This window comes from Oncorhynchus clarkii, chromosome 12 (assembly GCF_045791955.1).
Source record: "Oncorhynchus clarkii lewisi isolate Uvic-CL-2024 chromosome 12, UVic_Ocla_1.0, whole genome shotgun sequence".
Classification (NCBI taxonomy): Eukaryota; Metazoa; Chordata; class Actinopteri; order Salmoniformes; family Salmonidae; genus Oncorhynchus; species Oncorhynchus clarkii.
This window is the reverse complement of record NC_092158.1, coordinates 27,599,790-27,702,823: the sequence shown is the minus strand read 5'-3', so window position 1 is coordinate 27,702,823 and position 103,034 is coordinate 27,599,790. Positions and strand designations below refer to the sequence as shown.

Genomic DNA, 103,034 nt, shown 5'->3' with positions numbered 1-103,034 from the left:
TATTGGGCAGATTCGATTATGCTGAGCCGCTAGACACCGGTCTATGGCCCGGGATTTAAACAGGCAAAGGCGTTGAGGTAGGAGTACCCTTCTCAAATCGAACTGTAATCTGCGCTGCTTGGTCATGTTGTCAACAAGGCAGCATAGCATCATCCAGAAACATACAACATATCTTTCCATCAAATATATGTTTGAATTTTCGAAATAAACTGAACAAATATATAAATGCAACATGCAACAATTTGTAAGATTTTAAAATTGTATTTGTTTATTTAACTTTAATTTAGCTAGGCAAGTCAGTTATGAACAAATTATTATTTACAATGACGGCCAAATCCGGATGACACAGGGCCAATTGTTCGCCGCCCTATTGGCCAACCAGATGTGATACAGCCTGGAATCAAACCAGGGACTGTAGTGACGCCTCTTGCACTGAGATGCAGTGCGGGGTGATAGCGGGGTGAACAGGCAGTGGCTCGGGTGGTTGTTGTCCTTGATGATCTTTATGGCCTTCCTGTGACATCGGGTGGTGTAGGTGTCCTGGAGGGCAGGTAGTTTGTCCTCGGTGATGCGTTGTGCAGACCTCACTACCCTCTGGAGAGCCTTACGGTTGTGGGCGGAGCAGTTGCCGCACCAGGCGGTGATACAGCCCGACAGGATGCTCTCGATTGTGCATCTGTAGAAGTTTGTGAGTGCTTTTGGTGACAAGCCGAATTTCTTCAGCTTCCTGAGGTTGAAGAGGCGCTGCTGCGCCTTCTTCGCGACGCTGTCTGTGTGGGTGGACCAATTCAGTTTGTCCGTGATGTGTACGCCAAGGAACTTAAAACTTACTACCCTCTCCACTACTGTCCCATCGATGTGGATAGGGGGTGCTCCCTCTGCTGTTTCCTGAAGTCAACAATCATCTCCTTTGTTTTGTTGACGTTGAGTGTGAGGTTATTTTCCTGACACCACACTCGGAGGGCCCTCACCTCCTCCGTGTAGGCCGTCTCGTCGTTGTTGGTAATCAAGCCTACCATTGTAGTGTCGTCCGCAAACTTGATGATTGAGTTGTAGGCGTGCATGGCCACGCAGTCGTGGGTGAACAGGGAGTACAGGAGAGGGCTCAGAACGCACCCTTGTGTGGCCCCAGTGTTGAGGATCAGCGGGGTGGAGATGTTGTTATCTACCCTCACCACCTGGGGGGCGGCCCGTCAGGAAGTCCAGTACCCAGTTGCACAGGGCGGGGTCGAGACCCAGGGTCTCGAGCTTGATGACGAGTTTGGAGGGCACTATGGTGTTAAATGCTGAGCTGTCAATCAATCTGAGATACTTTCGGATGATTTGGACATGATATGCGAAAAATGCTAATATCGGTCCCATGATTTGAATGGGATTTGTGCCACAAATGCTAAAAAGTTAGCATGTGGAAACTTTCCAACTGATATTTACGATTTCACAACTGGTAAATACCACCTTCCCACCTGGTTAGAACGCAGCATTAGGCACTTGACATCCTGGTCAAAACATTTGGATGACGTTTCATATCCGTGTGGACAGAGAAAATGGCGGAAGTGGAGGAGACAAGTAAACTTATGGTAAGATGAAAGCACATAACGTAACTATTCGTGTTCATATATACCACATTTACATAGTATACATTAATGTTTTTGTAGGCGTGGTGTTAATATTAAATACAGATGAGGGAATGTCAACATTGGTGTTGAAGTTGGTTAGCACTACACAACCAACACTCCATGGAAAGGAAAACGCTTACAGTAACATTGTTGTATGTTCAGTAAAGTCACCGTCCATGCAAAAGTTCTCAATGGCTTCCAAAACCTGGAGAGAGAATCGATTAGTTCTTTAACTAGCCATGTAAACAATGACTCGTTGCGGAACGAAGCAAGAGGGAGAACAGTAGCTATCTAACGTTACTGTATTATGTCTGTTTAGCCAAGCTAGCTCTCCACCATGCATGTGCCAACAGCAGCACCCAAACCAAATATTGCAATAAGACCGCATTGAATTATCATATAGAAACTAACTTTATAGCTAAGCTGAAATAGAATAATCGGTTGTCATTATTGAGAGCCAAATGTCTAATTTATTTGTACCTGTGTTTCTTATTTCCAGTTTGCAGGTCTGTCAGATGTGTCCATTTCAGGGGACATTCCTGTTGAGGGGGAGATCAATGTTCCTGTTGGAACACCGAGTCAGGACAAAGAATACTCCACACTGGATGAACCTGTTAAAGATACCATAGTAAGATTTCCCTCTTTGTACATACTTGAATCTTTAAAGGCCTAGTGCAGTCAAAAATGTGTCCCCCCCCTGTTTTTTATATCAAATTGTACAACAGCTGATGAAGCGAACACTGTAAAAGTGTGACACTGTAAAAGTGTGAAAGATTTATATCAGTTTTATTGCCTGATAGTTGCTAGTTGAAAATACAATCTACACAGGATATTCTAATCAGCAGGTTTGCATGGATGGGAGTTTCGGCTTTCTATGGTGACATCACCATGCGAAAAATTGGTTAATTAAGTAATAAAACATGAGAACCAGAGGATTATCGTGTAATAAATCCCTGTTAGGGCCTTATTGCTTTTATAAAACGGTTGCCAACATTTAAAAAGATTAACGTCATGTTTTCATTAAAAAAAGGTTATGTAAATAACCTTTTCGGCCGCAGTTCCTTCCAGTTCTCGGCTGCCAATGACATAGCTCATCTGTAAATAGCCCATCCAACTACCACATCCCCATACTGTTATTATTATTAATTTTTTTGCTCCTTTGCACCCCAGTATCTCTACATGCACACATCTTCTGCACATCTATCACTCCAGTGTTTAATTGCTATATTGTAATTATTTCGCCACTATGGCCTATTTATTGCCTTACCTTCCTTATCCTACCTCATTTGCACACATTGTATATAGACTTTTTCTATTGTATTATTGACTTTTGTTTATTCCGTGTGTAACTCTGTGTTGTTATTTGTGTCGCACTGTTATGCTTTATCTTGGCCAGGTCGCAGTTGTACATGAGAACTTGTTCTCAACTAGCCTACGTGGTTAAATAAAGGTGAAATAAAATAAATGAGTAAATTTGATTAGTTTGATTTTATCCTTCCACCAGACGATATAGTCGGGGGCAAAGGCCAGTTGTTAGTTGTGAAGTTGCTAACCAAACAGGCTGATCATGAATTATTTTGGGATGTTTTGACGCAGTCGTTCATTCTATTCATTCCATGCTGCTATGCTAAACAAATCATTGGCATGTAGCTAGCTAGCATAGGTTCAATGATGATGAGAGACAAGAACTTCAATAAATAATGTTTTCATAAATATTGTATAAATGGGTAACAAGAACTTCATCAAATAATGATTTGTTAAATAATGTATAAATAAGCAAAAATCAGCAGATTGTCAAGTCAATAATATAACATTAAAGTTAATTATGAAGGCTAGCTAGGAAAATTCTGTTACTCCTCCTTTGCTTAGCAGCAAACTACACACGATCGCATCAAGCAACTGAAATAACAGCAAGCTATGTGCATTTTCTTTGGAAAAATCCATTATAATGATCCAGATAAATTAATTATCTTGTCTCAGAGAAGCTGCCAGTCTTGTCACAGTCATGCATGGCATGGTGGAGACGGCAAAAATAAACTGCAACATGTTGCATAGGTCAGATGGGCACACAGCGAGGCTTACATTAACCTCCGCTGTACCAAACCAAATGCTAGGCAAGAAGCATGCGGAAATAATGTCTTGACTCTTTTTTTTTTTCCAGGGGAGATTAAGTTTACGAATGCTTGGTTGGTCTGCGGGACAGTGGATGCCCATTGTTACTTCAATTTGAATTAAGGCATCTTGCGGGAATTATCGTGAATAACTGCCTGCTATCAACCAATCAGCATCCAGGATTTGAACAACCTGTTTTATAATTAAGTGATAATGCCTGACAAGCTGGTGTTTGGCAAACCGTGATAATATATCTGCGGGACAGTGGATGCCCATTGTTACTTCAATTTGAATTAAGGCATCTTGCGGGAATTATCGTGAATAACTGCCTGCTATCAACCAATCAGCATCCAGGATTTGAACAACCTGTTTTATAATTAAGTGATAATGCCTGACAAGCTGGTGTTTGGCAAACCGTGATAATATATCCTCCAAACACCAGCTAAAAGGGCATTATCACTTATAATTACGTTGGGTTACCAACGTATTCAAATAATGATTGACATATTTTCTTTTCAAAACTATTCATACTATTTCATCCTTCCACCAGATATTGTCCCGACACAAATCTAGGGTTGCTACCCAAGCAGGCTGGTCATTCGTTCTATCAATTCTGTTGCCAGAGACGCGACCCAGTTGTTCATTGTTTTTGTTCTGTATCTATGGACGTGACCCAGTAATTCTTTCTAAATGTTCCATTGTCATACTGGCTGGCAACATTCTTATCCCATGCTTACTAGCTAGCCAACTCCAGCTAGCAAACAGTCACTTCAAAAAGTACATCAAGCATAACAGAAAAATAGCTGCATTTGCATATGTTTAAGGTGTTTTCTAGTAACATTTATTTGGATACATCCATAACAATGAGCTAATGAGGTGTGATTTCGCCTGACATAGACATTGTGCTCTCTCATCAGGACACTGTTGTTTAAAGGAGCTAGCCAACAACACAGCTAACACAATCACTTCAAACTGAAGCTGGGAAGACTGCAAACTAGCTGCACTTCGTTTCTTTTTACCTTTTTTTACATTTCTTTGTATATATCCATAAAATTATGCCAGCTGATTCATGATTTCTACTCCTGACACGTTCATTACTATGGGACAGCAGGAGATGGAATTTGAATATTGAAACAATGTTGAAATGTCAGAGAGACAGACTGCAAGGTTTATACAAATCTCCGCTGTTGAAAACAAGATGTTAGTCTACAAGACATGAAATAATGTCTAGATGTTTTTTATAGTGGAGCTCAAGTTTATTAAGTGCCTGGCTGGGCTGATGAGACAGTGGATTGTGCTGTCAGATGAAACAGAGTAAATCAGCATTTTAACATCAGATTTAGCTGGTGGTAACTTGTGGAATAGACACCAGCTGGTATGCACTTTTAACCAATCAGCATTCAGGATTAGACCGATCTGGTGGAAAATAGACCAATAACAAAGAGAGTTCCAAACCTCTCTGCCAATAACGGCTAGTTTTCAGTTTTCCCCTCCCACTCAGACCACTCTTATTCTTGCTTGAGAAATATTTTTTTTGTTAAAAAGCTATGTTTCCCTATTTGAAATCTATTACAGTAAAGGTACCTTTTACCCTGAAATTATTTGATAGTGATATAAAAATGTATGCATTTAATGACACCTTTAATTTGTCCCTTCCCTGATACATGGCACTTCTAAAATCTCCCTCATGTCTCATTTACAGTTGCGAGATCTGAAAGCAGTGGGGAAAAAGTTTGTTCATGTGATGTATCCCAAGAAGAGTTCAGCGCTACTGAGAGACTGTGAGTACTGTGTACTTTGAAAGATTAATTCATCTTTTAAACTATTCCAACACAATGAACAAGTGGTGTTATATGATATGACAAAGCTGTATCTAACTTGGTAATATATTTAACCAATGTGTTCAAGGATAACAGTATAATGATATGAAAAACATTATATTCAATTACATTTGTAGTAGTACCTAGGAAAATGTGGCAAACAAAATGTGCCAGGTGTTTTAATATTATTTTAGCTCTCTCCAATACTACCTAGGAAAATGTGACAATGCTAAATGTGTTTGATGTTTTAGTAGGAATATTGTGTTTACTTCGTCTTCTTTTCCAGGGGACTTGTGGGGACCATTATTGCTCTGCGTGACACTGGCTCTGTGAGTATTAACGTTTCAATGTAGTAGCAGAATATAACTGCTAACACTCTTTGAGAATGAAGGATGACTAGAGAAGGATGAGCTATGGATTGATAATCTTTCCTTCCTGCTTTTTTAGGATGCTGCAGGTGGGTTCAGTTGACAGTAAGGAGGACGGAGGGCCCCAGTTTGCAGAGGTGTTTGTGATCATCTGGTTTGGATCTGTCATCATCACACTGAACTCGAAGCTGTTGGGAGGCACCATGTACGTGTCTGTCATTTCCAACTGCCCAACTTTATAGCTGGCTTCCAATCATTATAGTGAAATTATTCCAGTATTAAAAATATTGACATGAGAGCATTTAAACATGCATACAGTGGGGCAAAAAAAGTATTTAGTCAGCCACCAATTGTGCAAGTTCTCCCACTTAAAAAGATGAGAGAGGCCTGTATTTTCATCATAGGTACACTTCAACTATGACAGACAAAATGAGAAAAAACATCCAGAAAATCACATTGTAGGATTTTTAATGAATTTATTTGCAAATTATGGTGGAAAATAAGTATTTGGTCACCTACAAACAAGCAATATTTCTGGCTCTCACAGACCTGTAACTTCTTCTTTAAGAGGCTCCTCTGTCCTCCACTCGTTACCTGTATTAATGGCACCTGTTTGAACTTGTTATCAGTACAAAAGACACCTGTCTACAACCTCAAACAGTCACACTCCAAACTCCACTATGGCCAAGACCAAAGAGCTGTCAAAGGACACCAGAAACAAAATTGTAGACCTGCACCAGGCTGGGAAGGCTAAATCTGCAATAGGTAAGCAGCTTGGTTTGAAGAAATCAACTGTGGGAGCAATTATTAGCAAATGGAAGACATACAAGACCACTGATAATCTCCCTCGATCTGGGGCTCCACGCAAGATCTCACCCCATGGGGTCAAAATGATCACAAGAAGGGTGAGCAAAAATCCCAGAACCACACGGAGGGACCTAGTGAATGACCTGCAGAGAGCTGGGACCAAAGTAACAAAGCCTACCATCAGTAACACACTACGCCGCCAGGGACTCAAATCCTGCAGTGCCAGACGTGTCCCCCTGCTAAAGCCAGTACATGTCCAGGCCCGACTGAAGTTTGCTAGAGAGCATTTGGATGATCCAGAAGAAGATTGGGAGAATGTCATATGGTCAGATGAAACCAAAATATAACTTTTTGGTAAAAACTCAACTCGTCGTGTTTGGAGGACAAAGAATGCTGAGTTGCATCCAAAGAACACCATACCTACTGTGAAGCATGGGGGTGGAAACATGCTTTGGGGCTGTTTTTCTGCAAAGGGACCAGGACGACTGATCCGTGTAAAGGAAAGAATGAATGGGGCCATGTATCGTGAGATTTTGAGTGAAAACCTCCTTCCATCAGCAAGGGCATTGAAGATGAAATGTGGCTGGGTCTTTCAGCATGACAATGATCCCAAACACACCGCCCGGGCAACGAAGGAGTTGCTTCGTAAGAAGCATTTCAAGGTCCTGGAGTGGCCTAGCCAGTCTCCAGATCTCAACCCCATATAAAATCTTTGGAGGGAGTTTAAAGTCCGTGTTGCCCAGCAACAGCCCCAAAACATCACTGCTCTAGAGGAGATCTGCATGGAGGAATGGGCCAAAATACCAGAAACCGTGTGTGAAAACCTTGTGAAGACTTACAGAAAGCGTTTGACCTCTGTCATTGCCAACAAAGGGTATATAACAAAGTATTGAGATAAACGTGTTATTGACCAAATACTTGTTTTCCACCATAATTTGCAAATAAATTCATTAAAAATCCTACAATGTTATTATCTGGATTTTTTTTCTCATTTTGTCTGTCATAGTTGAAGTGTGTACCTATGATGAAAATTACAGGCCTTTCATCTTTTTAAGTGGGAGAACTTGCACAATTGGTGGCTGACTAAATACTTTTTTGCCCCACTGTATACTGTAATATGATTAGTTCCTTAATTTAATTTATTAATTTAAACCTTGTTTATAAATGCCTGTTTTCCCTCCCTCTCTAGATCTTTTTTCCAGAGCCTGTGTGTGCTAGGCTACTGCATCATGCCTCTGACCGTGGCAATGGTCGTCTGTAGGCTAGTGCTGCTGGGTGGGTCTTGGGGGTTCAGCTTTATCGTCCGACTAATTGTGGTCACAGCATCATTCAGTTGGTCCACGTTTGGTAAGGAAGGTCCTTTTCATAAGGAGACAATTATATTTGTTTAAATTTAGTTGGCTATATTTATTGGTGCAAACACACCTCTACAAACACATTGACTGTTTGCAGTCATACTGACTTCCAGTAGGTGGAGCTGTTGCATAAAGATTCACCTTCTAATGTTCCTCATAACATTAGTACTACATTTGAATATATTATTACTGTCTAATCTTATCACAAAACAAGTCACTGATAACTCATGAGTGTATGTATATGATTTCCCCCCAGCCTCTACAGCTTTCTTAGCAGATTGCCAGCCTCCCAATCGCAAAGCTTTGGTGGTGTATCCTGTCTTCCTTTTTTACTTCGTCATTGGATGGATGATTCTCACATTCTCACCGTCTGCGTAACAGTGGACTTATCTCTAAACTGAACTTATCCCAATCCTTTTGGAATAGAAGGATACAAATCAACACCTTGCCATTTGTGAAAGTTGAGTGGAGTGTTGGGAGTACTTTTGATGGAAAACATAGTATGTTTCTTTGGAGCAACAAGGAAAATGGTGAGATATTAACCATAGTGCACAATGCTTTGCCTCTTTCTCTAAGCATAGCTAAGAAATACAGTGGAGTACAATGGACAAAAGTGTCAGTGAGTCCCTATAAGGATGTCAGAAAAGCCTATCTGCTTGATTTAACAAGCTCTCTGTGTCTCACATGAAGAGATTACTTATCTCAATTGTTTCCTGCCTTGTAAATTATCTTACAATACCAACTAAGGTTCCTACACTAAGCACATTCCCCACTGTAATGTTAATAATTCATCATAACATGTAGACTAGCAGGAATAAAGGGGACCATGTGATCTATATTGTATGTGTCATGGTCTATTGCCATTTACTTATGAATATGTGATGCAAGTATGTATACAGTACACTGCCTCACTACATCCTACGCCCTATCACTCAAACATTGCTTGGAAACAGGTTTCTGTTTTATTTAGGAATAAGTAAAACATCTTCAAGTAGTATTATCTTATTCAGAAGGTAGGATTTGATTATCCACGGATAGTGGCAGTGTTGCTCGATTTTGATATGAGCAACCTAAAAAGTATGTAGGTGGCTGTAGTTTACATTTTCACATTTTTACTTTCACAAGGTTATGTGAAAATATATACATTTCCAGTTCTCTCAATATTTGAATGTCATTCTATTAAAACGGAAATGCTGTGAAAAACAATGGCAGCCTCCAAAACCTGACTCATTTCTATAATTGTGTTTATTTCAATTTTGTAATACGGTACAAAAATCAGGGATTCCTGTCTTAAAGACATTGATGGAATCAGAAGCTAAATGGGGAATAAGAGTCCTTGATATACAAATTTCTTCTGTCACTAGCGATATAGCTCCAATATTATGCGAGAACTCTGGACTACACCAGCAGCATTTAAACTGAAAAGTATATTTTGATAGCCTGTCACAAGCCTCTGTTTGTTATGGGTTAGTTTGCCAGCATATGTGTAGCTCCTGACTGTTGACTCAAGGCATGTGTGTGAAGAGAAATCATTTATTGGGAGTATAACCTCCCCAAATACCTGCCTTGAAACCTCTTAAGTGTGCATTCTGTTTAAATAAATCCCCTCTGGAGATTTTTTTCTTCTGAAAATCATAGCACTTTCAAAACTCCAAGCAACGCAAATGTGTCTGTTTCCATGATGTTTGTACTTTTATATAACACTGTAAACCTATAATAACTAACGGGAAGTAAATGCATCCATTTCCTTTCAAATGAATAGTTTTTGTATCAAGTGTCTGTTGTGCAGAGGTGAGGACTGAGTCAGGCGCAGAACACAGAACTGAGTAAAATAACGTACTTTACTCAGAAAAATATTCTGCCAATAAATCCACGCAGGGATAACAAACCCTAACACAAAAGACTAAAATAAAACCAGGAACAATCACGCACAAAACATAATGAGAACCAGGGGGTTAAATAGGGAAATAATAATAACGTAATGGGAACCAGGTGTGTACAATCAAGACATGACAAATGGAAAAAGAAACGTGGATCGGTGGCAGCTAGAAAGCCGGTGACGCCGAACGCCGCCCGAACAAGGAGAAGCACCAACTTCGGTGGAAGTCTTGACAGTACCTCCCCCCCCCCCCCACTGACGCGCGGCTCCAGCAGCGTGCCGACACCGGCCTCGGGGACGAGGCGCAAGGCAATCTGGGTGGAGACGGTGAAATTCCTGCAGTAAAGAAGGGACCAGGATGTCCTCCACCGGCACCCAGCATCTCCGGACCGTACCCCTCCCACTCCACGAGGTACAGAAGGCCTTGACGCCTTGAGTCCATGATGGCTCGCACATTATACGCCGGGGCCCCCTCGATGTCCAGAGGGGGCGGAGGAACCTCCCGCACCTCAGACTGCTGGAGTGGACCAGCCACCACCGGCCTGAGGAGACACACATAGAATGAGGGGTTAATACGATAATCGGGGGGTAGCTGCAACCTATAACATATCTCGTTCAGTCTCCTCAGGACTTTAAATGGCCCCACAAACCGCGGACCCAGCTTCTGGCAGGGCAGGTTTTGTGTCGAGAGCCTGGGCCTCGCGGTCGGCGCTCGCCTTCTGTCGCCCGTTGCAGGCGTACATGGGCAGCGCCACAAGTTTCCTCCGTGCGCCGAAACCGTTCATCCACCGCAGGTGCCTCGATCTGGCTCTGATGCCACGGTGCCAGAACCAGCTGATAACCTAGTACACACTGATACGCAGACAGGTTACTGGAGGAGTGGCGGAGGGACTTTTGGGCCATCTCTGCCCAGGGGATGAAAGCCGACCACTCCCCCGGCCGGTCCTGGCAATAAGACCACAGAAACCTACCCACATCCTGGTTAACTCTCTCCACCTGCCCATTACTTTCGGGGTGAAACCCTGAGGTCAGGCTGACCGAGACCCCAGACTTTCCATGAACGCCCTCCAGACCCTTGATGTGAACTGGGGACCCCGATCAGACACTATATCCTCAGGCACCCCGTAGTGCCAGAAGACGTGTGTAAACCGGGCCTCCGCAGTCTGTATGGCCGTAGGGAGACCGGGCAAAGGAATGAGATGGCAGGACTTAGAAAACCGAACCACAACAGGTGGCGGTGGGAGATCCGTCATGAAATCCACCGATAGGTGTGACCACGGCTGTTGTGGAACGGGTAGGGGTTGTAATTTCCCTCTGGGCAGGTGTCTTGGCGCCTTGCACTGGGCTCACACCGAGCAGGAGGAAAAATACACCCTCACGTCCTTAGCTAAAGTGGGCCACCAGTACTTCCCACTAAGACAGCGCACTGTCCGACCGATGACAGGATGACCAGAGTAGGGTGACGTATGAGCCCAACAGATCAATCGATCACGAACATCAGACGGAACGTATTTGCGTTCAACTGGACCCTGGGTGGGAGTGGGCTCCGCACGTGACGCCCGCTCGATTTTCTGCGTCAACCTCCCATACCACCGGTGCCTGGCGGATGTATGGGAGTGGGATCCGTGGACCGCTCCTTTGCGTCATAGATCCGAGACAGTGCGTCTGCCTTAGCGTTCTGGGAACCTGGTCTGTAGGATAGAGTGAACACAAAACGGGTGAAAAACATGGCCCACCTTGCCTGGTGAGGATTCATTCTCCTCCCCGCCCGCATGTACTCCAGATTGCGGTGGTCAGTCTAAATAAGAAAAGAGTGTTTAGGCCCCTCAAGCCAATGCCTCCACGCTTTCAGAGCCCCTACAACAGCCAACAGCTCCCGGTCCCCCACATCATACTTTCGCTCCACCGGGCTGAGCTTCTTCGAAAAGAACACACAGGGGCAAAGTTTTGGTGGCGTACACGAGTGCTGAGACAGCACAGCTCCTATCCCAGCCTCGGATGCGTCCACCTCTACTAGGAACGCTAAGGAGGGATCAGGATGAGCCAACACAGGAGCCAACACAGGAGCCGAGGTAAACAGAGCCTTCAGGTGACCAAAAGCCCTGTCCGCCCCAGCTGACCATTGCAGTCGCACTGGTCCCCCTTCAGCAAAGAGGTAATGGGAGTCGCTACCTGACCAAAGCCCAAGATAAACCTCCGGTAGTAGTTGGCAAACCCTAAGAACCGCTGCACCTCCTTTACCATGGTTGGAGTTGGTCAATTACGCAAGGCTGAAATGCGATCATTCTCCATCTCCACCCCTGACTCGGACAGGTGGTACTCTAGGAAGAAGATGAACTGTTGGAAGAACAGACATTTCTCAGCCTTAACTTACAGGTCATGCTCCAACAGTCGACAAAGCACCTTGTGCACCAGAGACACATGCTCGGCGCGTGTAGCGGAGTATATTACAATGTCTTCTATATACACCACTACACCCTGCCCGTGCAGGTCCCTGAAAATCTCGTCTACAAAGGATTGGAAGACGGATGGAGCATTCATCAACCCGACGGCATGACGAGGTACTCATAGTGCCCAGAGGAGGACCTAAATGCCGTCTTCCACTCATCCCCCTCCCGGATACGCGCAAGGTTGTAAGCACTCCTGATATCCAATTTGGTGAAGAAGCTAGCCCTATGCAGTGACTCTGTCATACTGGCTATGAGAGGCAGTGGGTAACTATACTTCACCGTGATCTGATTTAAATCTCTATAAGGGCGTAAACCTCCATCCTTCTTCACAAAAAATAAACTCGAGGAGGCAGGTGAAGTGGAAGGCCGAATGTATCCCTGTCCCAGAGATTTGGTGACATATGTTTCCATAGACGCCGTCTCCTGGGAAGTGCTGTGTCTACCAGGAGATTTATCGCACAATCCCCCTGTCGATGGGGTGTTAGTTGAGTCACCTTCTTGCATGGTGGAGACTTAGTTTGGACTCTCCACCGTAGTTTCACCTATGGAAACACCTATACACCTCTCTGAACACTGACGTGACCATCCCTTGAGAGCCCTCTGTTGCCACGAAATACTGGGGTCATGATGGGCCAACCAGGGAAACCCCAACACCACAGGAAACGCAGGAGAATCGATTAGGAAGAGACTAAATCTCTCCTCATGACCCTCCTGCGTTATCATACATAGTGGAGCTGTGACCTCCCTAATCAGACCCGACCCTAAAGGACGATTATCTAAGGAATGTACAGGGAAGGGCACATCAACAGGAACAATAGGGATCCCTAATCTACAAGCAAAAGAACGGTCAATAAAGTTCCCAGCTGCGCCTGAATCTACTAGCGCCTTATGCTGGGAAAGCGGGGAAAACTCAGGAAATTCTATAGATACTGTATATACATGTGCGCAACAGTAAGTTCTGGGTGAGTTGGGTGCATACTCACCTGGGATGATCCACCAGTGCCCTGCCTGCTGCCTCGACTTCCTGGGGAACCTCTCCAGCGCCGACCAGCAGTGTGTCCTCTGCGGCCACAGGTAGTGCAGGAAACAACCCTCCCTCCAGTCACCCTTAGAGCAGCACCTCCGAGCTCCATAGGTGTAGGATCGGAGGTGCTGGGGGATGGAATGGACGGACCCCGATCCGGACGTACGCGGGTGGCCAACAGGTTATCCAGCCGGGTGGATAAATCCACCAGCTGGTCGAGGGTGGTGTCCCTGCAGGCCAGCTCCCGACGAACGTCCTCACGTCGACTACATTGGTAAAAGTCGATCAGGGCCCTCTCATTCCATCCTGCGCTGGCAGCCAGGGTCCTGAAGTCCAGTGCAAATTCCTGTGCGCTCCTCATCCCCTGTCTGTGATGGAACAAGCATTCCCCCGCCACTCTCCCCTCAGGTAGATGATCAAAGACCTCCCAGAAGCGGCGGGTGAAATCCTCATAGCGGACCAATGCTGCGTCTATACTTCCCCATTCAGCATTGGCCCACTCAAGCGCCTTCCCCGGCAGACAGGAGATGAGGGCGGACACGCTCTAGTATCCCGAGCAAGCCGGGTGGACGGTCGCCAGGTAGAGCTCCAACTGGAGCAGGAACCCCTGGCACCCGGCAGCCGTCCCATCATATGCGCTCGGGAGTGAGCCGAATCCCACTGGGTCCAGGTGACGGAGGGGTGGATAGCAGTGTGGGTTGTGGTGTTGGTTGGAGTGAAGTTGATGGGGTTGTGGGAAAGCCCCTTCTTTCCCATCGCTCCATGGTGAGCAGCACGCGATCCATGGCTGTGCCAAGATGTTGGAGCATCTTCGAGTGCTGGACGTGTTCCTCCACTGGTACCGGAGGACTGGGTGCACCTGCTGACTCCATTAAAAAGGTGCGTGATTCTGTCAAGTGTCAGTTGTGCAGAGGTGAGGACGGAGTTAGGCGCAGGACACAGAACTGAGTAAAATAACGTACTTTACTCTGAAAAATAATCAGCCAATAAAACCATGCAGGGATAACAAACCCTAACACAAAACCAGGAACAATCACGCACAAAACATAGTGAGAACCAGAGGGTTAAATAGGGAAATAATAATAATGTAATGGGAACCAGGTGTGTACAATCAAGACATAACAAATGGAAAAAGAAACGTGGATCGGTGGCAGCTAGAACATCACCGAACATCCGAACGGAAGTCCCTCCTAGCAGCTGCCCATGTCCTTTAATGTTGATGATATGGTTGTTACTGATTGAAGCACATGGCTGATCTCTAATCACTTCATTAAGTCAGGATTCCTAATTGACTCAGCCGTGCCTCCTTGCCTATCTAACATTTCCTCATCACACACCCCTTCTAATGTGACTAGCCCCGATGCTCCTCCCTCTTTTTCCACTGCCCCGCTACAGAGTTTCTCCCTGCAGGCAGTCACTGAGTCCGAGGTGCTAAAGGAGCTCCTTAAACTAGACCCCCAAAAAACATCTGGATCAGATAGTTTAGACCAGGCCTAGGCAACTATTTTTCATGGAGGGCCATATTAGAATATATTTTTGCCATCGCGAGCCAGAATTATATTACAGGATAATACATCATGTGTGTGACTGTGTTGACAGATCTATCTACTGTAAATCATATCCAGATATGCTACTTATTTAACTTTTTTAACATGAACAGAAATGAACCACATCCATGTTCCCCTTTTGGTAGGTATTTTCATTATTAAACATGCAATGAACTACACGGAGGCAAAAGTACACTGTGCATTCCTCACCAGGGACAGAACTCTTGTTAATGTATGCACAAAAACACAAGAAAACGAGAGAGCTCAACATTACTTTTAAACTACTCAATCAGTGTGAGGAGTGAAGTCTCTGATGGGTATTGACTAGAGCAGTGAAGTCAGTTTCTAACGTCGCTACGCGCAGGATTGCTGAGAGGTGAGAATCAGTAAGATATGATCTGTGCCTTGAGCTGTTGTATTTCATCACTGAAAATGTCTGTTCACATACATAGGTTGACCCAAACAGTACAAACATCTTCTGAGCATGACTCCTAATCTTTGGAAAGTTTTGTTCATGCTGAGATGCATAGAACCTCGTCAGTGACATTGTTTTGAATAGTTCTCCAATCACTTCATCAGACTGAAGATCGCTAAGCTCAAGTTGCAGGTCAGTGGTAGCGTTATCCACATTGAAGGTGAAAGGAGAGGAAACCAACACCATGCCATTTACCAACACTTTGAAATCCTCAAAACGATGAGAACTCACTGTTCAATGCTCACAGCAGTGGTGTATACTTCTCTCGTTGGTCATCTGATAGGGAACATACTAGTAGTGTCGGAAGGTGGGTGAGATTGTTGGCTTCTACAGGAGTAGTACATTTCCCTTGAAGGCTTTGACAAGGCTGTATATCTGATGTGCAAAAAGTCCCTTCCCTTGTAGTTCGGAATTCAGTTCATTCATGAGGGCCAGGATGCCCACGGTGAAGGCAAAATCAGACAACCATTTATCTTCCAGTTGAGGAAAATCCACATATTTTCTTTTCATTAGCAAAAACTCAGCAATCTCCAACTTCAGGTCACACACCCTTTTAAGCACCTCCCCCAAACTCAGCCATCTCATGTTTGTGTGGTAGGGGAGATCTGCATGACCCGATTGTCTCTTCCCGGCAGTGAGACAAACTGCCTGTGGTTTAAAGATTTTGCTCTTATGAAGTTTACAACTTTAGTGACTGTCCACAACATGGCTCATTTTCAGAACACATTTACCGAACACCTGATGAATAATGCGTTTGAAGGTAGGCCTTGAAATACATCCATAGGTACAATTGACTCAAATGATGTCAATTAGCCTATCAGAAGCTTCTAACGCCTTGACATAATTTTCTGGAGATTTCCAAGCGGTTTAAAGGCACAGACAACTTAGTGTATGTAAACTTCTGGCCCACTGGAATTGTGATACAGTGAGTTGTTATAAGTGGAATAATCTGTCTGTAAACAATTGTTGGAAAAATGACTTGTGTCATGCAGAAAGTAGATGTCCTTATCGACTTGCCAAAACTATAGTTTGTTAACAAGAAATTTGTGGAGTGGTTGAAAAACGAGTTTAATGACTCCTACGTAAGTGTATGTAAACTTCCGACTTCAACTGTATGTATATTAAATTAGATATACTTTTTACATTTTTTTACACATTTTGAATTCAGACTGGAACACAACAAAATGTGGAATAAATCAAGTGCCTACTTTCTGAAGGCACTGTAGACCACACCAGGTCAATTGTTTTCCTGTGGATGACCATTCATATATTCTTGCCATCCCCACAATATATAAATAATACATTATTTTTCATCCCCAAAAATAACATACAATTGGTTACAATTTAATAGAGACCACATGGAACCCTCACATAAAAATTACACTCAGTGTAGTCTAGAGCTCAGAACATGCTTCAGTTGGATGGGTTTTTCTCTCTAAAATTATTGAAGTTCCCACAAATACCAGAGCCAACCTCTATTAGGCCTATCTGAAACTCCTCTAAGTCCTTGATGGGACTGAAGACCATTACCAACAGAACAGAGACGATATAGCAACTTAATGTATTTTCTATTACCATCTCACCTCCATTATTTAAGTCCACCAAAGCTTTAGAGGCATCTTTGGAAAAAATAACTATCTTGGCCCAGGAGGCAACAGTTTGATGTTCTTGTAGAGGAGAAAAAGCCGGTAACATTGCCACTTCCCCTGAGTTGAGAGGTCAGGCTTAACTGCCAGCCTAGCAGACACTTTTTATATGGTATCTGTCTATCACATCACCCTTTATGAATCTGTTATAACATCTTCAACAAACAGTGTTCTAGAAATGTCCCTCAAGCAACACTGTTCTTTTTCTGAGTGTGCATTTACTGGTACAGGTCTGTTCAATTACCAATGAGCTTTTGTATTAGGCCTGTCTCTTATAGCAAGCAACACACATACACATTGTTTGTGTAATGAAAACAAAGACATGTAATGAATGCATGTAGTGTAGAAAAATGCATTGCCAAAAGGCACTGTGATGAATTCCAAGAGGACCTGAAAAATTCTAAGTATGACTGGCATGCAATCCCCACCAGGTCAAGTGTTTTCGCATAGATGACAATGATTATATTGTTGCCATCCCCACAATATAGAAAAAATCCATTATTGTCATTGTTGACAGCTCGCCATTTATTCTGCATTATGTTTGTCATTCTGCCAGGTGCTTGCTTCTCTATGCATTTACGATAGTGCCACAAACAATACATGTGTGTTCTATATTCTGCATCTAGTCAAGAGTGAAAGACATCTGATTGAATGCCATAAATCACCAGTCGTTTCAAATTCAATCCAATTTATTTTATAAAGCACTTACTTCAGCAGTTGTCACATAGTGCTATACAATTCAAGGGTTCTATGAGGACTCTATGACATTGTAACCACATTTATGTTATTGTTGGGGATAAAAACACCAGATTATGCAGTCTTTGAGTTTTGTTGACTTAATATATTGGAAATCCATAAAAATACAAAATATTCAGATACTTGGAAGCCAAAGACACAATGTTGATCGGCATGCTTGCTCTCATCATGACAGGCCTGAATGACAATATTAATCAAGATATGTGTGCTATCCTGGTTAGTTGAACACACCGTATTGTATGTGAGATGGGGCATAGAAATATAACAATATTGGCCATTGTTCTGTTGTAATGCATCACACGGTGCGTGGGTATAGCATGGTTCCAGAGGACATTCTGTGGCCTTTGCACATTGGGACTTCAGTGCATTCTATATCAGTCAACAGTTGTTTATGTGTTCACTCGTCATTGAGATTCGTAAATGTATTTATTTTCCATTACTGGGGGCTGGGAGGATTATGGTCTTAAATTGCTTAGAACTGTCATGAAATCTCTTCAGTAGGTCTGATACACTATGCTTCCGCTTCTGAACAACAGAGAGAGAGAGACAGATACTGCATGCCGAGCCCCGCCTAAGCTGCAGTGAATCCAGCCATCTATTGGTTTCAGAGCTACATTATACTGTATGCTGTTTTTTGAGGGGCCTTTTTTTTTCCAGTTCCATAGTCCAGTGCTTCAGCCATTGGTATGCATAAAGCATCCTTTGGATCAGGCTTGCGCTACTGCTGTGATTTACTGTCCCAAGCCCTGCCCACTTCCCTCAGCCTGCTTCTCAACATCCTGCCTCCCAGCTCCAGCTCCAACTACAGCGCTGGGCTGTGGTGGATACTGAACAGCCATGCAGGACCCAGCACCTTTGGCCGCCCTGTGACCTCGGATACAGGACCTGGGACCTTTCATAGGACACCTGAACATGGCCTTTTTCAGCTGTTTGTACTCATTGTTTGGAAGAGCAAAAGTAAGAACAATTTTTTTAACGTAAACAAACTTTTAAAAACTTTTAAATATTTTGGTATATTGTTTGAAATGTGTACCGGTAAAGATAAGAATGAATGTGATAAAGATAATCCTTTTTTAAATGTAGATTTAAGTATTTATCATACTCCAACTGTGTTTTGGTCATGTATGGCTCAGTTGGTAGCTTGCAACGCCAAGATTGTGGGTTCGATTCCTAGGACCATCCATACGTAGAAATTCATGCCCGCAAGCCTGTAAGTTCCTTTGGATAAAAGCGTCTGTTAAATGACACATATTAATACTATATATTTTGTATTTAATGGCTTCCTCTGATTTTTAAGAAGTCATTCTAACTCCTTGTAATAAGAAACACCTCACTTATTTTTTTTATAAACTACATATGTATATAGTTGCAGTTGTATACTATTGTTCGGAAAGAAACATTAAAATAGGAGAGTTCTCATAACTTGCTACAGTTTCATAGTAGTGGTCTGTTCAGCATGTGACTCCCAAAGTAACGGACATTCCAGGCAGTTGGGAGTGGGTGTAGGAATGGAGTGAAGGCTGGCTTGTTTTCAGTGAGCATGCTCTCAAGGAGGTGTTATCCCAGAGTTACCGCAGCAACGGGATTCAAATGTAGCCTTTCTCAAGCGTCCACTTGGAGCCAATAGTGCTCCTTTTAGAAAGTTCTGACATCATTGAAAATGTAAGATCATAATATACGGCTGGAACTACACAGAATAGTTGATTCTTTGTTGAATAAATGTCACAGTCTACTACATTTCTCAAGTCTTACTTAATTTATCTAATTTTACTTCAAGAATGTTGTGCCTATGATCCATACATAACAAAGTTGTAACTTAAATAATGTTTTCTAACACTGTATTGACAACACATTTCAAATACATATCATATGTTAGAAAATAAATAAAGAGTTAGTGCACTTGATGCTGCAAAACATTCCATCTGAAACATTCCAAGTATGGACATGACATGCTCTATTTTCCTTATTTCAGGTGATGTCCTCATCATGGGGCTACAAGAGAGCAGGTAAGGATAAGAGACTGACTATCATTCAGAGAAAATTGATTTAAGAGCAAAGCGTTGAGAGCAAAATATGTGCATCTCTTTTGTTATTGTTGGTTAATCAAATTGTCTACTCTATCTAGAAGTGTATAACCATCAGCTGGTCTTCTCAAAGAAAAACATAGCCTGGTATTAAGTAAATTGCAAGTAGTAGCCAATGATTTATATATAAACTACTTGACTGACAGAGAACGCTGTTTTGAAGTCACCGCACCTCCATCTTGGCACTCCTCCCACTATTGTAAAAAATAGTTTGGATGCTATAGAAATGCATTTACAATTGTCTACATTTGTTTTTGCCATAAGTATTATATTACAGACAGCTTAATGCATACATTTAAATTATATTTGTAAGCTAAACAAAAAAACAAAAATAGTATGTACAGTACTAGTCAAAAGTTTGGACACACCTACTCATTCAAGGGTTTTTCTTTATTTGTACTATTTTAAACACTGTAGAATAATAGTGAAGACATCAAAACTATCAAAACAAATATTATATATTTGAGATTCTTCAAAGTAGCCACCGTTTGCCTTGATGACAGCTTTGCTAACTCTTGGCATTCTCTCAACCAGCTTCACCTGGAATGCTTTTATACGTTTCCACATATGCTGAGCACTTGTTGGCTGCTTTTCCTTCACTCTGCAGTCCAACTCATCCCAAACCATCTCAATTGGGTTGAGGTTGGGTGATTGTGGAGGCCAGGTCATCTGAGGCAGCACTCAATCACTCTCCTTCTTGGTCAAATAGTCCTTACACAGCCTGGAGGTGTGTTGAGTTATTGTCCAGTTTAAAAACAAATGATAGTCCCACTAAGCACAAACTAGATGGGATGGCGTATCGCTCCAGAATGCTGTGGTAGCCATGCTGGTCAAGTGTGCATTGAATTCTAAATAAATCACTGACAGTATCACCAGCAAAGCAACATCAAACCTCCACTTCCATGCTTCACGTTGGGAACCACACATGTGGAGATCATCCGTTCACCTACTCTGCATCTCACAAAGACAGGGTAGTTGGAACCCAAAATCTCAAGTTTGGACTCATCAGACCAAAGGACAGATTTCAACCCGGTCTAATGTCTCTTCTTATTATTGGTGTCCTTTAGTAGTGGTTTCTTCGCAGCAATTCGACCATGAAGACCTGATTCACGCAGTCTTCTCTGAACAGTTGATGTTGAGATGTGTCTGTTACTTGTGAAGCATTTATTTGGGCTGCAATCTGAGGTGCAGTTAACTCTAATGAACTTATCCTCTGCAGCAGAGGTAACTCTGGGTCTTCCGTTACTGTGGTGGTGTAACGGCTTTCTTCCTGGGAAGGAGAGGAGGACCAAAATGCAGCGTGGTTATTTATAAACATCTTTAACGAAAGATGAAAACGTGAACACTATACAAAATAAGAAAACGTGGAAAAACCGAAACAGTCCTAACTGGTGCAAAACACAAAGACAGGAACAACCACCCACAAAATACCCAAAGAATATGGCTGCCTAAATATGGTTCCCAATCAGAGACAACGATAAACACCTGCCTCTGATTGAGAACCACTCTAGGCAACCATAAACTTACCTAGACCAGCTACACTGAACACAACCCCATAAATCTAATAAACCCCTAGACAAGTTGAGACACATAAATCCCTCATGTCACACCCTGGCCTAACCAACATAATAAAGAAAACACAGAATACTAAGACCAGGGCGTGACAGGTGGTCCTCATGAGAGCCAGTTTCATCATAGCGTTAATGGTTTTTGCGACTGCACTTGAAAAACGTTCAAGTTCTTGAAATGTTCCGTATTGACTGACCTTCATGTCTTAAAGTAATGATGGACTGTCATTTCTCTTTGCTTATTTGAGCTGTTCTTGCTACAATATGGATTTGATCTTTAACCAAATCTTTTGTATACCCCCCCCCTACCTTGTCACAACACAACTGGTTGGCTCAAACGCATTAAAAAGGAAAGAAATTCCACAATTTAACAAGGCACACCTGTTAATTGAAATGCATTCCAGGTGACTACCTCATGAAGCAGGTTGATACCAAGAGTGTGCAAAGCTGTCATCAAGACTTTGAAGCATCTAAAATATTACATACATTTTTATTTATTTTATTTTTTTGAATTTTACCCCTTTTTCTCCCCAATTTCATAGTATCCAATTGCGACTTTGAAGCATCTAAAATATTACATACATTTTTATTTTTTATTTTTATTTTTTATATTTTAAATTTTACCCCTTTTTCTCCCCAATTTCGTAGTATCCAATTGTTGTAGTAGCTACTATCTTGTCTCATCGCTACAACTCCCGTACGGGCTCGGGAGAGACGAAGGTTGAAAGTCATGCGTCCTCCGATACACAACCAACCAAGCCGCACTGCTTCTTAACACAGCGCCCTCCAACCCGGAAGCCAGTCGCACCAATGTGTCAGAGGAAACACCGTGCATCTGGCAACCTTGGTTAGCGCGCACTGCGCCCGGCCCGCCACAGGAGTCGCTGGTGCGTGATGAGACAAGGATTTCCCTACCGGCCAAACCCTACCTAACCCGGACAATGCTAGGCCAATTGTGGGTCGCCCCACGCACCTCCCGGTCGCGAACCCAGAGTCTCTGGTGGCGCAGCTGGCGCTGCAGTACATTTGACCGGAAAGTATTCAGACCCCTTGACTTTTTCCACATTTTGTTACATTACAGCTTTATTCTAAAACGGATTAAATAAATAAAAATCCTCAGAAATCTACACACAGTACACCATAATGACAAAGTGAAAACAGGTTTTTAGAAATGTTTTAAAAATAAAAACAGAAATACCTTATTTACATACGTTTTCAGACCCTTTGCTATGAGATTCGAAATTGATCTCAGGTGCATCCTGTTTCCATTAATCATCCTTGAGATGTTTCAACAACTTGATTGGAGTCCACCTGTGGTAAATTCCTCATATTCTAAAATTGATTAAAAATTTACCTCATCAATCCACACACAATACCATATAATGACAAAGCAAAAACAGGTTTTTAGAAATATTTGGAAATGTATAAAAAATGTAAAACTGAAATATCACATTTACATAGGTATTCAGACTCAGTACTTTGTTGAAGCACCGTTGGCAGCGATTACAGCCTTGAGTCTTGTTGGTTATGATGCTCCAAGCTTGGCACACCTGTATTTGCGGAGTTTCTCCCAGTCCTCTCTGTAGAGCCTCTCAAGCTATGTCAGTTTGGATGGGGAGCATCAATTCACAGCTATTTTCAGGTCCGATTAGGTTCAAGTCCGGGCTCTGGCTCGGCCACTCAAGGACATTCAGAGACTTGTCCCGAAGCCACTCCTGCGTTGCCTTGGCTGTGTGCTTAGGGTCGTAGTCCTGTTGGAAGGTGAACCTTCACCCCAGTCTGAGGTCCTGAGTGCTCTGGAGCAGGTTTTCATCAATTATCTCTCTGTTCTTTGCTCCATTCATCTTTGTTTCCATCCTGACTAGTCTCCCCATCCCTGCCACTGAAAATCATCCCCACAGCATGATGCTGCCTCCACCGTAAGAATGGTGCCAGGTTTCCACCAGACGTGACAGTTGGTATTCAGGCCAAAGAGTTCAATCTTGGTTTCATCAGACTAGGAATCTTGTTTCTCATGGCCTGAGAGTCCTTTAGGTGCCTTTTGGCAAACTCCAAGCGGCCTGTCATGTGCCTTTTACTGAGGAGTGGCTTCCGTCTGGCCACTCTACCATAAAGGCTTGATTGATGTAGTGCTGCAGAGATGGTTGTCCTTCTGGAATGTTCTCCCATCTCCTCAGATGAACTCTGGTGCTCTGTCAGAGTGACCATTGTGTTCTTGTTCACCTCCCTGACCAAGGCCTTTCTCCCCCGATTGCTCTTTTTGAGTTTGTACGATTTAGGTGGTTCCAAACTTCTTCCATGTAAGAATGATGGAGGCCACTATGTTCTTGGGGACCTTCAATGCTGCACATATTTTTGTTGTACCCTACCCCAGATCTGTGCCTCGACACAATCATGTCTCGGAGCTCTATGGACAATTCCTTCAATCTCATGGCTTGGTTTTCACTCTGACATGCACTGTCAAATGTGGGACCTTATATAGACAGGTGTGTGCTTTTCCAAATCATGTCCAATCAATTGAATTTACCACAGGTGGACTCCAATCAAGTTGTAGAAACATCTCAAGGATGATTAATGGAAACAGCATGCACTAGAGTTCAATTTCGAGTCTCATAACAAAGGGTCTGAATACTTATGTAAACAAGGTATTTCTGTTTTTCATTTTTAATGAAAATTCATTTTTAATCTGCAAAAAGAGAATTCTCTTCGATTATAATCACAGCCGTATATATCCCCCCCCAAGCAGACACATCGATGGCTCTGAACGAACTTTATTTAACTCTCTGCAAACTGGAAACGATTTATCCGGAGGCTGCATTCATTGTAGCTGGGGATTTTAACAAGGCTAATCTGAAAACAAGACTCCCTAAATTTTATCAGCATATCGATTGCGCAACCAGGGGTGGAAAGACCTTGGATCATTGTTACTCTAACTTCCGCGACGCATATAAGGCCCTGCCCCGCCCCCCTTTCGGAAAAGCTGACCACGACTCCATTTTGTTGATCCCTGCCTACAGACAGAAACTAAAACAAGAGGCTCCCACGCTGAGGTCTGTCCAACGCTGGTCCGACCAAGCTGACTCCACACTCCAAGACTGCTTCCATCACGTGGACTGGGAGATGTTTCGTATTGCGTCAGACAACAACATTGACAACAACATTCGGTGTGCGAGTTCATTAGAACGTGTGTTGAAGATGTCGTTCCCATAGCAACGATTAAAACATTCCCTAACCAGAAACCGTGGATTGATGGCAGCATTCGTGTGAAACTGAAAGCGCGAACCACTGCTTTTAATCAGGGCAAGGTGTCTGATAACATGACCGAATACAAACAGTGCAGCTATTCCCTCCGCAAGGCTATCAAACAAGCTAAGCGCCAGTACAGAGACAAAGTAGAATCTCAATTCAACGGCTCAGACACAAGAGGCATGTGGCAGGGTCTACAGTCAATCATGGACTACAGGAAGAAATCCATCCCAGTCACGGACCAGGATGTCTTGCTCCCAGGCAGACTAAATAACTTTTTTGCCCGCTTTGAGGACAATACAGTGCCACTGACACGGCCTGCAACGAAAACATGCGGTCTCTCCTTCACTGCAGCCGAGGTGAGTAAGACATTTAAACGTGTTAACCCTCGCAAGGCTGCAGGCCCAGACGGCATCCCCAGCCGCGCCCTCAGAGCATGCGCAGACCAGCTGGCCGGTGTGTTTACAGACATATTCAATCAATCCCTATACCAGTCTGCTGTTCCCACATGCTTCAAGAGGGCCACCATTGTTCCTGTTCCCAAGAAAGCTAAGGTAACTGAGCTAAACGACTACCGCCCCGTAGCACTCACATCCGTCATCATGAAGTGCTTTGAGAGACTAGTCAAGGACCATATCACCTCCACCCTACCTGACACCCTAGACCCACTCCAATTTGCTTACCGCCCAAATAGGTCCACAGACGATGCAATCTCAACCACACTGCACACTGCTCTAACCCATCTGGACAAGAGGAATACCTATGTGAGAATGCTGTTCATCGACTACAGCTCGGCATTCAACACCATAGTACCCTCCAAGCTCGTCATCAAGCTCGAGACCCTGGGTCTCGACCCCGCCCTGTGCAACTGGGTACTGGACTTCCTGACGGGCCGCCCCCAGGTGGTGAGGGTAGGCAACAACATCTCCTCCCCGCTGATCCTCAACACTGGGGCCCCACAAGGGTGCGTTTTGAGCCCTCTCCTGTACTTCCTGTTCACCCACGACTGGGTGGACTCCAACGCCTCCAACTCAATCATCAAGTTTGCGGACGACACAACAGTGGTAGGCTTGATTACCAACAACGACGAGACGGCCTACAGGGAGGAGGTGAGTGCCCTCGGAGTGTGGTGTCAGGAAAATAACCTCACACTCAACGTCAACAAAACTAAGGAGATGATTGTGGACTTCAGGAAACAGCAGAGGGAACACCCCCCTATCCACATCGATGGAACAGTAGTGGAGAGGGTAGCAAGTTTTAAGTTCCTCGGCATACACATCACAGACAAACTGAATTGGTCCACTCACACAGACAGCATCGTGAAGAAGGCACAGCAGCGCCTCTTCAACCTCAGGAGGCTGAAGAAATTCGGCTTGTCACCAAAAGCACTCACAAACTTCTACAGATGCACAATCGAGAGCATCCTGGCGGGCTGTATCACCGCCTGGTATGGCAACTGCACCGCCCTCAACCGTAAGGCTCTCCAGAGGGTAGTGAGGTCTGCACAACGCATCACCGGGGGCAAACTACCTGCCCTCCAGGACACCTACACCACCCGATGTCACAGGAAGGCCATAAAGATCATCAAGGACATCAACCACCCGAGCCACTGCCTGTTCACCCCGCTATCATCCAGAAGGCGAGGTCAGTACAGGTGCATCAAAGCTGGGACCGAGAGACTGAAAAACAGCTTCTATCTCAAGGCCATCAGACTGTTAAACAGCCACCACTAACACTGAGTGGCTGCTGCCAACACACTGACACTGACTCAACTCCAGCCACTTTAATAATGGGAATTGATGGGAAATGATGTAAATATATCACTAGCCACTTTAAACAATGCTACCTTATATAATGTTACTTACCCTACATTATTAATCTCATATGCATACGCATATACTGTACTCTATATCATCGACTGTATCCTTATGTAATACATGTATCACTAGCCACTTTAAACTATGCCACTTTGTTTACATACTCATCTCATTTGTACATACTGTACTCGATACCATCTACTGTATCTGGCCTATGCTGCTCTGTACCATCACTCATTCATATATCCTTATGTACATATTCTTTATCCCCTTACACTGTGTACAAGACAGTAGTTTTGGAATTGTTAGTTAGATTACTTGTTATTACTGCATTGTCGGAACTAGAAGCACAAGCATTTCGCTACACTCGCATTAACATCTGCTAACCATGTGTATGTGACAAATAAAAATTTGATTTGATTTGAAATGTCTAAAACCCTGTTTTTGCTTTGTCATTATGGGTTATTGTGTGTAGATTGATGAGGACATTTTTTTCTTTAATCGATTTTAGAATAAGACTGTAACGTAAGAAAGTGTGGAAAAAGGGAAGGGGTCTGAATACTTTCCGAATGCACTGGACAATTTATTGAATTCCAGACATTGGTTATATTAGCTTCTGACTGAACATCACTTGTTGTTCGTCTTCAAAGTAGAAGTCTACACTGCTATTTTAAATCCGCTATGCATCAGGATTTGAAGGACAATTATAGCCATGAACTTAATATCCCACACCACACCAGAGAGTTCTGTAGTAGTCTATGCATCGTGTGCCATTCCTTTCTTGGAAGGTGCACATTTACATTTTAGAGTGAGCTTTATTGCAGCGGGAAAGTCTGAGAGATGAATTCAGTATATCTTCATTGAATACAGGACATATCTACAAATTACTTCACAGACTACATCTGGAAAAGGCTCTAGGTCATGAAGTTTCAAAAGTCAAAAGAATGTTACAACGGACAAGGGTTGCTGCTGAGAATGGATAGTGAAACTTGTAATGGTTTTAAATCAAAGTCCCCAACTTTTCAAACTCAAGACTGCACACATAAAACGAGCGCTTTATTGCAAAGGAATTTAGACCACCAACATGTTGCAGGTAAATTGTAAAAGTAGGCTATGCCTAAGTCTGTAATTGCTTAATCTATTAAATAGGCAACCACCGCAAAACATCAATTATGACATTTTTTACTGCCAGGCTGTATTCACCGCTACACTTTCCACTCAATTAATGGCAGCAAATCCTGATCAACCTATTCATTTTGGTTTAGTTACTGGGAAAGGATTGCACATCAATTTAAGCTATGGTATTGTCGCCTACAATAGAGTGCTGTTGAAGACAGAGCTAAAGGCTATATTAAAATAAGTTTAGGTAGGCTATGGATGCATCCAGATGATCCTGTAATAGCTTTAGCTCTGTCTAAAGAAGGCTCACCTTTGATCGACAGCCTCCAAATAGGAAGCTACCCAGGGCACCCAGTCATAATGCAGCATTCACAACACAACTGTCTCTCATGAGCCTGCTGTGTTGTCATGTATGTATTTGCTAATAAACAGAAAGGCATGCTTCTCATACTGTGAAATGCAACAAGATGAGCAGGCCCTTTTGTTTCACATTTTTTCATTATATTTGTCATTTCCTCTCATCCTTTTCCTTTGAGCCCATTTGAAATCAGTTCCATAGAAGAGATATGATAGGCTTAATAAAGCAACAGCTGCTCTCCAATCACAGGCTCAGGTTTAAAGGCCATGGTTTCCCTAGAGACAGCCCAGTGCCATTAATAACATGGTGAAGGTCTGAGGGTGGTGCTTTTTCTACTATAAAAGATTTTAGAGATTTAAAAAAAAGCATAGATCTAGATGAGATTAGAATTGTCTCCTTTAAATAATACTTCAATGACCTGAAAGTAGCAATACTACGATCTTCAATGTTTTATGGAAAAAGCTATATGGGTGGATTATGTCCTAGTCTCATGCATAGGACTTGATGTCAGAATGTAAATGTACTGCAAAGCAGGCCTACCTAGCTGTAATTGCAAGGGCTCTGTTCAGTGAACATTATAATTTAAACCTCTTATTTATGGTAATGCTCTTTCTCTGAAAGTTGCACAGGTGATTGCAATCATGTGGACATGTTGTTGATCATTGTCTCTATTCCATATCCCTCTTGTGAAAGTGTTTCTCCTCTATAATATCACAGACAAAGCATGTTCCACCCTACCAGGCATTGCACAAATTGTCCTATACTATAGTAAGAGGTGGCATGATTCAGGAGTTAGGGCAGGTGATACACTCAGTAAAAAGGAAAAATCCTGTTGAGATGAAACAAGAATATCTGACATATTATATATAATTTCTTCAGGTGATGAAAAGTTGTGTGGCATTGAGCGCAGCCATGTGTTGGGCACCAGTGCTTGACTTTGACAGAAATAGGAGACGGAACTTATTTTGGATGCCGGTACTGTTTATTATTTAGGTGCAGGAGTTCCACAATACTTTTGAGCAGATATTCTATAAGAGGTGCAGGAACTCAAGCAGTAGAAGATTTGAGGTGCTGGTACTCAGCTCCGGTGAGCTCTTACCCAAGTTAAGCACTAGGTGGGCACACAGCATCACATGGACTACCCACTCTGAGGAATGACAATGGTGTGAGGTATTGGGCACATGTCATCCTGGTAGAGGAATAGATATAAACAGTGTATGGTCTGTTCTTTTTGATTGATTTATGATTGATTTGTAGTTACTCATTCTATTCCAAAATAGAAATTTGAGGAGCATGTGCAGGTTCATGACCCATGTGAGAAATGTGAGTGTTTGTCCATATTGAATGTTTGTGTGCTGGAATATTACAGCAGGGTATATACCAATTTTTTAGAACAATTTTCTAAAGTAAGGTTTAATTACGCAAAGAAAAAGATTAGAGAAGCAGACCGGTGTTTAGGAAGATTGTGGCATTATGACATGTTCTAGTCTGCCAGCCTCCTCTAACAACTCATTTCCTGAGAGGTCAGCTCTTCTGTACCACACCTTTTCCTTTTGCTGTCTGTGTTACATATTCACTGTAGTTTCCCAGAAGGCCATATCTCCCTCTGAACCCATCTGCCGGTATGCAAGGAAATGTCTGTCATGGATTAGTCATAGAAATGGAAAATGAAAAGAGAGAAAGTTCCAAACTGCTTCTGAACTTTGATCTGATCATGAATATCAGGCCCTAATGGCCTTTCCTCGGGTAGATTTAGCTTATCTGGAAACTGTTATGAAGAGTATGCCATCATATAGTGTGCTATTGCAAAGTTTTATGTGGAAGGTTGAAGGTTAAACTGGTGTTGCTCTACAATACGATAACAGCTAGGTCCGCTGGCCTTGAGCTTGACCTCTCAAATGGCAAAGATACTGTACAGACAGGGACAAATCAAGTAGAAGGAAAAATATGTGAAGAAGACTACATATAGTATTTCAGTATGTCATTTAACCACACAAACACCACACAAACACCCCCAAGAGTGATGTCAAGTATTTGTATTTGTATTTGCATTTATTATGGATCCCCATTAGCTGCTGCCAAAGCAGCAGATACTCTTTCTGGGGTCCAGCTAAATTAAGGCAGTTTATACAATTGTAAAACATTACAATACATTCACAGATTTCACAACACACTGTGTGCCCTCAGGCCCCTACTCCACCACTACCACATATCTACAGTACTAAATCCATGTGTATGTATAGTGTGTGTGTGTGTGTGTGTGTGTGTGTGTGTGTGTGTGTGTGTGTGTGTGTGTGTGTGTGTGTGTGTGTGTGTGTGTGTGTGTGTGTGTGTGTGTGTGTGTGTGTGTGTGTGTGTGTGTGTGTGTGTGTGTGTGTGTGTGTGCCGATATTTGTGTTGCTTCACAGTCCCCGCTGTTCCATAAGGTGTTTTTTATTCTGTTTTTTCAATCAAATTTTACTGCTTGCGTCAGTTACTTGATGTGTAATTGAGTTCCCTGTAGTCATGGCTCTGTGTAGTACTGTGTGTCTCCCATAGTCTGTTCTGGACTCTGGACTGTGAAGAGACCTCTTGTGGCATGTCTTGTGGGGTATGCATGGGTGTCCGAGCTGTGTGCCAGTAGTTTAGACAGACAGCTTGGTGCATTCAACATGTCAACCTCTCATAAATAAAAGTAGTGATGAAGTCAATCTCTCCTCCACTTTCAGCCAGGAGTGATTGACATATTAATATTAGCTCTCTGTGTACACTACCGTTCAAAAGTTTGCGGTCACTTAGAAATGTCCTTGTTTTTCAAAGAAAAGCACATTTTTGTCCATTAAAATAACATCAACTTGATTAGAAATACAGTGCAGACAATGTTAATGTTGTAAATGACTATTGTAGCTGGAAACGACAGATTTTTTATGGAATATCTACATAGGCATACAGAGGCCCATTTTCAGCAACCATCACTCCTGTGTTCCAATGGCATGTTGTGTTAGCTAATCCAAGTTCATCACTTTAAAAGGCTAATTCATCAATAGAAAACCCTTTTGCAATTATGTTAACACAGCTGAAAACTGTTGTTCTAATTAAAGAAGCAATAAAACTGGCCTTCTTTAGACTAGTTGAGTATCTGGAGCATCAGCATTTGTGGGTTCGATTACAGGCTCAAAATGGCCAGAAACAAAGCACTTTCTTCTGAAACTCGTCAGTCTATTCTTGTTTTGAGAAATTAAGGTTATTCCATGCGAGGCAGAGTTCCTCTGTCCAGTGTCTGTGTTCTTTTGACCATCTTAATCTTTTATTTTTATTGTTCCAGTCTGATATATGACTTTTTCTTTGGAACTCTTGTAAAATGGTTTCCTAATGATCAATTAGCCTTTTAAAATTATAAACTTGAATTTATTACAAGATTTAATTGAGGTTCAGGGTTTAGTGAGTGTTTTGTTCCAAATACAATGCTTTTAATATTAGAACAATTTAGGGCTAACATTCCTTGTCACCCACTCTAAAACTAATTGCAGCTCTTTGTTGAGTGTTGCAGTCATTTTAGTCGCTGTAGTAGCTGACATGTATAGTGTTGAGTCATCCGCATACATAGACACTCTGGCTTTATTCAAAGTCAGTGGCATGTCGTTAGTAAAAATTGAAAAAAGCAAGGGGCCTAAACAGCTGCCCTGGGGAATTCCTGACTCTAACTGGATTGTATTTGAGAGGCTTCCATTAAAGAACACCCGCTGTAACTCTTTATCCACATAATAGCAAGGGTTGTAAAGCCATAACACATACATTTTTCCAGCAGCAGACTATGATCGATAATGTCAAATGCTGCACTGAAGTCTAACAAGACAGCCCCCACAATAATTGTATCATCATCATTTCTCTCAGCCAATCATCAGTCATTTGTGTAAGTGCTATGCTTGTTGAGTGTCCTTCCCTATAAGCACGCCAAAATTCTGTTGTCAATTTGTTTACTGTGAAATAGCATTGTATCTGGTCAAACACAATTTTTTCCAAAAGTTTACTAAGTGTTGGTAACAGGCTGATTGGTCGGCTATTTGAGCCAGTAACGTGATGATACAAGTGCTGAAAGCACAATTTTGTCTTGAACAATAGCATGTGTATTTGGTCTTGGTTTTTGTGATTTCCAGATGTTTTCCTAGTCATACATGACAGGGATGTACAGTGCCTTCAGAAAGTATCCACACCTCTTGAATTTTTCCACATTTTGTTGTGTTATAGCTTGAATTTAAAATGGATACAATTTAGATTTTTTTGGTCTCTGGCCTACACACAATACCCCATAATGTCAAAGTGGAATTATGTTTTTTGGCATTTTACAAATGAATAAGAAATGAAAAACTTAAATGTCTTGGGTCAACAAGTATTCAACACCATTGTTATCGCAAGCCTAAATATGTTCAGCAGTAAAAATGTACTTAACAGATCACATAGTAAGTTTTATGGACTCTGTGTGCAATAATAGTGTTTAACATGATTTTGAATGACTACCTAATCTCTGTACACCACACATACTAATGGCTGTGATGGGAGAAAACTGAGGATGGATGAACAACATTGAAGTTACTCCACAATACTAACCTAATTGACAGTGTTAAGAAGGAAGCCTGTACAGAATACAAATATTCCAAAACGTACATGCTGTTTGCCACAGGGCACTAAAGTAATACTCCTGAGTGGCTCCCGAGTGGCGCAGCAGTCTAAGGCACTGCATCTCAGTGCTTGAGGCGTCACTACAGACACCCTGGTTTGAATTCAGGCTGTATCACAACCGGCCGTGATTGGGAGTCTCATAGGGCGGTGCACAATTGGCCCAGCGTCGTCTGGGTTTGGCCGGTGTAGGCCGTCATTGTAAATAAGAATTTGTTCTTAACTGACTTGCCTAGTTAAATAAAGGTTACTTTTTTTAAATGCTGCAAAAGAATGTGGGGCAAATCCAATACAACACATTACTGAGTACCACACTCCATATTTTCAAGCATAGTGGTGGCTGCATCATGTTATGGGTATGCTTATAATCGTTGAGGACTGGGGAGTATTTGAGGGAAAAAAAGTACAGAGTGGATCTAAGCACATACTTTCCACCAGACACTGGGAGATAAATTCACCTTTCAGCAAGACAATAACCTAAATCACAAGGCCAAATCTACACTGGAGTTGCTTACCAAGAATACAGTGAATGTTCCTCAGTGTCCGAGTTACAGTTTTGACTTAAATATACTATGGCACACCCTAAAAATGGTTGTCTAGCAATGATCAACAACCAATTTGATAGAGCTTGAAGAATTTTGAAATTAAAAAAATAAAATAATGGGCAAACGTTGCACAATCCAGGTGTAGAAAGTTCTTAGAGACTTACAGCTGTAATCACTGCCAAAGATGCTTCTACAAAGTATTGACTCAGGGGTGTGAATAGTTATGTAAATTAGATATTTCTGTGTTTCATTTTCAATAAATGAGCAAAAATGTCTAAACTTGTTTTCACTTCGTCATTATGGGGTATATTGGTGAGAAAAAAATATTTAATCCATTTTGAATTCAAGCTGTAACACAACAAAATGTAGAATAAATCAAGGGGTAGGAATGTTTTCTGAAGGCACTGTATATTGTTTCCTCTCCTCAGATCTGGCTTGTTGGCTTGTTTCAACAAGTCTGCTGTGTGAACAGAGATAGGCACCGACCGTTCTACCCCTTGGTTTGATAACATTTGTGACAGCTTCAGAGATATGTTTAAATAGTTGAAATAAATAACTATTTCAGAGGTGTCATATTTTTAGAAGTTAAACAAGAAAGTTATTTACTGAAGCTCTGAAAGGACAGACAGGGAAACAGTTGTAGGCCTAAATTTAGGGTAGTTAAGTAAAAGGAATAAAACATATTATAATTGTGCAATCAGTTATAGTTTGAAAGGAAGAAATTTAATCATCTTTCTGTATTAAAGTTGTTGTTTTTAAGGCTGTGTTAGAGTTTGCGACAGCCTGTAATTCACCCCCTCACTAGCTCAAATGGTATGGCCTTCCTGGAGGGGGGTGGGGTGTCTGAGGTGGGACAGTTGTTCAAGAGGAACCAGATGGTTTTCAGCATGAATGGGGTCATGAAGGGCAGGTTCTGTTAGGCTGGTACAGTTGTTCGCAAATAGAAAAGTAGTGATAACTGGAATCCCTGGCTTCAGTTCCCTTGCTTGGTTTCTTTTGCCTGCTTGAAACTGTTCTTCTTGGATTTGTGTAACTAACTCTCAATCATTTATGGAATCTGTAAAGTTTTGACCTCCACCACCAGGCTACTGTTGAGTGTTTTGGGCTTCAATGCCCTTTTTATTTGTTAATGAGTGGTCGGACTAAGTTTCAGCAACTGCTCGGAAAAAATGGTGAGTATGAGACTTATCCTTTCTGAAAATATGATCTTATTTTTAGTTAGTTTATTTACATGTCAGTATATTATGGAGAACCGTGGAAAGAAAAAGAGAGGGACAATTTAGGGCATATGATTGATTTCTTCTTATTAAAAAAAGTTCAGAAAGATCTATTAAGATTTTACTGATTTAAGAATTAAAAACATAGAATGAAAGGTATGATTTAAAAAGCATTTTGATGTGCTTTGAAAAACATCACGTTCTGTCTTCTAAAGAAATTGTCTTTTTAGGGTCATTATACAGCTGTATCTACTTCTAAATACATTCTGATTAATGTTTAAAGCCCATTGTAGTGAACAATTAAGCAGATTTGAACATTATGCTAATTATATATTATAATGTTATATGCCTAACCATAATGTTAAAGCCATCTACTGTGTCGAGAGAATGAGACCTTTGAACTCCTGATGTCACCACACATGCTCAATCCTGCTGGAATTTTAATCAAATGGAAATGTACAGTAAGACTTGTTGATCGTGTGGGCTTTGGACCCTTGGTGATCAATGGCTTGCATTGTGGTAGCTTAGCCGTCCATTGAAAAGTTGGGTATGAAACAATGGCAGCCTTACATCTCCTGCGAACAATACCAATTATTCAGTTTTGAAAGAGAAATGGGAATTCAGGGATTTGTGGTCACTGAGAGAATATCCCCTCTCTATCTTTGGACCACTATGTTTTTCTTGTGTTTATGGTGAAGTACTGACAACAACATTTGCATTAATTCAGTGAATAATAAAAGTTGTTTGAAATCGAAATAAAAAATTTTTAAGGTATAAAATTGTATCAAATATAAATGGTATGAAAAAAGGCACATGCATTTCATTATTCTATTTGTAGATTTTTAGGTAATACATTGAAGAATGTGGACCTCGTACCACAGCAAGGCTTTCTAGGCCAATCACAATGTTGCCTAATTTATTTTCTGGTTTTAATAGTCCTCCGAAATTCCCCTGAAAAGTACAGCAGTCAGAGAAGAACATGATCATTAGATAGCACATAAACAATTGGTTACATAGTAATTGATGCCCTCAGCAGCACAGAGAACACACTATATTATAAAATATGCAGAGCCCCTTAGGACACTGTGGTATAAACGTCTCCCTTTGTGTCAACACTCCCTCCCAGTGCTGGGGATTTCCTGTCGGCCATTAGCCTCCCATCCACCCTAACCCAGTCTGCCCCGCATGGCTCTCTCTCTTCTCCGTGGTGTCAAACCATCTTCTCCTCAGATGAGGAGTTTAAACAGAAGCAACACCTCCACCACCAAAGACAGACACCTCTCCTGATCAGTACTCTCTCCCCCAACCCAACCCAGAGATAGGCACCGACCGTTCTGCCCGTTTGCTCACCTCACACCCAGACAGGGAAACAACAGCTCACTCTGTGGTTAACCTTCACTTCACTCTTGATAAAAAGGCAGCACTCTGCTCCCTCATAGAGAACCAGGTCTTCCCGTCTAACCTTCAAGTCAACTTGACAGGCAGGCAGGAGAAAGATAGGCAGGCAGCCCTCCTGCTCACCTCTCACCCCCGGAATGATAGTCCTCCCTTCTGTTCACCCCCAACCTCTGAAGAGACAGCCACATTTACATTCAGACACAACAGTCATCAAATCTATAGAACGTGACTGGTCAAAACTCACAGTCTAATCAAGCATAGCAACAAGTCTCCTAAAAATGCTTTGCTTCACCTTCTGTACAACTTTCAAAGTGCTGATGAATGAAAAGACTGTTGTTGAAGTGTCTGTAATATGATTTACACGAATGCAGCAAATCCCCTTATTTTTTTGTAAACATCTGCTAGGAATTTAAGGAATTCAATCATCACTTGTAGAAATTCAGTATGGCATCCATATTATATACTTAATTAAGCTTGTTGATGGCGGCAGTGAAGTGCAGAAGTCAGAGGAGATCATGATCAGTGTTCCCTTGTAAGGAGCTCTGAATGACGACTTGTTAATACTCCCCAAGTCTCAGCTGTTCAGGTATCTGATGGTGTCAATGTTCAGTGGGTGGCTTCATGCCTAAGCATGAGGGAAGGGCTAGACTCCAATTGGCAGGCGGCTCAAATGAAAACCGTAGAGAAGGAAAACCAGATGGTAGCGCTGGTCAGGATGCTGCACTTTCCTCAAGGCAAATCTGTTTGAAGTTTCAACAGCTTTCCAGCTGCTTCTCTGACTGATTACAGGGAAGGGACAGTCGATCTTTAGAGATGAGAGGAAGGATATGGAATATTATACTATTTTTGCAGTGAAGGAGCTTTCTGACATACAGTACCAATGGGAGATTCCTCTAAACGTCAGTCACTGTAGTAGTCCCTTTGTTTTTCTTCTTGGGTGTCTTAGGTTTTGACTTTCCTGTTGGAAATGAATCATGTTGCTTACTGACCTCAAAGCAGAGAGGATTCTGCTGGTTTGGCTTAAATACGAAACCCATGAACTAAGAAGGCATGGTAGAAGTGTATGTCATGTAGCTATTTTAGTTTCAGTGGGTGGCTTGTACTGTTTGAGTATGTATTCAATGAGTAATCCCAATGAGTCTGCATATAGGCTACAACTGGCCTTTTCCTGGAGCCAGTTTGCTGTAGGGTAGGGCAGTTAGGGAGGGGATATCTGCAAGGGAAGGAAGCATGGCTTCCCCGGGGACCCGCACAGCTCAGTCTACAGGTCTTTCAGCTTGGAACTCATGAATTAACGAGAGGTTCCTTACAATTATACTCATCATCTCAATAATGATATAGGCCACACAGATTTAGTTCATGTTCCTTTGATATCAATTGGGATGTTCTGAATAACTGAGTTGACTGGTAATTTGGCAATTGTTCAGATACTGCTCTATACCTTCTGAAAATTGGTGTTGCGAAGACCTATTTCACAAATTCTCTTTTACTGCTGGAGTTTCAGGCTTTCCCTGGTGGATAGCACAGTGCTTGAGAACACAGGCCTCAGTTATGATATCCAGTCGGAGCTCTGGGTGTATGGGAGTTAAGGAATGTCATAAGGAGGTGGAGTCTCCCGGAGAGGAAAAGAGAGGGACAATTTAGACGTGAGTCAAACATACAGTAGTCTATAGTACAGTAAACTGATGCAAGAGGTCTTTGTGTGAAAGGCTCACTGGTTATTGTATGTCCATACCTTTTAGATAAACTATCAATTGTCTCTCCATTAAAAATCCAACGTTGTAGGCTATGAGTTAAATATTTACTAAGCAGGATCTTAACCATTTTCAGAATTTTCAAAGCATGGGTTGAATTTCATGATGGGCTTCATTTGTAACCTTCCGAGGATATGTTCTTCACATATTAGAATTTTGTGTTCAGACCTCATAAATATGTTCTATTTACCTCGTATGTTGCCAGGTGGTTACTGAACCAACCATATTGCTAAAAGGCCACATTGACAATCTACCGGAGGCAGTAATGTCAGTGCATCCACATATCCCACCCAGATGAGGTCTTACAGACGTGTTTAGTTTCTATGAATTTTTCCCAGTGTCATGCCAATGTCATGCACCAGTAGTGACAGTATTGTTAAAGTGTGGAAAGTTGTAAAGCCAAATAAAGTGATAAACCAACTTGATAGATAAGCCTCTGCTTTGCCTCTGTGCATTTGGGGTCTTTCATTTGGCCATCATCATTGCCTTCTATCAGGCTCTCCGAATCTGGTTGTAGGAATATGTATAGTGAAACTATTGCGGAACCTTTGGCTTTATGTAACAAGTCAAACCATAGCAACCACCTACATTTTCATTTAGAAGACTTACTTAGGTTGTAACTGTAGTACAATACATGTGTCTGTGTATCTTTATGCGTTTTCCTTTTTTCCTTTTCAGAACTGGAGGCTAAAGAAGCTTGTAATTGGCTGCGGGCTGCTGGATTTCCGCAATATGCCCAGCTCTACGAAGGTAATCAATAGATGTCCCTGTGGTTTATGGACTCTAGACTCTATAATGGTCAACCAAGTTAATATGACTACTATAATCCAGAGAGACTCATTGTGTTTGGTTAGCTCCTACAGTACAGACAGGTTTGCATCCATGAACTTCTAGCTCATCAATGAATGCACAGTCCTATAGTAAAATGAAACAAACTACATTTGCTGCTATATATACAATGTAATCATCTCCCATCACCAATTACTTTACTGCGTTAGAGGATAGAGCCAAATTTGGGCACCAAAATATACCTGATTGTAGGCTACATGTCACTTATGATGTAGAAGATGTCAATGAGCAGTGTTATTTGCCTCCACTCAACAGTCTTCTAATCAAGCTATCCCCATGTCTAGCAAACATGATCATTTAACATGCTGCTTTCATCAGGTTGAAAGCTAATTTACAGTGGGTTGCAAAAGTATTCACCCACCTTGGCATTTTTCCTATTTTGTTGCATTACAACCTGGAATTAAAATTGATTTTATTTGTATAATTTGATTTACACAACATGCCTACCACTTTGAAGATGCTAAATATATTTTCTTGTGAAACAAATAAGACAAAAAAATGAAAACTTAAGCGTGCATAGCTATTCACCCCCCCAAAGTCAATACCTTGTAGAGCCACCTTTTGCAACAATTACAGCTGCAAGTCTCTTGGGGCATGTATCTATACACTTGGCACATTTAGCCACTGGGATTTTTGCCCATTCTTCAAGGCAAAACTGCTCCAGCTCCTTCAAGTTGGATGGGTTCCGCTGGTGTACAGCAATATTTAAGTCATACCACAGATTCTCAATTGGATTGAGGTCTGGGCTTTGACTAGGCCATTCCAAGACATTTAAATGTTTCCCCTTAAACCACTCAAATGTTGCTTTAGCAGTATGCTTAGGGTCATTTTCCTGCTGGAAGGTGAACCTCCGTCCCAGTCTCAAATCTCTGGATGACTGAAACAGGTTTCCCTCAAGAATTTCCCTGTATTTAGCGTCATCTTTCAATTCTGACCAGTTTCCCAGTCCCTGCCGATGAAAAACATCCCCACAGAATGATGCTGCCACCGCCATGCTTCACTGTGGGGATGGTGTTCTCGGGGTGATGAGAGGTATTGGGTTTGCTCCAGACATAGCATTTTTATGGTGCTCTGTGGGATGTTCAAAGTTTCTGATATTTTTTATAACCCAACCCTGATCCGTACTTCTCCACAACTTTGTCCCTGACCTGTTTGGAGAGCTCCTTGGTCTTCATGGTGCCGCTTGCTTGGTGGTGCCCCTTGCTTAGTGGTGTTGCAGACTCTGGGGCCTTTCAGAACGGGTGTATATACTGAGATCACGTGACAGATCATGTGACACTTAGATTGCACACAGGTGGACTTTATTTAACTAATTATATGACTTCTGAAGGTAATTGGTTGCACCAGACCTTATTTAGGGGCTTCATAGTAAAGGGGGTGAATACATATGCACGCACCACTTTTTTGTTTCTATTTTTTTTTAGAATTGTTTTGAAACAAGTTGTTTTTTTCATTTCACTTCACCAATTTGGACTATTTTGTGTATGTCCATTACATGAAATCCAAATAGAAATCTATTTAAATTACCGGTTGTAATGCAAGAAAATAGGAAAAACTCCAAGGCGGATGAATACTTTTGCAAGGCACTGTAATTGCAATACCCAATTATTATTGAACGAATCGCATTCTCTCAATTTGTTGGTTGTGCAATGCATATTCTATGGAGAATGAACTCCACAGGTAAATCATAGATCAAAGTCTGACAAATTTGAATTGCCCAAAGTTCAATGCTGATAATTCACATGAATTAGACATGAAGGAAATGCACCACTGCCAGTCAGAATAAGCTGTAGTGAAAGACAAGAGTGAAAGCATTATGAATAAACTTTGTTTATGCTTGCAGTTGGTTGATGGTACTGTATATGTTAACAAATAATCTCCTTATTCTCAGCCTTAATATAAACAATCTTAATTGTTTATCAACTTTGTTCTAAATGCCAGGAGGTTGTACTCATCAGATGTAAGGAAAGCACCCTCTCCTAACAGTGTAGCCTCTGCAAAAGGGAAGTAGAGAGAAACAAAAGCTGGAAATGAGAAGCCTCTGGAATGTTGTGTGACGAACAGTTTTCTTTCTCTAATATCCCTACGCACACAAAAATAGCCCCTCGTAAAGCCACATAGAATTTTCAACCACTTTTTACAGTTTTAATCAAACTGTTGTAAAAAAATCAGGAGATTTGGAGATTAGTCCATAGCATCCAGTCATTGATCAGTAATGTAAAAGCTTGTCAAACAGTATAATTTTGCTGATTTAATCGCGAATACATAATACTGTATAAAATGCATGCATTGCCAAGGACTGCAGGCAGCATGTCTCAAAATAAATGTCTGCACATGCCCGGTTGGCATGGATTTTATATCATAGACATTTACATTTTAGTCATTTAGCAGACACTCTTATGCAGAGCGACTTACAGTCGTGAGTGCATACATTTTGATACTTTTTTCGTACTGGTCCCCCATGGAAATCGAACCCAGGACCCTGCCGTTGCAAGTGCCATGCTCTACCAACTGAGACACATGGGACCACCTTCAAGAGAGTAATATTTATGATCTCAGAGGTTGGTTGTGTTTTCCTAAAACCTGACCAAATCACCCAACAGTATAACCTACCCGCAAAACATACATTCATACATTTCATGTGGCCATATGCTGTTATTCTGGTGTCTTTGGTGCCGAGAGAGTAAAGTTCCCGTAAATAAAAAGTCTAAACACATCTATTAACATATTCACCTCTCTTGATCTGCAGCGGGACAGTTTCCTTTAGACATCTCCTCTGTGAAAAAAGACCATGGGTTTCTGGACCAGGATTCACTGAAGTCACTATGCAGGTAAGACATTCACATTTCCATTACCTTTCACGTCTGCATCCAAGTCTCATACTATGAGGTATGCTATACATTGTTGGTAATGATTTTGCAAATCTTAAAAATTAAGTTGAATTAAAATGATTTGTATTTGTTTTCTGGGAAGTATAGGAATCCCACTATAATGATGTGGATTGTTATCGTTGCTATTATAAATACAATCATTTATTTAAAACTTTTTGTTAAGAATATTTACAACACATATTCATACTCATATACATATTTTGAGGTGTGATAAAGAGGGTTTTCCCTGCTGGTCATTAACTCAAACATCAGTTGCACAAATCTATAAAAAAAAAAAACTGTTGAACAGCGTTCTGGTTGGTGGCAAACTGTAACTTGAGTTGATAGACTTTGTGTGTGTTTGTGTGTGTGTGTGTGTATGTGTGTGTGTGTGTGTGTGTGTGTGTGTGTGTGTGTGTGTGTGTGTGTGTGTGTGTGTGTGTGTGTGTATGTGTGTGTGTGTGTGTGTGTTTCTGTGTGTGTATTTGTATGTGTAAGAGCTGTAGAGACATGGTGACTGAATTTCGAATCAAATCCCAATAAATCACCTGAGCTCCCAGAGTCCCCATGCTGCCAGGTTGTCCTCAGAGGAGTAGCTATGAATCTATGCTCTCAGAATACAAATATACACTTCTAAAAAATATAAGAAAGCTGGGCATTCCAATAAATATGTAATTGAGAACATGGCACGTATGACTAATCAAATGTTTCTCAAGATAAGCACATTTCTTATGAAAATAAAATGATTGAGTGATATTGTTAAATTGATTAGCATGAATCAGTGATATGTTTAAGATCAGTCTTATATCTCATTAATTATTGGAAAAATATCGTCAATGTCTTAGTTTGTCTTCAACACCAGAATAAATAAGGAAGGCAGAGAGAGAGAGGCCTTTCGATATGATACGATACGATACAATAATGATAAAGACAAACTTTTTTACTGTCTACCAAGTTCCAACTATGGAAACTTTGAGCTGTAAGAGAAAAGTTGAACTGCTGTCTGTCTTCAGAAAAAGGACCTGAATCAAGCATAAAATTAAATGTGTTAAAGTTCACTGTAGACTTTCTGACTCTTGAAATTTATGAAATATAATTTGACACATTTTTCCTAAATAAACCTGTTAGTGAAATGCCTCACATACAGACTCATTTAAATCTGTGGTGCAGCAATTGACATGGTGTGAAATTCAGTCTGGGGTGGCGTGATGTAAAAATAAAACAGCCTGGCTCAAGGCCTGCATATCTGCATACTCTTGCTCTGAAAAAGTAATGCATTTTGAGCTATCAATGATGTGTGAGCCTTCTTGAATTTCTTTTTTTCTGGGGCGGGGGGACGGATGTTGGCATATGTGTTTTCATTCACTATCAAGTCGTGCGGGACCTAAAATAACCCCTTAAAAATATAAACTAATGCATGAGATGCAAACTGATCTGGAACACAATTATTAAGGGGAGCCATGGGAGTAGACCTTGAAAAACATTGAAAATATTACACATTGACGTGAAAAACAGAATGTTTTGTTTTTGTGAATACTGACAATTCTATTTCTTATCAACTAACAAGCTAAGCAACCTATCTAAACAACAACATAACCCTATTTTTTAATTATTGTTAAGAAATTTGAAACAGAGAATACTGCTATTGTCAGATAATTTATAGATAGCTATCTACACTGAACAAAAATATAAATGCAACATGTAAAGTGTTGTAAAGCTTAACATGTAAAGCTTAATTAAAATATCCAAGAAATGTTCCATATGCACAAAAAGCTTATTTCTCAAAAATTGTGTGCACAAATTTGTTTACATCCCTGTTAGTGAGAATTTATCTTTTGCCAAGATAATCCATGCCAGGTGTGGCATATCAAGAAGCTGATTAAACAGCATGATCATTACATAGGTGCACTTTGTGCTGGGGACAATAAAAGGCCACTCTACAATGTGCAGTTTTGTCACACATCACAATGCCACATATGTCTCAAGTTATGAAGGAGAATGCAATTGGCACGCTGACTGCAGGAATATCCACCAAAGCTGTTGCCAGATAATTTAATGTTTATTTCTCTACCATAAACTGCCTGGAACGCCATTTTAGAGAATTTGGCAGAACGTCCATCTGGCCTCACAACCGCAGACCACGTGTGCCCACGTCAGACCAGGACCTCCACATCTAGCTTCTTCACCATCGGGATCGTCTTAGACCAGCCACCCGGACAGCTGATGAAACTGTGGGATTGCGCAACCAAAGGATATCTGCACAAACTGTCAGAAACCATCTCAGGGAAGCTCATCTGCATGATTGTCGTTCTCACCAGGGTCTTGACCTGACTGCAGTTTGGCGTCGTAACTAACTTCAATGGGAAAATGCTCACCTTCGATGGCCAATGGCACGCTGGAGAAGTGTGCTCTTCACAGATTAATCCCGGTTTCAACTGTACCATCCAGATGGCAGACTGTATGTATAGGGTCATGTGGGCAAGCAGTTTGCTGATGTCAACATTGTGAACAGAGAGGTTATGGTATGGGCAGGAATAAGCTATGGACAACAAACACAATTGCATTTTATAGATGACAATTTGAATGCACAGAGATACCGTGCCGAGATCCTGAGGCCAACTATCGTGCCATTAATCCGTGGCCATCATCTCATGTTTCAGAATAATAATGCATTTCGCAAGGATCTATACACAAATCCTGGAAGTGGAAAATGTCCCTATTCTTCCATGGCCTGCATACTCACCAGACATGTCACCCATTGAGCATGTTTGGGATGCTCTGGATTGACGTGTATGGCAGCGCGTCCAGTTCCCCCCAATATCTAGCAACTTCACACAGCCATTGAAGGGGAATGGGACAACATTCCACAGGCCACAATCAACAGCCTGATCAACTCTATGGAAAGGAGATGTCACGCTGCATGAAGAAAACAATGGTCACTGACTGGTTCTCTGATCCACGCCCCTACCTTTTTTTAAGGTATCCGTGGCCAACAGATGCATATCTGTATTCCCAGTCGTGAAATCCATAGATTAGGGCCTAATTTATTTATTTACATTGACTGATTTCCTGATGTGAACTGTAACTCAGTCAAATATTTGAAATTGTTTCACGTTGTGTTCATATTTTTGTTCAGTGTAATTTGAATTGGCACTGCACTTGTAAACAAATCAAATATTTGGATATTTCCTGTGTTCTTTCATTTCATTTCCATGTAGGAGGCTGTCAACCTTGAACAAGTGTGCCTCCATGAGACTGGAGGTCCATTTTCAGTGCAAACAGGTGAGTAGACCTGCACATAAGATCTGTCTGTCTCAAAGTTTGTTGTGTGCAGGCCAGCCACTAGATCCACTGCTATAGCTTGTTACATGTCTCTCTGACTTTCACAGTATATCTGAGTTTGCTTGATGGCCTTGTATATTACAATTGTTTTATTTTCCATTGTACATGCACAAATAAGTATATGTTTGCTTTGCACTTAGACATAGCCCTTGTCAATGCAAATGATCCTTCCCATAACCATGTTATAAAATGGTCTCTAATTTGTCTATCATCTGATGCAGAGTGAAGACTCTGAGGAGGATGACCTGTGTGCCATCAGTGACCGCTGGGCATTCCAGCGAGAGAGTAAGACATGGTCCCGACTGCGTACCCTCTCCCCACACGTCTCCACCACCCTGCACCCTTTGAGGGCCTCTGCCAGTAGTGAGAGCATCCTGAGTGACTTCAGCAACCTGGAGGTCACCTCCACCCACAGCAGTAGCAGCCTGAGTGTGAAGAGTGACAGAGGTACCACTTCCAGCAACCCCTCCAGTCAGGTCACCAGCACGGAAGAGCCCTACACCCTTACCTCCCACCATGACTCCCATGGTTCCCACTCTCCCAATGGATCTGCCTGTGAGGACCAGCCTGTGTCCCCAAAAGATCTGCTTACTGTTCCTGTCAGCAGAGAGAAGATCAAGAGGTGTTCCAATACCTTCCTGAAGAGAATGGAGTCGTTCAAGAGAAAGGATAAAGAGAGGGAAGTGACAGATGGCCAAGTTGTGACCTCTCCACTGCAGTTCCCTCTAACCCCTGGCAGTTTGCATTGCACTTCCAATGAAAGTCTACCTGGTTTAAAAAACAACACTACAGAAAAGAGCAGTGTAAATTACAGCAGAAAAGCTCATACTATCTGTCGTACAGGCCGTAGGTCCCCAGTTGTGGACAGAGCTAATGCGAAGAGCAGTTGGCTCTATCTAGAGGACTATGATATGGCAGGGTGGAAGGGGGCTAAACAGGTTATTCAGAAGAGTGGCTATAAAAATGGACTGGATTGTCTGGTTCATCTGCCAATGGACCACAAGCCAGGCACGTTCCCCAAGTCCCTATCCATCGAGAGCCTGTGCACTACTTCCACCTCTCATGAGCTGCGTGAATGGCAGATGGAGGACGTAAACCTCTCCCTGGGCAGCAGTCACGAGTCCCAGGAATTCAACATGTTTCCTATAAGAAGAAATTCGTGTTCCTCAGTGGGGAGCATCTATGACAATGTAAATGAGGCTAGTGGCAGTTCAGACGAGTTGAGAGAGAAGGTATTTGAGCACCTGGATGATATCCTTCAACATGTCCATGGCCTTCAGCAGAATATAGACCAGTGGTCCAAGAAGGTGTGTCAGGAGCTCAGTGACAAGCATGAGGAAGAGGAGGACACTGACGAGACCAGAGAAACAACATTCTCCTCCAGCCTCCATTTTGAGGAGCAGTCTATGTCAGATGTAGGCACGATGGCCAGTGACTACGACAGCACAGGAAACTCTTTGAATGAGGTGGAGGATGTTGAGACAAGAGAACGAAGGGACTCAGGAGTGGGTGCTTCCTTAACCAGGCCAAGCAGGTAAACATACATTGTTATATATAAAGATGATAACATGTTCAGGTTCATCAATATTTCACCGAATGTCAAATAGCTCTTGACATTTAGACAGTATAATAGTAAAAACACATCAATTAATTGATTTAATCACCTCTAAGATATACCACAAATGGACACTCATAGCATTGCTATAGATCAAAACATTGACCTTTATTCCCAATGCATTTCCCCTCTATCTAGGAAGCTACGGTGGCATAGTTTCCAGAACTCCCACAGGCCGAGCATGACTTCAGCCTCCCAGGAAATTAACCGCCAGTCAGCTGCTCAGCTCAACCTTCTGCAAAAGTTCTCTCTGCTCCGGCTCACTGCTATAATGGAGAAATACTGCGAACCCAACAAACATGGCTGGAGCTGGTGAGTGGAGGGCCCTTGGGTGTGGAGAGTGGAGATTGAAATATAGATAAAAGGCAGAGACGTAGGGAAGTGCACTCTATTATACTGTCCTTTTCATATGCATTTAGTCAGGTCAGTGAGTATTGTATTGTGGTAAGGATATTGCTTTTTAAAATGCATCGTATACATTTTTCCATATGGCAAGGCCTTTGATCTGCATTTATGCAGCTAATGTATAGTAGTATAAAAGAAAAACATGTTTTCCATAAAGAAAGCTGTTCAAAAGTTAGATTTGTAAAATTTCGCAACTGTGTCTCATTCAGCCTCTTATTTCTCATGCGGATGACTCTTGAATCAAGAATCAATCACATCATACACAAAGAAACCATTATCTAGAATTGCAGTGGCCATTTTAGCACACAATCAGTTTGCAGGTTTTATTCTCCATCCTAAAAGGTTCAAACTTTAATTTCTCTTGAATCATCAGCCATGTGCTGTCACCCAATTAGGCTTCATCCCATAGTGTAAAAGCATTATGTGAATATGCATCAGACAAAATTGAAACCGTTTTGTTCCAAAATAGACTGATTAGGATTTGGCAATAGACCAAACAGTTTTCATCCAAAAAAGACATCAGATGTCCAAGGAAAATATATAATGTTACCTGTGCTGCTGTTTGCATGGTTTCTACCCTTTTCCCACTCTGTTTAGACTACCAAATCACCCACAACACACCCACTTTGGCAAGATTACATGTATTTCAGGTAACAAACTTTATGGTGATATCTAAATCAAAAGATTGAATCTAGTCCCCCTTTTCCTCTGTATTGGCAGGTCTATTCCTAAGTTTATGAAGAGGAGTAAGGTCCCTGACTACAGGGACAAACAGGTTTTTGGTGTTCCACCAATCATCAATGTCCAAAGGAGTGGGCAACCCCTACCCCAGAGCATCCAGCAGGCCATGCGCTACCTCCGTAGCCAATGTCTGGAAAAGGTAGTCACTCTCATCCCCTCAACGTGAACGTGTTCCCTCATGCTACAGTGTGTGTATAACCTTATGATTTTAGTATGTGTTCCACTCCAGATATGTTATGTTACTGTATTTCTATTGTAGTGAGATTTCATGTACTTGGTGATACATTATATATGATAATGCATTGAAGTTTATGAATAATGCTAATACACCAATGACAGTATCAACTGTTTTTCACTCCTATTCCTGTCAAGGTTGGCATTTTCCGTAAGTCTGGGGTGAAGTCTCGGATCCAGACTCTGCGGCAGCTGAATGAAAATTCCCCAGACCACGTGAGGTACCAGGGCCAATCAGCCTACGATGTGGCCGACCTGCTGAAACAGTACTTCAGAGACCTGCCTGAGCCTGTCCTCACCACCAAGCTCACTGAAACCTTCCTGCAGATCTACCAATGTGAGTCAGTGGCTCTAAGTGTTCCCCTCTCATCCACTCTGGGAAGCTCTGAACCCCTGTGTCTGGTTTAAATTGCCCTTCAGCATACACTTATCAGATTGAAATCATTGACTAGATAAAGTCTCCTTTGAGAAGTCAATCAACTAATTGATAGGCACAGTAATCATACTGTACTCTATAATGTCCTCCAGCTTGGATTTTACAGCTAGAGTTAGGGTTTATCGAGGTTTTACAAACATGGCATTAAGTTACTGTCTGTATTTGATGTCTGGTTATGATATACATGGAATGTCTATACTGCTATAATTACCAGGTGCATTCAAATGTCATCAGTTTCGTCCTCAGTATCATGCTAAGATCTTAAAACCAACATAGCAATTCACATTCAGATGTATCTGTCATGTGTGTTTCCCAGGTGTCCCGAAGGACATGCGTCTTCAGGCAGCCCAGGCTGCAGTCATCCTGCTGCCTGACGAGAACCGGGAGGTCCTGCAGACCCTGCTCTACTTCCTCAGTGACATCGCCTCTGCCGAGGAGAACCAGATGACAGCTGGGAACCTGGCCGTGTGCCTGGCCCCCTCCATCCTACACCTCAACATCTCCAAGAAAGAGGGCACCTCCCCCAGGTATGTACTGGTATTCGTGTTTCTGTGTATGTTTTCATCATGGCATGTTTTGATTTGTTTTGGCATGTGTTGCCTGGCACTTAGGGGCAGATTCAGACTTAGGACAGTTACACTTTTCCTAGACATGCCTTTCCTATGCACTTCTCAGTAGTTGGTATTCAGACTTACCTATTGCAAGCGCATAATGCGCTCTACGGGTGTGGCTACCTTGCTCACACTAAATAACTGTAAATCAACTCTCTGAAAACCCTCCCACTTGCTGGCCAACAGTTTTTCTCGATCTTAAGCCATCCCTTTAATCGGGTTTTCAGTAAATTGATCTTAAGCCATCCCTTTAAATATGGTGCAGCTTTAATAAGAATTATGTAGACAAACTCACTAGAATACATAGAGAGAACAAATTCTGAACATATGGATCGATGAAAGAAAGTGGTCTAAATACAGTATCAAATCAAATTTCACATCAAATCAAATGTATAGCCCTTCTTAGATCAGCTGATATCTCAAAGTGCTGTACAGAAAGCCAGCCTAAAACCCCAAAAAGCAAATAATGCAGGTGTAGAAGCACAGTGGCTAGGAAAAACTCCCTAGAAAGGCCAAAACCTAGGAAGAAACCTCGAGAGGAACCAGGCTATGAGGGGTGGCCAGTCCTCTTCTGGCTGTGCCGGGTGGAGATTATGACAGAACATGGCCAAGATGTTCAAATGTTCATAAATGACCAGCATGGTCAAATAATAATAATCACAGTAGTTGTCGAGGGTGCACAGGTCAGCACCTCTACCGCTGTCTCTAGAGAGTTGAAAACAGCAGGTTTGGGACAGGTAGCACGTCCGGTGAACAGGTCAGAGTTCCATAGCTGCAAGCAGAACAGTTGAAACGGGAGCAGCAGCACGGCCAGGTGGACTGGGGACAGCAAGGAGTCATCATGCCAGGTAGTACTGAGGCATGGTCCTGGGGCTCAGGTCCTCCGAGAGAGAGAATTAGAGAAAGCATACTTAAATTCACACAGGACATTGGATAAGACAGGAGAAATACTCCAGATATAACAGACTGACCTTAGCCCCCCGACACAAACTACTGCAGCATAAATACTGGGGGCTGAGACAGGAGGGGTCAGGAGACACCGTACCAGTCAAAGGTTTGGACACACCTACTCATTCAAGGGTTTTTCTTTATTTTTACTATTTTCTACATTTTAGAATAATAGTGAAGACATCAAAACTATGAAATAACACATATGGCTACTTTGAAGAATCTCAAATATAAAATATATTTTGATTTGTTTAACACTTTTTGGTTACTATATGATTCCATATGTGTTATTTCATAGTTTTGATGTCATCACTATTATTCTACATTGTAGAAAAATAAAGAAAAACCCTGGAATGAATTGGTGTTTTCCAAACTTTTGACTGATACCATGTATGCATATTCATCCCTGTTTCAGCCCTAACTGGTAGATATAGAAATACACTGATCTTGCAGATTATTTTGACACATTTTTGGGTTAGGAAAGTATTTAAGTATGAATCATAAAAAACAGGTTTGGAGAGCCTTTATGGAAAAAATATATTGAGGAATAACAATAGTGGTTTAATTCATCCTGAAAGTTGCCATATTCAAGTTCAATCCATATAATGTTGGAAGTTGGAAAAAAGTGGACAAGAGGGGTTAAACAATAGTCCTATAAATATACCCTAATCCTCACTAATCATTGAACTGTATGACAACGGTCCAGTCGTCGTGAATCATGCGCCAGGCTCCAGGTTTAAACTGCTACGCGTGGTCTGAGTTCCATAATTATTCAAATGCACTACATGTCCCAAATGATTGCACGTTAGCCTAATATGATCCACTATTGCTAGAGACCATCAGGAACAATCTACACTGATGTGACAGAGGAAAGAAAGGTAAACAGAATGGAATAAATTTATGCAAAATATTGGCTACAAATTGTAGGAAACTAACACTAAAGTGACACTAGACAGTAATTAATGTACACTGAGTATACCAAACATTCCTAATATTGAGTTGCACCTCCCCCCCCCCCCCCCCCATATGCCCTCAGACCAACCTCAATTCGTCAGGGCATGGACTCTACGAGGTGCCGAAAGCATTTCACAGGGATACGGGCCCATGTTGACTCCTTTGCTTCCCACAGTTGTGTCAAGTTGGTTGGATGTCCTTTGGGTGGTGGACCATTCTTGATACACGCGGGAAACTGTTGAGTGTGAAAAACCTAGCAGCAGCGTTGCGGTACACAAACTGGTGCGACAGGCACCTACTACCATACCCTTTTCAAAGGCACTTACATTTTTTGTCTTGCCCATCCATGTCTCAGTTGTCTCAAGGCTTAAACTTTTTTTTTTAACCTGTTTCCTCCCCTTTATCTTCACTGATTGAAGTGGATTTAACAAGTGACATCAATAAAGGATCATATCTTTCCTTACACGTAAAGGTGGTAGAATATTTAGGGAATTAAGTCAAGGTCAGAATATGGTGTATCTGTACCAGTGGCAGTCGGTGCAGTTTAAGATGAAGGAGCGTGCTAAAACAAAATTATGAGCATGGCCTTATTTTTGTTGCAGCATATTGTATGACTGTCATTCATATTCCATTCACCCAGCACAATGTAACATCGATAGGCTTGGGCTACTACATGAAAATGTCCTGTACCCATCATGAGGTTGCTTCAACCTAGCTTGTGAATGAAAGTTTACAATGTATGTGCACAGGTTGAGAGACTTTTGAGTAGTCAAGGTGACAGACAGTGACACATTCAATACCGCCTTGCGCACTCTTGCCTGCATCTACAGTAGCTGATCTAGGGTGTGATCATCAGTCCAACAGTTGTAAATGAGAGCTATTATTGGACAAATTCAGTTATGTTCATTCCCATTTCGTTACGTTGGTTTCCATTTAAGAAGAATTTAACAGAATCTGCAGAATGAATACACCACAATCACATGCGAACAGTTCACTTTCATAGCAGCCACATGAAAACAGCATGAACATTTTGCTCATGTCTATATAATTTCTTCTCGCAACTATCTACACGCTCTCCTCCTCTCACCTCTTCCCTTCGCTTGTAGACTTCAGTGCACAACACATCAGCTGTCTGTGACCAGGCAAATAAAACTTCCCATGACAGCCAAATGCTACACACAGCCTACATCAATGTCAAGTCATAGTCAACTAGAACTGACGTGTTAGTAAACCCACTACAATCATGCAGTACAGTGTAAAGTCAAAAACTGGTTTAGCAGTTACACAGGCAGAACCCGATGGCAAGAAATTAATTAAACCAAAAGCTTCAATTGACTTGGAAAAGTTCCAGTGTTGGATAGCCATAGCCAGCTGGCTAATATAGCATCCCTCTCTGTTTGAGCCTGGTGTACACTAAACTTGCTAGCTGCATTGGCTAGCTAATTGAACGTTTAAAAAAAATACAACCAAATACAGCTAGCTCTCTCTCTCTTGCTTCTCCTAAATTTTGGAAGAAATGAATTTGTACAAAACTGTTCAACTCTTGTCTTTCTCTCTCTTTGACTCAACTACTCACCACATGTCATGCACTGCAGTGCTAGCTAGCTGTAGCTTTCAGTACTAGATTAATTCAGATATTAATTCTCTGATCCTTTGATTGGGTGGACAACATGTCAGTTCATGCTACAAGAGGTCTGATAGGTTGGAGGACATCCTCCGGAAGTTGTCATAATTACTGTGTATATCACGTTTCAGGTAAGACCCAAATGCAGGCTGTGTTGAAGTAACAGTGTTTATTACAGTAACAGGGGCAGGCAAACGACAAGTCAAGGCAGGCAGAGGTCGATAATCCAGAGAATGGGCAAAGGCACAGGATGGCAGGCAGGCTCAGGTTAGGCAGAGGTCGGTAATCCAGAGAATGGGCAAAGGCACAGGACGGCAGGCTCAGGGTCAGGGGCAGGCAGCGTGGTCAGGCAGGCGGGCTCAGAGTCAGGACAGGCAAAGGTCAAAACCAGGAGAGAGAGAGAAAGAGAGACTGGGGAAAAGCATGCAAATACAGTATGTCTTGACAATTAACTTAGTGTAAAGCACCAAGTTCCTGACATCTATCACCACTTTCACTGTAAGTTCAAATCCCTCAGAGAGTGATAATTTTTCCTTCGAAATTTTGATTTTCAATTGCAGTCATCACCTTGAAAATGAAGATTAAGAATGATAATAATCATACAGTATCATAATACATATATTGCATAGAGTGTATTCCTAAATGTAGGCCTATATATTTTTATATGCATTTTTGTAATTATCTACTTTGTTATTTGACTTCAGGACCAACAGTGGAGGGACATTTCCTTAAAAAAATTTACCCTAAATGGGTTTTGAACTCAACAACTGTCTTATGGTAGTTGGGTGAAAAAATGCTAACACTTGACAAGACTACCATCGTCTTTGATTCCGTTTTTACGATGGATGTAGCTACAGTGGGGAGAACAAGTATTTGATACATTTCCGATTTTGCAGGTTTTCCTACTTACAAAGCATGTAGAGGTCTGTAATTTTTTATCATAGGTACACTTCAACTGTGAGAGACAGAATCTAAAACAAAAATCCAGAAAATCACATTGTATGATTTTTAAGTAATTCCTTTGCATTTTATTGCATGACGTAAGTATTTGATCACCTACCAACCAGTAAGAATTCCGGCTCATAAACCTGTTAGTTTTTCTTTAAGAATCCCTCCTGTTCTCCACTCATTACCTGTATTAACTGCACCTGTTTGAACTTGTTACCTGTATAAAAGACACCTGTCCACACACTCAATCAAACAGACTCCAACCTCTCCACAATGGCCAAGACCAGAGAGTTGTGTAAGGACATCAGGGATAAAATTGTAGACCTGCACAAGGCTGGGATGGGCTACAGGACAATAGGCAAGCAGATTGGTGAGAAGACAACAACTGTTGGCGCAATTATTAGAAAATGGAAGAAGTTCAAGATGACGGTCAATAACCCTCGGTCTGGGGCTCCATGTAAGATCTCACCTCGTGGGGCATCAATGATCATGAGGAAGGTGAGGGGTCAGCCCAGAACTACACGGCAGGACCTGGTCAATGACTTGAAGAGAGCTGGGAACACAGTCTCAAAGAAAACCATTAGTAACACACTACACCGTCATGGATTAAAATCCTGCAGCGCACACAAGGTCCCCCTGCTCAAGCCAGCGCGTGTCCAGGCCCGTCTGAAGTTTGCCAATGACCATCTGGATGATCCAGAGGAGGAATAAGAGAAGGTCATGTGGTCTGATGAGACAAAAATAGAGCTTTTTGGTCTAAACTCCACTCGCCGTGTTTGGAGGAAGAAGAAGGACGAGTACAACCCCAAGAACACCATCCCAACCGTGAAGCATGGAGGTGGAAACATCATTCTTTGGGGATGCTTTTCTGCAAAGGGGACAGGACGACTGCACTGTATTGAGGGGAGGATGGATGGGGCCATGTATTGCGAGATCTTGGCCAACAACCTCCTTCCCTCAGTAAGAGCATTGAAGATGGCTGGGTCTTTCAGCATGATAACGACCCGAAACACACAGCCAGGGCAACTAAGGAGTGGCTCCGTAAGAAGCATCTCAAGGTCCTGGAGTGGCCTAGCCAGTCTCCAGACCTGAACCCAATAGGAAATCTTTGGAGGGAACTGAACGTCCGTATTGCCCAGCGACAGCACCGAAACCTGAAGGATCTGGAGAAGGTCTGTATGAAGGAGTGGGCCAAAATCCCTGCTGCAGTGTGTGCAAACCTGGTCAAGAACTACAGGAAACTTATGATCTCTGTAATTGCAAACAAAGGTTTCTGTACCAAATATTAAGTTCTGCTTTTCTGATGTATCAAATACTTATGTAATGCGATAAAATGCAAATGAATTACTTAAAAATCATACAATGTGATTTTCTGAATTTTTGTTTTAGATTCCGTTTCTCGCAGTTGAAGTGTACCTATGATAAAAATGACAGACCTCTACATGCTTTGTAAGTAGGAAATCCTGCAAAATCGGCAGTGTATCAAATACTTGTTCTCCCCACTGTACGTATAATTCTTGTAGATGTTATTTTTTTTGTAAAAGCACATACGAAACGGTAAGCAAAAACATGGAATTCTGTCATATATCCAGAAATGTGTCTTACGGCCTTTTGAATTTTGTGTAACATCAGTAGCATTGTCAAGGAAGCATCATGCAAAATTAGGGCTGCCAAACAGTTAACATAATTAATCGAGTTAATGATGATATGATATTACGGTTTGTTTCCATATGACTGGTTTCACATTAATCTCCGGGGATCATCTAAAACAATTGCTATGTGTATTTAGAATCCCCTTCTCCAAACGGATTACTCATTTACCTAGCTCTTATCAATAGCTCATCAATTTGAACGTTTTTCATGGCATTTTCACCATAAACAACACAAAAGTCACTGTAACATACATCTATTAATGCTCCCAATGTTTAAGTAGGCCTACTTCCTCTGATCAATGTTCTTGAAGTTAAGCACACACACACACAGTACGTCCAACCGGCCTCACAACTGCAGACCACATGTAACCACACCAGCCCAGGACCTCCACATACAGCTTCTTCACCTGCGGGATTGTCTTAGAACAGCCACCTCGAAAACTGAGGAGTATTTCTGCCTGTAATAAAGCCCTTTTGTGGGGAAAAACTCAATCTGATTGGCTGGGCAGGGGTGCAGCAATGCCCAGCCAATCAGATTGAGTTTTTCCCCATTGCTGCGCCCCTGGACAGTCAAGTGAAATCCATAGATTAGGGCCTAATGAATTTATTTGAATTTACTTATTTCCTTATATATACTGTAACTCAGTAAAATTGTTTAAATTGTTGCATGTCGCATTTATATTCTTGTTCAGAATGTTATGAATTCCATAGAAGATATTAACAACAGACCAGCCAGGTCTGAGTTCATGTAAAATATAATAGCTACAGCTTTTAGATCTAGCCTTGGCTACTTATCCATGTTCTTCAACTTGAACTAGTCACAAGCTGCTACTTCTACAATTGGGATAATTTGGTAAATCTTTTGATCTGAGAACAAAAAGTTTTCCTTCAAAATTGTTCTTCAAAATTTGCACGCATCGTGAACCAAAATAGGCTAACAACACTACCTGAAAAGGTATCTGTGCGTTAGAGACCTGCCCAAAGGTTTCCACTAGTCACCTAACGGTTTCCACTAGTTAGTCAAAATTGGCTATATCAAGAGAGAAAAATGGGGGAAAAAAACGTGCTTTTTGGTCTTAATTTAAGGTTAGGCACAAGGTCAACAGTGTGGTTAGGGTTATATGTAAAATCAGATTAGAAGATAAATGGTTTTAAAAATGGGCGGGGCTTCTGACTTTGTGGCTGTGGTAACTAGTGACGACCCCTCTAACGCCGAGGAAGCCCAGATTCAAACTCAACAGCTCTGCAACCGTTATAATGCAAAAATACGTTCTTTGATCACCAAATAAATGTAGTTTCGGTGCGCAACTATCTTAATTTACTCCCATTACGGACGGTATGTACTTCCAAAATACTGTATGTGCTGAATAGTCATTTCTTTCGGTTGCTTGTAAAAATACATGTACACCCTTTTTGTAAGAACATACCGGCCGCCACGGGAGTAAATTAAGATAGTTGCTCACCGAAACTACATATTTGGTGATCAACGAACGTATTTTGACATTATGACGCTTGCAGAGCAGGTGGAGAGGAGTTTGAATCTGAGATTGCGGCGCCTTAGAGAAGGCGTTCTGGGCATTCGAGAAGTCTAGATACGTTTAGCGCTACCGAGCCTGTCATGTGCTGTGTTTAAAAGGGTTCGTGCAGAAACACGTGCGCTTAAAAGGGTCAGTGCAACCCGCAATTCGGGGGGTTCCAGCATTCCTGCATCTACAACTTTGACAGCCCTATTCAAAATATATCGGCACACTCCAGCACATTCCACTTATCAAGACCATTGGTAACAAACTATTCCAAGCAGTTGGATGGTTTAACATTCTCCCTCTGGTGGCCAAATTGACCTTTAACAAATGCAATCGATGATGGCTCTACCGTTTAAAGTATATGATAGGTTAATTCACTATTTAGTTACCAGATTTAATTATCCGCTCAGCATCGTGGCTAATTGTGCCAGGTTTTCCTATGAGAAAAGCTAGCAGCTATCCATTTAAGACCAATGGCTTAAAAAAATGGTTTTAGCAAAAGCATTGACCAGTGGTCTTCCTCTGGGCTAAAGAAATGTACGAACTGCTGCATATTAACATCCTCATGGATGTATCATGTCAAAATAAAGCCCAAACAAAACTACAGAGGACTGACAGTGTTAGACCATTTCATTTCCTCTTGACTATTTCCTCATCGAAATGCTGCATATGAACAACATTGTACTGCTGTTGAACTCAAAGCTGAGAGAACGATTGTGATGTGTGTTGACTATGTTCCATCTTTGTGGAAGATTAATCCACCGAAGGGGGGCAGGGGTAAAACCGGACCACAAGGACCTGAGTGAGAACATGGCTGCCACTCAAGGACTCAGCCACATGATTGTGGAGTGCAAGAAATTATTCCAGGTATTATACAGAATATATGCACAGTCCTTGACGTAAAACAATCTATTTTCTGAATAGGATGATCCCTCAGAACAATCAATCTGTAACGAAACACCACCCACATGCATTGACTATTTATTGTCCAAAAAATGTGAGCCATTTGAAGAGTGGTTTATTTTTTTAGAAAGCATTTATTTAAGAATAAATTAAATAGACATGGTTTCACAGTTTACAGTGTATAGAGTAAATGCCATGTCGGATATGAACTTGATGTACTTTCACAGAGGAATTCAGTAGGCTGCTCTATATGCAGCGTACATGACAACTGCTATGTATGTATTTTTATTAATTAAAAAAAGAACCCAGTTGACCTCTAATTTGGTGCGACAGATCCCTCATGAGATGATGCTGCAGTCGCGGAACTCCTATGTCGCAGCAGATGCCCAGCCACTCCCTCTCCACGGCTTGGGCCTGAACATGAAGGGCGAGCCTGTGGATTACAGAGCCTACCTGGAGGATAATATCCAGGCTCTACTGAGGGAGTCCACAGAGAAGAGCAAAGGATGGCACAGCGCCCTGGGCCCAGAAAACACAGAGCTGACATACAAGAAGGTACTGCTCAGTGACACTGCTGCATACTGATACTATGCTGTCTGTTATCAAACAAAACCAGAATGTACTGCTCAATAACATATTAGTGCAGAGGTCGGCAACAGACAGTAAGCCAAAACCGGCCTGCAAGTAATTTTTTGGGCCTCCAAAATTTGTAGCTATGATTTTAGTTTTTGGTCAACATTTATTTTTCTTTAGGAAGTCTGTTCCCAAATATTCCCAAATAAAAAGAGACATATGTGATCATGTCTCAATGTAATCAAGGTATGTATGAAATTATTGTTATTTTCAAATACAATATCTCTTTGGGCTTAGTTGTGGTCAATTTGCAGTGTACAAATTTTATAATTTACCCCCCAGACCATTCGCTCCGACAACAATCAGTCCGTGGCTGGATCTAGTTGCCTCCCCCTGCACTAGTGCGTACTACTATTAGTGTTGTCTGCAGGTCATTCAATCACAGGTCCATGTTTGTCAATGTTGTCATATTGAAGATACATTTTGCTTTGATTTTGCCCTGCATTGTCACAACAGTATGGCCTTCAATCATTGTATGATTGGAAAAGGTTAAACTCCCTTTTTTACCTTAAGCCTCCATGGATAATTGAATTTACCATTTGGCATAGCTTCTTTGGCTGTTAGAATGAAGTCAATTCTGTCCATTTTGAAAAATGATGGCATGTTAGCTCGCTTGTTAAAGCTACAGTATACTTTTCAGTCCTGAGCCATAATCTCACAATCCATTTGTTCTATTCAGGTAGGGGACGGCCATCCCATCCGTCTTTGGAAAGTGACCACCGAGATCGAGGCCCCGCCCCAGACAGTGTTGCACAGAGTTCTGCGTGAGCGCCACCTGTGGGATGATGACCTGCTCCACAGCCGTGTAATTGAGGCTCTTGAGAACAACACAGAGGTGTATCACTATGTGACAGACAGCATGGCACCTCATCCCCGCAGGGACTTCGTAGTGCTTAGGTACGCATGGAGGATGAGATTAGCTCATCAATGATTGTCTGTCTTGCCTGGGGCTCTATCCAAGGCTTCATTTGGAGACATGGGTGGAAGGGCAGAGTGGCCAGAAGCCGATCATACATATGTCTGCCCTTTTCGCAGGGGTAGTCAAGTTGTCAGTTCAGTAAGGTGCGGTGTTAAAGGCCCAGTGCAGTCAAAAATGGTTGGAATAATACTGTGAAATTGTGAAAATTACTGTAAGATCTGTTGAAAAGACTGCCTGACACTTCTGCCTGTTTTGTTGGGATGGAGTTTTGGCCTTCCATGGGGACATCACTATGTTGTAAATTAGTTAATACACCAAAAGGAAAGAGAGTTCCAAACTTCTCTGCCAATAACAGCAAATGTTTTGTTTTGCCTTTCCCACTCAGACCACTCCTAGAGAGTTCATGGCATTTTCACCATAAACAACACAAAGTCACTGTAACATACAGCTATTAATGCTCCCAATGTTCAAGGAGGCCTACTTCCTCTGATCAATGTTCTTGAAGTTAAAACACTTGTGTGCACACGCGCACACACATTCTCAAGTACTGTTAAAGCTTCAGGCATTCTAAATGAGTGTTCTCCTAATTTCTGATTGGAGGGTTGACTATAAGAAAAAATAACTCTCTTGTTTGAGAAATTGCCCTTTGCTAAGAATCTATTTAGTTTATTTTATTACCATTTTAACTGAAAACAATCACAGTAAGTTACTTAATTGTAACCAAGAAATGATTTCATATTGAGATGAAAACTGCTGCATTGGACCTTTACATCTTGCCTCAGGCTGTTGATTTAAACCAAAGATGACAGTAATGACCCTTGCTGTATTTTTCTCCTGCTTAGGCGGTGGTGTAGTGACCTTCCTCAGGGCCTGTGTCTGCTAGTGTCCTCCTCTGTGGACCATGACAATGTGCACCTGGAGGCAGGGCTACGGGCAGTGCTGCTCACCTCACGGGTCCTGATTGAGCCCTCAGGGATGGGCCGGTCCAGGCTGACGCATTACTGCAGAGCAGACGTCAGGTAGGGATCCAGCTTCTCATCTATGCATTCATTTCCATTGGACTGGACTCATGTATTTCAATGATGATTTAAATGGCTAATTGATTAACTGCCTATGAACATAGTCTGTACATAGTTCATCTGTAAATAGCCCACCCAATCTACCTACCTCATCCTCATATTGTTTTTATTTACTTTTCTGCTCTTTTGCACACCAGTATCTCTACTTGCACATCATCATCTACTCATTTATCACTCCAGTGTTAATCTGCTAAATTGTAATTACTTCGCTACTATGGCCTATTTATTGCCTACCTCACGTCATTTGCACACACTCTATATAGACTTTAGTTTTTGCTATTGTGTTATTGACCGTACGCTTGTTTATTCCATGTGTAACTCTGTGTTGTTGTTTGTGTCGCACTGCTTTGCTTTATCTTGACCAGGTCGCAGTTGTAAATTAGAACTTGTTCTCAACTAGCTTACCTGGTTAAATAAAGGTGAAATAATTTTTTTTATAAAAAACATGTTGACCAAGATCTCATGCAATTAATTTGGAAGTTTCGAACATTGGCATAATTATCATTCAAATAATTATGCAACATAAACATGTTGTGTGAAAGAAACTCTAATTGCATTGAAATATCCTTCTGAGGAGTGGGGGTACCTCCCCTGCTATTGAATTGTGTAACTGGATACGAATTTCTTATTTGACCTTTTGTTGTAATTTTTCAGGGGACGATCACCTGAGTGGTACAACAAAGTGTTTGGCCATCTCTGTGCGGTGGAGGTTGCTAGGATACGGGACTCCTTCCCTGTGCTGACAGTGAAAGGAACCGAGACAAAGCTTTGAACTTTGAGAAGGACCGTCGGCCCACTTGAGACACGTGCTGCCTACAGCACACAATGACTCAAATGAAGGGTGCCTATTCTGTAGCATTATATTACATCTGCCTGATAAACTCTCCAGTGTCATCAACAGGGTACTGTCAGGATGTGGACTCTCACTCAGATTGCACTGATGCCCCATGAGGAGCCACTGAGGGAATGTCAGCAATATTTACAAATCTAAACCAGCCTATGCATTAACTGACCATAAAACATTAAAACGTACCTTGAAAGAAAGAAAATAGACAGTTTCTTTATGCAAAAGCCGTTCTTTTGAAAGCTTTATGAGTCCCGCCGCGACATCCGTGCGATTTGGACTTCTTACCCGTTTAACATCTTGTGTTTGAGCTACAGATTTCTGGGTTGTACTATTTGATTCATCTATTTCTTCTGCATCTGTGTGATTAACGGGGCTGAGCTAGAGCGGAGTCTGTGAGACTGGTGGATCCTGAAAGGGCCCGGGGCCGGATCTTTTCACAAAGTAAGAGAGAGTCCGAATGGTTTGAGCTACACTATTAAAAGCTATCTATGAAAAGCTGGGATTCTCACAAATACACACATGTAACATGTTTTACTTTATGACAGACAAGCTACACAACAGGTGTTAGAAAGTAAGGGGTTCTTCTACATAGAAGATCATAGGAAATCCCAGGACATAGTGTCTATAAAACTGTAAGGGGTTCTTCTACATAGAAGATCATAGGAAATCCCAGAACATAGCGTCTATAATGCTGTAATAAGCACACATAATTGCTGTCACAAAGTCCAAGCTCCACAAAGTTGTCACTGACTAGTTGGATATTAATTTCCCACTGAGCAAATCATTTCTGTGCTTACAGCATTCATATCAATTCATTTTTATCCGGTTTTTGTTTTGGCTTTTATTTTTTTATTGACTTTTGACAATAAAACACATAATTACAACTGTTTATGGCACATTTTTGCCCTGATTGCCCTGAAAATAAAATGGTTAAACATTTATATGTGAAGCTAAATATAAGGGCTGGACATGCAGATAAATGAAAGCAAGATAAATGAAAAGCCGATTTTTGCTTGTGTCTCGGGACTGAAAGGGTTAATGCTGACTTATCAAGACTTATGGAGATGATGCCAAAATGCCATGGAATGTTTTTAGCTGCAACTAGCTTTACACAATAAGCTAGTACACAATCAGGAGAGCTCTATAGAAACCATTCATGCTTGTACTGTATGCTATGCAATTTCTTCATGATAAATTCACAGAGCTAATATATTTTATTATCGTCCTTAGATGTGTCTCAAACTTGAGAATGACACTTTCAATAGCTAGCCTCAGTGTTGATAATGCAAACATACTTAGATGTTAGAGAGAAAAGGTTTTGTTATTGAGGCTCCTTAGTGGGTGGTAGTGTGTCTTAAAACACTGTGCATTTTCAGACCTTGCTTCAGCCCTACATCTTCAGTAACTTTTTATTTTACTCAAGTGTTTATCATAAGAGGGGACTACTCTGGACTTCCTGTTATGTCTCTTATTTTTACTCTTCTCTTTTAAAGACTAACTGGTTAACCTCCTCTCACTCTAATTTAGCTATTGCTTAGCTGCTGAGCTATAGGGATCATTCTTCTTCCTCAGATCTTCAGAAGTTTAGAATTGGGAACCGAGCCATTTGTGAAATAGGCAAATATCTGTCCACCAAGCACCAAACTATAAGATATAAGCATGGAGCGCAAAAATTTGCATAATTCACGCTTTGATGTCAGTTTAAGATTTATTCATGAGTAATTGCTTGTGTCAGGATTTGCGATCACAATGAGAAGGGACAAGGATCATGACACGCTCAAAAGTGGACAGACAACCTGAGCTTTAGACAGCATTTGTGTAGATTGCTTAATTACTGTGTGTGTCTGCAGTATTATTGTATTTTATTGTGTCTCAGTAATCCGTGTTTTATTTATGTCTGTATGAATGAGTCTTCGTATGAGTCACAGGAATGTGACTACCTCTGTCTGTACAGAATCGAACCATTGACGTATTTTTCTGTTGGGCATTATATACAGGAATGATTTTTAATTAGATCTCATTTTAATCTGAGTTATGCAATGGGTGGAAGTGCAATGACTGAATGCACGTAACCTTTTTCAGTGTTTTTTTTAATGCCATATGCTTTACATACATACATTAATAGCCCGTACACCTAAATGGGATTACTCCCACTGAATAACTAATGCAATGAACATAATTTAAACAATTGTGGGGAAGTAATAGCCATAAACACAAGTATTACATATCTGTGAACTACAGGGTAGTTTTGAGTGAATACTTTTTGTAACATAACAGGCCATTGTATTGTACTCAATGAAGCAGTTGTAAATAACTTGCATTTTAGCCCACAACAATGTGTTCATCTTATTTGTCTCATCTATTACTATTTACTCTTCCTTTACTACCTATTTGTATTATACTGCTCTGACTGTAAAATAGAGTAGAAAATCAATAAACAAATATTGAAAAACGAATGAATGTTATTTTGAGTTCTGGCTTTGTGAAATATGTCATTTCTCTCCCAAAATCCCCCTTCTTCACCATCATAATTTGTTTCCAATTGTCACAGTTGAGCTTCAGAGGCAAGTAGTAACATTGCATCTGAATGTCAAATTGATCAAACCTAAGCAAATGTCACACCCTAAAACCCAAAACATCTCACTCATTTACACCTTTTCAATTCCATATATTTTTTCAATATTTTTTTATTATACATTTATGCAATACAATTTGTGTAATATCAATTGGGTATGCAAAATCATTTGTGATTCTGCACATCTGTGTTTACAATAACTGTATTCACACAAAACATTTGTTAATAAATTGGTTCCCAGAAAGCGTGTTCTCTTGCTGGTAAAGAATAATTACAAGAATACATCTCTCCCCCTATAAAATAAGGACATGGGTAGCCAACCCTCCTCCTGGAGAGCCACTCAGTATGCAGGCTTTGCTCAAGCCCTGCTCAAGCACACTGATCCTACTAATCAGAAGCTTAGCCAGATCTTGATGTTTAAATTTAGTGTTTTCCAGAAGAGCTGGAACAAAAGCCTGCATACCCAGGCAGTAGCTCTCCAAGAGGATGGTTGGCAAGCTCCCTGACTGAGAGGGTCCTTTTGTTAAGGGTGAGCGCTGGGGTTCTGGTAGACTTCAGATACTTTTTGGGACGTTTCCCTGAGCCCAGCCTGTTTGCACTTGGCCTTCAAGCAGAGCTTGAGTTTCTCCTGGAAGGAGCTGGCAGTGATGGTGTATAGAATGGGGTTTAGGGCACTATTGATGGGCAGGATGAAGATCACCACCCATAGAATGATCGTTCCTGGAGGACAGGGAGGAAGAGGAGGAGGAGAGGGTGGAGGAGGAACCGGAGGAAGAGGACGAGGAGTTCACAAAGATTAAACATAATGATAGCAATTTAATTGTAGTAATCATGTAACCACGTGTATCTGGTTTACCTGCTATTTCCACTCGTAAAAGGGAGAGAATCTTTAGGATGAATATAGGTGTCCAACACATGGCATCTGTGAAAACGATGAAGAAAAACCTCTTGGCTATAGAGACCTCCTTGTTGTAGACAGACTGTCTTGCTGTCTTGGCTGTTTTCTGTACAGAGTAAAACATGCTGGTGTAGGAGAAGACGATCATGATGAATGCAAAGAGATTCAACCCTGAAAGACAAAATGTGAAAAGCATGCTTTCATTACACTTTACAATATACCTGTCCTAACATGTGTATTGAATAAAACTATATTATGTCAGTAAAACCACAAGTCGCGTAAAGGTATTGCAAAACTTGCTGAAATTTGGTATCTATTGTTTCTCGTGGAGATTTGAACTGATTGGAACTGACTGGAACTAATTGGTATTTAATAAGTCTAGCTGAGATCTAAGATGATGATGATGAGATTATAAACCCTTTTTTTCATGGCAGTTTCATGTCCCCACAGGGAAATACATGGAACACAATCCAAGGCCTGTGCAATTCCAACTTCATCTTATATTATCCCCATTATCTTGTTGATTCACCACCATCAGAGCTGATTCCTATCCCAGTGAGCACAATACATTTTCAAACAAAAGGACACATTTTCAACCCAAAATATGTATTTTCAGCGTTTTTTTTTTATGTGCTCAGACGAATGTTCCTCTTACCCAGGAATATTCCAGTGGAGTAGCATCGGGCCCCTGGTTTCTCCATCTCGTCTGAGTGAAGTGGAAAACACACTCCATTCCTGCCATAGTAATTCCCGAATGTCTGCTTGTCCCATAAGGGAATGACAGCAATAATGAAGCCCAGGACCCAGATGAAGATGAGATAGCAGAGCGTCTGTTTACGTCCGGCTCTGTAGTTGTGGAAGGGGAACACAATGCACAGGTACTTCTCCAGAGTCATGTACGTCAGAAGCATGACTGACACCTCAGTGGACAGCATGGCCAGACAGCCAATCAACTGGCACTGCAGACTCTCCATCCACAGCTGGGCATGTCTGTTGTACTCTCCACAGTACTTGATGTCAAACGCACCGATGAAGAACAGGTAGACTCCCATGAGGCAGTCAGCACCTAACATATAACATGGATTTCAGGGATCTTAGTAAGTATACTTTGTTATGAGAGGAGTTTTATGAATCTCAATAAATAATGAGTTACCTAAGTACAAGGTAATGAGAAGTGATTGCTGCCCTCGTTGTGGTGAGGTATTCTACTCACAGCACAGTGATATGATGGCCATGGTGTGGTGCTGGTTTTCAGATGCAATGCAAGACCTCAGGCAGATCACAAAGATGTTGCCGAAGCAGATGATGAAGGCCACCACCCACACAAAAACACGAAGGATGATGTTCGCAAGAAGATTCTCAAATGTTGAAATTCCGTCAGTGTTTGGCTTGCAACTTCGCACGTTGGGAGAGTAGCCACAGTATTCAAATTTCTTAAAATAACTGGGCCAGGAAAAAGATACAAAAAATATCACAATTAATCACCTTCAAACAAATTTCTGAAGTTTAACATTTATCTTGATATGTTTGACAGTTGTAAGAATAGAGATTATCTAACAAATGGATACAGTTATACAGAGTCCTAAACTGCCCTCTAATTAGGCTTTGGTGCTTTATATGCAGTGTGGACCTGACCTGTGCTGACTAAACATTATTGTTGATTAAACATTATTTGTAGTAACAATACCTCACTGTACACCAAGCAATACAGCTGTTAGGAGTCAATTTACTGTATAATGGCCCAATGAAGCCTGTATAAGCTGCTAACAAGTCGTTGAGCCACTATTTGTAAGTAGCTTATCAAACACTTTTAAAAAGTCTACAGGACTATGCATGCACAAGAAGCCATGAATTCATTACTTGTTGGTAGGTAATTGGCAATGAATGTATAGACATTTACGCATGCTACATTTATTCCGTGTTTTTACCCTTAAAAGTAAGCTTATAACACACTATTAAATGAATTAAATCCCAATTAGAAGCTTCTACAGGCTTAGTGCCTTACTGTTTATACAGTATGAAATTAAATGTTGTTGACATAAGAATAATAAATGAAGACAGAGTATATACTCACATATGGGACAAGTTGCTAAGTGAGCGAAACATCTGAATACTGATGTTTGGTATTTCAACCTCCTCTATACTCCTGAGGGGAGCAAAAACATTACTCTTTCTCCAATTCCCTAAAGATAGTAGACCATGACACATAAGTACTGTATGAAATAAAAACTATTACTTACAGGGATTGCAAATTGACAAACATGTCAAACTGATCCTCATAAATATGAGTTAGAGGGTTATTTGAGATGTTCCTGAGAAAAGAGGGGGGACATCAATACAGGGCAGATAATATCACTTTGATTTATCACCCCTGTCTCTGTGGTCAACATGGCCTCAAGGCCAGGTTGATGGAAGACTCATTGAACAGTGAAGTTAATAAACTGCAACTCAACAATATAAAGTTAGCATTTCTCCTACTAAATCCATTCTAAGTAACAATAACATCTTTCAAAATAGTATATACACTGAGTACACAAAACATTAAGACACCTGCTCTTTCTATGACATAAACTGACCAGGGGAATCCAGGTGAAAGCTATGATCCCTTATTGATGTCACTTGTTAAATCCACTTCAATCAGTTTAGATGAAGGGGAGGAGAAGGATAGAAGAAGGATTTCTAAGCCTTGAGACAATTGAGACATGGATTGTGTGTGTGCCATTCAGAGAGTGAATGGGAAAGACAAAAGATGAAAGTGCCTTTGAAAGGGTTGGCAGGTAGCCTAATGGTTAAGCATGTTGGGCAAGTGACTGAAAGGTTGCTGGTTTGAATCCCTGAGACCTGGTTTGAATCTATGTGCCCTTGAGCAAGGCACTTAACCCTAATTCCCCTGGATAAGAGCATCTGCTGAATGACTAAAATGTAAATGGGTATGGTAGTAGGTGTCAGGCGCACCGGTTTATGTCAAGAACTGCAACGCTGCTGGGTTTTTCATGCTCAATAGTTTCCCGTGTGTATCAAGAATGGTCCACCACCCAAAGGACATTCAGCCAACTTGACACAACTGTGGGAAACATTGGAGTCAACATGGGCCAGCATCCCTTTTGGAATGCTTTCGACACCTTGTAGAGTCCATGCCCGGTGATTTGAGGCTGCTCTGAGGGTAAAAGCGGGGGTGCAACTCAATACTTGGAAGGAGTTTTTAATGTTTGGTATACTTGGTGTATATTAGGGCTAGGATTCAAATAGAAATTGGATATACTCACAACTGTTTTAGGTTTAGAAGATTTCTAAACATAGTTGAGGAGAACTCCTCAAATTTGTTTACAGATATGTCCCTGGAATGATAAAAAAAATATTTTTAACAATGAAATACATTACTGTATTTGGACATTTTACAACATTATTTGACCCATATAATGTTGTGTTAAGTACAGTTAACTCACAGGTCTATCAGATTTGGCATTCCAAAAAATATTCCCTCCTCAATGGTTTGTACTCTGTTTTTTCGAAGAGCCCTGCAAAATAAATGTCCCTATAAGTGGTAATTGTTATTCAAGAACCTACAAACTAGACCAATTACATGACTTGAATAGTAGTAGGGCCTACAATAATTTACATACACTGCTTGTTAGATTTTATTTGGAGTTGAATCCGGATAGTAGGTACAGTGGGGCAAAACAAGTATTTAGTCAGCCACCAATTGTGCAAGTTCTATCACTTAAAAAGATGAGAGAGGCCTGTAATTTTCATCATAGGTGCACTTCAACTATGGCAGACAAAATGAGAAGAAATAAAATCCAGAAAATCACATTGTAGGATTTTTAATGAATTTATTTGCAAATTATGGTGGAAAATAGGTATTTGGTCAATAACAAAAGTTTATCTCAATACTTTGTTATATACCCTTTGTTGGCAATGACAGAGGTCAAACGTTTTCTGTAAGTCTTCACAAGGTTTTCACACACTGTTGCTGGTATTTTGGCCCATTCCTCCATGCAGATCTCCTCTAGAGCAGTGATGTTTTGGGGCTGTTGCTGGGCAACACGGACTTTCAACTCCCTCCAAAGATTTTCTATGGGGTTGAGATCTGGAGACTGGCTAGGCCACTCCAGGACCTTGAAATGCTTCTTACAAAGCAACTCCTTCGTTGCCCGGGCGGTGTGTTTGGGATCATTGTCATGCTGAAAGACCCAGCCACGTTTCATTTTCAATGCCCTTACTGATGGAAGGAGGTTTTCACTCAAAATCTCACAATACATGGCCCCATTCATTCTTTCCTTTACACGGATCAGTCGTCCTGGTCCATTTGCAGAAAAACAGCCCCAAAGCATGATGTTTTCACCCCCATGCTTCACAGTAGGTATGGTGTTCTTTGGATGCAACTCAGCATTCTTTGTCCTCCAAACACGACGAGTTGAGTTTTTACCAAAAAGTTATATTTTGGTTTCATCTGACCATATGACATTATCCCAATCTTCTTCTGGATCATCCAAATGCTCTCTAGCAAACTTCAGACGGGCCTGGACATGTACTGGCTTAAGCAGGGGGATACGTCTGGCACTGCAGGATTTGAGTCCCTGGCGGCGTAGTGTGATACTGATGGTAGGCTTTGTTACTTTGGTCCCAGCTCTCTGCAGGTCATTCACTAGGTCCCCGTGTGGTTCTGGGATTTTTGCTCACCGTTCTTGTGATTATTTTGACCCCACGGGGTGAGATCGAGGGAGATTATCAGTGGTCTTGTATGTCTTCCGTTCATCTTTCCCTCGATCCTGACTAGTCTCCCAGCCCCTGCCACTGAAAAACATCCCCACAGCATGATGCTGCCATCACCATAATGTTGCCATCACCATGCTTCACCGTAGGGATGGTATTGGCCAGATGATGAGCGGTGCTCGGTTTTCTCCAGTTGTGATGCTTGGCATTCAGGCCAAAGAGTTCAATCTTGCTTTCATCAGACCAGAGAATCTTGTTTCTCATGGTCTGAGAGTCCTTTAGGTGCCTTTTGGCAAACTCCAAGCAGGCTTCCATGTGAGGAGTGGCTTCTGTCTGGCCACTCTACCATAATGGCCTGATTGGTGGAGTGCTGCACAGATGGTTGTCCTTCTGGAAGGTTCTTCCATCTCCACAGAAGAACTCTGGAGCCCTGTCAGATTGACCATAGGGTTCTTGCTCATCTCCCTGACCAAGGCCCTTCTCCCCTGATTGCTCAGTTTGGCCGGGCGGCCAGGTCAAGGAAGAGTCTTTGTGGTTCCAAAATCTTCCAATTAAGAATGATGGAGGCCACTGTGTAATTTGCGACCTTCAATGCTGCAGAAATGTTTTGGTACCCTTTCCCAGATCTGTGCCTCGACACATCCTGTCTCGGAACTCTACGGACAATTCCTTCGACCCCATGGCTTTGTTTTTTCTCTGACATGCGCTGTAAACTGTGGGGCTTTATATAGACAGATGCAATCCCAATCACACTGCCCTAACCCATCTGGACAAGGGGAATACCCATGTAAGAATGCTGTTTATCGACTACAGCTCAGCATTTAACACCATAGCACCCTCCAAACTCGTCATTAAGCTCGAGACCCTGGGTCTTCACTCCGCCCTGTGCAACTGGGTCCTGGACTTTCTGACGATACACCCCCAGGTGGTGAGGGTAGGAAACAACATCTCCAACCCGCTGATCCTCAACTCTGGGGCCCCACAAGGGTGCATTCTCAGCCCTCTCCTGTACTCCCTGTTCACCCATGACTGTGTGGCCATGTGTAACGGATGTGAAACGGCTAGCTTAGTTAGCGGTGGTGCGCGCTAAATAGCGTTTCAATCGGTGACGTCACTTGCTCTGAGACCTTGAAGTAGTTGTTCCCCTTGCTCTGCAAGGGCCGCGATGAGACGGCCTACAGGGAGGAGGTGAGGGCCCTACGAGTGTGGTGTCAGGAAAATAATCTCACACTCAACATCAACAAAGAAAGGAGATGATCGTGGACTTCAGGAAACAGCAGAGGGAGCACCCCACTGTCCACATCGACGGGACAGTAGTGGAAAAGGTGGAAAGTTTTAAGTTCCTCGGCGTACACATCACGGACAAACTGAAATGGTCCACCCACACAGGCAGCGTGGTGAAAAAGACACAACAGCACAACAGTCAAGAGACTGAAGAAATTTGGCTTGTCACCAAACACTCACAAACTTTTACAGATGCACAATCGAGAGCATCCTGTCGGGTACGGCAACTGCTCCGCCCATAACCGTAAGGCTCTCCAGAGGCTAGTGAGGTCTGCACAACGCATCACCGGGGGCAAACTACCTGCCCTCCAGGACAGCTACACCACCCGATGTCACAGGAAGGCCAAAAATATCATCAAGGACAACAACCACCCGAGCCACTGCCTGTTCACCCCGCTATCATCCAGAAGGCGAGGTCAGTACAGGTGCATCAAAGCTGGGACCGAGAGACTGAAAAACAGCTTCTATCTCAAGGCCATCAGACTGTTAAACAGTCATCACTAACATTGAGTGGCTGCTGCCAACATACTGACTCAAATCTCTAGCCACTTAATAATTCAAAATTGTATGTAATAAATATATCACTAGTCACTTTAAACAATGCCACTTTATATAATGTTTACATATCCTACATTACTCATATTATTTGTATATACTGTACTCTATACCTTCTACTGCATCTTGCCTATGCTGTTCGGCCATCGCTCATCCATATATTTATATGTACATATTCTTATTCATTCCTTTACACTTGTGTTAATAAGGTCGTTTTTGTGAAATTGTTAGATTACTTGTTAGATAGTTTTAGTTTTGTTCCCCGAGCCACTTAGTTATTACTTTTGCCTTATGGCAAGGTGCTCCATCATGCTGGAAAATACATTGTTCGTCACCAAACTGTTCCTGGATGGTTGGGAGGAGTTGCTCTCAGAGGATGTGTTGGTACCATTCCTTATTCATGGCTGTGTTCTTAGGGAAAATTGTGAGTGAGCCCACTCCCTTGGCTGAGAAGCAACCCCACACATGAATGGTCTCAGGATGCTTTACTGTTGGCATGACACAGGACTGATGGTAGCGCTCAGCTTGTCTTCTCCGGACAAGCTTTTTTCCTGGATGCCCTAAACAATTGGAAAGGGGATTCATCAGAGAAAATGACTTTACCCCAGTCCTCAGCAGTCCAATCCCTGTACCTTTTGCAGAATATCAGTCTGTCCCTGATGTTTTTCCTGGAGAGAATGTGCTTCTTTGCTGCCCTTCTTGACACCAGGCCATCCTCCAAAAGTCTTTGTCTCACTGTGCGTGCAGATGCACTCATACCTGCCTGCTGCCATTCCTGAGCAAGCTCTGTACTGGTGGTGCCCCGATCCCGCAGCTGAATCAACTTTAGGAGACAGTCCTGGCGCTAGCTGGACTTTCTTGGGTGCCCGGAAGCCTTCTTCATGACAATTGAACCCCTCTCCTTGAAGTTCTTGATGATCCGATAAATGGTTGATTTAGGTGCAATCTTACTGGCAGCAATATCCTTGCCTGTGAAGCTATTTTGTGCAAAGCAATGATGACGGCACGTGTTTCCTTGAAGGTAACCATGATTGACAGAGGAAGAACAATGATTCCAAGCACCACCCTCCTTTTGAAGCTTCCAGTCTGTTATTTGAACTCAATCAGCATGACAGAGTGATCTCCAGCCTTGTCCTCGTCAACACTCACACCTGTGTTAATGAGAGAATCACTGACATGATGTCAGCTGGTTCTTTTGTGGCAGGGCTGAAATGCAGTGGAAATGTTTTTGGGGGGTTCAGTTCATTTGCATGGCAAAGAGGGACTTTGCAATTAATTGCAATTCATCTGATCACTCTTCATAACATTCTGGAGTATATGCAAATTGCCATCATACAAACTGAGGCAGCAGACTTTGTGAAAATTAATATTTGTGTCATTCTCAAAACTTTTGGCCACGACTATACATGCTGTGTTCATTTTGGCATGTTTACCTGCCATCACAAACCCATAATATGTCAATAGGGCAAACTGGATAGGTGCTACTGTTAGCTTGCCAGATAGCCAATAAAGAATTGTCAGCTAGCTAGTTAGCTACCCACAAATAATTGACATCTACCCATTAGTTTTAGATCATTTTTGCCTGTTCATCTGTCTGGTTAGCTACCTTAATACGATTCACATACAGCTAGCTTGAAATCCTGCACGGAGCCTTCACCGTGCGCTGCCACTTTAAGAGGGCATCAGCAGTCAGAAAGGATAACACAAAGATAGCTCTTCCGGCTCTCTGGGAGGGAGCTTTCGGCTTGCGCGGCAGTTTGAACGGGGTGTGCAACGCTGCAGAAGTCTTGTTTATTTTCAGCGTGCAGAGTTTGTAAAGTGTTTAACTCGATCATCGGTGTTAGCGCTCTAGACTGTGGTTTCTATCTTTTGGGTTATTGACCAGTTAATGATCGCATGGATTAGTAGCAACATTGTTTGCAAAGCTTTGACATACAAACAAACAAACCACCAGACAGACAGACAGTGTAACGGCAAGCCTAAAGTCAATAGCTAAGACCCCCCCCCGCCCTATTATTGGGTTGACATTTTACTTAAAAGGGAGGTTACTTGCAAGTTTGTGTATTGTTATTTGAACTGTATTGAGGTGGTGTCGTACTAATTACATGTGGCTGAGAAGATTTTTGACATCTTATGGCCTTTGTTTTGTCTATGAACACCCACACATTCATACACTCTGCACTCCTCCACTGGGAGTTAATACAGATTATTGCAAATCCTCCAATGTTGATGACTGGGTTCTGTCTTGTAAATTGTTTATATGAAGTTGCCGTTCAATTTCTCTGCCATTATTGGTTGGGATTGTGTGTTTTGGGATGTGTGTTTTTATATGGTGTTGCTTATCTTTTCTCTCCACTGGCCCTCTGGCAAACAGGCTACACTATAGGCAGTCTCTTCTGCTGATGTGTGTGGGTCTGGTAGTGGTACTCTCGCTATCCTACTCTTTTCCTTTCGGCAGGGTTAATACCTGCCTGGCACCCAAACAAAATCTTTATCTTTACCTCTCTCTAACAACCCCGCTACAGAATTTAACAATCCCACTACAAGCTGATAGTTATGAAGTAAAACGTTTGCTTTGTGTATGTTGTTTTGTCTCTATTGCCATTGTCCTGGTTGGAAGAAGGTTCAGTGAATGGAGAGGTGCAGTGTCAGGTAATACAGTAGCGGGAATGCTAGTGCTTCTCAAATGTAGTGTTTTATGAGTTCTCCACACTCTGGTCCTCACAAGAACGTACTCAATGGAACGTCCTCTGAGAATGCACTCGGAGCATGCGAGTGTTAAGCATGGTAGTATGCATATTGAGAAACACCCAAAGAGTCTACCAGAGGATTTCCAGATTCTCGACCCCACATGGCCTCCACCATCACCTTTAATTGAGAGAGCTAAAGCATGAAACACACTAAGAATCTCACTGCCGATAGGTAGGCTGTTCCTTCACTTTCTAGAACTAGCGGCTAGCTAGTTAGCGGTGGTGCGCGCTAATAGCGTTTCAATCGGTGAAGTCACTGGCTTTGAGACCTTGAAGTAGTGGTTCCCCTTGCTCTGCAAGGGCCGTGGCTTTTGTGGAGCGATGGGTAACGATGCTTCGTGGGTGTCAGTTGTTGATGTGTGCAGAGGGTCCCTGGTTCAAGGCGAGGAGAGGGACAGAAGCTATACTGTTACACTTGCTGACCTGGTAGGGGCGAACCCGATTCTACTTGTAAAATCGCAATAGAGAGAAATAGTAAAGGAGTATTTTTGTAGGCACTAACTCCGCAATAGTTCGTTAAACAAAGTCTAGGGAGAACATGAATGAAGTTTTTGTAGGATTTTTAGATAAATGCCAAAAATAAGGTACGTGGTAAACACAGGTTCAAGAGATCTTGTGTTTTGTTCTATGAGAATCTTTATTAGCTTACGTCACTTTTTGTGAATTTGGAAGAATTTATATCATTTATAAAAGCTTCATAAATTACAAAGGTCATGTTAACTGACTTCTAGTATCTCTATTATTCTACAATGTAGAAAATAGTAGAACATCTCATCGAACAAAACTTGTTAACCTCAGATTGTGTTAACCTCAGACCTTATTTTCGGTGTTCATCCCAAAACCATATTCTTTCGCCATTCACCCCCCCAACATAATGATGTCTGAACGAACCCAGAGACGAAGAGGAAAAGAGGCCCAACTCGGCGGAAACGTCTCTCTCCAGCAGGTGCCGATTTTTCAAAGACTTATTGTATGGTCAAGAAAAACATTTATGGCTTACTTGCTACTTGAGATTCATTTGATCAAATATAAGTTTTATAACGCTTAAGTTGTTACAAGTGTACTGATATACAGTACCAGTGAAAAGTTTGGACACCTACATATTCAAGGGTTTGTCTTTATTTACTATTTTCTACATTGTGGAAAAATAGTGATGACATCAAAACTATGAAATAACACACATGGTAACGTAGTAACCAAAAAAGTGTTAAACAAATGAAATATATTTGAGATTCTTCAAAGTAGTCACCCTTTGCCTTGATGAAAGCCTTGCACACTCTTGCATTCTCTCAAACAGCTTCCTGAAGTAGTCAATTGTAATGCATTTCAATTAACAGTTGTGCCTTGTTAAAAGTTAACTTGTGGAATTACATTCCTTAATGCGTTTGAGCCAATCAGTTGTGCTGTGACAAGTTAGGGGTGGTATACAGAAGAGAGCCCTATTTGGTAAAAGACCAAGTCCATATTATGGCAAGAACAGCTCAAATAAGCATCATTACTTTAAGACATGAAGGTCAATCAATCCGGAAAATGTCAAGAACTTTGAAAGTTTCTTCAAGTGCAGTCGCAAAAACCATCAACCGCCACCGGAAAGGAAGACCCAGAGTTACCTCTGCTGCAGAGGATAAGTTCATTAGAGTTAATTGCACCTCAGATTTCAGCCCAAATAAATTCTTCACAGAGTTCAAGTATCACACATCTCAACATCAACTGTTCCGAGACTGCGTGAATCAGGCCTTCATGGTTGAATTGCTGCAAATAATCCACTACTGAAGGACACCAATAAGAAGAGACTTGATTGGGCCTTAGAAACACAACAATGGACATTAGTCCAGTGGAAATCTGTCCTTTGGTCTGATGAGTCCAAATGTGAGTTTTTTTTTACTTCCAACCGCTGTGTCTTTGTGACGCAGAGTAAGTGAATGGATGATATTCGCATGTGGGGTTCCCACCAGGAGGCATGGAGGCAATGGTGTGGGGGTGCTTTGCTGGTGACACTCAGTGATTTATTTAGAATTCAAGGCACACTTAACCAGCATGGATACCACAGCATTCTGCAATGATGCGCTATTCCATCTGGTTTGCGCTTAGTGGGACTATCATTTTGTTTTTCAACTGGACAATGACCCAAAACACACCTCCAGGATGTGTAAGTGCTATTTGACCAAGGAGAGTGATGGAGTGCTGCAGCAGATGACCTGGCCTCCACATTCACCCGACCTCAACCCATTTGAGATGGTTTGGAATGAGTTGGACCGCAGATTGAAGGAAAGCAGCCAACAAGTGCTGAGCATATGTGGGAACTCCTTCAAGACAGTTGGAAAAGCATTCCTCAAGAAGCTGGTTGAGAGAATGCCAAGAGTGTGCAAAGCTGTCATCAAGACAAAGGGTGGCTACTTTGAAAAATCTCAAATATAAAATATATTTTGATTTGTTAAACACTTTTTTGGTTACTACATGCATCTATATATGTTATTTCAGTGTTGATGTCTTCACTATTATTATACAATGTAGCAAATAGTATAAATGAAGAAATCCCCTTGAATGAGTAGTTGTCCAAACTTTTGACTTGTACTGTATGTAGGACACTTGAACTCCCATTAACTTTGAGAAGAAAACACATTATTTTGGAGTTGTCTCGAGATGGCTATACATTTTCATGAAATGAGGCTAGTAGCATAGCATCTCTCACAATTGAATACAGGCGATTGACGTCAACAACCCTAATCGAATATTTTAAAAAGGATTACAATAATGAGATGTATCAACCAATTCAAATAAACTATAGGCGGGAGCTAGACAGCTCACCGTGCCACTTTGTGGACAATGACTCCAATTCTTAGGGCAGAGAGAAATGTACGTTGTCAGTATATCCATAATCTTTGACGAACCAGAGGTACTCGTATTAGGACTACAAGCTGGTGAGCTATCCTCGTCAGTATCCAAAAACTAGACTTTGAGCCAATTGGAGAGCACAAATCCTCACGTTGGGGAGCCAACAATTTAAAAAAAGAAAAATAATTTAAAGGAAAAAATAGGCCATTTTCCTTTAAACTAGCTAACCACTGTAGCTTGATTAATTATAATTAAATCACAATGGATTAGCTAGTTTCCATGAATCAGATGCCTGCGTTAGCTGCTGAGTTAGTGCTTTGTCCTTAGCTAGCCAGCTAGCTTTGTTGTGTGAGCTAGCGAATATGCTAACGTTAGCTAGCTAACTAAATATTTGGCTATGGGCTGGCATTATGGGATTATGAGAGAATTAAATTGTTTCTTTGTCATCTTGCTAGGTAGTAATATAGCTGTAGACATCTAGCTAGTATCAACAAGGGCTTTCTATAAAAAACTAAATGATTACAGATAGCTTTTAATCTAGACCATAAGCAGTATGCACAGATATGCATTGCCAAGTAATTCTATTTTAAGGCTGAGTGGTTGAGACTTCCAAGGTCATGGCTGTGTGAACACAAACAGGTTGACTGCTGACACTCTGTTCAGAGGTGTTAAGTACTTTAGGCAGTCAAACCTTTGACAATCCTACCGGTGTCTGAGCTTTAATACACCCCACACATTTCAGAATTTTTCTTCCCTGACTGTACTGATTGCCTCTAAGGCCATGTGTGATGGAGAAAGTAATCACCAATGATAGAAACTGCCAACTTAATGTGTGTGGGCTCCAATGGTCTCTCCCTCAGACTGAATTTCATTACCAGCTGTAATAGTGCTGAGGCTCCAGACTGAAGTACATAGCTTTAGCACCAGCGCCACTTACCAGTCTGGGTTTTACAGCAGGAAATTTGTCCTTAGGGTAGGGCAACATTTATTTTGAAATATAAATCATATGAAAACCAAGCAAGTGTCTTCTTTCATCGCGTTCATCTCTCTAGTGTAGTTGTAATTGTTGTAAAATAAATTAATGACTGTGAAGGCATTTTATGCAGTTGGATTTGCTTCAAAGATTACAAAATATGGTAAAGGAGTTGAGGAATATATCTATTTTTAATTAAACAAAACTCACAATACTGTCAGAGTGGTGCAGTTTTGAAAGCTGGAAACCCACAAAGATGATATCCTGTTCCCCTCCAGTTCTCTGTGAAAAAGATGTCAGGCCATTCTGGCATTAATTCATGATATCAGCATCAGTATCTGGTAGTTGGTAAATACTTAAAGTAGTGTTTGATGAGAAAATGGTACATTTCTGAAAACAGATACTGTTGCAGAGTGATTATGGCAAACGTTCATAAATAATAAACATGGTTATGAGCAAACATGATTTAAGTGTTGTCAAATACAATAAAATATGTTATCCATCATAGTGGGTTAGATGTTATTCTGTTACTTACAGCCAGTTTAATCTCGGCATTTCCAGGCAGACAGATTTCTTAGGGATGGATTCTAGGGAATTATTCAGCAAAGACCTGCAGCCAAATTAAATTTAAAAGAGTGTGTTGGTTATATGATGATGCCAATCTCATGAGCTCATAAAGTAAGAAGTACAGTGGCATGATACTTACAGGAAAAATAAAGATTTCAGGCCCTCAAACGATTTCTGTCTCATAGATGTGATTCTATTTTCGTCAAGAATCCTACATCCAGAGGAAAAAGAGAAATATATCAATTTGTGTCCTACTCTACCATTGACATCTATGTTTGTTGACTTTGATCATGTAATCGTTACGAGTTTCACATCCGTCACATTAGACTAAATGAATAGAGAGCCTCTGCAGCTATACGTGAGCTATAATCACTGTTGTCAAGGAACAGTCTTAGGGGGCATTGGTACATGGACCCTGATATCATACCATCATGTATCACACATGAGGATTGTTAGCTACACCATAAATGTCACACGGTATCATACCTTATCCTCATTACTTTCTTGGGAAGATAGTGCAGCACAAACTGAGGCATTCTCTGAGGCCGAGAATGAAGCTGGCTTTAAACAGATCAAGATTTCGGCAAATTGTATGTCTCTGTGCAGGTTGACGGAAGTTGGCGGTAGTTTCTAGAGCAATTGCTAACTAGCGTAATGAGTGGAAGTCTATGGGATCAACTAGCGTTATCGCAATCTAGCTAGCTGATCCCATAGACTTCCAGTCATTGCACTAACGCTAGTTAGAAATCGCTCCAGAAACTACCTCCAACTTCCTTCAAACTGCACACAGAGACAACAATGGTGTCCATGAGTTAATCTGTTTCTGGGTATATAGCAAAAAGGGCCTAATTACAAAAATCTCAAACCATCCCTTTAAGGTCAATGAGAACAACTGCCCAGTACAGCACATTTTCCAACAAGATATACAGGTGTTTTTGTATCAATGAGATAAATACTGTCTACAAATCTCATGAATCCCACTGAGACGCGGAAGCATTTCCTAATGAAGGTGTCTTTAAGGTCACCGAAATAAATTCTCCACACCAGTTCACTTACAGCCATTCCAGGTTCGAGAGGTCTCCAAAAATGCCAGCCTTCAACGATGTAATCCGATTCTGACTGAGAAATCTTAGCACAGCAGACCAGTTTTACAGGGAGGGAAAAACATACATCAAAGGGGATGAGGATGTACATTTTAAGATGAAAAGCCAGATAATAATAATGATAATAATAATAATATAGTAAAGAAAACAATATTGACAAAGGGACAGTTGTAATTGCAGATCTTACTTCTGCACTTTGAACATTCCACTGCTTGCAAGTAATATGGGATGTGGTAAGGTAGGGTAACACATCCACCTGTTCCTCATGCAAATTCTATCTGAGACTATTAGGACAGAGCACTGACACATTTTCCTTGTCATTGTTTGTTTCCCACAGCCTTACACTGATAACAGCCTGGGACCCTCAGGAATGCAGAGGAGAGACACTAAATCAAATCACGTTTTATTTGTCACATGTGCCGAATACAACAGATGTAGACTTATCTGTGAAATGCTTACCTACGATTCCTTTCCCACTAACATTAAGCTGGATGTGAAAATAGCTGTGACAAGTGAAAAGTAGGAGTAGTTGATTTTGCTGTTAGCTATCCAAGACTATCTGTCAGAGTGACTAGTATATAATCTCCACGATACCCTGTCCTAGATACCCAAATCCTGACAGAGGAGGATGAAAGGTTTTCATGTCTTCCTTTTAATTACAGACCAGCCGGGCTTCATCTGATTTATGTCTACTAGACCTGGGCACTTCACACGTCTTAGGTTTGAATAGCGGAGAAAGACTACAGTATCTGAATCTATTTACACTTCGCAAGGATGCGCCAGTAAATGAGTCAGTGTATTCATTGACTGGTTCTCTTTGATTTCCCTATATATTTTGTTCTCCAGGAGCTTAACATACAGTGTTGGCCCACTTACACATCCTACAGTATTACATACTACAAAACGTACAATATATTTTCATGAAGTGTGATGTAGGGCAACCTTTAGTGGTGATGTAGGGATGTACGCATGGTACCACAGGTCAGACTGTGGCCCATAATGAATTAGGACTTACAGTCTTCTTAGTGAGTAGAGCCCTGAGAACGCCTGCTTGGAGATTCTTTTGATCCTGTTGTCTTCCAGGTGTCTGTGGAACAGAAACAGATTCAAAGGTTTTAATGACAAAGCCCTGGTATAATAACATTGTCTTTATTCAGTTGAATGGAGATACTGTACCATTCAAGGCCACACATTGTTGGTGGATGCAGTCCTCTGTTTATGGTGTAACAAAGAGAGACTGGACAATCTGGACAATTATTTATGTAGGACATTCCACAAAACATTTCAACATTCAAAAGATGTGGCTCTTGAAGTTAAAGGTTCTGCCTTTTCATAAGTATGGATGAATAGAAACATTTACTGAATTCATAATTTTTTTAACAAACACATTTTTTGGTGGCATTTTATTGTCCAGGGTTTTAAACCCTCTTTGTGATTTGAATGAAGACTAATTCACATTAGACATTGCATGCATTTAAAGGTCCTGAACAGTCATCCTATTTCCCAAGTAAAATATCAATATTTGTTCACATTTTAAAATGATGTACATTTTCTCAAATTCGGAGCATCTCTCATTTCCAACTATCAGTAAGGCTGAAGGACCAGGCTGAGTTGGTGGGAAGCTAATAGGCTGAGTGGGTGGGGAGCTCACCTTGACTGACAGTTCTTTGAAACTCCTATGTCAAGCAACTTGGACACAATGTTGCAGTGAGATCATCTCAAGCAAACAAGATCGATATTGCATGCACATCCTGTCATACATCACATCATGGTTTCACAAATTACTTAGTTATTGTAACAGCATTGATATAAACAAAATTCTGGTGGTAAAATGTATAGCCAAAATGAAACTGCCAACACTGTTACATCAAGCTAGCTATGTAGCTCAGTTCATGTTGGACAATTTCAGTTGAAACTGGACAGGGAAAGGTCTGGGTTCACTTCATAAATTATACATCTCAGGTTTGACATATCTGTTGCAGTTCGCAGAGGCACTGACAGGTGTGTTGACATGACAACTGAGTGTGAGTTCCGAACAGAATCATAGCCTACATTTATACCCCTCTTTTTCCATGCAGGATGGATGAAGACCTAGCTAGCCAATAACTAGCCAACACCAGACACTTATAGTTTCCCCCTTTATCTGTATCTTTGACAGAAAGCATAGGCAGCAGCTCTACAGAGATGAGATGATGACTTGGAATGAAATAATAAAGTCATCAAATTAAACAAATGTAACATACACAACAACTGAAATATTTTATTTAAGTAAAGTAATGTGAATAAATTGTGGTTAACGAGTGATAATCAGTACTGGGCATTCACTACCATCATGGGACTTTTATGAATTTCTTTATTCTGTGTTAACAGAATTCAGCCCACATAATGCATAGTGCATTTTTTATGAATTTTATTTTTACATGAATCAAAACTGTGATTTTTTTCATAATCGAACCGAAACCGAACCGACCTCAAAAAGCACTAATCGCTCAGTACTACCTGGAGGCAGAACTGAGCGATTTCCCTTTAGATATTACAGCTGCAAAGTCAAGGTTGGCTATACTGTAAAAATTATATTTGCTTTTTGGTCTTAATTTAAGGTTAGGGTTAGCAGTGTGGTTAAGGTTAGGTTTAAAATCGGATTTTATGATTAATGACGAAAAATGCTAACCTGCCCAATAATCAAACTTTACCAATGTACCAGTAACAGTCATTTTTCATACTTTGGTCCATCCCATTTGATCTGGTTTCACCCAAATATCATCTAAATTGAAGAAAAACATGTTTTGGACTGTTCAGGACCTTTAAACAGATTGAGTCAGTGCAGAGAAAGAAGGAAAGGTCAAAAAGGGTTTCACACTCACAGTCTCTCAAGGTGTCTGTAGCGGATGAACTGGTCTGGTTGGAGAGCTGTTATCTGGTTGCTGTTCAGCTCACTGCGGGTAGAGAGAGCTGCTAGTTTGACTGCTAATACAGCATCATAGATGTACACATTTTGTCCAGATGTTACAATAGGAATCTACTCTAGCAATCCCAATACCTATAACTGTGCTCTTGTGTTAGACTTCACGAGGGTAGGAATCCAGTATACTCACAGAGCTGTTATATTGGAAGACACAGCTGGGACACTGAGTAGTCCCTTTTTGTTACAGTTAACTCTCCCGGCCTCACAGAAGCATACCTCTGGGAACACGTCCAGCACTGCAGGAGAGAAGCACAGAAGAAACATGCACACACATGCAGATAGATGCCACACATACCATTTCCTGGAATTATTGTTTCTTAGAATTGCTCATATTTACTTAGACTATTTATAGTAACAGAATGATGTGAATGGATGACCTCAATGTATGATTTCAAATGGGTTGATACATTTTCATCTTTAGTTAATGTACTAATTTAAAGCAGTGCAACATTAGATATGTAAATAATTGCATTTGCTTCTGAAAATGTATACTCACTGCATTCCTTGGACTCTTCAACATTTTTCTTCATAAAGGCATCAAAAAGATGTGGCCACCCGCTGTTGTCCACTGTTCAGGGAAAGATGATAGAGACATATTTAATTTTTGAGCATTTATATACTGTATCTTTGTGCGGAACTTAATTGTGTGAAGTTATCAACATGTTTGTTCATATTTTGTGTGACCTTGACAAATTGCTTGATGTACAAATGCATTGAAGCAGAAATGAGTCTTCTAAATGCTATCTTATTTCCCCCACCCCTGCCCTCCCTCCCACTTCAACAACCAGACACTGCACACAAACCATCTGTTTACCCTCCTGAAGCTGCTGTGGTTCAAGACTCACCACAGTTCTCCTCGTCAGCTCCATTAGCACAGTCCTGGACCCCATTGCAGTGGTAGAGCTGGGGCAGGCACACAGACAGGTTGCCACAGGGGAACTGACCCAGTGGGCAGACATCAGCACCAGAATAGAGGCTGCTGTCTGTGGATGATTCTGGAGGAGACACTCAAACATATCTGATTCAATCCAAAACGACGTTAAACAACTTTCTTATTCAGGTTTCTGAGAGCATGGCCGTATTTTGAGTATCAATGGATAGAAGCAATCAAAAACAAGATAATGAAGTCATATAGGCGATATCAGGCTGTGTCAGAGGAAGTCCCAGAAATTGTCAGTCTCCAGCCACCGAAGCACTAGTTCTCTCTAATACCGCATGACAAATGATACCATTACACCAAGTCTAGAACCAACAGGACCCTGAACTGCTTCTACCCCCAAGTTGTGAGACTGCTAAACAAGACTGGTAAATGGCTAACCGGACTATATGCATTGACCCATGCTCTAATTCTCTTACACTGATTCTATGCACACACAAAGGACTCTACTCACACATACTTACACTGACACCCCAACACACATGTGCATACATACATACTGACGCCACGCACACAAGCACACACTTTCACAATCTCCAAATACACTGCTGCTACTGTCTATCTTGTTGCCTAGTCACTTTACCCTCCAAATGTTGTTGGTACAGCCTGAAATAAAAATTTATTAAAGTATGTTTTTTTTTTCTCACTCATCTACAGTGCCTTTGGAAAGTATTCAGACCCCTTGACTTTTTCAACATTTTGTTACGTTACAACCATATTATAAAATGGATCAATTAAAAATTAAATCCTCTGTAATCCACACACAATATCCCATAATGACAAAGTGAAAACAGGTTTCTAGAAATGTTTGCAAATGTATTGCACATCATGGTAAACCATTTTTACACCTGAACTTATTTAGGCTTGCCATAACAAATGGGCTGAATACTTATTCCCTCCTGATACTTCAGCTTTTAATTTGTAAGTCATTATTACACATTTCTAAAAACACAATTCCACTTTGACATTATAGGGTATTTTGTGTGTGTGTGTGTGTGTGTGTGTGTGTGTAGGCCAGTGACAAACTCTCAATTGAGCCCATTATAATTTCATGGCTGTAACACAATTTTCTTTTTATTACACAACGAAATGTGGACAAAGTCTTGTTACTCATTGTTATTCACTGTGTATTTATTCCTTTTATCACTATTTATAAAATACTTTTAAAAAGTTTAATCTTTCTTGAACTTTGCATCTTTGGAAAATAACTTGTAATATTTAATTTGACATAGAAAATACAGAGAAATATGACATGTCAAATTGATTAAAAACTGAAAACATTGTATGAGCATAATGGCTTTGTATATGGCCTGCTTGGAGGTATCAGGAAACAGCTAAGTGCACCTATTTGTTACTGTCAAATTTCATATAGAGATCATAGATTTATTCTAAATTGTGCATGACATTTATTGAGCGCCCATGGTTAAATAGAGTGATTTAAATAAAAACAAATGAACAGGCTTTTTGATATATAACAAGTAGACAGTCCAACATCAAAGACCTTGATGGTACATGACATCTATGATGGTAGTTTTTGCCTTCTTGTCAAGATGTCTGAGTTCGAGATGCTGTCAGGTCACATGACTGATGGAAGCTGTGCTTAGAACACTGACTGATCTGCCACCACTCGTGTGACCTCACAGCCTCAAGACATCATGCAGGTTCCCATTCGTTCCCCCACATTCCCCATAGTAACAGCTCCGGGGGTGGAATGGAGGTTTCTCTTCTAAATTATTCAACAGTTTGCCACACGTGTATTACAAAATTAAAAACTTTATACAAGTTCACTTTACTGTTAAATTGTTTGTATTTGTAGAACTGAGATACCCAAAGGAATTAAGACAAACAATGTATTACTGTACATTTAATTTCACACAATGCACATTGATTCTCTGCATAATCACAAGCAATATCCCACTTTGCACAAACTGGTTGACTCAGTCATTTCATTATAATTGGTCAACCTATTGCTATGTGGAAAATACATTGGATTTGAAAAAAGTAGATTGGATGTGTTGTTTTTAGGGTGACTTTTCAATCACAGCATTATTTCATAATGCTAACCAAATGTCAATATAGACAAACCTTGTATAAAATATGTTGAATTTGTACATCTAAAACATCAGATCTTCAATGTTATATCCACTATCAGTCTGGGCAGCTCCTCCTACAGAAGAATTTATCAATCTACAGCTACCCTTTGGACTTCCAGCCAATGTTTTAACCAAACCCTGCTTAGCTATGCTATTTGTCACTGACTATTACTAATGTGCTATTGTGAGAATGATTGTTGAGAGAACTCAACTGTAAAACAAGATAGATTCCCTGTTGCTTTCGAAGTCATTCCAAAGGGTAGGTTTAATAAAGCATATGAAATGTGACCATACTTTTATCACTCATATCAATGATATTTAGGCCTAGCATTTAAGTCATCAACAATTGTTGCAATTAAATCCAGAATTCAACTAAAATCTTTTGTTTTGGTAAAAACAGTAGGATAAATACACATGTAGGTGGAATCCGATTTCAAATGTAATGATATGTAATATTATACAACAGATGCCTCTAATGTTGATTGGTAAAAACTGCATTCTAGCCGGTGTCTATTCCACAAGTTACCACTGGCTAAATGTAATAATCTGTGCAGAATCTTGAACGGCATTGATCACTTGCACCATGTACTTTTCATGTAATCTCAACTGCAATCCAGGTCATTTGGTTCTGCTATTAGATGAAGGACAGTGATAACACTGTTGTATAAATAAGCAACATATCAGACATTGTTTATCCATTGGAATTTGGTTGTGCTTTCAGATGGTTGAAAGCATAATGATAACACATTGAAAATTCAACTAATTTTGACTGTCTTTTTGAGTGGGTGAATTATACACTCAGTAGCTGGTTTATTAGGTACACCGATCCAGTACCGGGTCAGACCTCCCTTTGCTTCCAGAACAGCCTGAATTCTTCAGGGCATGGAAACATTGCTCAATTGGTATAAAGGGACCTAATGTGTTCCAGGAAAACATTCCCACATCATTACACCACCAGCATGTGCCATTGACACCAGGCAGGATAGGGCCATGGACTCCATGCTGTTATTTGCCATATCCTGACGATTCAAGAACTGGGATTTGTCAGACCAGGCAATGTTTTTCCACTCTTTAATTGTCTAGTGAAGGTGATCGCATGCACACTGGAGCCACTTCTTCTTGTTTTTAGCTGTTAGGAGTGGAATCAGGTGCGGTCATCTGCTGCAATAGTCCATCCATGACAAGGACTGACGAGTTGTATGTTCCAAGATGCCGTTCTGCTCAGTTATTTGGGGCCCACAAGTTAGCTTGCCATTCTCCTTAGACCTCTCATCAACAAGCTGTTTTCACTCACATTATTGCTGCTGACTGGATGATTTTTGTTTGTTGCACCATTCTCTGTAAACCTTAGACACTGTCGTGTGTGAAAATCCCAGGAGGCCAGCCTTTTCTGAGATACTGGAACTGGTGCACCTGGCACCGACGATTTTTACCTTGTCAGCTCAGGGATTAAAACTAGCAACCTTTTGGTTACTAGCCCAATGTTCTAACCACTAGGCTACCGGCCACCTCCATACCTGCTTTATATAGCAAGCTACGGCCTCATGACTGTCTGTAGTGTACCTAACAACAGGCCACTGATTCTATGTTGTAATCTCATTGATCAATGTCTCTGCCAGACGGTGAGTGTAACTTGTGCATGAAGTCAGGCGCAGGAGAGCCAAATGAGTGAGCAATATACTTTACTCAATAAAATAAAGGCACAAGGTACAACAAATACACTTGAACAAAAAAACAACGGTAAACATTACGCACGGGTGAACACAGCACCCATAAAAAAAACAGCCATCATACCAAACTGAACATAGAAATAAACACGCACAACAAACATGGGGGAAACAGAGGGTTAAATTGGATAATGAAAACCAGGTGTGTAGAAAATAAAGACAAAACCAATGGAAAATGAAAGATGGATCAGAGCTGGCTAGAAAACCGGTGACATCGACCGCCGAACGCCGCCCGTACCAGGAGAGGGACCGACCTCGGCGGAAGTCATGACAGTCTCAACCAAATATTACCCAATTATCCATGTTGAAATGACAGGGTGTGCGCAGTGGGATACCACACGAACTCATTCAACAGTTTAATTCCCATAAACATGTGATTCTTTCAATTACATTGCTTCTGTTCAGTGCAGTTACTAAATGTGGGTCTTACGTTAGTGCTTATCTTATCATAAAACAACAGCATGTCCTTCCATGTTTAACACTATTTCACATTCTGCAAACAATCACTGCAGAATACACGACAAGGGGAATCCAAACACAATCTGTATCTAAATGAGGGTATGTCTACTCTATAGAGACACTAATGTATTCAGGAATGCTGTGTGGCATCACACTGATACAATTTCCTCATCACCTTCCATCCACACTCGTTCTCAGGAGATAGTTGTTTTCCTGTTTATTTTTAATAATGAATGTGCTTCTGAGTTGAGTTGGATTTAAACATACAATAAGCTAGTTATGATTCTCATCAACTGGGGGAGATGTACTAATAATAATACATATGATGAATACTAATCATTTTTGAGCAGAGGGTTATTCCTGTGGTGGAAAGCATTTTTATTTTGGCAGTGTTTCAAATTATACCCTCTATGGTACATTTTGTTGTTTTGATGCATAAACGAACATTCAGTACTCATACAATAATGATGGTGATGAGAAACCATATAGGTAACATATATAATTATTATCCAAATGGGTTAATACATGATTAATTGTATGATACTCATATTCAGAATCATAATTATTGTTACCTTAATGTTTAAAAATCTATTTTGAGGGAGATGTCATACTTAATGGACTAACGCAAAACAAGTATAATGTAATGCTGCATGTCAATGGCCCCATTATACTCAGGAGGGAAAGTCCTATATTATTTAGCAGACATTCACAGGCAATTCAAACCATCCGTGTGTGTAATCACAAATAAGCTGTAATGACTTTAAGTGCCATACATTAACAGTTTGATTCAACTTCCTCACTTTTCACTAATGAGAATGAAGTGCGCATTATTCATAGATTCAGGCATAATCAAATTATTATTCCGTCTATACAGTTTTTATCCTATTATTGATACTCAAATGAACTGACTTACCTATGACGTCTGTCAGATAAATATAAATGAGGATGCATAAAGGGTGCATTATAGGAGCAATAACGAGAGGCATCTCTTGCTGTAGTCCTGATCCAAGTGATCGCAAGCGAGGCTGAGGCTTCACTGTCTCTCAAACATATAACCACTTGCAGTTAAATGTGTGCAGTGCAGAGCACATACAGTACATACACTCTATCTCGCTCTCTCTCTTACTCACTCACTCTTTCTCTCTCAAACACACAGACACACAGACACACAGACACACACACATTGCATTGGCTGAATATCCACTCATATAATTACTCTGCCAATGTGTCAGAAAACAATACAACAACAGCTGGTGATCTCTTGACTATCTACCTGGTACTGTACACTGCATGAGATAACAGGAGCATCTCATATGGAGTCAATAGTATAATTTGTCTGGATGAGGAGCGGTGTCTCATCAATCATAAAAAAGACTGAATTTCTGCCACAGAGTGACATCCAGTTTCAGATTTAACAGTTTTTTCAAAAGGGATTTCCAGGGATTTTGTATTTCTCTACTTTTTACCCGCTTTATTACAAAATTTGTTTTTATCTCTTTGGTACAATTTTCAGAAGTATGTTGTCAAATTTCACAACTCTTAGCACAAAACTCAAAACAAATCATCACAACTTTAAGCACATTTTCAATTAAAATTGTCCACCCACACAGACAGTGTGGAAAAGGTGATGCAACAGCTCCTCTTCATCCTCAGGAGGCTAAAGAAAGTTGGCTTGGCCGCTAAGACCCTCACAAACTTTTAGAGATGCACAATTGAGAGCATCCTGTTGGGCTGTATCACGGCCTGGTACGGGAACTGCACAGCCCGCAACCGCAGGGCTCTCCAAAGAGTGGTGCAGTCTGCCCAACGCATCACCGGGGGCTCCCTGCCTGCACTCCAGGACACCTACAGTACCCAATGTCACAGGAATGCCAAAAGGATCATCAAGGACATCAACCACCTGAGCCACAGCCTGTTCACCCCACTAACATCCAGAAATCGAGGTCAGTAGAGATGCATCAAAGCTGGGAGCGAGAGACTGAAAAAACACTTCTATCTCAAGGCCATCAGACTGTTAAATAGCCATCACTAGCCGGCTACCACCCGGTTACTCAACCCTACACCTTAGAGGCTGCTGCTCCATATACATCAACATGACACTAGTCACTTTTTAATAATGTTTACATACTTCTTTACTCATTTCATATGTACAGTACCAGTCTAAAATTGACACACCTACTCATTCAAGGGTTTTTCTTTATTTTTTCTATTTTATACATTGTAGAATAACACAAATGGAATCATGTAATAAACCAAAAAGTGTTAAATAAATCAAAATATACTTTCTATTTGAGATTATTCAAAGCAGCCACCCTTTGCCTTGATTTTTCACCAAACCTAATCAGGGTTTCATCTAGAAATACCTTTCATATAAAGTAATCGACTTTCACAATGCAATGCTCACAATACTTTTCATATGATTCTATTCTTATTTGTTGAAATACATTTGACCATCAATGAAATCAACTGCCCTTAATGGTTAATCACTTAACCATTTGGTAAACCTATAGATTTTAAACTGGTTTGTCTACTATAATCAGTTGAAGTCGGAAATGTACATACATCTTAGCCAAATACATTAAAACTCAGTTATTTACAATTCCTGACATTTAATCCAAGTAAAAATTCCCTGTCCTATGTAAGTTAGGATCACCACTTTATTTTAAGAATTTGAAATGTCAGAATAATTGTAGAGAGAATTATTTATTTCAGCTTTTATTTCTTTCATCACATTTCCAATGGGTCAGAAGTTTACATACACTCAATTAGTATTTGGTGCCTCCCGGGTGGCGCAGTGGTTAAGGACGCTGTACTGCAGCGCCAGCTGTGACACCAGAGACTCTGGGCTCGCTCCCAGGCTCTGTCGTAACCGGCCGCGACCGGGAGGTCCGTGGGGTGACGCACAATTGGCCTAGCGTCGTCCGGGTTAGGGAGGGTTTGGCCGGTAGGGATATCCTTGTCTCATCGTGCACCAGCGACTCCTGTGGCGGGCCGGGCGCAGTGGGCGTTAACCAAGGTTGCCAGGTGCACAGTGTTTCCTCCGACACATTGGTGCGGCTGGCTTCCGGGTTGGATGCGCGCTGTGTTAAGAAGCAGTGCGGCTTGGATGGGTTGTGTATCGGGGGACGCATGACTTTCAACCTTCGTCTCTCCCGAGCCCGTACGGGAGTTGTAGCGATGAGACAAGATAGTAGCTACTAAACAATTGGATACCACGAAATTGGGGAGAAAAAAGGGGTAAAATTCTAAAAAATTTAAAAAATAAATTAGTATTTGCCTTTAGATTGTTTAACTTGGGTCAAATATTTCGGGGAGCCTTCCACAAGCTTCCCACAATAAGTTGGGTGAATTTTGGCCTATTCCTCCTGACAGAGCTGGTGTTACTGAGTCAGCTTTGTAGGCCTCCTTGCTCGCACACGCTTTTTCAGTTCTGCCCACAGATTTTCTATAGGATTGAGGTCAGGGCTTTGTGATGGCCACTCCAATACATTGACATTGTTGTCCTTAAGCCATTTTGCCACAACTTTGGAAGTATGCTTGGGGTCATTGTCCATTTGGAAGACCCATTTGCAAGACCCATTTGTGACCAAGCTTTAACTTCTTGACTGATGTCTTGAGATGTTGCTTCAATATATCCACATCCTTTTCCTACCTCATGATGCCATCTATTTTGTGAAGTGCACCAGTCCCTCCTGCAGCAAATCACAATCACAACATGATGCAGGCACCCCCGTGCTTCACGGTTGGGATGGTGTTGTTCATGCAAGCCTCCCCCTTTTTCCTTCTAACATAACAGTGGTCATTATGGTCAAGCAGTTCTATTTTTGTTTCATCAGACCAGAGAAAATGTATCCAAAAAGTACGATCTTTGTCCCATGTGCAGTTGCAAACCGTAGTCTGGCTTTTTTATGGTGGGTTTGGAGCAGTGGCTTCTTCCTTGCTGAGCAGCCTTTCAGGTTATGTCGATATAGGGCTCGTTTTACTGTGGATATAGATACTTTTGTACCTGTTTCCTCCAGCATCTTCGCAAGGTCTGTTGTTGCTGTTGTTCTGGGTTTGATTTTCACTTTCGCACCAAAGTACGTTCATCTCTAGGAGACAGAACGCGTCTCCTTCCTGAGCGTTATGACGGCTACATGGTCCCATGGTGTTTATACTTGTGTACTATTGTTTGTACAGATGAACGTGGTATCTTCAGGCGTTTGGAAATTGCTCCCAATGATGAACCAGAACCTTGGAGGACTACAATTTTTTGGATAATTGGATAATTTATTTTTATTTTCCCATGATGTCAAGCAAAGAGGCACTGAGTTTGAAGGTAGGCCTTGAAATACATCTACACACACACCTCCAATTGACTCAAATTATGTAAATTAGCCTATCAGAAGCTTCTAAAGCCAGTGCAAGAGGCGTCACTACAGTACCTGGTTTGAATCCAGCCTGTATCACATCCGGCTATGATTGAGAGTCCCATAGGACAGTGCACAATTGGCCCAGCGTTGTCCAGGTTTGGCTGGGTAGGCCATCATTGTAAATAAGAATTTGTTCTTAACTGATTTGCCTAGCTAAAACAATTTGAAGAATGTGTAATTTACAGTACTAGCATATTTCAGCACTTCTAAGGAAACACATTGTCTGCTATTTGATTAACTGGTAGTTAAAACGACGAAATTGATTGATTAACTGGTAGTTAAAACCACGAAATTGAAGAGATACCATTATGTTGTGTATTGGTTTAATCACCAAAACCACTCATTACATTTCACAATAAACTTATATTGAATCAATTGTTGTGTGGTGAGAGGTGTTTACAATCCAAATGAATGACAGATTTTGAATGAAAGACTGGCTGCGTTACAAGTGTGACCAGTTTGGAGTTTTATACTAAAAGTTGTGAAAATGTACCACGTACTTGTGAAAATAGTACCAAAGCGATAAAAAAAAAGGTTGTTATTTTTACTTCAACACCGCCACCTATCGGGAGTGCTGGACAAGAACCCTTTTATACACGCCTTTATATGACGTACAAGGTCTACGTAATCGTTAATCGACAAGCTAGCAGCATGCTAACGCTGTTAGATAAAGCAAAACATTTTTTGTCTATTGACTTTTTGCTTACAACGTTTGCCCAATTTCAAGTAGCTAACCTTAGGAACAATGCCGAAAGTCGTCTCACGAAGTGTTGTTTGTTCAGACACCCGAGATCGAGAGGAATACGATGACGGAGAAAAGCCTCTTCATGTTTATTATTGTCTGTGTGGGCAAATGGTGTTGGTTCTCGGTGAGTAGCTAACTCGTTTGCAGTTATCTAGCTAGCCAGCCATGGTAGTTAGCAAACGTTGGCTAGCTCTAATATTCAAAATGTGAAAATAAAGGTCTGTATTTGATTTATAGCTAGCTAGTTAATCAAGAATAACATGTCATAGAGAGCGCTAGCTAGCTTTCCGGGTAAACGTGGCCCTAGGTAGGTAACGTTAGGTAGTTAGCTAGCTTAGCTGCTACCACCACCACAAATGTTAGCTTAGCACTAGCCAACAGTAGCTACCTCGGCCAATGTGTTACACAGGCTGATAAGAGGCAGGGAAGTTAAATTGCGGATTTTCACAGTCAATTATTGTTACCTAGACAGGAGAAAGCTTTCAAATATTTCATCACACCACAGCCTTTAGTGCATATATTTTCGTTGACCTCAAAATCAGTATGACGCGCTGTTTACAGGGTGTAATGTTATTTCCCGTGAGTATTGAATAAGCAGATGTGTCGGGTTATTTAGGATGCCTATTGCCCAGCTATAAAGTGGAGGTTAATAAGAATGTTGTATCAGGCTTTTTATATTGTCTTGTTTTACCATAGTTCAACTTATGGTTTCACAATATTGAGCTACCTTAGAGAAAATACAGCCTGTTTTTGCAGACTTGTCAAATGTTGTATTAGGACACGAAACGGACATACCATCGTGTTCTTTCCCCTTGATTTTACAGACTGTCAACTGGAGAAACTACCGATGCGGCCACGAGACAAAGCAAGAGTAATAGATGCTGCCAAACATGCACATAAGTTCTGTAATGTAGAAGACGATGAGAATGTTTACATAAAAAGGTACTGAAAAGTTCACTGCTCATCTTGGTCTACTATCTAAATATCATGCTGATGAGCCTTCCACACACTCATCTATCATTATTCATCAGTTTGATCTCAAATGTGAAAATTGCTTTGTGGTATTTGGCTACTCAATTTCAGTTGGTAAATGTGTTACTGAAAAAATGCCCAAAATATGAAACGTATGCAGATTGGTATTGTTTTTTTTATCACAGGGCAGAAGGAATTGAAAGGCAGTATCGCAAGAAATGTGGAAAGTAAGTTTGATTTTTACAGTTTAATTTAAATATGAGTGATTTTTAGGTCTCACAGTTGAACTGTAGGCCAAATTGCCTACTCTTAATCAACTTTGAGACTAATATAATTGTTATACACTGTAATATTATTTATAACTATTGTTCAGTTACATTTTATGTAACCTATTTCTTCTCTCCTGCTCTTCTTTTTTCCTCATCCAAAGCCTCTGAGAACCGCTCCTCAGTTCTCAGCCACAATTATAAATATAACACACATTTTATTAAAGAAAATGGAAGAGTAAAACTTGAGTGAACAGAAAATAATACAAATGTTACATTTCAAAATGGACTGGCTGACCTGCTTTTGTTCTCTCTTTCTGAACAGGTGTGGCCTACTTCTTTTCTATCAACACCAAATGAAGAATACTCCAGTTACATTCATCGTTGATGGAGCTGTTGTCAAGTTTGGCCTTGGGATTGGGAATACCAGTGTCTACAGTCAAAAGCCAGAGGCTCCTAAAAAAGTCAGGGTATGTGACACATTTCCACAGATTTTCAGTTTTGTAGTTAAACTAATAATTTGCATTCATTACACAGTAAGTTTTTTTTTTTTTTTTACGGATTCCGGAGAAGCGAAGGTGGAGTCATGCGTCCTCCAAAACATGACCTGCCTAACCGCGCTCCTTAACACCCACCAGCTTAACCCGGAAGCCAGCCGCACCAATGTGTCAGAGGACACACTGCCCAACTGGCGACCAGGGTCAGCCTGCTGGCACCCGACCCGCCACAAAGAGTCGCTAGTGCGCGACAAGCCAAGTAAAGCACCCCCAGCCAACCCCTACCCTAACCCGGACTACACTGGGCAAATTGTGGGCCATCCTATGGGACTCCCAGGCCACGGCCGGTTGGGAATGAACCCGGGTCTGTAGTAATGCTTCTAGCACTGCAATGCAGTACCTTAGATTGCTGCGCTACTCGGGAGGCCCAGTAATGGCTTTTTTTTATTACATAATTGGTCTGAAAAGTCTAAAGGCTTAGTGTGTTAAATTTGTCCATTGTGCTGCCAGTCAGTATTTCTGAGCAGACAAAAAGGACATGAAATCCAATTTATGTTCCCAGGCTTCATAGCCCAACAGCTATAACTTAAATGAGGAAAAATCAGATACAAATGTTCCTTTCCTTGAGTTTAGCATTTTTTTTATTCATCCTTATACCAGGTAATGATGACAAAAAGGACCAAAGACATGGGGAAATTCAGCTCTGTCACCGTGTCTACCGTTGATGAGGAGGAAGAGGAAATTGAGGCGGTAGGTTTGCAGTTATGGTGTTTCTTGTGTGTGTGTTGAAGATTACATTTTGAATTGTTTAATTAAATCTTCGGCCTGAAGCCTAATCTTAAACCTGAAGATTACATGCAATTCATTTTCCCAACCCTAAAATGATGTTGCTGGCTGGATGAACATGTGCTCAGAAACAGTAGAGATGATTATACAATACATATTGTTTGTTTGGTCTTCTTCAGAGAGAAATTGCTGACTCGTATGCCCAGAATGCTAAAGTGATTGAGAAGCAGTTGGAAAGGAAGGGGATGAGCAAGAAGAGACTACAAGAGCTGGTAAGGATTCCAATTCCATTCCTGTCAAGTGTTTGAGCTTTATCCTGATCCTAGTGTGTGATCTTAATAGGATTTCTGACTCAGTTACCCAGTGTACACAACCATACAACTGTTATATATTGGTCATACACTTAAGGTATACATGTAACATTTCAACCTGCAACTAGTGCCAAATATCAATTACATACAGTGCATTCGGAAACTATTCAGACCCTTTGACTTTTTCTACATTTTGTTACGTTACAGCCTTATTCTAAAATTGATTTTAAATAAAAAAGTGTTACTCATCAATCAACACAATACCTCATAATGACAAAGTAAATACAAGTTTGTTAAAAATAAAAATAAACTATTTACATAAGTATTCAGACCCTTTACTACGATACTCGAAAAATCTCAGGTGCATCCTGTTTCCATTGATCATCCTTGAGATATTTCTACAACTTGATTGGAGTCCACCTGTGGTAAATTCAATTGATTGGACATGATTTGGAAAGGCACACCTGTCTATATAAGGTACCACAGTGGACAGTGCACGTCAGAGCAAAAACCAAGCCATGAGGTCAAAGGAATTGTCCGTAGAGCTCGGCGACAGGATTGCATCGAGGCACAGATCTGGGGAAGGGTACCAAAAAATGTCTGCAGCATTGAAGGTCCCCAAGAACACAGTGGCCTCCATCATTCTTAAATGGAAGAAGTTTGGAACCACCTTGACTCTTCCTAGAGCTGGCCGCCCGGCCAAACTGAGCAATCGGGGGAGAAGGGCCTTGTTCAGGTAGGTGAACAAGAACCCGATGATAACTCTGACAGAGCTCCAGAGTTCCTCTGTGGAGATGGGAGAACTTTCCAGAAGGACAACCATCTCTGCAGCACTCCACCAATCAGGCATTTATGGTAGAGTGGCCAGACAGAAGCCACTCCTCAGTAAAAGGCACATGACAGCCCGCTTGGAGTTTGGCAAAAGGCACCTGAAACAAGATTCTCTGGTCTGATGAAACCAATATTGACCTCTTTGACCTGAATGCCAAGCGTCACATCTGGAGTTAACCTGGCACCATCCCTACGTTGGAGCATGGTGGTGGCAACATCATGCTGTGGGGGTGATTTTCAGCAGCAGGGACTGAGACTAGTCAGGATTGAGGGAAATATGAATGGAGCAAAGTACAGAGAAATCCTTGATGAAAACCTGCTCAGGACCTCAGACTGGGGCGAAGATTCACCTTCCAACAGGACAACAACCCTAAGCACACAGTCAAGACAACGCAGGAGTGGCTTTGGGATAACTCTGAATGTTCTTGAGTGGCCCAGTCAGTGCCCAGACTTGAACCCGATCGAACATCTCTAGAGAGACCTGAAAAAAGCTGTGCAGCGATACTCCCCATCCAACCTGACAGCTTGAGAGGATCTGCAGAGAAGAATGGGAGACACTCCCCAAATACAGATGTGCCAAGCTTGTCGTGTCATACCCAAGAAGCCTCAAAAGCTGGAATCGCTGCCTAAGGTCCTTCAACAAAGTACTGAGTAAAGGATCTGAACACTTATGTAAATGTGATATTTACGGTTTGATATATTATACATTTGCAAACATTTCTGAATCAGTTTTTGCTTTGTCATTATAGTGTAGTGTGTGTAGATTGAGGGGGACATTTTTTGTTGTCCATTTTAGATTAGGGCTGTAACTAATCAAAGTGGAAAAAGTGAAGGGGTCTGAATATTTTCTGAATGTTCTCTACATACCAGCAGTAGCAAAGGAATAGAAATCCACAAATAAAATATACGTTTTTGAACGCTGCAAATCAGCTTTTTTTTTAACCCAACTAGCCTGGTGTGTGTGTACGCGCGCAACTTCCTGTATCAGAATTTGTTTCTTATTCAAAGTTAACAACAATAGCAGAAACATTAGCCATACAAATCTTCATGTCCTGTCAATGGATGTTTTTGGATTATGAGAAGGTAAGAAGCAATACAAAGCCATTCTAACCTTTTTCTAAGCAGTGTTCTTAAAAAAAAAACAAGAAATCCAATTAATTGCTAAAATATTACGCCTTCCTTTCAAAGGCCCTACTGGCCCAATGCAACTGTTCTGTCACCATCAAATCATTTCTGGGTAACATTTTTGTACCCTACTGTTATAGTTTTCCATTCAAATTGTCAAAAATAAACAAATAGCTTGGCAGAGATTCTGAACTTTCTTTGTTAATGGTTTATTTAAGCACTAAGACCCGGGGGGTGTGGTATATGGCCAATATACCACAGCTAAGGGCGATTCTTAAGCACGGAGCAACGCGGAGTGTCTGGATACCACCATTAGCCGTGGTATATTAGCCATGTATCACAAACCCCCGAGGTGCCATGTTGCTTTTATTAACTGATTACCAATGTAATTAGAGCAGTGAAAATAAATGTTTTGTTATACCCGTAATATACCACAGCTAATCAGCATTCAGGGCTCAAACCGCCCAGTTTATAATAAAACGTATACCGCCTGGTGATGTCACCACCCATGCAAAACCTGCTGATTTAGAAGGTCCTGTGTAGAATGTATTATCAGGAAATAACACTGATTATTTGTTTAGACTTTTTACAGTGTTAGTTTCATCAGCTGTTGTACAATATGATTCAAAACACAGGAAAATATAATTTTGACTGCACTGGCCTTTTTAATATACAAACAAAGTATTTCTATCAACAGGCTGAACTGGAGGCAAAGACAACCAAGATGAAAGGCACCCTCATTGATAACCAATTCAAATAGAGGGATGTGGGATGTGAGAGAAGCAGGACAGTTGTACATACTTTAACTCAAATGTACATAGAGATTTGCACTCTATGGCCCCTTTGAAATGTATTATGAAGCATTTTGGCTATGTTTTATATACTGTAAGAAAATTGTTATGTTGATTTAGAATTAAATGTGGAGCAGTGACATACAGTAATGTTATTTTGAATTTGATTTGTCAATTCAGCTGAGAAATAAAATGTGCTTGAATTAAGTATTGATGCTTGAAGTACTATCGCACTATATATGGAAACCATAGCGGGAAAAGTGGTTGTTATGGATTTAACAGGAATGCACACTTACATGAGATGAATTCCAATTTGTATTATTTTGTCACAGCTGTTCTATAATATGTATTTGTATGTTTTATGTGGATCCCAGGAAGAGTAGCTGCTGCACGTGCAGTAGCTAATATGGATCCTAATAAACTAAACTCCTTAGAGAAATTGCAGGTGAAGGTGCTGCTTTGTTTGAAACTTTTGATGGCCCCTTGCCTTTGACTGACCCAAACTTCTGTCCGTTTTAAGACTCCATCGAGTTGCATGATAACATACAGTGCCTTGCAAAAGTATTCATCCCCCTTGGCGGTTTTCCTATTTTGTTTTAATGTAATGGACATACACAAAATAGTCCAAATTGGTGAAGTGAAATGAAAAAAATATAATAGGGAAAGTGGTGCGTGCGCATGTACTCACCCCTTTGCTATGAAGCCCCTAAATAAGATATGGTGCAACTAATTACCTTCAGAAGTCACATAAATAGTTAGATTGCACACAGGTAAACTTTAAGTGTCACATGATCTCAGTATATATACACCTGTTCTGAAAGGCCCCAGAGTCTGCAACACCACTGAGCAAGGGGCGCAATGAAGACGGAGTGCTCCAAAAAGGTCGGACAAAGTTGTGGAGAAGTACAGATCAGGGTTGGATTATAAAAAAAAAAAATCAAACTTTGAACATCCCACAGAGCCTGATTTAAATCCATTATTAAAAAAATGGAAAGAATATGGCACCGCAACGAACCTGCCAAGAGCGGGCCGCCCACCAAAACTCATGGACCAGGCAAGTCGGGCATTAATCAGAGGCAACAAAGAGATTGGAGTATCTGACCACTGTAAGCCATAAACTCCACAGAGCTGGGCTTTATGGAAGAGTGGCGAGAAAAAAAGCCATTGCTTAAAGAAAAGAATAAGCAAACATGTTTAGTATTCGCCAAAAGGCATGTGGGAGACTCCCCAAACATATGGAAGAAGGTACTCTGGTCAGATGAGACTAAAATGTAGCTTTTTGGCAATCAAGGAAAATGCTATGTCTGGCACAAACCCAACACCTCTCATCACCCCGAGGACAGCATCCCACAGTGAAGCATGGTGGTAGCAGTATCATGCTACTGGTCAGAATTGAAGGAACGATGAATGGCGCTAAATACAGGGAAATTCTTGAGAGAAACCTGTTTCAGTCTTCAAGAGATTTGTGACTGGGACAGAGGATCACCTTCCAGCAGGACAATGACCCTAAGCATACTGCTAGGGGAAACATTTATACAGTGGGGCAAAAAAAGTATTTAGTCAGCCACCAATTGAAAACCTTGTGAAGACTTACAGAAAATGTTTCACCTCTGTTATATACCCTTTGTTGGCAATGACAAAGTATTGAGATAAACTTTTGTTATTGACCAAATACTTATTTTCCACCATAATTTGTAAATAAATTCATTAAATATCCTACAATGTGATTTTTGGATTTTTTTTCTCATTTTGTCTGTCATAGTTGAAGTGTACCTATGATGAAAATTACAGGCCTCTCATCTTTTTAAGTGGGAGAACTTGCACAATTGGTGGCTGACTAAATACTTTTTTGCCCCACTGTATGTCTTGGAATGGCCTAGTCAAAGCCCAGACCTTAATCCAATTGATAATCTGTGGTATGACCTTAAAGATTGCAGTACACCAGCGGAACCCATTCAACTTGAAGGAGCTGGAGCAGTTTTGCCTTGAAGAATGGGCAAAAATCCCAGTGGCTAGATGTGCCAAGCTTATAGAGACATACCCCAAGGTACTTGCAGCTGTAATTGCTACAAAAGGTGGCTCTAAAAAGTATTGACTTTGGGGGGGTGAATAGTTGCACGCTCAAGTTCTTTTTTTGGTCTAATTTGTTGTTAGTTTCATAAGAAAAAATATTGTGTCTTCAACGTGGTAGGCATGTTGTGTAAATCAAATGATACAAACCCACAAAAATATATATTTTAATTCCAGGTTGTAATGCAACAAAATAGGAAAAATGCCAAGGGGGTGAATACTTTTGCATGCCACTATGCTGTGCAGTAGAAACCTGTTACCATGCCTGCTGCTTACAGCAATGTCCAGAGAGAAATGCAGAGGTAGCAGCTTCATATCTATCTCCTGAAAAATAGATACTTTTTAAGTTTAATTTAGTTTAATATGATCAAAAAGGGTTTGATATGAATTGAAACTGCAAGAGAAATTGGTGGCTTGGGTGATGTCAGGTGGAATTCACTGAACTTTATCACACTGCCAGATCAATTGTTTTAGCGTTCAAATGCTATGAAAGGTTTTCATGAAGCATCTTACTGAGGCTGTACATTGAGACATCTGAGATCAAACGTGTCTATTAATGAGTGTAAGGCAAATACAACCATACTCCGCAGTTATGATTATACCAGGAGGAAGGCATGCATTTTAAGTACCCTCTATGCTAGGGTGACCAGACGTCCCCGTGTTTGGTGGCCTGTCCCCGGAAATGTCCCCGTTTTTAACTGTGCGTTAAAAACAGACTGCAAAGTGAAATATATTTTACGTGGCAAGAAAGACCGGGCACAAAGTCTACCGGTTGACGTCTCAATCACGTTGTGCTTGTTTTGTCCAGCAGAGGGGGCTGCTCGCTATAGCAGCTTCATTATCTCTTCTACTGATTACTTGCTCGCGCTAGTTTTAGAGAAAATTGCTGTGGAAAACTCAGCCACATCACCACAAATGTATTTTCAAGCCAGGTAAATTACAATTGTTTGAGATACTAGCTAATGATGTTATGGCAATTATATATATATATATATATATATATATATATATATGATATTTGCAAATTATGGTGGAAAATAAGTATGTACATGTTTTAATCAAACTATTTTATTAATCTATCAACATTAATCGCATTATTGTGTGCATGTAACAATACTCTGGTTGTAAATAAATTACTACACTACACTAGCAGCTGTGTTTTAATAAGGGGTTTATACCCTACATTTAATCAATCTTAGGTTTTTTGATTAATCCTTGAAACCACTTAAAGTTGTCTGGCTGTGCAAACGAATGCAGTATGATAGGACTCAAAATAATTGCTCAAGGGTTAACCAGAGTATGGATGAAGGAAAATAATCGTCCAATTCCCAAGTCACTGCACCCAATTGATGTACAAAATGTGTTTTAGAGAATATTGCTTTTGAGGACAGATCTTATCCACTATTTACAGAACAACCACAGGCTCAGTCATAGACTGTATTGTATGCCAATTTACAGGACATAGTTACAGTACATGCATGAACTTACAATAGGCCTACAACTATAAATATCCCCGAAGTATAACAAACCTAAAATGTTACAAAACGTTATGATTGACAAAATAATCAAACAATATACGTATATTGACAGATTTATAAACTTCTCTCTTTTTTTGTGCAAATGTGTGGATGTTGATGGGTTTTTTTTCACTATGGGATAGGAGAGTTCTGGTAGCAACCTGTTTTCATCAGTGGTAGGATGTTCTCCAAGAGGAAATAGGAGTTTCTACATATAGAGTAAAACTTGTTTATTGCCTGATGTGGTTGATGTGCAAGAACAAATTAACCGTTTTACAGAGCTCGATTGCCACCTGGTGGTGTACAGTAGCACATCCATCCATGTAATAAGAGCAATGTGTAGATCAGTATTTATCTAAAGCATTAGCATACATGCTGTACAAATGTGTGAAATAACTCAGTTTTTCCTAGAATAAATCATTATTCCAGCAATAATGAGTGCAAGAAGTGTCAGCTGTATAAGGAGGAACAGGGGCATGTTGAAATAAGAACTATGGTGTTCAATACTGACAAGCTGTCATCCTAACTTAATGGGGTATGTTAAATTGATCTGTTTTTATAGGACATGGGCTTGCTGAGGGGAGGAGAATGCATTATTGTCACCTTATAGCCACTGCAGCTGTAGTGACCAAGCTGGACATCTAAATTAGGCCATTACGATTGAATTACAGCCTACATTTTGTAGAAGTGTTTTACCATTACACTTGTATGTTCTCTAATTGTAGATTTTATCTATTGTCTTCGTAGGGTTTTACTATCCTATCAATCAATAACGTTGTTTTTTAATAGCCTTTTTTACATCAGCAGATGTCACAAAGTGCTTATACAGAACCCAGCCTAAACCTCCAAAGAGCAAGCAATGCAGGTCTAGAATCCCTGTGGCTAGAGAGGAACCAGGGCTTGAGGGTTGGCCAGTCCTCTCCTGGCTGTGCCTAGTGATGATTATAAGAGTACATGGCCATTAAGGCCAGATCGTTCTTCAAGATGTTCAAACGTTCATAGATGACCAGCAGGGTCAAATAATAATCACAGTGGTTGTAGAGGGTGCAACAGGTCAGCACCTCAAGAGTAAATGTCAGTTGGCTTTTCGTAGCCGAGCATTCAGAGGTCGAGACAGCAGGTGCGGTAGAGAGAGGGAGTTGATGATACTATGATGATCCTACTTTACAAGTGCTCAGCAGCTGACAAGCAATAGACTTTTATCATATAGTTCCACTTGGTGGCAGCATTAAGTCAAAGTTGTGTTCTGGATATTGATGAGGCTGTTCAAGGAGATGCGGAACTACTCTGTTTAGTTTGATTTTAGTGGTCAAAGGGTTATCCAACCAAGTAACTAGGCAAAATTATTGAAAGATGTTTGTACATTGAATAATGTACATTGAAAATAAATATGTAAGCCTACTCAGTTTACCAGTGCCCTTTTTAGTGAGTCTTTGCAATGAAGTAAAACAAAATATCAGTATGTTGGAATAGGAAACTTAACACAATTTCAAAAACATCAGGGCTAACTAACAGTGTTGTCAA

The 103,034-nt window shown here is 41.1% G+C and overlaps 4 protein-coding genes across 6 annotated transcripts; 3 read left to right on the top strand and 1 right to left on the bottom strand.

Moving 5' to 3' along the window:
- Positions 1 to 1,267: 1,267 nt before the first annotated feature.
- Positions 1,268 to 9,837, top strand: LOC139422957 (protein YIPF6-like). Its single transcript, XM_071174474.1, has 7 exons — positions 1,268 to 1,577; positions 2,116 to 2,244; positions 5,431 to 5,509; positions 5,835 to 5,877; positions 5,996 to 6,121; positions 7,913 to 8,070; positions 8,335 to 9,837. The coding sequence occupies exons 1-7, from the start codon at positions 1,545 to 1,547 to the stop codon at positions 8,454 to 8,456; spliced, it is 690 nt and encodes a 229-aa protein (XP_071030575.1). The 5' UTR covers positions 1,268 to 1,544; the 3' UTR covers positions 8,457 to 9,837.
- Positions 9,838 to 18,605: 8,768 nt separating this feature from the next.
- LOC139422955 (StAR related lipid transfer domain containing 8) lies at positions 18,606 to 63,569 on the top strand. Of its 3 annotated transcripts, XM_071174472.1 has the most exons (16): positions 18,644 to 18,812; positions 18,989 to 19,065; positions 19,828 to 19,861; positions 38,296 to 38,367; positions 41,216 to 41,297; positions 44,555 to 44,618; positions 44,900 to 46,212; positions 46,432 to 46,605; positions 47,419 to 47,578; positions 47,812 to 48,010; positions 48,426 to 48,636; positions 57,122 to 57,236; positions 57,606 to 57,827; positions 58,585 to 58,802; positions 59,667 to 59,843; positions 60,558 to 63,478. In XM_071174472.1, the coding sequence occupies exons 3-16, from the start codon at positions 19,831 to 19,833 to the stop codon at positions 60,673 to 60,675; spliced, it is 3,156 nt and encodes a 1,051-aa protein (XP_071030573.1). In that variant the 5' UTR covers positions 18,644 to 18,812; positions 18,989 to 19,065; positions 19,828 to 19,830; the 3' UTR covers positions 60,676 to 63,478. The 3 variants fall into 3 exon arrangements, with proteins under 3 accessions (XP_071030570.1, XP_071030573.1, XP_071030572.1); XM_071174469.1 differs by lacking the exon at positions 18,989 to 19,065 and having other exon boundaries at positions 18,606 to 18,812; positions 60,558 to 63,479; XM_071174471.1 differs by lacking the exons at positions 18,644 to 18,812; positions 18,989 to 19,065; positions 19,828 to 19,861 and adding an exon at positions 34,094 to 34,420 and having other exon boundaries at positions 60,558 to 63,569.
- Positions 63,570 to 63,626: 57 nt separating this feature from the next.
- Positions 63,627 to 88,173, bottom strand: LOC139422956 (relaxin receptor 1-like). Its single transcript, XM_071174473.1, has 18 exons — positions 88,101 to 88,173; positions 82,817 to 82,966; positions 82,468 to 82,539; positions 82,102 to 82,207; positions 81,871 to 81,942; positions 80,022 to 80,093; positions 78,960 to 79,031; positions 78,043 to 78,114; positions 77,872 to 77,946; positions 77,547 to 77,618; positions 67,670 to 67,741; positions 67,490 to 67,561; positions 66,464 to 66,535; positions 66,298 to 66,369; positions 65,437 to 65,666; positions 64,879 to 65,289; positions 64,182 to 64,394; positions 63,627 to 64,045 (listed from the first exon to the last, which is right to left on the bottom strand). The coding sequence occupies exons 1-18, from the start codon at positions 88,171 to 88,173 to the stop codon at positions 63,849 to 63,851; spliced, it is 2,175 nt and encodes a 724-aa protein (XP_071030574.1). The 3' UTR covers positions 63,627 to 63,848.
- Positions 88,174 to 92,191: 4,018 nt separating this feature from the next.
- Positions 92,192 to 99,645, top strand: LOC139422946 (STING1 ER exit protein 1). The gene is made up of 7 exons (XM_071174441.1): positions 92,192 to 92,468; positions 93,169 to 93,286; positions 93,502 to 93,543; positions 93,908 to 94,052; positions 94,740 to 94,829; positions 95,045 to 95,137; positions 97,830 to 99,645. The coding sequence occupies exons 1-7, from the start codon at positions 92,345 to 92,347 to the stop codon at positions 97,890 to 97,892; spliced, it is 675 nt and encodes a 224-aa protein (XP_071030542.1). The 5' UTR covers positions 92,192 to 92,344; the 3' UTR covers positions 97,893 to 99,645.
- The last annotated feature ends 3,389 nt before the right edge of the window (positions 99,646 to 103,034 follow it).

What these genes read in the sequence shown, in the direction of transcription:
- LOC139422956 (XM_071174473.1), bottom strand. Translation starts at nt 88,173, where the DNA reads ATGCCTCTCGTTATTGCTCCTATAATGCACCCTTTATGCATCCTCATT. An exon ending in CTCTCGAACCTGGAATGGCT is followed by an intron (nt 78,115 to 78,959) that starts GTAAGTGAACTG and finishes CTCTGGATGTAG; the next exon opens with GATTCTTGACGAAAATAGAA. An exon ending in TTTACGAGTGGAAATAGCAG is followed by an intron (nt 64,046 to 64,181) that starts GTAAACCAGATA and finishes CCTGTCCTCCAG; the next exon opens with GAACGATCATTCTATGGGTG.
- LOC139422955 (XM_071174469.1), top strand. Translation starts at nt 18,768, where the DNA reads ATGGCCTTTTTCAGCTGTTTGTACTCATTGTTTGGAAGAGCAAAA. An exon ending in ATATGCCCAGCTCTACGAAG is followed by an intron (nt 38,368 to 41,215) that starts GTAATCAATAGA and finishes CTTGATCTGCAG; the next exon opens with CGGGACAGTTTCCTTTAGAC. An exon ending in AACAAACATGGCTGGAGCTG is followed by an intron (nt 46,606 to 47,418) that starts GTGAGTGGAGGG and finishes CTGTATTGGCAG; the next exon opens with GTCTATTCCTAAGTTTATGA.
- LOC139422946 (XM_071174441.1), top strand. Translation starts at nt 92,345, where the DNA reads ATGCCGAAAGTCGTCTCACGAAGTGTTGTTTGTTCAGACACCCGAGAT. An exon ending in AGGCTCCTAAAAAAGTCAGG is followed by an intron (nt 94,053 to 94,739) that starts GTATGTGACACA and finishes TCCTTATACCAG; the next exon opens with GTAATGATGACAAAAAGGAC. An exon ending in AGAAGAGACTACAAGAGCTG is followed by an intron (nt 95,138 to 97,829) that starts GTAAGGATTCCA and finishes TTCTATCAACAG; the next exon opens with GCTGAACTGGAGGCAAAGAC.
- LOC139422957 (XM_071174474.1), top strand. Translation starts at nt 1,545, where the DNA reads ATGGCGGAAGTGGAGGAGACAAGTAAACTTATG. An exon ending in AACCTGTTAAAGATACCATA is followed by an intron (nt 2,245 to 5,430) that starts GTAAGATTTCCC and finishes TCTCATTTACAG; the next exon opens with TTGCGAGATCTGAAAGCAGT. An exon ending in TTCAGCGCTACTGAGAGACT is followed by an intron (nt 5,510 to 5,834) that starts GTGAGTACTGTG and finishes CTTCTTTTCCAG; the next exon opens with GGGACTTGTGGGGACCATTA.